Raw genomic sequence first — 144,179 nt, 5'->3', positions numbered from 1 at the left:
GGGAGTACCGATATTAATACCTAATTTTTTTCTGGCTCATTTCCCTAAATTGCTGATGCATAAACTGCAGCTCCCTGAAAATTCCCTCCTAAGAATTGTCAGAATCTCCAGAGGCATGTGTGACATATGCTCACCTTTCCTGATTCTTTGCCACTCCACTGGCCGTGGCTACTTCCTGCTGCTGCTCTGCCAGGTCCATTTTTCTCTGCCAGTGCTCTTTGTGGGGCAGAATTTTCCTGATATGAGCCACTGCCGCAGCAGATGCTGTCACTACCCCCTGCTCTTGCTCTGCATGCCAAGTGTCTCTTGTTGGTCCCTGGCCTCAGCATTTCTTGATTTGTGTCACCTCAACACACTCCAGAAGTCAAATCTGCACTGTGGTCTACGTCAGGATGACAGAGGAAGATTTCTGATTCTATGTTCTGGATTCAGAAAGAGGTGCCCTTATGGAGAGTTGATGGGGTACTATATTCATTTGCTTGGCTGCCATAACAAAGTGCCACAGACTGGCCGGTTTAAACTACAAAATTTATTTTCTCACAGCTCTGGAAGCTGAAAGTCCAAGATCAAGTTATTGGCAGAATTGATTTCTTCTCAGTCTCCTCACTTTGGCTTGTATGTGGCTACCGTTTCACTTTTGTCCTCCCTAAGTCATTCCTTTGCGCCCATACACCCTGTGTCTCTCTCTATGTCCTAATGTATTCTTCTAATATCTTTTTCTTATAGGTCTGAAAGAGCAAACAGGCTCAAAAGGGTGTCCCTCCTGCTAAATGCCCGTGTTATCACACTTGTATTTAATATCTGATCTAATTACAGTTTCAACATCTCCCAGAAACATAATCTTAAACAACCAATGAAATTTTTTGGTCAAGTACAGTTAAGATAATCTGTCACAGAGACCCTCTCCATCCTCATACAAAAAGAGCCAATCTAGATAATAAACGCTGTTTCCTTTTTCCTAAAGAAAAGATGCCCCTACCCCAAATAAGTCCTTTTTTAAAAAACCTATAGCTCCCTTGTTCTATCTCGATTCTATAAAAGCCTTCTTATTTTGTATAACCCCTTAGAGCACTCTTCTAGTTGCTAAATGGGATGTTGCCCAATTCATGAATCTCTAAAGCCAAATTGATCTTAAAACTTACTTGGTTCAATTTTGTTTTTAACATAGGACACCATTTAGACTGTGTTAGAGATCACCTTAAAAGCCTCATTTTAACTTACTCATTTCTTTAAAGATCCTATCTCCAAATATAGTCACATCAGAAAGTGCTGGCATTTTGGCTTCAACATACAAATTTTGGGGGGAACATAATTCAGCCCATAACAGGTACCAACACAATACAGATCATAGATAAGCTGTTCTTTTACTTTCTCTCTCCATCTCTATGGTATAGACATACAGCTTGAAAAGTAGTGTCTGGCATCCCTTTTGTCACATCACTGAGAACTTCTACACACCTTTGAGAGTGGGGCACCAGTGAGTCCTGTGTTGTTCACAGCTCCCTTTTCCTAGAGACCTCACAGACTTCATGCCAAAGCTGTACCTGGCGCCAAAGTTCAGCACACATACTGGAACCCTCAACCTCAAAGACCTTCTGTGAATCACTGTTAAATGTGTTACAAAGCTGAGGTTCAACAAGCTGTTGAAAACCTTGGGCTCTGCACTTAGACTAGATGAGTGCACTATTGTAACTCTGCCTAACTTGGCTTCATGACTTTGGGAAATCCACTTAACTTTTTGTGCCTTAGTGCTCTTAACTTTAACTTAGATTTGACATTGATAGGTTGCTGTAGAGATTAAATTTGTTATTACAAATCCAGTGCTTGAAACGGAATGAAGGATATAGAAAATGTTCAGTACATTCTAGCTCATATGACTGTCATTTTAGCTCCATGAGGTGAAAAGAGGGTGGGGGCAGACACTTACCCTACAATATCTCTGTAATAGGTAATTAAAAATTATATATGGAACATGTACATCATTATTATAACATCTATTTACAGCATTTTAATTTTCATCCAGTTCTTTTTAGTTACTTCATTTAATCCACATGATAAAATTGATGACCAGATTTTAAGAAAGTTGACCATAGTGTTATACAACTAACATGCTAAATAGCTAAGATTTAACCTCTCCCCTCCCCAGCTCTGCCTTTTCATTGCCTGGTCCTGTAATCAGCACTGTCAACTCCAAACTCCTACCCTGCTCACCTACCACTCCAAAACAGAAGTGAACCACACCATCCACTGGGGATAAATGTGTTTTTATCTAATTGTTTTTCACTGTGTCATTTAACTCTGTGCTTTAGAGATGGTTTGGAGGGTGCAGAAGGCCCATTTGTCTGGAAGACCTTGAACACACCGTTGAACAAAGAAATACTAAGAAAATCCTCCCCATCTGGGTAGAAAGATCCAGTCATTCCTTGGATTGGGGAAGGGACCACCACTTTATTCCAAGTTTTAGCGCACATTTCCTGGAAATGGGCAGACAGGAAATATTTTTGGAGTTGCAGGTGACACCTCAATGTCTGTTTGTGACAATACAGTTCTGCTATTGTAGCACAAAAGCAGGCATAGACAACACATAAATAAAAGAGCAAGGCAGTGTTCCAAGAAAATGTTATTTACAAAAGTGGGCTACACCTGACCTGATTGCCAGCCCCTGCTGTATAATACATCTCTGAGTTTATCATCACAACCCTCCAAATCCAGTGTTTACTCCTATCTGAAGCTGTGGAAATGGAGTCAGCATGGACTGAGCACAGGGCCTACAAGTTTGGGAGGAGAGGATGCATGAGCACATTTGTCTTGGGAATATATTGTTGTTTCAGCACATCTCATGCCTGGTTTTCTGTTCTCAGTTCCCTCTTCACATTAGCCTGTGTATTTGCATAGCTGTTTATCTTACATTCAAGTCCCTCTGATGACAGCATGATCTGATTGTCACTTTTATGGTGTTTTCCAGCAGCGATGACAGTGATTACTTACTGTCACTTGTTAGACTAACAAGTTCAGTACTTAAGGATCGGTTTATAGCTTTCTAGCTACTTTAGGTGAAAACAGGTTCAGAGTCATAAGATAAGGTGATTACTCATTCTCACCTTTGAGTTTCTAGTTAAGAACATTAGCTTTGGCCCTGCTGGTGAGGCTGAGTTGGTTGGAGTGTCATCCCATACACCCAAATGTCATGGGTTTGATTTCTGGTCAGGGTACATATCCAGTTTGCAGGTTAGATCCCAGTTGATGAGAAGGCAACTGATCAATTGATGTTTCTCTCTCTCTCTAAAAACCATGAAAAAATGTCCCCAGGTGAGGGGAGAAAAAAACACATGAGCTTTGGAGGGAGAGTCGTATTTGATTTTTCATAAAACAGATAATACTACTACTTGCTTTGTAGGGTTGTTGAGGAATCAATGAAAAGATGTTGGTCAAACACTTAATAGAGTTTGGAACACAGTAAATGCTCATTAAATGCAGCAATTATTACTTGTCAATCTTCTTCCTCTTCTCTCATATGCTCCCCAAACCCTTTTTAGTGCTAGACTGGTATGCATTGGTTCTAAATTTGAGGTGTTACCTCAGCTCAGAGTTTCTCAACCTCATAACTATTGACTTTTTGGGCAAGATAATTCTTTGTTGTTAGGGAGTTGCCTGTACATTTTTGGATATTTAGCAGCAAACCTGGACTCTAGCCACTAGATGGCAGTAGCACACCCCCAGTTGTGACAATTGCATTTGTCTACAGACAGCCCAAACGTCCCCTGAGAACAACAGACCCAGCTCCTTGTGATCTCTTCTGTGGTCTCTGTTCCCTCACACCTCTGTAGCCAGGTGTAGGCTCCTTGAGCTCTGCTTCAATGCCCACTGATTGGATCAGGAGGGAGAAACTGACGTGAGCCAACATATTTACCATATACTTCATGACAGTATGAAATTGAAGCTGAGAGCCAGCCATCCTGCTTCAGCAAAACTCTTGCTCCAAGGAGGTGAATACTTGAAGGGGACAGAACTGGCTTCTGTGCATGAAACAGCAAGCCAGTCTGCAGGAAACAGAGCATGGTGCTTAGAGAAGCAGAGAGGAGAGCTGCAGCTAATGCCCTGTGTGGGGTTTCTCATCATTTCCACGTTCAGGTTTCAGGCCTTGGAGAGGTCTCAGAATCTTTCTGATCTGGGTTCAGTTAGCTATTCCAGATTCTTACTAAGATATTTTCAACCTTTTCCCTTTTTTGTCTTAAATTCAATTGTGTAACTTTATTTTGCTTGCAAAATAAGAGACATAAGTAAGACACTCCTGAGAGCGTTGCTGGGGTTTTAGAGGGACAGTAATGGCACCACTTTCCCTCTCTTCTGAATTTGAAACTGTGCCAGTGAGGGTCCAGCCAGGAAAAAAAAAAAAGGAAGAAAGAAACACTCCAGCAGTTTCAAACAGAACTTCATAGAACAAATAGACTATAGAAGTGATGGGAGAAATGAAAAGTCTAGGTATGATTAAAGAACCCGGAGATTAATAACACCAAGAAACGATCTCCCCATAGTCCAATGAGCAAGTGGTTCCAATTATTTTCCTTCCCTACGTCCACACTCTTGCTATTGCCCTATTCTTTGGTTCGGGCTTCACCAATTGCCTTGCTTTGTCTAATGACATGTGGATAGAAGCAAAAATTTTGTCAGTTTTGAGCCTAGATCTTAAGAAGCCTCATAAGATGTCCAGTTTCAAATCTCAGGTGTAATGAGTTTGAAAGCAGTCCCCATTTTACAACAAGAAAAAGTTGGACAAACTAAAAATCAATTATTTTTCTTGGACCAATCAGAAAACTGATGTTTCAAGGCAAACTGCAAGGCCCAAATTCACAGGAACAAGCATATCCAGAGAGCCACTGGGGGATCTTCTCTCCTAGAGCAGGAGCCACTGAAACTGGAACTGATAAAAACACTTCAATAACAATTTTGAGGAATTGCTGCAGGCTGAGGTGGACTAGCTTAAGAGCGAGAAATTCCTGGGGGCCAGTTTTAGGAGGCCTTCACATTTTCTGGGATATATTTCTAAGTACCCCGCCAGATTCTCTGTGAATATCTGAGTAAGATTCCATTATGACTAAGGTAGCTGGAGAGAAAGAATAGTCATTGTGAAATATGCCCAGAGCATTCCCCATAATAAGGGCCTGCTTTCCAAGAAGAGAGACTTTGTCAGAGTCTTATCTCAACTGGGGAAATGTATATTCACACTCTATTCCATGCAGCTTTCCAGTTACATCTAAGGGGTGGAGGTCGGAAATAACCAACAGGTTTCAAGAAAAAAGATTGAGAACATTGTAGCCAAAGAAAGTAGGATAAAGTGGAGAAAGCTACAGGACCAGAGAAAGACTAGTGAAGGTTACAACTCCACAGTCTGGAATTTAATATGACTGTTATACAATGTCCTCCCTGCCCCATACCTTAACACAACTCCAACACTGTTTCAATATAATAAAGTGAAATACAGCTTAAAAAACTGCAGAACACAGACTGTCTCTGAAAAGGAGTACTCAGGGAAGCCCAAAGCAAAAGGAAAGACAAAATCAAGGATGGCAAAGGAATTTGAAGCCACTGGCACTCACAGTTAAAGCGAATGTTTAATCCAGTACTACTCCTAAAAATTTATTTACTTCGATTCATAATACTTGATACATGCTACATGCCTGATTTACAAGAAAAATGATAAGGTATGCTAAAAAAAAAAAAATGTGCGATGAGACAAAGCAATTGCTACTAGACTCAAGGGTTTTTTTGTTTGTTTGTTTGTTTTTTTGCCTGAGTGCATCAAACACCGATGAAATATGAGCAGGAGTTTGCAGACAAAAAAGTAAAAAGTTATTTTTAAGGTCATGGTGCTAAACCTGGAGTCACAAGTTTAGCTTCCTGATTGCTTTTAGATGTGTTAGACGGGAACACACAAGTTAGGGCCATGGTTTCTAGTGACTGCTAGACTATGGGGTAGGGGAGTAGTTGATCTTTGCGTCTGGTCCTGCTGTCGGCTGTGGCAGCGTTCCATCTGCTTTCACAAGGGCGTGGTCAGTGGAGTTGTCCTGCTCTTCTGGATCTGGAACACAACTGAGGTCTAGATATATTTTTAGTCCGACTAAAACTCTGTCTCTGTGGTCAACAGACTCAAGGCTTTGTTCCTCAGATTATCTGATGCTGACCAGAACCTCATTGTCCTTAGGGTTTAATGATTAAGGGAGTCAACATTCAAGCAAGAGGGAGGTGGGTGAGTCAGGGTGCTGGATGAGGCCAATTTGAATCAAAAGAAAGAAAAAAGGTCAATTAAAGAAATGAGGTTTTTGAGTGGTTACACAATTATCAGAATCAGACTTAGGTATTATATAGATGTTAAAAATTTTCAGACAGAACATTTACAATAGCTATGATTAATATGCTAAAGGCTCTAGTGGCAAAAAAGACAAGATGCAAGGACAGGCAGGTAATGTAAACAGAGAGATGGAAAGTCTCAGACAGTATTAAGGGGAATATTAGAAATCAAAAGTACTATAACAGATATGAAAAAGTGGCTTTAACAAAATCATCAGTAACTCAATATATCCAAGGAAAGAATTGAGGAGGTTGAAATGAGGTTAGTAAGCCAGTTAGTGAAAGACAAATACCATATGATCTCACCTATAACAGGAACCTAATGAACAAAGCAAACAAATGAGGAAAATAGAACCAGAACATGAAAACAAAGAACAAACTGACAGGGACCAGAAAGGAAAGGGACAAGGGGATAAGGGAGGAAAGAAAGGGAAGGGCCCAGTTAAAGAACAAGTATAAATGACCCATGGACATAGTCAACAACGTGGGGATTGACTGTGGGAGCTGGGATGGGTGGCTCAGGGGTGAGCAATGGGGGAAAATTGGGACAACTATAATAGAACAATAAACAAAATACAAAAAAAGGAGAAAATTACCAAACTGAAATGAACAAAGAGAAAAAAATAATTGAAGTCAAGCAGAACATCCAAGAAATGTGAAACAATTTCAGTTTTAAAAAATGTAATATACGGATACTTGAAATACCAAAAAGAAGAAAGAAGTAGTTGAAGTAATAATAGCCAAGAACTTTCCATTGATGACCACCAAAGCACAGATCCAGGAAGCTCAGAGAATATCAACCAAAGTTAATATTTAAAAAATGTAGGCATATCATATTGAGACTGTAGAAAACCAGAGACAGATGAATCCTGAAAAAAGTAAGAAAAACAAAAAAACAAAAAAACTTTACTATTAAGGAATAACAGTAAGAATTACAACAGACTTTTCATCAGAAAGCATGAAAACAAGAAGAGTGTAAAGTGAAACACTAAGGTTTGCAAAATGAAAAAGTTATCAGCTTAAAATTTTACACCCAGAAAATAATCCTCCAAATGTGAAGGAAAATAGAAACTTTATCAAAAAATAAATGAAAGAATTCATCAGCTGCAATTCTGCCCAGATGAAATGTTAGAAGTTCTTTAAAAAGAATGAATATACGTCAGAAGATCCGATTTACAATAAGAAAGGCTTCGGAGAAAGAAGGTAAATTGATATTCTTTATTTTCCCTTTATTATTTACTGTTTAAACAGTAAATAAACACAACTGTTTAAAGCAATAATAGTAACAGTGCATTGGGTGATTATAGCATCTGGATAAATGGGATGAATGACAGCAGTGTCATGGGGCCCGGAGGAAATACTCATTTATAAGATATCTGTACTGTAAGTGAAGCAGTGTAGTGCTATTTGAAGACAGATTTAGATTAGCTAAAAATATACTTTGTAAACTCTAGACCAGTCATTAGTTTAAAACAATATTTATATAGTTGACCTGCTGAGGGGAGATAAATGGAATCATACAAAATGCTCAGTTACACCAGAGAGGAAAAAAAGGGGGGGTGGGGAATGAATGAAGAACAAATATATAATATCACCAAAGGTAGACTTAGAAACATGGTAGATGTTAATCCAACTATTTCAATGATCTCTTTAAATGTAAAATGTCTTGATACATCAATTAAATGTCACGGATTGTCTGAATGGATAAAAAAACAAAAAGAAATAAAAAAACAGACAAAAATCGCTTGACCCTTCGGTCCTCAAATCCACCCTTGCTACTTTAAAGTGATTCTCAACACAGTAGCCAAGTGATCTCTTTCTTCCCAATGTCAATAGCTCATGCCCCACCTCTTCTCAAAACTGCAATGAGTAAAATATCCCATTTTACTCAAAGCAAAATTTAAAATCTGTACAGTTGTACCTAATTATCTTTCCAATCTCATTTTAATGGTTTCACTTTTTCTCTCTGCCAGCCATTCTCATTCCTTGCTTATCTAGCTTGTGAAGGAGACAGCAAACAAATCATAAGGAAGATTTCTATGACTAAAGCCTGAAAATAATGTGCACCTCTTCTCGCAATCTAATGGCCAGAATTCTGTCACATAATCATATCTATCTGTGAGGGAGGTTACAGGGGCAGTTTTCCTCTATTCTGGAACAAGTGAAGACCAAGGAGGCTGAGAAGCCCTTGTAATATCTGCCATGGCAGTTTCAGGAAGTTACATTCTGTTTCTTCATTTGTTTTTTGCGTCAATTTAGATGATCTTATAGTTTTTCTCTTTTAATATGTTAATTTGAAAATTACTCAAATGTACTTTCTAAAATTAAAAACAATTTTATATTAAATCTTAGATACATTGTATGTAAAATAAAAAAAAAAATTGGACTGCACCTCTGCATTTTACTTGCTAATGTTTTGTTTGAAATTTTTTGTGTTTATCTTCAGGAGTGAGCTTGGCCAATATTATTTTTCATCAGTATCTTTGATTTCGTTACAAAATATAGTTGTAAATTAGAACCACAAAATTATATGAAGATTATTTCATCTATCATTTTACAGTGGAGTTCATCCATTTTTGAATTATGTATTTACTGATTAGGAGAAAAAATTCATAAGATCTTGAATGTATGGTAGAGCTTATCAAGAAAATTCTCTAGGCCTATTTCTTCTTGTTACTGTCACTGAACAAATGGACCCGTGAGGCGTGCCCAGATGCTATTACCGAAATAACACTCCCTTCCCCGGGGTCCCTCGGTTGTAGGTCCTTTGCCCGCTGCCCTTGGAATTATGGCTCTCAATGGCAGAGTTTGGTGAAAAGGAAAGGTGCTATTTATTCAAAAGTTATACAGGTTTGATTAAAGGCTAAATGTCGCTCTTAAATCTCAAAATCCCTTTAAAACTCCCACCATTTAAAACACCCACCAACACACACAGTCTTGCCTTCTCCCCCTTTGCCCAGTCAGGCCAGTCAGGGGTACCGTCCTTTAGAAAGAAAAGAAGTCGGGGGCTCGGCTAGGCAGGCCTCTCGTGGTTCTCAGCACCATCCACTGCGTTGCCGCGATCCCCAGTTCTTAATCAAAACCATGTGGCACTTTCTCATGGCCCACTAGCAAGCGTCCTTTCTCCCCTCTTTCTTCCCGCGTGCTCTTCACCTTGTTCCCCTGAGTCTGTGTCTCACTGTTTCTCCTGCAGGCCCCTGTCTCTCCTCCTCCCTCTCTCAGTTACATTTTGTATTAAGTCTTACAGACCTTCCTGGCTAGCCTTGTTGACGTGTAAAATAACCCTCTTTGCATGTGAGCTATGAAGCTATCTTGCTATTGACATGCAAAGTAACTTTCAATGGCCCTGCTCCAGGTCTCCCATCCCCCATGGAGGCCCGTCTTGGTGTGGGGAGAATATATTTTTCTTGGACACCCTGATTTCTGGACCCCATTACAAATACTGTTTGGGGGAGCCCAGGCTGTGCCCCATTACATTACAGTCAGTGATTTATATATTTCTAGAAGTTAGTTTATTTCATCCAAGCTTTGACATTTCTTGGCAAATGTTGCTTATAGTAAATTCTCACTTATCTTTTCAATCTTTGCTGTGCTTGTACTTAAAACTTCTGTTTCTAATTATTCTTTTGAGCATGCTTCTCTTCCTCTTATTTGTTTTTTCATAATTCTTACTAAAAATTTATTTTACTTGATTTTTAAAAAGAATCAAATTTTATGCTGATTGTCCTCTATCATTTATTTTTGAAACAATTTTATTAATTTTGGTTTTTATTTATTTCCTTCCTTTTTTTTGGATTTGTTCCTTAGATTGCCCTAGTTTCTTTATTTGTATTATTATTTTATGTATTATTTTTATACTGTCTTCTAACAGAGAAATCTTTGCCAAACTTAGAATTATAAAGATATTATTTTATATTATCTTTTGAAAGTGTTATCTTTACCTTTCACATTTAAGTCCATGATCCAGCATGAATGCATTTTCTTATTATCATGTGAAGTAGAATTTATAATTCATCTTTTCCATATGGATATCTGATTAAATAAAAACACTTTATGTTTGTTTGTGTTTTTACTACTCTCCTGAAGTGCTATTTTTTCATAGGTCAAATATCCATGTCAGTGTAGGTTTCTCTCTGAATTCTCGATTCCATTTCATTTCTGAGTATTTCTTTGCACAAACCATGTCTTTTTAATTACTGTATCTTTGTAATGAGACTTTCTATCCGGTAGAGTAAGTTTTCTGAATCAATTCTTCTGGACATTGTTTGAACTCTATTTGACCCATTGAATTGCCATAAAAAATATTAAAAGAACCTATCAAATTTTTATAGAAAACAGTTAATAGGATTTTTTAAAAATCCTGCATAATTACATACAGTAAAATTCAAAGATCTTAAGTGTGTGTCAATAACTTTTGACAAATTTATTAACCCTGGTTATTATTATGACCAACACCCCGAATCTTTTACCCTAGAGATTTTCCTCATGGCACGTCTTAGTCCTACAGCCTGGAAACTGCTGCTGCCTCAGTTGCAAGTTCATTATTGAATGTTGTTAGAAATGTCAGTTTCCTATTTTCTTAAGACAGAAAAGAAACAGGTTGTTTGTGTTCCTTGGTATATTTAGGATTTGATTTTCAACAGCTCTTATACTCTTCCTTTGCTCAGGGCATGCATGCAAAGGATTTATATCTTACTGGTAGAATAGCTGGGAAAGTAGTTTGCACATAGACCATACCTTTCTTCACCAAAACTCAAAGGACTGTCTCTCCATAGTACAGTTCATCTTCAAAGCCTCCCATAATTTGTTAGCCTCTCCTTTCCAAACCCTGGGGCTGTATGCAGTGCCTCTCCTGCAAGGAGAGTCTTTGTGGAATGTTGTTGGTCCTGAACTGCTCCTGTCTACAGTCGCTTCTGTTTATACCCTCATTGTTCCACTCTGTGTAAATTGAAACAATCTCTCAGTAAAATCCTTGGCTATCTTCCACTTTCTATTATATATTTTATCTATACTAGCAGCTGGATTTTTTTTCTTTTTTTGCCTGAAAGACCCGCAGATGTGGTGAGATGAACATGTCATAACTTCCAGAATAATTATTTGGATTTTCAGTGTAGCAGAAGTAGATATAAATATGTGTATTGCATCCACTTATATGTCTTTATGGTCCTATGAAAGTGTTTTTCATCTAGCAATATATCATATAAGTATCTAAAATCTTGTTGGTTTTATTTTATATTATTTATTTAGTTTTCTTTCCAACATAAATATTAAAGACTTCAGGGGTATAATATTTTAAAAGTAAAACTCAAAGATGTGTAAACATGGGATCTGTGATGTGAACTCTAACCTTTTCTTTGGAGCACCTGTCTGCCTGACACACAAAGGAAAATTTCAACATACGAGCTAGTATCACACAAGACTTGTACTAAGGTGGAATTACTTTTCCTCATAGCAGTTAACTCAAACAGAACTTACATATGAAGAATCTTCTTGTACAGGAAAGAATATTTATTATGCTGAAAGTAGAGACCAACTGTTTTTATCATTGCTATGGGAGACAGAAAAAGGAATTAAATGAAATAATTTGGGAGCAAGAACAAATGAAAGGAAGGAGACCTGGCATTTGAAGTATGGAACAGGCTACAGATTGAGATCCTTTCAATATTTTGTTCAACTGGGAGAAATGTGTATATATACATATCATCTTTGGTAAATTCCAAGAATCAGATAAGATTGGTATTGATTTTAAGTGAGAGGATCTCAATTTCAGATAACAAGAGGCTCTAATACAATGCATGAAATGCAAGATTCTGGAATCTGCAGTTTAACAAAATTACAGTTAAGTCTAATGAAGGTAATTGTGAGCCTCACATTGATAGATAGACTGTCTAGTGATAGTGGTGTGTGTGGTGGGGGTGGCTGTGTTCAGGTGTTAAACGGACTGAAGATAGGTTTTTTGTTTTAAGAATTACAAGCAAAACACACCTGGAGAAAGAGGACATACGGGGAGAGAGAGAGAGAAGGAAAGTTTGTTTCCTGTTCCCACAATATATCATTTTCCAGGTTAATCTTCCTAAACCCATTTTTAGCTATCTGTAATGTTTGCTGATGGTAGAAAATGAGAGAAGTAGCAATTCCTCATCCTCTAAGTCATTCAGCTATTCTATCTTATTTTGCTAAAGTACTATTTTTTGATATTAGAGCAAATAAAAATCAGATCTATAATGTATATTGAATGCTGTGAAAGATATTACCAATGAGTTTAAGCTGTGGCAGCTACATGCTCCTTTTACCTCCTTATCAAATATATTTCAAACGTGGAAGTTGAAAGAAGAATATATTGCATGTAACATAATTTTAGAGCTTGCAGATATTCTTCTTTTCTTGTATCATTTCCCGCAAAACAAACTACCTATCTGAAAGCTGTTATTGGCCCTGAGCATCAAGCAACTTGTGAAAGTATAAACTTTATGCTATTGCTTAATATGCTATTCTAGAGTGTCACTTTCTCATAATATATCAGAATAAGAGTCACATCTGTTAGTGCAGATGGCTGAAGATAGAGCAGAACTCAAATATTCGCATATACTCCTGCAGTCACTCATTTACTCTCCTCGAAGTAAAACTAAGAAAACTTTTTTGGAGTATGTGTGGTAATGTAAAGATACATGTAAGTTTTGAATGTGTGTATATAGGTGTGTGTGTGTGTAATATAATTTAGTGTCCCATTTTAATATGGGAAGAGAGGGAGAAAGAGACTTTAGTAACAACTAAAATGAGTGCAATCTCTCCTATGGCAAGTGATGTATATTCCTACTACTTGATAACACATCAAAAATGTGGGAGCCCAGGACATTCATAAAATGACAATGACTACATGGTCCAAAATGTGTTAAAAATCCAGTTTAAAACCCCCCACGTACTAGACAGGTAAAATGGAAGATAAATGTAACATGCTTAGCCCAACCCAGCCACTCTTGACTAGTAGAAATCTTCAAGATTTAGAACGAGGAAAATTTAAAAAGCTCAAATCAAAGCTTCTGAAGCCTACTCATCATCCTTTCAACCTACACTGAATGTAAAATCTGGATGCTATAGAAGTCATGGAGAACTGAGCACAATTTATCTAGTTGGTTTTAGGTTTAGGCTGTAAAATGAGGTAATAGAGAAAATTGAAAATTTATATGTGATTCAGTGAGTAGCAAACATACTATATAAACAGTATGCTTGTCTATCAGGAACCAAGGGCAAACTGAGTAAGAGGAACATACACCTGCTAAGTAGAAGCACAGTAGTCCACCACCACAAGCAACCTCAAACTGTTCACTTGTTCTTGGGATGTATCTATTTCTATTTTTTGTGTAATAAGTTGTAATTATGCTAGCAGCTATCTTCATATTTTGTGATTACTGTCTGAGCTAAGGAGAAGCCTTTCAGGTGGGTTTTCCAACCACCAGAAGTCTTATATGGCATTCAAATGAAGCTACTTTGCAAGATCCTGTGCCACAACCCTCCACCCTCAATTAACTCAAGTCCCCTCAGATGTATAGAAAGTAATGAAAACAAAACAAGACATATCACATTAACCTTTGAGGCCAATTTTTATGTAGAGTAGTTCTACTTACAACAGTAAGTAAATGAGCTGGAACTATTTCTACAACAGTTATTTGTGTTCAGGTGAATTACTTCTTGAATGTTGTAATCAAATAATATTGAAAATGACTGAATTTGTAGTACATTTTAAGGATTTCAGGGATTTTTAAAAAGCCATAAGGTACCTCTTCTGATTTCACAGAACTTAAAATACATTGAGAAAAATACAAAGTGTGAATTCTAAAGAATAGTGAGCTTTTAGGTAGCTGTGAGAAGTATTATAATGGAAATAGTTATAAAGTGCTGGTAATGAAAAAATGCATGGGAAGTCAGGTTTAGGGTAGGTTTCATGAAAGAGTGAAATAAAATTCTCAAAAGAGTGTAAGTAGTATTAGTGGATATAAATTAAGGAAGGAAAAACATTTTTGGAAGAGAGAAAAGGATGAGCAAATATAGTAAATATACTGTGTTAAGAAAAATGACCATGGGTTTGAGATGGCAAACATTTTGAATGCTGAACGAAGAGGATCCAAATAAGAAATGTGGTGGAGGGAAAATGAAGACAAATGTATCTGAACAGTAAAAAATAAATAAATAAAGGAATGTGGACTGTGATATAGAATCAGGTTAGTGTCATTCTGTGGAGGGGATTAAATATTATGCTAAGTAGTTTTGACTGTCTAAAGGCTATGAACATATATGTGTTTTAGGAAGATAACTCTGGGATGGACTGAAGTGTACATTTTAAGGGGTAGAATCTGGGGACAGAATTAAGAAGTATGGAATTACTCAGGAAATTCTTTGAAGGCCAATGGTAGAAACTGGCAATGATAATGGAAAAGATGGAAATGCGAACATATTATGAGGAAGAAGCAGGACTTGGTGACCAAACAGTTGTAACAAAATGGAAGATATTTCATTCATTGGGAATCCAGGGATCTAGGAGAAAGCACACTGGCCCAGTGGGGCTATTCACCAATAAACAGTAGTAGTGTATGTGGGGTATGGAAGCTGAATATGGAGGAAAAAGTGCTACTCCTAACACATGTGCTGTGGAAGAGGCCGAGCTGAAAGAGAGGGTGCCAACAGGGTATGAAGGCTGATGGGTGCTGGATATGATCTCTTCTATGGCACACTACCCAATCCTCAGGAAAGTTACTGTATTCTCAGGATTATTGCTGTGAACATATGTTTTGGGGTGGGTGGGTGACAGCTTAGATAAATAAAATATGTTGAATGCCTCACTCATTATAAACACTCCATCCATATTAGTCTTTCTTGTTAATGGCTTCCTCCTCCCTCATCACTGAAGAACACAAATGAGAACAAACCAGTTTAGGATAAAACAAAAGTTGTATGTACAGAATAAAAACAGACTTGAGAAAGCCTGAGGAAGCATGCTCTGGAATTAGAACAAAGAGTTAGGAGATATTTTACTATGTTGTGAGTTGGTAGAAATGAATTCAAGTTATATTCACCTAGGTATGCAAGTCTTATTTGACTTCTGAGTTATCTGAATGTGAGGAGTAAGGAGCAAAAAGGCTATGAAGATAATTCAGGTTTTGAGATTAAGTTCTTGGGGAGATGGTGATTCATTTTTAATAAATGAAAAAAGATTAGATAAAGGTGTTGGAGTGAGAAACAGAATATGTCGAGCTCTAAGTTCTAGTGAAACATTAAAAGACATCCAAGAATATCAACCTGCTGCCCCAGTTAGAAGCTGTGGCTAACAATGTACACGTGTGCATTATTAGCATGGAAGTGTCAAAGATTAAGGAGGGAATGGGAGAAGGACAGATGGTGGAGGACAGAATGTTGAAATTCATCCAACAAATGTTTATCAAACATGTGACATGTATCAGGAACTTATCGCAGTGAAAAAGGTGGATTAAGTCTGTTTTTCTCATGAGGAATGTGGTTGTTGAGAGATGATTTGGTGAGAGGAAAGAGTGAAGGGAAGCAAACAGTAGAAATTCTTAATATTAAGGAATGGGTACAAGAAAAAGATGCAAAGGGAAAGAATTCAAGACTTACAGCCAAGCAGAACATTTTAATCTCATCTTACTTTTTAAAAAGTATGATCTTCAAGTTTTTTAGTCTTAGTTTTCTCCTTTGTATAAGGGAATCATAATTATTGTGAGGATTAGATAAATAAAACATGTTGAGTGCCTCAGTCATTGTAAACACTTCATCCATATTAGTCTTTCTTTAAAAAAAAAAAACTTAATCCTCACCTGAATACATGTTCCTTAATTCTAGAGAGAGGAAGAGAAGGAGAGAGAGAGTGAGAAGAAACATTGATGTGAGAAATATCAGTCAGTTGTCTCTCGTATGAGCCCCGATCAGGGATCAAACCCACAACCTAGGGATGTGCCCTGATCTGGATCTGAACCAGTGACCCTTTCTTTGTTCCATGGACAATGCTCTAAACAAGTGAGCCACACTGGCCACAGCAGTCTTTTTAATGGCTTCCTCCCACTTTCATTATTAAGGAATACAAAAGAGAATAAAACACCTGCATATCTCTACGTCTCTTGGACTAGGACAAGGCTTTCTACTGCTCACAGTATAAATTTTGAACTTCCTTCTATGGCTGACAAACATATGCATACTGATTTCTTCAGTCCTCCTTCCCCCTTTCCTTTGTGTGTTTCTGTGTATGTTCTAGTAATTGTTTTTTATGTGGCAACTTCAATGTTATCATTCTTACTTGCAATGCTTTTGTGTTCTCCTCAATTCATCATTTATGGACAGGTTACTTCAAATTTCAGCTTCACTTCCTCAGGAAGTCCTGACTTCCTAGACCAGATCAGACCACACAGTTGTATTATTTCTGAGGGCCAATTCTCCTTTGTAGCACCTTTTACAATCGCATGTAAATAATTAACAATGTAATTAGTAGATAAATGTCTACATCACCTATTAGAACATTAGCTTGAGAAATGTCTGTGCCTCGGTTAGCTTGATACATGGCCAAATACATAGTCTATTTCTGTTGTATCTGTGAATGAACAGCACAAGGTAAATGTCCAGTGAATGATAGTCAAATGAATGGACGGAAACATAAGAGTAACACAGAATGATGCCACCTGTAAATACATCCTAGTTTCATTTCTAGTCAAAAGCGAAAGGGTTTAGTGTCATGCTATTCAGGTAATCCTTTTTAATAATTTTGTATATGTCTATCATCCATAAACTTTTCTAAACATTTAAAATGCTTCTTTATGTATTTAAGCTGTACTAATTCTTATACAGATATTATAAAAATACACTTTTTCATATCTAGCTTAACATTTATTTGCAACAACTCACTCTCAAATTTCATGGTTTTTTTCTCCCTTTATTGCAATTCTGAAGTTTTAGAGTTTTAGTCTTGGCTGATAGTTTTATCAGCTTTTTTTTTTTTTTTTTTGGTTGTAGGATTCTGACCTACTGCTTTGCACATGGTAAGCTTTCTTATCAAAAGGTTTTATATTTTTATTTGCTTGACTAATTCACCTTTTCCTTGGGTTTTGTTCTTTCTTCTGCACATTTATGATATGTTTTTGGAGGTACAAATACAATGATACACAATGTACTCTTTGGTATTTATAGTCTGAGAGTAGGAGAAAAATTTCTGATTAATCCACTGTCTGTTGATGAGACCATGGGTTGGACTATTGTTCCCATGCCTGATAGTCACAAATGACTATTCTATGTAGTCACATTGAATAATTTCAAAAGACCAAATAAGTAAGTTATTCTAAAATATTTCATCATAATAAAACATACTACAAAATCAAATAGCAGGTTTTTTAATAATCAGTCTTTAAATTGAATGTGTCTTAAAAGCAGATAGGCATGGGACAAAATTCTGGTTCTGCTATTTATTTGTTGTGTGACTTTGGTTAAGATGCATTTCCTGGCCTTCAGTTCATTTCCTCTGAAAGTAGGCTATATATGTCAATACCACTGCTGTAATGATTAAATGACAAATGAAACTTTTTCAGAGGTAGAGACAACTTTTCAGGAAATGGTACTTGGCTTCTTTGTTTCTCTCCCTTCCTCACAAAAGTATTTATTTCAGAGTATTCTTTTCCTCTACCTCTTTTGCTCTCTCTTCACCCCTTTTCTTGCTATTTTTATTCCAAGTTAATGTCTTTGTAAAGCTATCATAGCTTTGAAAATGTCCCCTTACAAGTTATCTTTGTAACATTGAAGTAACCATGTGACTTGACTTTCTAGAACAGTACTATCTCTATAGAACTTGGGTTGATGATCTAATGTAGCAACTATTTGGTGATACAAATTTTTTTATTAACACATTTCTAGTGAATTATTAAATTGGGAATGGCTAAAACAGAAAGGTTGGATCATGAAAAGCAGGGAGTAATCATGGTTCTGAAAGCATTTCTGAAAGAAGGTTTTTATCCCTGTGAGTTTGGGGAAAGGTAGGGGTGATGGGTGTGATCTTAAGTTGGAGATGGGAAAATTAATCACTCATTAAAAATATGAGGTCTATCCAGGAGGTATCCAGCCATGTAATATGAAAAATAGAGACATTTATTAAAGAAGATACAAGAAACTTTGTACACAGCACAATGACACCTAAGTCTCCTTCAAAGTAGGCACTTGAGACTTCAAACCATTCTCCCAACTGCCATCAGCTACCCCATTATATTTTCCTGAATCTCTTCCAGGGTCCAATATCTTTTCCTTTTCAAAAGTGTTTTTAGTAGGAAAAGCCAGAAGTCACAGGAATCTAAATTTGGACCTGGGTGATCTGATGTTTCACCAAAAAACTCTGAACAAGACATGATGCATGAGTAGGTGCATTGTTGTGATGAAGCTCCCAATCACCACTTGTCCATAGCTGCAGTCTTTGGAGTGTTTCAAATAATTTCTGCAAAGGAATGTTCAAGCTTAATGCCAAATTTGATGCAGGGTTATTGCTCTACTAGCTCAGTCTTTGTGAATGGACAACCACACAGTACAAATGCTTACTCGATGGCATCTACCACCCCCACTGACTAGTACAGGGAAGTCATCATTGTTCATGGGTGCATATTCTAGTCCTCTCTCCTTGGCTGCCAGGTTACATTGCTGTCACACAAACCATTCTCATTATATTAACAATGGTTGGACATTTTTTCCAGACAGGCCTTGTAAATACTGTTAATGGTAGAATGTGTTGAGCAAACAGTTCATCAGAATTACTCTAGGGTAGACTTTTTTCCTTCTTTATATTTTTACTCCTAGTTCCTAGAGCAGTGTCTGGCACTTACCAGTGTTCAATACACATTTGTGGAACTTGATTGAAATTTATTATAGTGCTCTATTACAAATCCTTCTTTATGCAATTTTGTTTTTTGAGTTGAGTGTTATTCTTCTTTTAAACAATTAGAATTATTAACAGTAATGGGTAGATTACATAATCTTCCAAAATAATTACTAATTCCATAGATACTTAATCAAATTGTAGAGTTTATATCCCTGGAACATACACACTGCCATTCTACTTCCTCTGACTACAAATGGAATGTTTTCCATAATTAAGCTTCAAAACATATTCCTTATTCAAAGCAATGATGGATTTTTTTTCATGAGAAAAGTAGGCTTGTCAGACTGAAATTCCATAGTTTGATAAACTGATTCCAATTGCCAATGAGAAAGAAGCATAGGGTGAGCAATGCAGCCATGATCCAGATTAATGGAAACTTCTGTAGACCACCTAACAAACATAACCTCCACAATAACAACTACTCTAAATAACAAGGTATATCAGAATTACAACATATTCATATGAACCATTAGGAAGAATAAGCGTTGTACTAATTGCTTTGTATGCATTTTCTCATTTAATCCTTTCAACAATACTTTAAGCTGGATATTATTATTAGCTTTAATTAAAGATAAGGAAGTCTGGAAATAGCTCAAGTGTCCATCAGTATATGAGTGGATAAAAAAGCTGTGGTACCTTTACACAATGGAATCCTACACAGCCATATAAATAAAGAAAGTGTTAACGCTTTGTGACAGCATGGATAGACCGGGAGATTTTTATGCTAAATGAAATGAATGAGCCAGAGAAAGACAAATACCATATAATCTCACTAATATGTGGAATCTAACGAAAAAAATAAACTGATGAGCAAAATAAAAAAGAAAGATGAGGAAAACTGAGGCTTCGGTAACATCACTAAACTTTTAAAAAACATTTCCACATGCATTTCATTTCCATTACCTGCAGAAGTAGTAATATTTTCAATAAACTTAAGCTAATGAGCTAATGATTTAATTTATTACATTAATTGAAGTCAATTTAATTAATTACCATGTTTATCTAATCAGCAATGGTTACAATGAATGAGTTGGATGAAACTATAGGGAGGGCACAGAGACATCTGAAAATATTAATGAAATCAGCCAAATGCATGAATCTAGAATTAGTGTCTGGTGTAAGAAAAGACAGAATATAATTAGAATATTGAAAACCTTAATGAGGACATTTTGCAAGGACTCTTTCTTTCTTTCTTTCTTTCTTTCTTTCTTTCTTTCTTTCTTTCTTTCTTTCTTTTTCTTTCTTTCTTCTTTCTTCCTCTCTTGTTCAGTTACAGTTATCCCATCTTTTATCCCATTGCTCTCCCCAAACCTGTCCCCCCTACTCCTACAGCCAATCTACCTCCATTATCTGTGCTCCTGAGTCCTTTATTCTTGTTCCTTTGCTTATCCCTTCCCTGTCTTTCCCCTATTATCCCCTCCCCTCTGGTCACTGTCAGTTTATTCTTTATTTCCAAGTCTCTGGTTCTACTGTGTTCATTTGTTTGTTTTGTTGATCAGGTTCCACATATAGGTGGGATCATATGGTATTTGTTTTTCACTGCCTTGCTTATTTCACTTAGCATAATGACCTCCAGTTTCATACATGCAGTTGTGAAAGGTAAGACTTCCTTCTTTTTTTCTGATGCATAGTATTCTGTTGTGTAAATGTACCATAGATTTTTGATCCACTCACTTACTAATAGGCATTAAGGCTGTTTCTAGCACTTGGCTATTGTAAAATAAGGCTACTATGAACCCTGAGATGCAGCATTTTGAATTGGTGATTCAGGATTCTTATAGTATAGTCCCAGCAGTAGGATGGCTGGATCAAAAGGCAGTTCTATTTTTAGTTTTTTGAAGAAATTCCATATTTTCCACAGTGATAGTACCAGTTTGCATTCCCACCAACAGTGTACTAGGGGTCCCTTTTCTCCACAGCCTCACCAGAATTTGTTGTTTGTTGATTTATTAATGAATACTATTCTGACCAGTGTGAAGAAATATCTCATTGTGGTTTTAATTTACATCTCTCTGATGGCTCATGATGTTGAGCAATCTTTCATATGCCTCTGGGCCCTCTGTATGCACTCTTTAGAGAAGTGTTCCAGCACTTCATAGGCACTAATTAGACCTTCATTGCACTGTTGAGGTCCTTTACCCATTTTTTTTTAATTGAATTGTTTGTTTTCTTGATATGGAATTGTGTGAGTTCTTTATATATTTTGGAGATGAAACCCTTGTCTGAGGTATCATTTGCAAATGTTTTCCCATATAGTTGGTTTCCTTTCTATTTCATTGATGTTTCCTTTAGTCATGCAGCAGCGTTTTGATTTGATGTAGTCCCATTTGTTTATTCTTTCCTTTATATCCCTTGTCCTAGGGTATGTATTGGTGAAAATAATGCTGCATGGGATATTTGAAATTCTCCTGTCTATGTTTTCCTCTAGGACTTTTATGGTATCATGACCTATATTTAAGTCTTTTGTCCATCTTGAGTTTAGTTTGGTGTATGGTGTAAGTTGGTGATCAAATTTCATTTTTTTGCATGTACTTGTCCAGATCTTCTAGCACCTTTTATTGAAGAGGCTATTTTTATTCCATTTTATGCTTCTGCCCAGTTTGTCAAATATTAACTGACCGTATTGACATGAGTTTATTTCTGGGCTCTCTATTCTGTTCCATTGATCTATATGTCTGTTCTTATGCTGGTACCAGACTATTTTGATTACAGTGGCTTTGAAATACAGTTTGATATCAGGTATTGTGATCCTTCAAATGCACGTGGAATATTTTCAAAAATAGACAACATGATAGGACACAAAACAAGCCTCAACAAGTTCAAGAAAATTGAAATCATATCAAACATTTTCTTGGACAACAATGGCTTGAAACTAGAAACCAACCTCAAGGAAAAAACTCAAAAACATTCAAACACATGGAAACTGAATAATATGTTATTCAACAATGAATGGGTACAAAATAAGATCAAGGAGGAGTTTAAAAAATACCTGAAACGAATGAAAATGAACACACAACAACCCAAAACCTATGAGGTAGTGAAGGCAGCCCTGAAAGGGAAGTTCATAGCAATACAGGCCTACCTAAAAAAGATAGAAAAATTTCAGATAAATGACCTAACCCTACATCTACAAAAACTAGACAAACAACAACAAGCAAAGCCCAGAACAAGTAGAAAGAAGGAAATAATCAAGATCAGAGCTGAATTAAATGACGTAGAGACTAAAAGAACTATCCAAAGGATCAGTAAATCCAGGAGCTTGTTCTTCGAAAGATAAACAAAATGGACAAGACTCCCTCTTGCCGTCTTTCTATGCTCAGTGCCCAGCTCAGTATCTAGAGCTTAATAAGAACTCATTATATCTTCATTACACTGAATCAAATTGCATTAATTCTTCTGTTATATCACCCAAGTGTATATAAATTACCGATTTTTACAGCCATATATTCAATTGTAAAAAATGGAATTTATTTCATTTTTTTATAATATCCTAATTTCTAGAGGCTCCATTCTGCTTAATAGCAAAATATTGAATTTAGTTACTTTTGTTAAATTCAGTGATTTCTTCTTAGCTATTTCAGACTTAAATATTACTCAAATATATTATTTTCTTTTTTTTGTTTACTTGGATTTATATTTTTCATATTGCTGAAAAGGAGGAGGAATCATTTACATGTGTCCAAACACAAGCATAATTAATAATTTTGGATGTTTATGAAGATCATCTGGCAGAGTTGTTTAAAAAAATAAGCAAATAAATTTAATACAGCTTTATTTTAGTTCCCTGGGGTCATTAGCTCATAATTATAAGTTAGTGGTTATAATAAGTATGCTTTTAATAAATGTCTTTGAAAAGAAAAGACACAAATGATTATGTTGAAGAGACCAAAATTTTATACCAATTGGAAAATAGAAATAAAGCAACTATTTTAAGTTTTCCAGAAGAATGGTTGGGACTTGGGATAAAATTCTGCTTTCAGTAATACAATGTTGCACAAGATTAAAAACATACTGTATTTCTTTCTTTTTTATACTTACTTGAGGGCATTGTTTCATTGTTCTTACTTTCTAAAATATTTTACTTATTTATTTATTTTTAGAGAGAGGGAAAAGGAGAAAGAGACAGAGAAACACTGATGCAAAAATCATTAACTGGGTACCTCTTGTATGCACCCTGTTGGAGACAGAACGTTCAACTCAGGCATGTGCCCTCACTGGGAATGAAATTGGTGCAGTGACCTTTCACTTTGAGAACCAACACTCAACCATCTGAGCCACATAGGTCATGACCATTTTTTCACTGTTTCTAGAGAAAGAGAGGGAGGGAGAGGGAGAGGAACATCCATTGGTTGCCTCCTCTTACGTTCCCCAGCCAGGGATCGAACCTGAGACCTGGGCATGTGCCCTGAATGGGAATTGAACCTGAGACTCTTTAAGTCTACCAGATGACACTCCAACCCTCTGAGTCACACTGGCCAGGGAAAAACGTACTGTATTTCAAATAACTTAAATGGAAGTGTGAGTGATGTGCCACCTGAGGTTATTACCTGTATAAAAGGTCAAGAATATGAAAAAATATGGAAACAAAATTTCTATATGTGATTTCAAATGTGCATGTATAAATAATGAATTAAATATTATTCTAAATGGATATTTGGCGATTTCTTCTAGACACATAAAAATATATTTATAAATTCATGTTGACTAAAATGCACTTAAAAAAGTGACCTCATTGGGCAAAATAGGAAAATTTCTTCTTTATTGGGATCACCTCATATATGGGCATGTTAAGTGCTGGAAAGTCTCCCTGCTGAGAAGTAAAGGTGGAGAGTTGTATTTCATTGCTGTTATGACTCATCATGTGAATATCTGCTGATGCTTCTGTCCTTCTGTCCTCCAAGCACTTGGTCTAGACTGACACCTTAGGCAGACCTCTGTAAATACCATTTTCAATATTTGATCCTCCTTTGTACCTCAACTGGGTAAACTTCCTACTAGTTTCTGAAGTTGCTGGATCATGGAAGATTTCTGGTCTTTTGATGGAAGTTGTTTCTGAGATGATATGACTTCTCAGAATTCACTATGGAAAGCAGAGTGTAAGCCTCCTTTGTCATCAGAGTCTCAAACTGACATGGAGCTTTCATGCTGTTCCTCTTATAACTTCAGTCTGAAGAGTGGGCCAGGTCCAATCAGCTGCCCCAGCTCATCAACCTCTAGCCTCCTATGAAATTCCCTTCTTTCTTCTCAATTGAAAAAAATGAATACTTATCCTTTTGATAGACGTTCTTTTCAGTCACTCTTGTCCTATTACTTTCTAAAATCTAAGATTAAATCTTAGTGTGCTAAAAAATGATTCACTACATATACATGATCCCTGGTGAGATGTAAATAGAAGTACACCTGTGCTCGCAAAACAAAACAAAATAAAATAGAAAACTCAATTTTCAAATTTTTAAATCTAGCTAACTACCAGTTTATAAGTTACTAAGGAAAGAGTTGGAACAAGCTAAAGATACCACAATGTAGAAGTCAGCCAAACCCAGAATAAACCAGTTTTCTTCAACAAATACATGACTTAAAAGGGGAAGGAAGATTGTTAGAGTTTAGAAGAAAATTAAGAGGAACTTAAATGTAATAGGCAGGCCTTGTTTGACTCTGATTTAAACTAACTTAAAAACATTTTTGAGATAAGGAGACAAATTTGAATGTAGATAGAGTGTTAGGAAATAATAAAAAAATGTTAATTTGATTAGGTGTGATAATGATAAACAAAATGACAGCAACGATAAAACACTGTTTCGAATTATTTCCAGAAGAAATACATATCTGGGAATTACTTAAAAATAATGAATCAAAAAAGTGTCATAAAATCTAACATAAGGTTGTGTTGGAGGTGGTCTTTGAGAGGACATGAGTACTGGTGAACCGTGGCAATTGGAGGCTTCTTTCCACAACTTCTGTACTTGGAATGCATATTCTGTCCATCATTCACACAGTGGGAGCTGTTTCAAGGACGCAGCCTTGAGAGACTAATGTATTGTTGAGACCATCTGGATGATGTATGTGACTGATTCTTGCTCAGGCTTCTAGATTAACTCTTAAGATTCTGACAGGTGGATGCAGAGATCCACTTTTCCTTTGATCACTACTTGACCTATATGTACAATAAAACCTAGTATTTGAGAATTTGACATCCGTGTCTCAATTCTAGATTTACTCGGGGCAACACTATCCTGCAAGATAATGAGCAGTACTCTGTGGAAGCATGGGCTAGAGAGTTAAGCATACAGGAAACAAAGACCATAATGAAAAGTTCAAAATTTTATCCCACTACATATCCTTTTTTTCAGTCTTTTCAATTAAAAATAAAAGAGATGAATATTTTTTAGTCTGAATAAATATGGTATCTCATACCAACATTGTACAGTGTATCAACTATATGGGTATGTAGACTTTCTTGTAATTAATTTTATAAATATTTATTTAAAAATGTTATTGGACTTATGCACTTATTTGATTACAATTTATTCTTTCAATTAGCCGTAGTTGAAGATAACTAGTGTCATAGGGTTTTTCACAGCTGTTTTATTTTAAAAAGGAACTCTCATACTTGAAAAGGTTAGAATCTGTATTTAGGTAAAGGCAGCTGTTTCAAAGAACAGTTTTTTGTTTTTTTTGTTTTTTTCCACTTGCACCCTAGGAGTTTTGACCCTGAGATAAAGATAACTATAGAAACAAATGTTAGCTTTCTGACTGATGTCTGCAAGGATCTCTGTGCTCTATCCCTGGGTCTGTGAGCCTTTTTTGCATTTCTGCACTGGAGAGTCCTGTCAGTGCTCTCAGACTTGCCCAGGGTCAGACCTGAACCCCTGAGGATGGAGAGCCTGTTCTTTGAACTTCTAGGTAATTATGCTGATCATGTTGCAGCACAAGCAGAGATAAGGGGTTTTGTGTGACTTGCTATCCTGGGAATACTTTCAACCCTTTTCCTGGTTTTTCACCCTAGGACATTCTTAGAAGCAGCTTCTTCTTGTTTTTTTCTGTGAGCTGCAAGATGAACATGTTTAAGAGGAAATCTGTTCTCAGATGGGTTTCCTTCCATGACTCAAACTCCAGTTCACTGGTGTGCCTTCACAGGCTTGTTCTTTTTCGCGTGTGCACATGTGCCCCGGTGGCTTCTTTGCCACTTGGTGCCTGTTTCAATATCTAACACCACTAATCTGGCCACTCCAGGAACCACTAGTTAGGAGAACTAGGTGGAGGGAGGGAGAAGACTCAGAATTCAGTATGAATTCGTTATAAAAACAGCAAATGAAGACTTGACAAATCCCACTTCTATTTTCATTTTTTCATTATTCTTTTGTGTGATTTAGGATAAACATATGCCCTCACAAAAAATAAAATAAAATAAAATAAAATAAAACATACTGGTTAGTCTCTCAGAAATGTTAGATGAGAAACTTAAAAATCAAATCAAAACGAACCAGAACATGAAATGAAAGATGTAAATGTGATATAATTTTAAGGACAGGAGTTATTTGAGGGAAGAAAAACTTCTTTATGAAAATTATCTCTAATTACATGGGGCTATGGAAACAGATGATAATTAACATTGGCTGAAAAGTTGCTTAATTATTCAGTTCCTGAAAATAACACTTGTTTATTGACATTGAGGTTCATCCTAAAGAAAAGAGCAAAGACATTTTTAAAAATTATAATTAAGGGTGCTAGATAGTTAGCTGGGTTTGTTATAATTGATATATATTTCTCAATGCTTTCTGAAGTCTGCAAAGACTTAATTTCCTGAATAAAAACAGGAGCCATTTTGGGATTATATTTGGAAAAAAGTAAACTGCAAAAGCTTGTTTTTACACAATAGTACTTGGTTTCTTTCATGAGCCTCTTTGGAGCCTATAACTACATGATTAACAAATGATAATCCAAGGGGAAGAGAAATGGCTTGATTAGAAGAAGAAAGAATGTGAAACGTTATCCATTCTCTTTCAGAATTGGACTGGAGGGCTTTCAGCCTTGATGGACTCATTTTGCTTCCTTCACTTTCTTATTCTGAATGCACAGGACAGCAGTTGGCACAATGGATTGTGTGGCCTCCCTACATATCTTGTCCCTGGCTCCACGAACACTTTGTTGTAGATGCCTACTGCCCTTGATTTAGTGCTCTGATATCTTCTTCACGTCTTCCCACCCCATGCCTTCTCTCAGCTGCCCAAATCAATGTAAGCACAATTTAGGCCAGGACTTTCACATATAGGGAATACCTTGGTTACCTTTCACCCAAAGGGCATGCCGAGCTCCATGGGCACTGAGCTCAGCAAGCCCTGTTGTTCCTATAGGTCAGTCCTGTGATGCAGAAAGCTTCTGCCTCCAGAGATAATGGCAATCAACTCGGAAGCACCAGGAGGCTGTTCTATGCAGTGGAGTTAATTCACATTGCATAGTAATGCTCATAGATGAGGGCCCTGGGGAAATGTTATGATGCAGGACTTGGCACAGAGGCTTATTGCTTTTCTCATCAGCTTCTACAGCTGCTTATAAAGCATGGGCTTCTCTTTTCCCACGAGACAGCATTTGCATGAAAAGCAAACCACTGGGTAAACATACTTCACCAGTTATCATCCCTTTTAACCCCTCGCACAAGGAAGGTTTGACAGGTGTGCGGTTAGATGCAGTTTACATATTGTGGATGCCTGAGCTCATGGCTCAATGTGCTGAGCCATCTCACCAACTCTCATTTTTTTTCCTCTTGCCTAAAAGGAAGCCCTGCCCTGATACATGAATTGAAGTGACAGTGAACAGTGTCTCTTCCTCTTATCTCCTCAGTGCTGGGCAATGATTTCCTATACCTGCTCCAAATGGTGCCGTGCATTATTTCAGTATTCCTGGGCACTACTGGACATGGCTAATTGTGGTTAAATGTTACAGAAAAGACCATCATCAGACTGAATGTGTTCTGCTTGTTTTCTCACCAATGGGCAAGGTGAATCCCACATGAAACAAATGGCTTCACATGAATGTGATTTCCAAAAGAACCGGAATGCTCTTCCCAGCAAAATACTACTGACTCTACCTGTTCCCTCGAAGTATATATTTCACAAGGCCATAGGAAATGTTTGTGGAACAGTTGAAATGGCTTTGGAATCATACATCTTTGGATTCAAATACCATATTAGTTATCTCCTGATTAGATGTGGAAATTTAGGAAATCCTTAAATTTTGTTCTTTAATTGTTATGATAAGTTATTAGCTTTTATTTATTGTATTTGATTTAAAATTTACAGATGAAAATCATGGCTGTTGTGACAAATCTTAACACTATAAATACTCAGAGAAAATAAGTAACAGTCAGTTTGACAACCGTTTCCATCGGGCTCCCACTTTAAACACATGCATGGATATGGCCAATATTATTCATGTGGTGTCTACCATTCTTTGTGCTTCTAGTATACATGGGAAAAAACATACATAGGTATTTTCTTTATCTTTTCTTTTTTTATAACAAAACTGTATCATATATTATGATATCAAGAGGTGCTATCCACACTTTTTTCCAATCCACATTCTCCACTTAACTTTTATGTCTCTCCCAGGAACCCTCTGTTTTAACAGGTTTAAATATTGCAAAATCTAGATGTTCTACAGTTTATTTAACTACTACTTATTTATGGAAAATTAGGTTTTCCCACTTCAAAGTTGTTAAAATAATGTTCTTGCAGTTTCATTTTTCAGTACTGGTGCTTTTTTTCAGTATGGTAAAATTTTAAAAGTGCAAATGATGACTTCAAAGACTGTGAACATTTTAATATTTTTGATTGCCAGATAACCTTCCAAAAATTGGTAGTGGCCTACATACCCATCAGCAGGAATGGGAGAATCTATTCTTCCACAGGCTTGCCAAATCCTGCTGTTTCAATCTTTGTAAGTTTTGCCATTTTAATGATTGAAATGGTATCTTGTTTTTATCTGAATTTGCATTTCTAAAAATCTAAAATGTGTGGTGAGATCCTTCACAGTAGAGTCACATGAGGGTTCTCTATAAATCAGAGCTATTAGGAAGAAATTACATTTAGCATATAACTTTTTTTTTCCTTGAGAGAAAGGGAATTTGGCAGAGGACTAGCCTGACTGGCAATGCTAGACAGATTCACACCTGGGACCATGCTTTTGGCTTTGTGTTCTGATTGCAGTCTGGTCAACTCATTCAAATTTAGTTTTCTGCAAGTAATTTGACAGTAATGGCCAGGGTCATTTTGTGAACTTTGTATCACAAGTTCAGATGGGATACTTAAGAAAATAAAATTACTTCATATACTTTCCCTGCTGATTTACTAATGTTTCCTGTGTGGAAGAAATCAAACCAGTGAGATTATCTCCCCAGAATAAAAGCACTGCCTTTCTTACAGACCACAGATGAACTGCTGACACTGATTAAGCTTACACACACATTATCTTAAGCACATAGGGATTTGGTTCAATAAGAAAAGGTGACGTGTTAGATTGCAGCTCCGAGGTTAGATTAACTTTTTCAAAATGTAATGAGAAATACACCCATCTTTACTTGATATGTGTTAGCGATAAAATATTATGAATTAATGGTAAATGACAGCAAGAACAAAAAAATGTAAAAAGTATTTATTTGGGTCAAGTAAAGTCCTAATTTTAAAGGTAAACTATGTTATCTAATCCTGAGTGCAATATCATGACTCATTCATTTCCTGCATTTTACAGACTAGACATGGGGAATTTGAGTCACCCACTATTAACAGAGCAGGTAAGTAGAGAAGGTTTGAACTCAGGTAGTCAAGGTTTGAGACAAAGTGCTTCTTTGACTGTGAACTGGTCCAAGTTCACAAGCTAGTAAATAATACAGATATGATCACTTCCTCACCCTCTACCTAACACACACACACACACACACACACACACACACACACACACACACACAGAGTTAACTGAGTTGCCTAATAACCAAGCAGAGTAAAACTGCTTAATATCGCAATGTGGGTCCATTAGTTAGTCTTACTTATGAAATCTGTAAATGAATTCTGTTACCCAGAACCAATGAACAAAATTAAAATTTAAAGTCACTTTTTGTCATAAGACCTCCCTACTGTATCCAGTCAGTGTCTAGTTAGGAAAGTAGAAGCTGCACCAGTTATTTTGATAAAGATAACTTAACACCAGGATTTATTAACCAATCATTAGAGACTGGAAATTCTCAAAGGGGGCATAGAAAAAGGAGCTGCAGGAAGAATTTATGGATGTTAGGGTCTTGAAGGAAAGGCCCATAAAATTGGGGTCTAGGCCCTGTGGAGAGGGTGCTAGCCGACATGTGCTGGTATCTCTCAGGCACTGTCAGGCTGGTTTTAGGGTATGGAAAACCTGCAAAGAGGACCCCTGCAAGGGTGAAGAATAATTAGTACAGTGAGATTGATAGGAATAGGGAACAATCAGAGAGGCAAAAATGTTTCTTCCCTTCTCTACCCTTTCTTGTCACCCTCAAGCACCCCTATTCACAGAGATTAACAGAGACCCAGGTGACAAAGCAGAAATGAGGTATGCAGTTTCAGCTTCAGCACTGCAAAGCTGAGTTTGAAGCTGAGAAACAAATACTTCATCTCCAGCACATTGCACCCTTTCCACTACTTGACATCTTTTCAGATCCTTCAACACATATTTAAATTTCCCTACAGTGTTAAAAATAACTGCTTCTGCCTAACAAGATGCAACTTCTTTCTTACAAAGACTTTCTAAGCCTCTCCTTAAAATAATGTAAAAAAGAAGAAATTTACCAGAAGAAAAGTATTTTAAAAGTTATTATACACCCACACAGACACATACATACACACATACACTTCTCTTAGTTGGTTTGGGCTGATATAACAAAATACCATAGACTAAAGGGTTTATAAACAACAGAAATTTATTTCTCACTGTTCTAAGATCATGGTGCCAGCATATCTAGTGTCTTGCAAGAGCTGACATCCTGGGTTGTATGTAGATGTCTGTCTTTTTGTATCCTCACATGGTGAAAAACAAAGAGAGGTAGCAGGCTCTCATATCTCTTCAAAGGGCACTAATTACACCCTCCTAATCTATTTACTTTCCAAGTCCCCACTTCCTAAAAACATTACATTAAATGTTAAGATTTCAACCTTGGGACTTGGGGGTGGGGCACATTCCATTCATAGCAACATTGAAAAGGAAATATTCAGATGTGACAGAGTATATTATTTCTGTTGCTGTAGAAAGTTTGTAAAAAAGAGATTAATAATAAAATAGGTTTGCTCTCTTGAAGGGGATTTTAAGGACTTTGAGTTTGATTTTATAGCTAATAGTTAAGCTATTTGGGTCAAGAACTAGTGATATGAAAATAAACTTTTACACAATGATTATTTCAGGAAGAGTGTGTAAGGTTTCATGAAGACCGGCATGATAATACAGGTGTGACATGATGTGGGACTGAACTTTGGAGATGGCATTAGAAAACAAATCCAGTAAGATGATAAGCCTCATTGCAACTTCTATAATTAGTTGATGTGGAAAGAAAGAAGTGGAGGTTAGATTACCTCACTTTAAAAATAAGCCAATCAGGGAAATACAAGTACCATATGGTTTCACTCATATGTGGAATCTAATGAACAAATGGAACTAACAAGCAACATAGAGACAGACTCATAGATAAGAGACCAGACTGACAGCTCTGGGCAGGGTGTGGGTTTGGGGGTGGAAGGATGGAACAATAAAGAAAAAAGAACTCATGGACATGGACAGCAGTGTGATGATTGGGGGTTAGGGGGTAGGGAGGGTATAAAGGGACAAAATGGTAATGGAAAAAATACAGTAAAAAATGAACTATTAAAAAGAATTGGCCCATAGGTTTACTGGACCTTCAAGGTTATTTACCGCTAGCATTCTAAATCCTCTGCTTCAAAGAAGTGTGGAAATGCTAGAGAAATATCAATCAGAATAAAACTGTAATGCATCTGATCAGTTCATAGATAGCAGCAAAGCCAAGCTTTCATCTTTTTGAAGTCTACATTACTATAATAGCTTCATCACCAGTCCCCCTCCTTTGACAATGCACCCCTTGCAGGCCTGATTAGTTTGTCACCTGGAAGCTAAAGTCATCCTTCCAAACATCAGTTGGACCACAGTCCTCAGCTATATTTAGCGTTTTCTCACTGCACTCAAAATAAAATTAAAACATATTACCATATCTTCCATGGTCTTACATGATCTGACCCTTGCTGACTTATGTTTTCTTCTTCATACACATTTCAGCTCCATTGGCTTTTAAAATTTTCCTGGCTATTTCATGCTTTACTCTAGGAATTTGATCTCACTGTTTCTGTTGTTAGAAAGCTTTTCCAAAAAACTTCAAATGCCCAATCTTAAGAGGTCTTTCCTAACTTTTACTAAACTCTGCTAATTCCTCTTTAAATCCCATTTTTTCACATAGCTTTTTATTTTATTTTATTTTTTACAATTTTAAACCATGACAACACTATATATAGATCTTTTATTACCCTTTTGCCTGAATCTGCTAAGGTAAGTCGAAGCTCAACTTCCTGTTCTTTGTCTCATGACTAACTAGCTAAGATCAGAACTATTTGTCATAATTGATTAGCTAAGATTAGAACTGGTCATTATAAAATAATTATTCTGAAAGTAGTTATCCACAGAGAAAAACATTTTCTGTTAGATAACTGACTGCAACTTTCCTTGCGTATGGAATAACCCCACATGCAAACCACCCAACGGACAACTTGTTTATACTTTCTTAAAAAAATTTAAGGCAAAACTACTTTGCTGAGATACTTCAGTCTGGATGTGTGATGCTCTATTTAAAAAATCTGAGTAAAATTGACCTCATTACTTTTCTAGTTTTATCTTTGACAATTATACATTTACTAATGTGTTTTCTTGTTTAATATATGTTCCTACTGACATCTCTTTGTCTCCTCCTTTGACTAGACTCCAAGCTTTATCAGGGAAGAGACCATGCCATTGTGTTTACAAGGGTACTATAAATACCTCTCATGAGCCTGACCATAGGAGACATACAAACACAAATCAGGAAATCAGTAAACATAAAAGTATCAGGTATCTCCAAATAGTGTTAAGACTTGCAAAGATGCAGGAGGTGAAGTGAATGCCAGGAATATGTACAAGAGCATCTGGCCTCTAAAGGGAGCTATAAGAATAAGGCAGGTTGTTAAGGCCCGGAGTTCAGGTGAATGTTTCTATGCTAGCAGATGATCTAGAATTGAGATCAGGAAGTTTGGCCCAAGTCCAGAATAATATGTACCCCCAGAAATAGTAAGAATACAGCAAAAAAAAAAAAAAAAAAATGAAGCTAAGGCTCAAAATGGCATGCTAAGTTTCCTACAGGAGTAAGAACAACTCTAACACACAAGTGTATGAGTTTGGCTATATTACTTGTTGTCAGTCTAGTTTAGCTCAGGACATGCAGGGTAATGATTTTGGTCTTATCTCTAAGCATAAATGGGAAACATACATTGTTATAATGGAAAAGAAAAAGCAAAGAAAAATATAGCCTCAGGGTAAATTAAAAAAAGTGAAAACATTATTTTTCACTTATGAATTTGCCAAAGATTGAGAAAGACTGACTGTGCAGGGGACAAGGCATTCTTACACATAACTTGTTGAAGTGTACATTGTTTTTTAAAAAAAAGTGTTTTTGTTTTTTGTTTTTTTTTATAGCTGGGTAGTATTCCATTGTGTAAATGTCCCATAGTTGTTTTATCCACTCATCTACTGATGGACAATTGAGCTGCTTCCAAATCTTGACAATTATAAATAATGCTGCCATGAAAATATGGGAGCTTATATTCTTTCAAATTAGGGTTTTGATTTTCTTTGGATAAATTCCCAGAAGTAGAATCACTGAGTCATAAGGAATTTTCATTTTTAATTTTTTAAGGTAACTCCCTACTGTTTTCCATAGTGGCTGCACCAGTCTGCCTTCCCACTAACAGTGCAAGAGGGTTACCCTTTCTCCACATCCTCATCAGCACTTGTTGTTTGTTGATTTATTGATGATAGCCATTCTGACCAGTGTGAAGTGATATCTCACTGTGGTTTTAATTAATTTGCATCTCTCTGATGATTAGTGATGTTGAGCATCTTTTCATACACCTATCAGCCATATGTATGTCTTCTTTGGAAATGTGTCTCTTCAGGTCCTTTGTCCATTTTTTAATTGGATTTATATTTTTGGTGTTGAGTTTTATCAATTTTTTATAAATTTCTAATATTAACCATTTATCAGATGTATTGGCAAATGTGTTCTCCCATTCAGTGGGTTGTATTTTTATTTTGTTGATGGAAAACCAGTTCTCAACAATAATTACAAATTGTTGTAATTTTCAACAATAACAGAATAGTAAAATCAGGTCCTATTTATAGATGATGGTGCATTACTTAAGATTATGTTTACAGATCTAACAATAAACCCCAAATTTCATTGACTTAACAGAGTAGGAGGTATTTTTCACATATGTACAAATAGCAGGTGAGGGAGGTGCTGGAGAATCTACTACATGCAGTCACTCAGAAATCCAGGCTGATGGAAGTCTTGCAATTCACAGCATGGGATTTCCTAGGTGTCTCTGGGCTTCATTTCAAACTGGCAGATAAGGAAAGAAGAAAGAGTAGAGTTTGTGGAGGAGGTTCTTTTGTCCTGAAGCAGAAATGGCATTATCCTTTATGTACATACATCAACAGCCAAAATATACTCATGTGACACAATTTAGATATAAAAAGGACTGTCCCTATCTGGAACTATAGACTATAAAAAAGAAGGGTGTGTCTTTAATAAGAACAATCTGTTTGTGCCACAAATGGAAAACTATATAGCCATAAAGTCATGAAACCAAAGAATATTTAATGAGATGTGCGAAAACTTAGTATGATTCCAAGTATGCAAAAACACAACAAACAAGACCTGGCTGGGTCATTTCAGTTGATTTAAACATCATCCCATGCACCAAAGTGTTGTGGGTTTAACCCCCTGGTTGGGGCATATGCTTGGGCTGTGGGTTCAATCCTCAATCATAGTGCACACAGGAGGCAGCCGATCAGTATTTCTTTCTCACATTGATGTGTCTCTCTTTCTCTCTCTCTCTCTCTCTCAAATCAATGGATATATCCTCAGGTGAGGATTTTTCAAGAATGTTTAAAAATAACAACAGACAAAAAAATGGAAAATCTTTTCCAAATGTAGTTGGAGGGGTGGACACAGAACTTCAAAGAAATACACCAAGATATTAACAGAGACTTTTTCTGGTACCGGGATTACAGGTCCCATTCATATTTTTTTTCATGTTTCTCTATGCTTTCTTCATTTTATATAATTCACAATATTATAATCAGATTATAAAAAGTTATGAAACAGAGGAAGAAGAGGGTATAAGGGGACAAATGTGGATGGAAGGAGACTTAACTTGAGGTGGTGAACACAATAAAATATACAGATGATTAATATACAATGCTACACCTAAAACCTATATAATTTTGTTAACCAATGTCACCCCAATAAATTCAATTAAAAAAATGAGAAGAACATATTTTCTTTTCTGACATGCCCACCAGTGTATTCTTGTGTAACCAGAATTTAATCATGAGGAAAAAAAAATAATCTAACCAACACAAAGTGAAGGACATTCTACAGAATAATTGCTCAGTAATCTTTAAAACTGTCAAGGTCATGAAAGTCAGGAAAGACCAAAAGAGACTAAAGAGACATTACAACTAAATGCAATATGTGATGCTGAACTGAATCCTTTTGACATAAAAACCATTATGGGGGCATTGGCAAAATGAAGAATGCGGTCTCAGAGAAGATGGTTTTAAATGCATTAATGTTGATTAACTGATTTTGATATTTCTTTTGGACAACATCCTTGAGTGTAGGAAATTTCAACTAATTTAGGAAGGTAAGTTCTTTGTCATGGACTTGCAACTTCTAAGTTTGCAATTCTTTTGAAAATATTTAAGACAACTACATAAAATAATACTATATAAAATACATTCTAAATATGAAACTAAAAAAAGCAAAACTATAGGTATTTTTATGCATAGACCTATGGAAATATGCAGAAAAAGTTTTAGATGAACAGTAGTTACATTGAGAAAAAAAGGGTTGGGGAAATTAGAAAGGATTCTTGTTTGTGATTAAAAATATTTCCATATTGTTTGAATTTTGTACAATGATAATATATTAATATATTTCTTATATAAAATTGGAAGAAAAGATAAAACTGTCACTCTCTATAAATGATATGATTATATACTTGGAAAATAAAATTAACAAAAGCTAAAGAATAATAATAACATAAAACAAAAGAGAAAATAAAGAAAGGATTTGGTATACTCTCTATATCTTGTCAAATGTAATTAAAAAGCTAAAAATATACAGGTCATGTATTCTGTTTTTTTAAGAGTCTTTATTCCTGCATAGATATAATTAACAGATGGGAAACAGATGAAGAATTTTATGAGCGAAGCTAATTGTGTTAATTTAGTTAACTTAATATTTTTTAGCCAGTTTTTGTAAATGGAATGATCTGCCAAATCCACGCTGAGCTGAAGGATACTTCCATGGTTTGTTAAAGTGATTGTGAGTCAACATATTTGCTCTCTTGTCCTCATGAGATAAAGGACTCCTTAGGCTTCACCAGAGAACTCTGAGGGCTGTGCACAGAGTTCTTGGTGTATCTACACTGGCCATTTCTAGCACAACTTCATGGGCTATTCATCATTTAAAATCATATCTCAAGTTTGCAAAGTACATAGTAGAGTCTGTTGCTTTTTTCATATATCCGTTTGAAAATTTGCCTCTCTTAAACAATTTTGGATCTTTCATTTTGTAGTAACCAGGGGACCATGTCCTGAGACAGTTACAAATGTTGGTGTTATAGGATAACTACGTGAGTGTTATTGTATGTGGTTGTCACATATTTGGGCAAATGTTTTGGCTTGCACTATCTTGAAAATCAAATTTAATATTGCATAATATTTGTGATGGCTCTAGTTGTGCTGTGCTGTTTTTTGTGAAATGAATTTTTACCTCTTCAATATTTTTGAGCAATGCATCATGATTTTCATTCTGCTTTATATAATAGTATTCTTTTTATTCTTGGAGAAATTAAAGAAAAATATTCTGAGGGGAAAAAAAAAGCCCTTAAAGGTGTGAAACTTAATTACCATGAATGACTAACCAAATATTTTGGCTACTAGTATCTAGCCTCTGGTTTAATTATATTAGTAATAATCAGTTTAGGTAGCAATAAAAATACAAGAAAATGTAGGTTAGGGTAAATTAAATAACCCTTCCTTCTGATAAACTGGTTTACACCTTTGAATGCTAAAGTACTTGCAATGAAAAAAGTAAAATTAAATACCCAGGGTCTCCTCAGTACCTCTATCTTTCTGATAAGCCAGGTAATGTTTGATCATAGTAATTTTTGTCCTTAATCAAATGAAACAGTAGATGGGTAATATTTACAATTCTAACAGGCTCCATTTCAAAGAAATTGTAACAAATTATAGGAAGAAATTTGTTTATTTTGTTATAATTTTATTCATTTTTACAACTTATATTTTAAATAAACCCAGGTATAAAGCAAGCATGGGGGTAGTTTTTAAATTTTATCATCTAAATATTGGTAGTATACAGATGAAATCAGTATGATTTATATTTAAGAAAAATTTTTTTGCATCATTAACATACTAGTATGAAAGCATAAGTTCTTGAAATAAACTTTTTGGAGAAAACATTTATTTTAATGTTTCAAGCTGCTGGAACTTTATCCTGGATCTTCTAATATTTAAAATATATATAACTACTTACCTAGTGGCTCCAGCCTAGTGTATATGTGCATGTTGGGGAAGTTATCTCCATTGTGTGTATATATAGATATATATAATATCATATATGTAGTATATGTTTTATATGCATGTATAATATATAACAAATATATACATATAATAAATATATACATATAATACAGTATATAATAAAATATATAATAAGTAGAGTAGTATGGTTTTCTTGGTCAGCTCCGGACAAACTTCATTACCTTTAAATTTCTCCAGGGCATTCTGAGAATTCCCCAAGGCATGTCTCCTTGTGCTCCACTGGCCAGCTGTTTTGATGATTCCATGGCATATACTATTTCTGTCCATCTCTTAACCTGGCATACTCTGATGATATCTACCATAGCTACAATAGCTAATGCAACAAGTATGGAGTTAATACCTCCCAAGGTGCCACTATTGTTTTTGCCTGCCAGCTGTCACCACAGTTGCTTCTGGTGCTCACCCATTTCTGGAATGAAGTCCTGCATGCCCAATATCAAATGCACAGATGTACACAACCAGTACATGTCCCGCTGACACTGCTGGATCAGACATTCATCCCTGCTGAAGATCTTGGTACAAATTCTTTGTGAAACAGCTCTTTTTATATTTCACTAATGTTCAGGTAATGCTTTTGATTTCAAACATGTGTCCTGGGGGTTGGGGCAGAAGGTGATTGAAATGACTGAGACTGCTGTGTTCACAATTATTGCTCTTCTCTGATGTAGACCCATGGTCCTTGGACTTGTGAGCTTGATTCCTTCTTTCCTTCACAGTGGGTTTTGTTTTGGGAGTTTCATTATCTATCATGTAACTAGAGCCATAAAAAGACTTAACCTATAAGTCTCCCAAACAGATACAGACATAGTTGAATACTAAGATGGACAAAGTTTAACCTCAAGCTGGGATCCTGTTTCAAATACTTATGATGTAATATGTCAAAAAAAAGACTAAGCCAAAATAAGTGGAAAAATTCAGATAGAGAGAGATTGTGTTTACTGTTAGTATAAAAAATATTGGCAGGATGTGTTAACACAAACTAAGTGGATCATTTCAGATCTGCATATCAAAAGGGGAGGGTATCTCTAGGAGCTTTCAAAAATAAAAAAAAAGAAACATTAGTAGGGTCAACTCAGGGTTCATAGTAGCATACAAACTCTTTATCCTACAATCCTTAAAATGTCTTAAAAGAAGCGGAAAGGCTGGGAAATTAGCTGAAGCAAATTTATCAGGAATGTTGAGACATTGTCCAATCAACTCAGTTTCACTTTATCCTATGTGTATGATGTAAATAAAAAGGTGGGATAATAAATGAGTAAGAATTCCAAATAAAAATATCTATGGACTTGGAGGATAAATGCTACTTAAAATATGAATATTAAAAAAATGTGGTACATTCACAAAATGGAATACTACTCAGCAGAAAGAAAGAAAGAGCTACTACCCTTTGCAACAGCATGGATGGAACTGGAGAGCATTATGCTAAGTGAAATAAGACAGCATGAAAGACAAATACCATATGATCTCACCTATAAGTAGAACCTAATCAACAGAACAAACAAGCAAGAAAAATATAACCAGCAACACTGAAAGAAAAAACAAACCGTCAGTAACAAGAGGGAGGAAGGGAGGGGAGTAATGGGGGAAAGAAGGGGAAGGGTCAAATCAAGAAATGTGTATAAAAGATCTATGGACAACACCAAAATGGGGAAGGATGGAGGGTGGGAGGTGGGGCGGAGTGGGGCAGGGGAAAGTGGTGGCAGGAAAATAGAGACAAATGTATTTGAACAATAAAAAAAATGAATATTACAAGAAGACCTGACTTCTGCAGAAGATCCTAGTTGGAGTCTATGATGTATATTCTTACTTTGCTATTTAGTATAACACCTACCCTTCCATCCATATGATCCTGTAGGATAGTTGAAGAAGGTCAGGATGGATAAGCTCTGAAAATGTATAATAATAGGTGGAAGGGTTCAGTATTACTAGGGAATTATTAGGGTTGCTAAGGAATTTTGAGAAGGATAGAGGTTGTGAGGTAAATTCTTACATGCTTTTCTGAGTTAAACAGCCCATGTAACATTACTGGATATAAACAGCAATATTTTTCAATGATATGTGTCAATCCAAATAAATAGATAATGATAATGAACTGACATGTATCCAAAAATATATCTCTATATTATATAAAATGGAAGAGAACAGAAATAAAAGAGAAAGTGGGCAAATTCTCATAGTAGGAGATTTGATATGTAAGGAAGGAACCCTCAAATGGAATTTATTTATAAAAGTTGCATATTTATTCTTACATATTTAAACTCAGTCACCTTTAAATTACTCTCCATTTGATGCAAAAAAAAGTCAAGATTTTTTTTCACTGCTCAAACCAGTTTTTGAACTCTTCACTTTTGATGCCTTTTGATGCTTCAGCTATTTTTTCTGCCTCTTCCACATTGGCAAAATATTTCCCTTTGAGGATTTTTTTCATCTGGGGAAACAAAAAAATGTTGCTCAGGGAGATATCAGGTGAATAGGAAAGGGAGGGCATGGGAGTCATGCCATTTCTTTGGTCAAAAACTTCTGAGCACTAAGCATGGTGTGGGCAGGTGTGCCCACAAACCACCCATCATGAAATGGGCAAATGTGTCAAAAGAGACTTAAAAAAATCTCACTGAAGCAAAATGCAGCCTTTCACAACAATGCCAGCTGGTACACTCGTACAAATAGGTTCCTAGAACACTCACCTAATGGGAGAAACAGAGGCCCACCTTCCAGAAAATAATTCTGTTATTTTTGGTGGGGAGGCCCTAATCATACTCTCATAGTGTTTCATAGAACTTCCTGGCAAAAATTATTAAGGGCACAGCAGAGATAATAAAATAAATAATGGTCGACCTAATCGATATATTTTAAACAATACAACCATTATGGTCTTTCACCTCATTGAAGTTAAACTAGAAATCTGTTACAAAAAGATAACTGAAAAAATGACCATACATTTTAAAATTATGGAATACATTTAAAGATGATGGGTGGATTATAGGAGAACCTAAAAAAAGCAAGAAAAATAAAGCTGTGACATATCAAAATGTTTAGATTATAGCTGAGTTAGGACTTATAGAGACATTCCTCTACATAGATGTATGTTAGAAAAGCAGAATGGCTGAACAATCTAAGAACGTCTCTAAAAATAGAAAAAAAAAAGGAAAATATTAAATCAAACTAAAATAAAAGGAAATAAGTAATTAAAGAAGGAAAACTAATGAAATAGAAATCTGTAATAGAGACATTCTCCAAAACCCAAAGTTGACATTTTTAAAAAAGCGGTTAATAAATGACTGGTAACATCAATCAAGACAAAGAGAGTAAAGAATGTAAGGGAGAAGATGCAAACAGCAAATATCAGTAATAAAAAGTGGTATGTAGAAACAAATTCCCATATCATTAGTTAATATTATAATATGAACAACTTTTACAAAATAAGTAGGGAAATGTAGATGTAATGTATAATTTCTTAGGAAAAATATCAAATGACATAAAAAATCAAAATCTTAATTATTTAATATGTAGTGAATAAATGGAATCCTCAATTCAAAGATCTTTTCATTTAAAGCAAAACCAAAATAAAGCAAAAACAGAATATTAGGCACAGATGATTTCTATGGTAATTTTAAAGAACAAGGATATTACACAAAGTCTCCCTTATGCAAGGTTTACTAAGTCAATCAGTGTAGTACATTACAATAATTGATTAAAGAAAAAACTCATATGGCTATTTCAAAAGATTAGGATAAACATTTGGAGAATTCAACATTCACTGAAGATTTAAAAAAGAATTCTTAGGTAACTATTCCAAGGTGCTGTCCTTAAACTATAAAAAGCCTATAGCACACTCTGGCCAAGATGGAGTTGTAGGTAAACACACTTTGCCTCCTCGCACAGCTACAGCAAAAATTACAACTAGACTACAAAGCAAGTATGCAGACTTGTCAGAAAATAAAGTAGTATGGAAGTCCGACAACCAAGAATTTAAAGAAGCCATATTCATCCAGACAGGTGGGAGGGGTGGAGATGTGGAGACGTGGAGAAGTGTGGAGAAGTGTGGAGAGGTACAGAGAAGTGGAGAGGCAAGGGCAGGCATGGAGATGCAGAGTGGCAAGGATAGGCACAGAGACACAGTATGGGTAGTCCCTCGTCCACTTGTGGTGTATAAAAGTCAGGAGGAATACCTCTGGAGTGAGGGATCATAGCCTCAGACCAGACCACCCAGACCAAGGTTCCAGCACTAAGAAGATAAGTCCCCATAACTTCTGGCTGTAAAAACCACTGGAGGTTGGGGTAGTGGAAGAAACTGGGGAATTCTCAGGAAAATTCTGTTAAAGGGTCTGCAATGGACATAGGACTTATGCAGACTCACCCCCTCTGGGATTGAGTACCAGGACAACAGCTGAAAGAATACCAGTGGCATACAGGAAGAAACTGAAGTGACTGGCAACAGGCCAAGTGCTAGGAGACAGCTTTCTCTCAGGCAAAACTCCAGAGGCCAAGCAATGGCATTGTCCCCTCTCTGAACCTCCCCCATACAGAACCACAGAAGCTCTGTATGGGTTGCTTGGCCCTAGCAATTATCTAAGGCTCCACCAAATATAATTTACAGGTATGCTCTTCTACAATAGGCCACATTACTAAGATGAAGTCAAAGCAGCTCTACCTAATACACAGAAACAAACAAAGGGAGGCTGCCGAAATAAGGAGACAAAAAAGTATGGCCAAAATGAAAGAATAGAACAAACCTCCATAAAAAGAACTAAATGAAATGGAGATAACCATCCTATCAGATGCAGAATTCAAAACTCTGGTTATGGGGATGCTCAAGGAACTCATTGGGTACTTCAGCAGAACAAAAAATACCCAGATAGAGTCCCAGCTGGCATGGCTCAGTGGATTGAGTGCTGGCCTGTGAACCTGGGGACCAAAGGGTTGCTGGTTCAATTCCCCGTCAGGCCACATGCCTGGGCTGCAGGCCAGGTCATCAGTAGCAGGCACACAAGAAGCAACCACAGACTGACGTTTCTCTTCCTCTCTTTCTCCCACCCCTCCCTTCTCTCTAAAAAATAAATTAAAAAAAAACCCAGATAGAAATGAAGGTTACATAATTGAAATAAAGAAAAATCTACAGGGAACCAACAGTGGAGGGGATGAGGATGAGGATGAGAATCAAAAGAATATTTTGAAACATAAGGAAGAAAGAAACATTCAACCGGAATAGCAAAATGAAAAAATAGTTAAAAAACAAAAACAAGATCAAAATGGTAAAGGAGTGAGTGGAAGTAACACTGACCTCCTCCCAGGGCCAGCATGGAATTACAACTAAATTGTGGAGAAATCACCTGGAACAAACAACTGAACAATAGTGAGAGAGGAGCCTTGTACCTTGGAGACAGAAGAATAGGCTTTAGCACAATCAAACTGGTAAGGAGTGTGATAAAGTCTCAAGAAGGTAGGAGGGGTGCCCAAGGGTGGCAGCACCAGAAGGATATTGAAACGGCCAGTTGGATCCCCCTGAAAAGAGTGGGGTCTAAACCAAAAGTGGAGATCTCTAACCTACAGCACCAGAGCCCAAAAAGTACACAGAAAACAGCCAGCTGTGAAAACAGGCAGGGTTGCTCTCTGCCAGAGACTGGTGGCTGGAGACACAAAGAACTGTTTAGAGGGCCAACACATAAATTTTTATTTGTAGCTACTTACCTGGGGCTCTGGCAATGGCAGGGACAGAGTGGATTAGAGACACCTGAAGAGAGACTGGGGAAGGAGGCTTTGGGGAGAGAACTGAGAGAGTAGCTGGTGGGATCTCGGTGCTGACTCATACCCTATGTGTCAGCAGCCATCTTGCTCAAGCAGAGATCATTCCTGCTGAGCTGCAGAAGCATCAGAGGACCCAATAGCCCCACCTCCCGGTGGGATACCACCCCACCCTGTACTGTCTGAGCTGCCTGTTGAGTGCAGAGTGTCAGCCACAGATGGTAGATCCCTGGCTAAAAGGGGCACAGAGAAGTCTGGAGACACTTCAGGAGAGACTGGGGATGTAGGCTTGGAGGAGAGAACGGGGAGAGTAGCCAGCAGGATCCCAGTACGGACTCCTCCTCCATATGGCAGCAGCATGAGAGGACCCAATAACTCTGCCCCCAGGAGGGACTCTGCCCTGCCCTGAGCTGTCTAAGGCAGCCTTCTGAGTACAGAATGACTAGATATTAACAGCTGAAGGAGACAGCCACAGACAGTAGATTCTGGGAAGTCTTGAACAGACTGCCTAAGGTCAGACAGAGACAACATCTGATATCATCAGAGGCAGATCCAGAAAGTAAAAACAGTGGTCTCCAACCATAGAAGTTCACACCACAAAGTCAGGAAATCAAGACAGATCAACTTAAGAAGCAGAAACAAAAAAGAAGAGTCTCACAAATAATGGGAAGACAAAGAAATACACCCCACTCAAAGGGAAAGGAGGAATCCCCTGACAGAGAACGAAAGGAAATAGAGGCAAGTAAACTATCAGATATTGAGTTCCAAACAAAAGTTCTAAGGAAACTCAATGAGCTCAGTCAGCTCAGAGAGAATTACAAAAACTACAGGGAAACTACAAGGAACTTACTACAAAGCATTTCAGCATGAAAAAGGACATAGGAACTATCAATAAGAGACAAGAGAAGATGAAGAATACAATTTCTGAACTGAAGAACACAGTAGAAGGACTCGAAAGCAGCCTCGATGAAGCAGAGGACCAAATCAGCGAGCTGGAGAACAACATAGAAAAACACTCCCAGCAACTGAAAATGAAAAAAGACTCAGAAAGAATGAAGAGGCATTTAGGGAAATGCAGGACAACCTGAAATGTAATATCTGTATAATAAGGATACCAGAAGGAGAAGAGGATGAGGAAGAGATAGAGAACTTGTTTGAAAAAGTTGTGATGGAAAACTTCCTTAATTGGAGGAGAGAAAAAGCCATACAAGTCCAGGAAGCACAGAGGGTCCCATTCAAGAGGAACTCAACGAGGCCCACTCCAAGACACATCATCATTCAAATGGGAAATATCAAAGACGAACAGAGAATCCTAAAGGCAGCAAGGGAGAAAGAGGTAGTAACATATAAGGGATCCCCGATATGGCTAGCATCTGACTTCTCAACAGAAACACTATAAGCCAGAAGGGAATGGCAAGAAATATTCCAAGTCATGTAAAACAAAGGCCTGCAACCAAGACTGCTTTATCCAGCAAGGATCTCAGTTAAAATGGAAGGCTAAATAATGGGTTTCCCTGACAAAAGAACACTAAGAGAATACGCCTCCACTAAACAAGCATTGCAAAATATGCTAAAGGGACTGCTTTAAGATGAAGGAAAAGAGTCTATGAATACTCAATTCCTTTCACAGTTGTCAATACTTGATATTACCAATATTTTAAAATATGTATTAATCTGATTGAGACAATGATGTGATATTTTAATTGTTCCTTTATTATTTGTTGAAACTAAACCTGTTTTTATATATTTCTTGCCTATTTCTACTATTTTTAAAAAGCTTTAAATGACTTTTTGGTATTCTTTATCCATTTTTTGATTAAATGTTTGCAGAATTTTTTCCCTAAGAAAAAAACAAACAAAACAAACCATTAACCCTTTTTCAGATGTGTTGCAAATACTTTCCTATTCTATTACTTGTCCTTTAACTTTTTAATATGTATATTATTGTATAATCTTAAATGTTTAATATAGTCATATTGTCAATATTTTACTTTATAGCTTCTAGGTTTGAATATTTTACTTCAGGGTAAGAAAAATATTTGCTTGTATTTTCTCCTAAAACGCCTTAGATTTTACATATTGATTTTTAACTCACCTGAATACTTCTTGTATAATGTGTGAAATAGGGCTCTATATTTGTTTTATTTCAAATAATAGTGGCCCATGCATCTTATTTGTTGAATAAGACCTATTTTACCCATTGATTTGAAATATCAACTTAATCATATATTACATTGTTAGGCAGATATATATGTTTGTCTCCAGAATGCTCATTATATTTCATTGACCTACTTGATTATTTCTGTGCTGGTGTCATTTTTTTTTAATTGCTGAGACTTTATAATGGTTTTAAATTTTTTAATATTGTATAATTAACTTTGACATTTAAAAAATAAATAAAATCAATCTGCATGAAAGAAGAAAGAAAGAAAGAAAGAAAGAAAGAAAGAAAGAAAGAAAGAAAGAAAGAAAGAAAGAAAGAGATGGAACTCCTACCTTTTGCAACAACATGGATGGAGCTTGAGAATATTAAGCTAAGTGAAATAAGCCAGTTGATGAAAGACAAATACCATACGATCTCACCTATAAGTGGACTCTATTCAGCAAAATAAACTAACAAACAAAATAAACCACAGACACAGAAACATGGAGCAGACTAAAAGTGACCAGAGGGGATGGGGAAGAGGACAATGTTAGAAAGAAGCAGAAGGGACTAGGCAAAGAAAATGTATGAATGACGCATGGACATGAACAACGGAGTGGGAATTGACTGTGGGAGCGGGGCTTGGAGGTGGTATGGATGGAGGTGGGTAGAGGGAGAAAAATTGAGACAATTGTAATAGAATAAACATGATTTATAAATTAAAATAATAATAATAAAAGGTGACCACTTAATTCCAAAAAAAGAAAAAAAAAATAAGGATAGGCTAAGCAGCCTCTGAGACATCTTCAAGTGTAGCAACACCTGAATGATAGAGGTGCCAGAAAGAGAAGAAGAAGAGCAAGAAACTGAAAACCTATTGAAAAAATAATGAAAGAAAATTTCTCTAATTTAATGAAGGAAATAGACACACAAGTCCAGGAAGCACAGAGAGTCTCAAGAAAGATGGACCCAAAGAGGACCACACCAAGACATATCATACTTAAAATGCCAAAGGTTAAAGATAAAGAGAAATCTTAAAAGCAGCAAGAGAAAAGCAGGAGTTAAGAAACTCCTTATCTACAAAGGAGTTCCCATAAGTCTGTCTGCTCATTTCTCAAAAGAAACTTTGCAGCCTAGAAGAGACTGGCAAGAAACATTCAAAGTGGTGAAAAACAAGGACCTACAACTTAGATTACTCTATCCAGAAAAGCTATCATTTAGAATTGAAGGGCAGATAAAGTGCTTCCCCAACAAGGTAAAACTAAAGAAGTTCATCATCACCAAGCCATTATTATATTAAATCTTAAAGGGAATTACATAAGAAAAAGATCAGAACTATGGACAGAACTATTAAAATGGCAATAAATTCATAACTATCAACAATTGGATCTAAAAAACAAACTAAGCAAACACGCAGAATAGGAACACAATCATAGATATGGAGATCTTTTGGAGGGTTATCAGCTGGGAGTGGGAAGGGAAAAAATGGGAGAAAAGGTGTAGGGATTAAGAAGCAGAAATTGGTACATACAAAACAGACAGGGGGATGTTAAGAACAGTATAGGACATGGAGTAACCAAAGAACTTATATGCATGACCCATGGACATGAACTAAGGGGGAGGGACTGCTGCTGGGAATGGGGAACCAGATGGAGAGGGCAAGGGGGGAAATTGGGACAATTGTAATAAGATAATCAATAAAATATATTTGAAAAAATGAAAAGACCTGTAACACCAATCATATCTCATAGTGAAGTGATGAAACAGAATATGGGAAAATAGCTCACTATAACCATTTGTACTTAATATTTTACTTAATCACCCAGCCAGTTTAATAGAGCTAGGAAAAAAAATATACAAAAATGAAATAAAAGAAAAACATATAAAGCTTGGAAAAGAAGAAATAAAGTGCTATTATTTCCAGACAATAACATTATACGTGAAAAATTCCAAGAAGATCTACACATTTAAGTGAAGTTCAGGAACACAGAACATTAATTTGTAGATTCAACAGTCAGGTTAATGGTTGATTTTGAAAAGAATGAAGACTAAAGATTGTGAGAGTACACAAACTGAAGCTTTTAGGTGGTGGTGATGTTCTTACTCTTGATTCAGTTGATGATTACACTGGAAGATTCACTTTGTGAGTATTTATGGGTTTGTACTTCTAAATATTTTTCATTTTCTTTTCTGTATATTCTAGTTTTATAATAAATTATAGAAGGATATTTCTTCTTTGACTAGATGATTAAATTTTATTAAGGCTACTTCGTGGCATCACATAGAGTCATCTTGTCTCCTATACCATGGAACATGACATTACAGCTGGAAGTTTCTCTTTGTCAACTTCTGAGAATGCAGAATATGTGTCCCCTCACCTTGGACTTTTATTGTCCAAAGTCAGACCTGAAATATTAATGTTGCCTTTTCTTCTTTACTTCTAAATACAGGTTGAGTGTTCTTAGAATTTTTCCTTCTTAAACCATGTCTCTTTCCAAAAAAAATTTATGATGGAGATTATATACCTTCTGGCATGTTTCAAATTATTTTAGTATTGAATTATTCTTTTATACCTAATTCATTTTATGACATTATGATGTAGTACATCTAAATCAGCAAAAACTGGTGTCTGACAGCTCTGGTTTCAAATCTCACCTGTATATTTTTTAATTGCATGATTTAGGGCAACTTAAACTCACTGAGCCTCAATTTTATCATTTCAAAACAATAACAGTCCTATTCAGTAATTTACAGTAAGGAATGGAGTAAAAAGCTTATGGACAATGCTTTTTTTTGAATTTGTCTCAGAGAATATTAATTCTATTACTCTCATAAATTATTTTTGAATCAAAGAAGTCAATGAAAAAATATCCTTTATGCAAGAGAGAAATTAATGTCTTTTTTCTTTGCAAGGATATAGAATTAGAGAATATTTAAAGGACATTGGTATTTTTAGGAAAGAAAATGTAGAATGAATTAGATGCATTAATTTTTCATATATTCTCTAAAATTATTTTTCATATCTTGATTGTCAAATAATAAAGTTAATGTAAAAAGCTTCACATGAATTTTCAATAGGAAACAAAACTTATATTTAGCTCTTTAATGGAACTGCAGTTTCAATATTTATAGAAGGCTTTTTAAAAAATGTGGCTGGAGTTTCATTAAAATCTGAATTAAAAGAAGAAAAGAAATCCTTTTCTTAAACTGACCAAATCTCTATGTATTAGTTTTTTTCCCTTGTAAGCACCATAGACATAAAAAAATAAAGTAAATAAATAAATAATATAAATAAATAAATAAATAAAACAAAAACATGGAAACATACAAGACTTTTAACTTCTAGAGTCAAAACTGGCACATTGTAATTTTTATCTTTATGCCATAGACCAAACAAAGTAAATCAGAAAGCTGAATTCAAAGTCAAGGGATAAGGATGCATGGCCACTCCCAGTACCCAGGGAGACCATGAGAAGGTGCTGCTTCAGGGAGACATAAAGAAAGGAAGCAACACTTTAACCTGGCACAGGTACTGTGAATTTGTTAGATTAGTTAATGTGTGATTAACCATGGGCTTAAACAAAAAGCCATTGATTCATTTATTTACTCATTAATGCAGTCAACAACTAGATCAGTACTTAAGAGATATTATATACTTCTATGAAGTTAATCTATGATTGACCCTGCTTTCAATAGCATCAGAATCTTGACATCATTTATTCATGTATTCAATAAAAATCATTCTTGTATATCTATTTTCTCAAATTATTAGTCATATACCTTTAAAAATTTATTTGTCTCATACTCAACCACTGTCTTTTTGGATAAATAAATTCAGAGTCTTAGATACATGATTTATCATTCATTATTTGTAGAGAGTTCACCAGGATTCCACATGAAGTAAAAATAAGCACTTCTACATAGATGGTTTCTGAGATTATCTAAAATGTGGTAGATGAGAGTAGGAAGACCTCTTTTTAAAGAATTCTGAGGCACAAGCAAGAAGGCAGAGAAGTGAATGGAAGTCACACTAATTTCCTGTCAGAACCAATCTGGAATTACAACAGAATTGTGGAAAAATCACCCAGAACAAACAACTGAACAATAATGAAAGAGAAGCCTTATAACATCAGTCAGAAGAATCAGCTTCAGCACAACCTGACTGGTAAGGAGTGTGGCAGAGACTCCAGAAGGCTTGCTGGGCACCCATAGGTGGCAGCGCTGAAGGGATATTTAAGCTGCTGGTTGGATCCCCCTGAGAAGAATCGGGTCTAAACCCTAAGGTAGGATCCCAGCCTACAGTACCAGAGACCAAAACATACACAGATAACCATGAGTGGCAAAAGCAGCAGGGTTTCTCTCTACCAGAGGTGGATGGATAGAGACACAAAGAGCCATTTAAAGGGCCAATGCACAGTTTTTCATTTGCAGCGGCTTACCCTGGGCTCTGGCTAAGGCAGGGGCAGAGTGGGCTAGAGATGCCTGAGGAGAGACTGGGGTCATAAGCTTTTGGGAGAGAACTGAGAAAGTAGACACCAGGATCCTGGTGCTGAGTCATTCCTCATGTGGCAGCAGCCATCATGCTCAGGCAGACCACTCCCCTCTGAGCAGCAGCAGCCTGATGGGAAATAATAGCTCTGACCCCAGAAGGGACTCTGCCCCACCCTGTGGTGCCTAAGCCAGACTGCTGAGTGCAGAGTGACTAGATTAACAACTGAAAGTGACAGACGCAGACAGTATATTCCTGGAAGTCTCAAACAAGTTGCCTAAAGTCAGATGGTGTCAACACCTGACATCACCAGAAGCAGATCCAGAAAGAAAAAACTGGTAAATACTAGAGGCTACTGAGACAAAATCCACTGTGGTCTTCTCTATGATATGAAATATTTTCTTTCCTGCATAGATTTTTAACATTAATTTTCTGGCCATCAAGTTTGTGCATATTCCACCTTCTTCACTCCTTTTTTTATTCATGATGTAAATTTTACTTTCTCTCTTTGTTCTGACTCCCAACTCTTATTAGTGCTCCTCCCTTTAGCTGCTCAAAAGCATTTTTTTTTTCAGTAGGTCATATCATATTCACTCTCCTTTCTTATAGTAGTCTTAATCTCTTCATAGCTTTATTATTGCTTGTTCATTTGCTGTTGATAGTGGGATTGCAAGGATAGTGGGAGTTATTTTTGCCGGTGTGGGTTTTTTTCCTGGGCTTTGTGGTTTTGATCTGGCAGCACCTGCACAACAGCATACAAACATGGTGGGTGGAGGGACCCACAGTGAACCAGCTGGAGGGGAGGACCCACCAAATAATGACCCAACAGTGATCAAAACACAAATACATCCAGAAAGCCAACATAAACAGCATAAAGGGCATCCCAAGAGCATCAAGTTCAGGAGATCAAGGAGACTGCACCACTGAATCTCACAGGTCTCCTACCATACCACAAAGTCAACACAGATCAATTTAAGAAGCAGAAGCAAACAAGAGTCTCACAAATAATGGGAAGACAAAGAAACATCCCCCAATCGAAAGGAAAAGAGGAAACCTCAGAAAGAGTGCTAAATGAAATATAGGCAAATCAACTATCAGATATTGAGTCAAAACAATGGTTGTAAGGAAGCTCAGGGAGCTCAGGGAGAATTACCAAAACCTACAGAGAAGCTGTGAGGAACTTATTGCAAACTATATCAGCATGAAAAAGACATGGAAACAATAAAAAAGAGCCAAGAGGAAGTGAAGAATAGAACTTCTGAATTGAAGAATGTAGTAGAAGGAATCAAAATCAGACTGGATGAACTGGAGGATAAATCAGTGAGCTGGAGGAAAAGGTAGAAGAAACTCCCAGAAAGAGCAAGCAAAGGAAAGGCCTCAAAAAGAATGAAGAGAGGTTAAGGGACCTGAGGGAACTGCAGGACAGCATGAAACATAGTAATATCCATATAATAGGGATACCAGAAGGAGAGGAGCAAGGGATAGAAACCCTGTTTACAAAAGTAATGATAGAAAACTTGCCTAATTTGATGAGAGAAAAAGTCACATAAGTTCAAGAAGCACAGAGAGCCCCAATCAAGAGGAACCAAAAGATGCGATCATAATTAAAGACAATCATAATTAAAATGGTAAAATTCAAAGACAAAAAGAGACTCTTAAAGGCAGCAATGGAGAAACAAGAAGTAACATACGAAGGAGCCCCAATAAGGCTAGCAGCTGACTTCTCAACAGAAACACTACAAGCCAGAACAGAATGGCAAGAAATATTCCAAGTCATGAAAAACAAAGGCCTGCAACGAAGACTACTCTACCCAGCAAGGCTCTCAATTAAAATGCAAGGTGAAATAAGGAGCTTCCCATATAAAAGTAGGCTAAAAGAATATACCTCCACCAAACCAGCATTGCAAGATATGCTAAAGGGACTGCTCTCAGAAGATGAAGAAAAAGAGTGAGAGAGAGAGAACACATGTCCAAAGGGGATAAAATGGCAATGAATAAGTACCTATTAATAAAAATCTTAAATGTAAATTGATTAAATGCTCCAATCAAAAGACATAGGCTAGCTGAATGGATAAGAAAACATGACCCGCACATATGCTTCCTACAAGAGACCCAGCTCAGAACAAAAGACTTACACAGACTGAAAGTGAAGGGTTGAAAAAAAATATTCCAACCAAACAGACAGGAAAAAAAGTGAGGGTAGCAATGCTTATATCAGACAAACTAGACTTCAAGCTGAAACACATATTCAAAAGAATCTAAGCATTCCAATGTTCATAGCAGCACAATTTACAATAGCCAAGTGCTAAAAGCAACCTAAGTGCCCAACCTAAGTGCCCATTTCGTTTTCATTAGTAAATGAGTGGATCAAAAAACTGGTACATTTACACAATGGAATACTACACAACAGAAAGAAAGAAAGAGCTCTTACCGTTCGCGACGGCATGGATAGAACTGGAGAGCATTATGCTAAATGAAATAAGCCAGGTGGTGAAAGACAAATACCATATGATCTCACCTATAAGTGGATCCTAATCAACAAAACAAACAAACAAGCAAAATATAATTAGAGACATTGAAATAAAGAACAAACTGAGAGTAACCAGTGGAGAGGGGGTAGAGGTTAATGGGAGAAGAAGGGAAAGGATCATCAAAGAACATGTATAAAAGACCTATGGACAAAGCCAAAGGGGTGTATGATTGGGGGTGGGATGTGGGGGTGGGTGGGGTGAGTGGAAATGGTAGTGGGAAAATGTAGATAACTGTACTTGAACAACAATAAAAATAAAGAAAAAAAAGGAAAAAATAAAGAATTCTGGACTATCACTTTTATGTCATTTTCCAGATGTTGCCAGTTGTCATACAGTTCAAATTCAGCCACAGGTAAGGTTTTTGTGGCCAGAACATGGTTAAATATTCCTGTACTTGAGTAGCTTTAGGCGTGATGTGTATCTCCTGGTTTCATCGCAGCACTCATTACTCCTATTCCAGGGACTCATTATTTCTGTACATTTAGTTACCTTTCATACCTGCAAAGTATTTGATTTTGGTAACTTCGTTTTATGATATTGTATAACTGGAACACAGGTTATCATTCACCCACATATTTGAACTGTTCCAAAACTAGTAAGAAAGATTTAAGTCCTTTGTGTGGGTACTCTAGCCCTAATACATTATACAAAATGGTTATTTACTCATGCACTTTAGCCAGAAATGTGTAATATCTGCACTCTAGATGTGAAATATAAACCAAGTAAATTATGAAGGTATTGGTCGGAGAGTTAAAATACAAAAGTAAATAAGACAGTGATTGTCCTCCAAAAGCTTCACTTTCTAATGGGCAATCAACAAATTCTACCTGATAGAGCAAGATAAGGCTTGCATGTGGATATGATGATACCTGAACTGAGGTGTGATGGCAAATAGCTTCATGAGTGAACAAGGAAGAAATAGGTATTTCAGGTACTGAGAAGCATATGTGACAGCAATCACATACATAATTTCTTCAGCGAAAGGCAGGTACACTTGAGCTCCTGAGATTAGATGATGAAGGGGCTTCTGCGCCATGCAGAGGCATGCTTCTCTGGTCTGGGCCCGCCTAGCTCTCAGTAACCTGTACCTGATGATTCTGTCTCTTTATAATAGCTACTGTTAACTGCCTACCTTATATCCATTTTGCCTGTCCTTCTTACTCAATTTCCTTTCAGAAGACGCAATATGTGTGAAAAAAATCCTGATTTCCCTATATGACAACATGTTTGGTGATGAGACCCTCTTCTAGCAAGTGAAATGTAAGTGGAAGTATTTGTTAGGGCCTCTAGGAAAGCTATTGCATTCCACATAAAGAGGAACAAACTTAGTTGAAAAATGTCATTTTCTCCTTTACACTTTTTTTCAGTGTAAAGGAGACTGGAACAGACTGGAACATGGATATAATACCTAGCATTGCTGTCATCATCTTAACATCATGAAACGGAAAGCCAAATACTGAGAATGGTGGGATGGGAAAACAAAATAGAAAACAACCATGTATCATAATTGTATTATGGAACCAACAGACCAACTCTGAGCTATACTCTTTCTGGGCTTGTTTTCATTTTGAGGAAAAAAATAAACCTGCTACTTGCTTAGGCGGTATTTTGTCAAGTCTTCCATTTCATGCAACCAGATGCAGTGTTACTGATAAACCATCTAGTCATATAATAAATATTAGTAATCTATACTGTGCTGAGTTAGAATGGTGGTAGTTTCTATTTGTAGGAGGTACAAAGATAATAATGATGTGGTCTTTGATTCTCTTTGAACTATTTTTAGTGACAGAACATTTTGCTTCTAAACTTAATAGTTACTGGAGTCTGTGAGTCAGTTGTCTGAGTGCCTGAAGATATCCATTAACCTTTCAGGAAATGTTTATTTAAAGAGAGTCACCAATACACTTACAATCTCAACTGGTTTAAGATTCTTTATAACAAGGCTTTGCTTTAGGAGAGTTTCTGGACATTCTGAGATGTCCTGGACATCATGAACCAGCAGTGACTTTGCTTATATACATAACACTACCATAAATCTAATCCTTACCTAAGTAATAACTTCTATATTAAGAACCTAATATATGATGCCCTTGCAGGTGTGGTTCAGTTGGTTGGAGTGTCATCCTACAAACCAAAATGTTGCAGGGCTGATCCCTGGTCAGGGCACATACCCAGGTTGTGAGTTGGATCCCTCATTGGAGCATACACAAAAGGCATCCAGTCGATGTTTCACACATTGATGTTTCTCTCTCATATCTCTCTCTCTCTTTTTCTATCCCTTCTCTCTCATGTCTCTTTCTTTCTCTCCCTTCTATCTTATTTCTCATATCAATGTTTCTCTCTCTCACCTCTCTCTCTCCCATCTCTCTCTCTCAAAAAGCAATGAAAAAAATGTCCTCAAGTGAGGATTAAAAAAATAGCCTACATGCAGTATGTTCACTCAGGAGTTTAATTTTATTCTATGTGTGAAAAAAAAAGGGATACAGATCACAAATATGATATGGGGATGATAAATAAGAAGAGTCTCCCATGGAAGAGGATGGGTTGTCAAGTCTAAAAAGGCATTCCAAAAACATAATGCCACAGAACAAATTCATTTTCAGTGAGGCTATTCTTTTCTTTTGAAGTATAAAAGAAGTTATTTTAAGCAGTTTCTTTCATACCCATTAACCTTTGACATGAAATGGAAAAAATGACTAGCATTTCTCTCCAGGTCAATCTGCATTTTCTTCTCCCAAGAACCAGCACAGCATTAACTCAGTGACTTCCTGGGCACATGTAATAGTTAGAAATGTCATCTCTCAGTTGGAAGGAAAATGTTTTGCTTTTCGTAACAAATCTGAGATCTCAGACTCCTGGGCATTTGTTTCTTCTGCAACATGATCATAACTGGGCCTTGGTGCTGGGTCATTCACCTTGGATCTCCCCAGCTGGGAAAACTCAGGCTGCCTAAGCAATGGTGCACCCTTATGAGGTTGAAACATTCTCATTTTCTTTACTGGGATGAACAATTTAGACAAAATAAGAGATAACTGACCTGATAAAAAAAAATACCATTTTTCCAAATGGCATGGTTGCCTTCCAGATACCTTATAACTTCATTTCCATGATGTTACTTTTTCTATTATAAATAATTTTTGTTGACTTTATAGCAGTCTAAGTTTGAAAAATTTTACTGTAATATGTTTATATTTTCCTTAAAGATCAGGTGTGTTCAAGTCTCACTCAGCTGTAAAAATTTAAAAATAAAATGCTTTGGCTTATAAATATACAAATTTACCAAGGAATGTTGCCTATATAGCTCATGAGAAACTTTTTATTGGAATAATGGCAAATAGGAAAAACAAGTTTTCAGAAGTGAAAGTGCTTTTAGAGGTCATTTAATTTGACTTCTAAAATAAGTCTTGAATAACACCTATGACTTTGAAATGTTTTATCCCTGTGTGTGCTTTGAACAAAAACATTTTAATATAGATAATATAAACTCACATAAGTGTCATCTAGAAAGTTTTTCTAGGAAAGATTCCTTTAGCCCATTTTACTTCAGATTAATTTTTATACATTGTAGTTTTAAGATTATTAGCTATTTTTATTTGGTTGAAATTAGTTTCATTAAGACAAATATTTCACAGTTAAATTCTAATGAAAATATGATTTAATAATCAAGCCTCAGACTAAAATCAATTATTTTTATTTATCAATTATGATATTTTTATGCCATCATTTATCTCCACCAATTCTAATTCTGGGTCACATAATAGCATGTATTTATCTCTTAGTAAATGTGAGAATTTTTATGAGAGACAAAGGAAAAGAGAGGTAAACATGGGAAGAAGAGTGAAAGAAAGAATCATGAAAAGGGGAGATAAGAAATGATGAGGACATAAGAACAAAAAGGAGCCAGTAAAAGATATATTGACATAAAGTAGAAGAGTATGGTGTCACCACAACTTATAGAGGCAGAAAAATTGTATTGGTAACATCATAAATGGTGGCCTGTGTCAGATTCCTCTCCTGAATAAATGCAGCTCTCACGATAAAAGGATAATATTTGATGTGTCCCATTTTCCCCAGGGAAACCTTTAGTTTCATTACTAAATGTGAGCTAATGCCCGGTTGTCTCTGTAATTTTTTGGATCTGGAGCCAAGCTGGTTTCTCACTTTGGCATTTCTGTGTCATCAAAGTTTGTCATGTGTTTGAGCATAGCTATATTTTATTGGTTTGTCTCCATTTTAGTTATTATTGTTTTATATTTAGGTGGAAGAGAGATGAAGTCCTGAGAGTTAGCTTTCAATCTATCATGAGTATAAGACAAGTCAGAATCACATTTTAATGAATGAATGAACACAGATACACCATGTGTCAGGGACTCCACCATCATCATTTTAGTCATTTGATATACTTAATTTTATTGTTGGGCATTGAAAATGTTTAACACTCTTCAACCATCTTTTTACATATTCTGGACTTTATTTTTTCAATATATTTTATTGATTATGCTATTACAGTTGTCCCAATTTTCCCTCTTTGCCCCCTCTACACAGCACCCCCAACTCCCTCAGGCAATCACACCACCATTTTTAATGTCCATGAATCATGTGTATAAGTTCTTTGGTTACTCCATTTCCTCTACTGTAGTTTACATCCCCATGGCTATTCTGTAACTACCTATTGATACTTCATAATCCTCTCACCTGTATTCCCCGACATCCCACTCCCATCTGGCAACCATCAAAACCTTCTCCATAACCATTATTCTGTCTCTGTTCCTACTTGCTTTGTTTGTATTTTTTAGCTTCAATTGTTGATAGATATGTATTTATTGCCATTTCATTGTTCATAGTTTTGATCTTCTTTTTCTTAAGTCCCTTTAACATTTCATATATAAGGTTTGGTGATGATGAACTGTTTTAGTTTTTTCTTGTCTAGGAAGCTCTTTATCGGCCCTTCAATTCTACATGACAGCTTTGCTGGATAGAGCAGTCTTGGCTGGAGGTTCCTCCTTTTCATGACTGAATATTTCTTGCCAATCTTTTTAGCCTGAAAAGTTTTTTTTTTTTTTTTTTGAGAAATCAGCTGACAGTCTTGTGAAAACTCGACTATAGGTAACTAACTGCTTTTCTCTTGCAGATTTTAAGATTCTCCCTTTATCTTTAACTTTTCCCATTTTAATTATCATGTACCTTAGAGTGGACCTTTTCATATCCATCTTGTTTGGGACTCTCTCTGCTTCCTACCCTTGCATGTCTATTTCCTTCACCAAATTAAGGGAGTTTTCTTTCATTATTTTTTCAAATAGTTTCCAACTTCTTATTATTCCTCTTCCTCTCTGATGCAAATGTTGGAATGCATGAAGTTGTCCCTGAAGCTGCTTACACTATCCTGTTTTTTTTTTCTTCTTCTTCTTGTCCTCATTGGTTGAATTTTGCATCCAAATAATGTTCCAAATAATTATTTGACTCTTAGCTTCATTCACTCTACTGTTGTTTCCCTGTAAATTGTTCTTTATTTCACTTAGTGTATCCTTCTTTTCTGACTGGATCTTTTTTGTGCTGTTGAGGTCCTTGCTAAGTTCTTTGAGCATCCTTTTAACCAGTGTTTTGAACTCTCGATCTCATAGATTGTTTATCTCCACTTTGTTTAGTCCTTTTTCTCGAGTTTTAATCTGTCCTTTCATTTGGGCTATGTTTCTTTTTATGCATGTCCTTTCATTTGGGCTATGTTTCTTTTTACGCAGCCTCCCTGTGTTTGTTTCTATGTATTAGAGCTATTTTGACTCTGTGTCTTGGTAGCATGGCTGAATGTAGTAGGTGTCCTGTAGGGTCCAGTGGCACAGGTCCCCCTATCACCCAAACTGAGTACTTGAGGGGTGCCCTTTGTGTGGTCAGAGTGTACCCTCCTCTTGTAGTTGAGCCTTGGTTGCTGTTGGCAAATCAATGGGAGGGATTTACCCAGGCTAGTCAACTGTAAGGGTTGGCTGTGACCACTGACTACAAATCTCTGCCTTCCATGGGGCATCAGCTATGGAGTTGCAGGTTGGTGGTGCTCCTATGTGGTCTATAGCTTTCCACTGGGATGCAGGCCCCAGGGTTTTCCCGGTGGTACAAGTCAAGCTCAGTCTCCACCTGTATTTGTCTGAGGACACCTTCCCTGAGCTATAAAGCAATCTGAGATGGCTGCTACTTGTGCTGGGCTTGGAGATTCCCAGGACAAACCAAGCTGTGAATCTAGGCTGGCTGCTGCTAGTGCTGGGCCTGGGGTGACTTAGCAAAAAGTACTGGGCCTTGGGGTCACTGAACCCAGCTGTTGCTTGTTTGAAAGTATTTAGGAAGTTGTGAAGCATGAGCCAAGACCAGCCATTCATATGGAAAAGCCACTGTTAACAACTGCAAGTTGGATGGTTTAGAGTCTCAGGGGATCTCTAGGGCAGGGGAAACAGTGTTAGCCAAGTTGATGGAGTCTCAGATACGTCACCAGCCTGCCAGCTCCGTGGCTCTGTAGGGGGAACATTCAGAAAAGGAATAATCGCCTCTGCCTGCCTTTCTGTCCACAAGCTCTCGCCTTGATACCAGACACTTCAGTTCTTCCCTGTATGTTACTGTTTCCTTTCAAGTTTTTACTGTGGTGGTGGAACTCAGATGGAGTGAGTCTAAGTAAGGGAATCATTGTGTAGGTTCTTTAAGAAGAACTGTTTGGCATTCCAGCAACTTCTTCCACACACTCAGTCCTCTCTGGTTTTTGCAGCCAGAAGTTATGGGGACTTATCTTCTTGGCACTGGAACCTGGCACCAAGTGGCCTAGTGTGTTGTTGGGACTCCTCACTTCTGAGATATATTTTCTGAATTTTTATCCACCACACTTGGATGTAGGACCAGCTCATTCTGCATCTCCGTCCCTCCTACCAGTGTGTATGGATGTAGTTTCTTTAATTCCATAGTTGTCAGACTTCCATTCAACTTGATTTCTGACATTTCTGAATGATGGTTGTTCTATAATTTAGTTGTAATTTTGATATCGTTGTGCAAAGAGGCGAGTGGTGTTGAACTGTATCACCATCTTGACTAGAACTCTCAATTGGAGTTTGTTTCTTTTATAATCCCATTTATCCTTCACATTCAATATTTTGAATTAAATTAATACTCTTTCTATAAGCCTTGAGTATCAATAAGGGATACACATTAGAGAAATAGTTCTCTTATGCATAACTATTTCAGTTAATCTTTAATTAAGTAACATTGATTGAGTACCTACAAAAAATCAGGGTCTTTAATTGTTTACAAAGAGCTGAGAAGCTTATAAATTATTTGGCACTTTAAGTCATTACAAATGCACTGTTTATTTTCTTGGAAATACTACTCATTTTCAAATAAAAAGATGATTTATGTTGGCTTTCATTTTTACATTATCTATGGATGCTAGTCAAATGACAATGTCACCCACCAGCCTGTGAATTAGGAATTCTACCCTTAGAGAGTTATTCCTTTAATTACATTTATAAAGTCTGGAATTATTCCCAAGCTTTGCTTGGCTCATAACCCCAACATGTCCTTAATGTTATGTTGTAATCAGTTATCTAAACCAGAGCCATTACAGCCTACCCAAATCATCAAAAGATGAATGCGTTTACCACTAAAAGAACAGTGAAGGCAGCTGTGGTTTGAAATGCTGTCCAAGGTATTTAATATGTGATTCCCAGGACATTAGGGAAAGAAATAGACTGTGATCCAAAATCATGGCAAATATTGGTAAGGCTTTGTTGTACAGGATACATTTCTGAAGCTGAAGTTCTTTTCTCTGGTGATAAGAGTTGAGTAAAGGGATCTAGAAGTTGGAAGTTGGAATCAGACACCCAGGTTTGCATTTTGATAGTAATTTTCATTCATCTAATCCAACAAATATCTATTGTGTACCTAATATAAACTTGGCACAGTGAAAGGCACTAGAGATACAATTAAGATAATAACTCTGCTTTTATCGAGCTAAACTGAGTAATGATAAAAATAATTATTGAGTTATAATTGTGATGAGTGCCATACAGAAGAGCAGGATAAAAGTCTGTATCATAAGAAAGCCTAAACTAGGTTAAGAATAGAGGTGGGGAGAGGTTTAGGAATGCTTCTGTGATGAAATAAAATTTAAATGGGCACTCAAAAGTATTAGTTAAAGACAAGTCAGCTAAGGACAAGATGCAAAGAAGGGCTGAAAGTTCTAGGCAGAACAACAGGTAAGACTTTTGACAGGTATGGTTGATACACTCAGAACATGCAGGGACTGTGGGCCATGCAAGCTGCTTATAAATGGCCTATTTCAGGAGATGTCATGATAGTTATATTTTCTAGGACTGATATAAAATAAAGAATGAGTTTATATGAATCATCACCTGCCTATAAATACACATATACACATATAGGGAGAAATTGCAAAATACAATCACAGTTTTTACATGTGAAACTGAATTTGATGTGAATTATAGAATTTTACAATTATAAAGAGATGGGGATTATCTTGTTCCCACAGAGTCCCCCCGGGTTGCTGTGGATAGAGGAAAATAAAATAAGTCATTAGAGACATTCTTGGTCTGCCAGGAAAAGAGGGTGGCAATTCCCTCTAGTGGAGAATGCCCAGATCCCTTCTCTTGAAGTGGCTTTTATTGAGAACAATATGTACAGGGGTATACAGCATGCATACAAAGCTCATCAATCAATGTCAAAAGGCTATTTTTACAGAAAACAGATAGAGATCATAGATAACAATTGAAAGAATATAGGGATTTGCCTCAAGTCAGGGTCTGGTAGACAGGTGGCACCCATCAGACCCTGAAACCTGGGAAACTGATCACATTCTATGCTCGGACCCCAAACATCAGTACTCATTAACTCGAGGGCATTCTTCGCAAAGTAAGTTTCATAAAATTTAATGCATTCCCTTTCCAGGCCTAATTGTCCTTGGGAACCACCTGATCCAGGTTAGAGCTGTACCTGCCTTTAGTATTGTTTCACTGGCCTGGTCAAGCAGCAGGGCAGAGTAGCCAAGAGATAAAGGGATTTCTTTTAGATAGAATGAGGACTCCAGCCATGACACAAAGTCAAGGGGTAAGGGTCTTTTGTCCCTTCTCTGTGTATCCCACGCCCTTCCTTGATGGCCCCCATGTGACTGTGCCTGTCTTAGGTTGCCCCGGCCATTGAGGGGTCTTACCTGTTATTGACTAAGCAGCCATCTTTCAGGGCCAAGCAGAAAGAACATGTCCCGGTCAGGGGACCATGTTTTGTCTCCTCAGTGGCCTATCTTCCCAAGGCCTCCTTGCTCAGCTCCAGCCTTGGGGCCCTCTCACCTGCTGGCAAGGCTATAGTCCCTGAAACCAGGCAGGACAGTTCCCAACAAGAAAGAGTCTTGAAAATCATTCTGGACAAAACTTTCTTCATTGATAAGGTTAATGAGATCATAGCTGCTGTTTACCTTAGATTTGAATGTTGCTTAGAGGCAGAGCTAATAATGCATTTTCTAATCCTGAGTTTATTGCTCTTTTTCTTATACAGTGAGTTACAAAATGAATTATTTGTTTCTAAACATATTACTCAAAATTACCTATTAACTGTTAAAGTTAGAATTCAAACTCAGATCTGCCTAGTATAGTAGAACCCATGTTCTTTATACCAAACATAGTGGTACACAATAAGGGAATGAACAAAATTATTTAAGTGAATTGATTGAATGAATGTACAAACCTATACATTCAGCATTATGAATTAGATAGTTTTTTAATCCTCACCAGAAAATATGTTTATAATTTTAGAGAGAGAAGAAGAGGTAAAGAGAGAGAAAAACAACATGAGAGAGAAAGATTGATCAATTGCCTCTCATACACACCCTGACTGAGGATTGAATCAACAACTTAGGTATGAGCCTTGACTGGGAATCAAACCTGCAACCTTTTGGTGTACAGGGCAATGTTCCATCAATTGAACCTCCAGGCCTGGGCTCTCACTGTGGTTTTAATTTGCATTTCTCTGATGATAATGCCATCTGTATGTCATCTTTGGAGAAGTGTCTATTCAGGTTCTTTGCACATTTTTAATTGAATTATTTGGTTTTTTGGTGTTGAGTTTTATAAATTCTTTATACATTTTGCATATTAGCCCTTTATTAGCTATATCATTAGCAAATATGTTCTCCCACTCAGTGGGCTGTCTTTTCATTTTATTGATGATTTCTTTTGTTGTGCAAAAAACTTTAGTTTCATGCTATCCCATTCTTTATTTTTTCTTTTGTTTCCCTTGCCCAAGGCAAGATATCAGAAAAAAGAAAAGTTGCCAAGAAATATCTGAGATTTTACTGCCTATGTTTTCTTCTAGGATTTTTATGGTTTTGAGCATAACATTTAAGTCTTTAATTCAGTTTGAGTTTATTCTTGTGTATGGTGTAAGTCAATTGTCTAGTTTCTATTTTTTTAACATCTATCTCTTCAATTTTCCTGACACCATTTATTGAAGAGACTGTGTTTGCCCCATTGTATGTTTTTGTCTCCTTCGTTGAACATTAATTGATCATACAGTTGTCAGTTTATTTATGTGTTCTCTGTTCTGTTCCTTTGATATTTATGTCTGTTTTTATGCCAGTTCCATACTGTTTTGATCACTATGGCCTTGTAGTATAGTTTAATATCAGGTAGTGTGATTCCTCCAACTTTGTTTTTCTTTCTCACCATTGCTGTGGCTAGTAGAAGTCTTTTATGATTCCATATAAATTTTTGGAATGTTCTTTCTAGATCTGTGAACTATACCATTGGTTTCTTAAAGTAATTGTGTTGCATCCATAGATTGTTTTGGGTAATATAAACATTTTGAATAACGTTAATTTTTTTTCTATCTATGGACATGGTATATATTTCCCCTTTTTTGTATTTTCTTTAATTTCTTATAATTTTCTGAGTAACAGTCACTTATGTACTTTATTAAATTTCTTCCTAAGTATTTAATTTTTTTTGATGCACATGTGAATGAGATTGTTTTCTTTGTTTCCCTTTCTGGTAGTTCATTACTGGTGTATAAAATGCAACTGATTTCTAGATATTTATTTTTTATCCTCTACAATATTGAATATATTTATCAGTTCTAGTAGTTTTTGGTGAAATTATTAGGGTCCTCTATATACAGTATCATGTCATTGGAAATAATGACAGCTTTATTTCTATCTTTCCAATTTAGATGTCTTATTTTTTCTTCTTGTCTATCTCTGTGGATAGAATTTTCAGTACTATGTTGAATAAGAGGGATGAAAGCAGACATCCCTGTCTTGTTTCTAATATTATTAAAAATGCTTTTAGTTGTGCCCATTGAGTCTGATGTTGGTTATGGGTTTGTTATATATGCCCTTTATTATGTCAAGGTATGTTTCCTTTATTAGCACCTTGCTTAGAGTTTTTCTTATAAATGCATGCTGGAGTTTATCAAACACTTTTCTGCATCTACTGATATAATTATGTTGTTTTCATCCTTAATTTTGGTTAAGTGATGTATCACATTTATTGATTTGTAAATATTGTACAACTTTGCATCCTTGGAATAAATCTCACTTGATCATTTTATATGATCTTTATAATGTATTACTGGATCTGGCATGCCACTATTTTTTTGAAGATTTTAGCATTTATGTTCATCAGAGATATTGACTTATAATTTTTTTCTTTGTAGTGTCTTTATCTGGTTTTGGATTTAGGAAAATGCTGGCCTCATAAAATGAGTTTGGGAGTCCTTCCTCCTCTTGAATTTTTTGGAATAGTTTGAGAAGGATAGGTGTCTGTTTCTGAATGTTTGGTAAAATTCACCAATGAATCCATCTTGTCCAAATCCTTTGTTTGTTGGGAGCTTTTCGATTACTGCTTCAATTTCATTAGTTGTAATTGATATATTCAGATTTTTTAATTCTTACTGCTTCAGTTTTGGAAGAGTAGAATTCTAGGATATTTTTTCTACTTCCAGATTTTCCAATTTGTTAGCTATAATTGTTCATAATATTGTCTTAACAATCTTTTGCATTTATTTGTAGTCAGTTATTACTTCTCTTTTACTTCTGATTTATTTATTTGGGTCGTTGTTCTTTTTTTCTTGATGAATCTGGTTAAATACTTGTCAGTTTTGTTTATCTTTTCAAAAAGCCATCTCTTGGTTTCATTGATCTTTGATATTGTCTTTATTTTTAGTCTATTTTGTTTATTTCTCCCCTGGTTTTTATTATTTCCCTCTTTTTACTCAATTTGGGCTTTGTTTTTCTAGTTCCTTAAGGTGTGAAGTTGTAACGTTTATTTGAGATTTTATCAGTTTTTTTAAGATAGACCTGTAATGCTATGAAATTTTCTCTTGCCTTTGCTGTGTCCCATACATTTTGAATTTTTGCGTTCTCCTTTTTACTTGTTCAAGGTATCTTTTAATTTCTCCATGATCTCATCATTAACCCATTCATCATTTAGTAATGTACATTTAATCTCCATGTCCTTGTGTGTCCTTTTTTTTTTTTTTAGTTTTTTTCCTGTGATTGATATCTAGTCTCATACCATTATAGTCAGAGAAGATGAAATTACTGAGACCTGTTTTGTGTCCTAAAATGTGATCTATTCTAGAAAATGTTCCATGTACACTTGACAAAGTGTATATCCTGCTGCTTTGGGGTGAAATGCTCTGAAAATCTAAATCCATCTGATTTATTGTGTTATGTAAGGCCACCATTTCCTTGTTGATTTTTCTGTATGGAAGATCTATCCATTCATGTTGACTGGGTTTAAAAATCTCCTACTACGACTATCTCACTGTCAGTCTCCCCCTTTATGTTTATCCAGAGTTTCTTTACATATATACAGGCTTTTAGGTTGAGTGCATAAATGTTTTACAAGGGTGGTATCCTCTTGTTGATTTGCTCCCTTTATCATTACATAGTGTCCTTCTTTGTCTCTACACTATAACCTTTGTTTTAAACTCTATTTTGTCATATACAAGTATTGCTATCCCAACTTTTTTTCCCTTTCTACTTGTTTGAAACATCTTTTTTAATCCATTTACTTTCAGTTTGTGTGTATATTTTGTTCTGAGGTGGGTCTCTTGGAGGCAGAATATATATGGGTGTTGTTTTCTTATCTATTCAGCTACTCTATGTCTTTTGCTTGGAAGACTGAAGTCATTTACACTTAATGGGATTATTGATAGGTATGTATTCATTGCCATTTTATTCTTTATACCACGTTCCTCTGTTTGCCTCCTTCTGCTCCTTCTCCTTCTTCCTCTTCTGCCTCCACAAGAAGGCCCTTTAACATTTCTTGCAATACTGGTTTGGTGGTAATAAACTCCTTTAGCTTTCCTTTTCTGGAAAGCTCTTTATTTCCCTTTTAAGTGTAAATAAAAGCCTTGTTGGATAAAGTGGTCTTGGTTTTAGATCCTTGCTTTTTATCACTGTGAATATTTTATGCCAATACCTTCTGGCTTGTAATGTTACTGTTGAGCAATCAGTTGATAGTTTTATGAGAGCTTCCTTGTAGGTAACTAGCCATATTTCTCTTGCTGTTTTTAAAATTCTCTCTTTGTCTTTAACTTTTGTTATAGGCCTTTTTGGATTTAACTTGTTTGGGACTCTCTGTGCTTCATGGACTTGTGCATCTTTTTTCTTCACAAGACTAGGGGACTTTTTAGTCATTATTTATTTAAATAGTTTCTTGATACCTTGCTCTTTCTTTTCTTTTTCTGGTACCCCTCTGATGCATATGTTGTTATGCTTTATGTTGTCCCAAAATTCTCTTAAACTGTTCTCATTTTTAAAATTTATTTATTTATTTTTGCTGCTCTCATTAAGTGTTTTTTCCTACCTTGTCTTGTAAATTGCTCATTTGATGCTCTGCTTCATCTAACTTACTGTTTATTCCTTCTAGTGTATTCTTTATTTCAGATATTGTATTCTTTATCTTGACTGTTTTTTATGGTTTCTATGTCATTTTTCTTGCTGTTGAACTTCTTTATAACCACTTTTTTGAACTTTGTATCTGATAAATGCTTGCCTCCATTTCATTTAGCTCTTTTTCTGAAGATTTTTCATGTTCTTTGATTTTAAACATGCTTCCTTGTCTCCTCATTTTGTCTGCTTCTTTGTGTTTATTTCTATGTAACAGGTAGATCTCCTATGACTTTTAGTTTCAGTGGGGTGAATTTATGTAGTAGATATTCTGTGGGACTCAGCGGTATGATCTTCTTGAAAACCTGAGCTGGGTGCTCCAGGAATGTTACTTTTATGGATTATATAGGCCTCCCTGTTGTAACTGAGTCTTGATTGCTATAAGTGCATTCATGTGTCAGGTTGACCCTCAGGCTTGCTGACTGTTAGGCTGAATCCCAACCACAGTGTGTGAACTGCAGTGCAGGTGCTGACTACCTGACATAGAATTTGTCTCAGCAGAGTCTGATTCCTGTTAATACCTCTCTTTGGATATGCCACTTATAAAGCTTATTGCGTCTTGCTCTTATATTTTCTGAACCTGGCCCCTGGGGGTGTTGGTTCTGGGTCTCTGGGAGGAACTCTCGTGCAGGACAATATCAGATGCTGCTTGTGGCTGGCCCTGAGTAACCTGTTTTCAGCTACAAAATGATCCTCAGTTTGTGGCTGCTTCTGCAGTACCTAGTTGTGCATTGGAAGAAGCATGGTTCACAAAAAGGCTGGCTGTGACAAGCACTGGACCAGGGCCAGGTCAGCAAAAATCCTAAGGTACTCTGAGATTAGCCTCTGCCTGCCTTTGCTTGCCAGTTACCTATTTGGCTCATCACTGAAATAGCCCCTTATAGTATTTGATTTTCATGAAATAGGTTTCCAGTGAGTCACCAGGTAGTTGCTAGTAGTATTTACCAGATTGATTCAGGTTTATACTCAGAGCCAGTGCTGGGTCTGAGGTCACTCAGCATATATCCCTAGGTATAGACAGTCTAGCTGCCACCCGCTGGGTTTTTGCACCCCTTTGTTGTGGGGCGGGGTCTCAGGGAGTTATCAGGGTGAGGCCAGCAAAATTTACCAGATCCAAACAGACCAAGTTTTGGCATGTGAAAGGGGAGCCATAGTTGGGCATACGAGGTAAAAATAGTCTCTGTCTTAGAGCCATGCGACTTAGTGTATAAGAATTTTGCCAGAAGCCTGAGCTGAGCAGGGTGGGGCTTGTGGATCTCCTGTGAAGGGGTGGTGCCAGTCAGGTTTTGGGGAAAGTGGGGGATGTGGCCCCCGCCTCAGAGTCACACAGCTCAGTCTCCCCCAGATTTTTCCTCAACCTCAACAGGGTAGAGCCACTAAAAGTTGGGTGGATCGGGCCACCTGATTTCAGAGGGTGGTTCTAGCAGATGTCTTTTTAGGGAAAGCACCAATGATGTTCACAAGATGTGGGGCAAATGACCCTCACCCCAAAGCCACACAACTCACTCACTTATACCCCCTGAGTCTGCCCAGATTGCCAAATAACCAATAATTTTATATACAACAAAATTATCCTTTGAAAGTGAAAACAAAATGAAGCAAAAAAAAAAAAAAAGTTATTTGTTGAAGCAGGCATGTTCTACAAGAAATACCCTTAGTTTGAAAAAAAAACAAAAACACAGGCATTAACTTAAATATAGGAAAAGAAATAAAGATCATCAGTAATGACAATATGTGTATACATATAAAATATAGAACTTATAAAACAATTTATTTCTCTAATAAATTTGTTTTAAAAATATGAGATTTTGTAAAGCAATAAACATGCCATTCAATTGTTGGGTTTATAACATATAAAGATTATTATATGTGTTAATAATAATACAAAGAAAGGGGGAGAAAATAGATCATTATTAGAACAACAGTACTATTGAAATTACATACTCATTATTGAAATTATATAATCATTAGCCTGAATTAGCTTGTGGTAAATTAAGATCTACATTGTAATCCTTAGAGACATTTCTAAGAAAACAAACATATACAGTTGAAAATGAAAATGATACCCTAAATATATCCATTTAACATAATGAATTGCCTTTATTCCTTTTTGCCCCCTTTTATTGTTTCTTTGAATAATGCAAATTAGATATATTCATAAATGCAGGCCTAGATTATTACTGTCCTATGTCCTTCTCAGATCAATTGTGGAAGTTGGTTCTTTTATGTATTTATTTTCTCTTAAGTAAAATATTGTCAATGGTATATTCTAAACAATTTATTGAAAAATAGTGATTTTTTTAGGAACAAGTGTCTAAAACAATGTTTCTAGTACTCTCAGTGGTAAGAGTCAGCTTTATTTTATATTTAAATCTGTCACCAACTAACATTTTATAAAAGTGTTATAAACACTTTTGTGTGTGTCTATGTTTGTGAAGGTATCTTCAAAAAATGAGTAAAAGAGAAAATGAGATTCACTTTTATTAATGTGGTAGGTGTCATCCTATCAGACAAGAGCCTGAATAGAAAAAAAAGATGGAGGAAAAGCAAATCCCATCTCTCTGTCTGAACTGAGCTTCAACTTCTACTCTCTGATATAGAAGCTCCTGGTTCTTGGGCCTTTGAACTCAGACTGGAATTTGACCCCCTCTTTCTCAAGCCTTGGGATTCAGACTAAATTCCATCACCAGCTTTCTTGATTCTCCAACTTGCAGATATTAGATTGCAGCATTTCTCAGCCTCCATAATAGCATGAACCAATTCCTATAGTAAATCCACTATTATACTATCTATATATTCATCTATCTCCATTTGTTCTATTTCTTTAGAGAAATGTTCCTAATATACATAGTTAGGACATAAATAGTTTAGGGAATGACAGCAGGGCACCGAGTACATTTTGAGTAGTTTTGCTCCAAAAGATCACTTCTAATTTTGAGGGCAGAGTCTTTTAGCACAGTTTTCTAAGAGTGCTTATTTGAATTTTAATGATTATGCAGATGTATGTTGCATAATGGCAGAATACATGGTCAGATATATGATGTAATATCAAAAACAGGGAAGGTGTTGCCTGGCCCCCATTCCAATGCCTCTTCATTTGAATAATGCCAAAAGTTTGTTCCTTTTTTATTTTAAAAATATACAGCTTCTTGAAGGTGAAAATGTAAAAGAGGCGTGAGAAAGATTAAAGGATCTGAAAGAATCAACGGGTTTGGCCTGGGAATGCTGCCTAGGCATACGGAGAACAGGAGATGAGAGGTAAATTCACCGTACTAAGAAACAGGAGTTAGGAAACATGTTTATTTCCTAAAGAAGTTTGCTTGGAATGATGATAAAAATACAAATTTTTTTTTTTGCACTGGTAATGAGCTTCAGCGACTTTATTATGCCTGGTTCCAGCCATAAATGAGGCTTATCAAGGTGATGAGGCGCTGTTGCTTTAATGAGTGAACTCTGATGCCCTTTAACCTAGTTCAAAATAGTTTAACATACGTCTACTAAATTTGTGTAATAACAACTTTCTTCACAACCTACAAACATGCATTGTTAATTGCTAGATGATAGCAGATAAAAGAGAAAAAGAGGATGGAATTTTGGAAGCAGTGCAAATCAAATAGAAACGAGAAAGTTCTACATGTAATTTATTTTTTAGACCACCTCAAGAGCTTTTTAGATATAATCAGTTATTAGTACATTTTTGAATGGTTTCTTTGTCATGTATAAAACTTTCTTTTAAACAGGAATGAGAGGAAGGCTAATGGTTTTCTTTATCAGTGCTAGAAATGGATAATAATGCAAACATAAATGTTGGTATATTTATGCAAAAACCTGGAAATCACAATGAAACAAGTGTTTGCTTATGTATGGAAACTATTATGGTTGAGTTTTCTTCTGGAGCCTCATTCTCCATCTATGAAAACTTTGTGAGAAATGTTTAATAACAGACTAGTTTTACCTTGTAGTTTTATTGTATACTCTAAGAAGTTCCTTCTAAGTAATAATGTTTTGTGAGTCAGTAAATGAACAATTATGTGAGATAAATAAGAAATAAGAGTAACCTCACCTTCGATGGGATTATGAAATGCCACAACAGAAATGACATTAGGAAATCTAATGTGGACTTTAGCAGTTTGAACTGCAAAAGACCAAAGACAAAATTCATCAATTGCTAGAATTGAGTCAATATTTAATCTTGAAAACATGGTTGTTATTTTTTATTTCAATTTACTTTCACAAAAATTTATCTAGAATCTATTGTGAGTAAAACCTATTGATAAAATAATATTGGGCCTGTAGTGCCCATTTTCTTGTTAGAGTCCTACTAAAAGAATAAAATGTAGGAGAGATGGAATATCTCTATATTTAGAATAACCCATGTAAAACAAATTTCCCCAAAGTGAATCCTAACACAGTTAAAATACATATTAGGTGTTTAATGAAGTTTATCAAATGAATGCACAGTAGCATTATTGTTTGATCTAGAGACTATTTTTTATAGAGAGAAATTAACTTTTTTAGAAAAAAATTTCAGTAATTATTAATGTGATTTTCCCCCATAGATTTCTTGAGTACATGATTTTCACCCTAGTTGACCCATAGTATTCATGTCCCTGGGACTGTGGAAAGTAGAGAGAAAATTAGGAAGTTAATATTCAGCTTCTTACATTTAAAAATACAATTTTGCAGCAAGAAAATTATGTTCAACTTAAACTACTTTCTTGATAATGGATTGCCTAACTTCCACTGCTGGTTTTCCTTTTGAAATATATTAACAGACAAGGATGTCAGGCTAGTTTTACATAAGGAAAGCTAATGAGAAAGACGAAGGGTGGCAGACTCTTCCTTGAATTAAGATATTATGGGAAAAAAAGGAAGGAAGAAGGGGAGAATGAAAAAGCCAGCTAAGTATCGAATTCAGTGAAGAAGAGCTGAATATATACTGTGAGTGGAGCACTGAAAAATGATTGCTGTGTTGCCGAAAAGGGATCATCTCACAAACTTTTCTATCCCATCAATTATGTTGGGCAGTATGATCAAGCAGAGAGGGGTATAGGAGCTCAGCCATCCTGGCCACTTTCAGTCCTAAGGATGTATGAATGTTGATTTGCCAGCCAGTGGTCTGCTGTGCAAGAATACTGGTGGAAGAAGAAGGTGGCCTCTCCTAGGAGAATGTGAGCAGAAATTCATGACAGGGGACAACACAGAGGATGGACTAGGAACAAGCACCAGTTGAAGCTGAGTTGTAGTATAGTTTACAAGGAATATTCCAAGACTATTGCTGAAGCCTAGAGAGACCAGACTCTGAGTCAAACTGGCTTCAAATCTCTCTACCCTAGGTCAGTAAGGCATGCAAGAACAAGAGAGATGCAAAAGGAATATTATTGCAAAAGGAAGATCCAAATATTGGCATGAGGTCAGCTCTACCTTCCTCTTCCTGACGCATATGGAGCTTACTTTTCAAAAAGTACATTTAGATACCTGGGCAAATACAAGTGATGCTATTCCAGAGACTGAGCACTTTCACAGAAGAGACACTGAAAACTCCCCTTTCAGGAAGCTTAACTATTAAATTGGACTAAAACTTAGTCCATTATAGATAATTTTTTCCAGCTAATTAGGGGGTGGGAAGGGTGAAACCTTATATAAAAGAACATATTCAGTTTAATCAAGAAAAAAAATTACCTTTTATTTTGAATGACCAAATGGTATTGAGAGCTAAAGTTTATGGTCTAAGGTCCACCTTCCTCTATACAATTTTAATTAAAAAATGAGAATTTTTAATTAAAAATTAGAATTTTGATAATTGCCATGCAAAAAACAAGTTTGGGTATAGCACGTTCCTCCCCCCACCACCCCTAAGCGGTTGTTTTTGTGGCCTCTCTTTCTCTTTTTCTGAATAGTTGAATCTCTCAGAAGAATTCTTTCAAAAGAGATTCATAATTGAATAAGTCATTGTTCTGACTTTCCCAGCAAGAGTTGAGGGACAGTCAAAGAAGCTCATATTTATAGCACATGTAACATGCTAGATGTGACAGGGTGATTTATACAAAATGTCATTAAAAACAGAGAACAAAGTGACTCCCAGTGTCAGGTAAGTTTTGCACCTGAGGTGACATTTGACCAAGGTCTTGAAAGCCAGTAGTAATTGAGCAGGATGAGAAGGCAGGAGCATATCCCAAACAGCCTATTTAAAAGCGCAGAACTGAACAAAAACCAGGCATGCTTGAGGACCCTGAGAGTTTATTGTGACTGAAATATATGTTGCATCCATGTAGAACTGGAGAATAATTAAGTGTAAGTATAGAAGTTCTAAGCCAAAAATACAATTAAATAGTGAATATTGAGCCATTTAATATTTGAGTATTATGGGAGTTATGAATATTATGGAGGTTTAGAAAAGAAAAAAAAAACTAATGATGACAGTGAAGTCTTCATGAAACAGAAATGTGATTTTTGGGGAGGATGTCCTCAGCATTATGGTTCTTATGTTAGCAGTATTTGTATTATACACCATGAAATCAATGGGTACCAGCCAGTCAATTAAAGTATCAGGATGAGAGGAACTAACATGTAGACTTTCTGATTGAGATTCATAGCTATTAGGCTGATCTAGCTACAGGAATTGGAGAAGACAATGTTTTCTGGCATTTCCATCTATGGCAGCATTTCCTAATGAAGCAGGATAGTAAGACACTAGGGAAATTTCTGGACAAGTAAAATGGGGAAACTGAGACAAAAAAATAAAACAAGGCCAAACATTTTGAACAACTTACAGCCATCTGGTAAATTGCAAGAACTTATCTCACCTAACCAAAGACATTTGGGAGTGAATGGCTTATACCTCTCTTTCTAACAAAGAATACATAGCTTAAATCTCCCTGGTATAGGAGATAGAGAACAGAGACCCAATTACTGTCATTTGTGCCAGGTAAATGTAAAGACATATGAAGTCAGGGGAACAAGTAACAAAAACCACATTAAAATCCAGACAGACTCAAGATAAAAATAAAGCAGTATAGCAGACAAAAGAAATTCCCAAACCGTCCCTTATATGCTCATTTTAACACATCACCATGTTAAAAATGCACCTAGACAGCTGATAGATATTCTGCTGAAAACTTCCCCTAAGATTCTTACCCACGGAGGAAAAAAAAGATAAAAAGTCCTCAGCACAAAGACACAGGGTGGGCTCACTCTAGAACATGCCAATTTCCCTTCTTCGGCATGACCTTTTAATTTCCACCTAAACTCTAAGGGTCCCAAGGAGGCTTGCAGCCAGGGGAGCAGTGGGCAGTGGCAGCTTGATCCAGGCTTACCCTCTGATCCTGATAGAGAGATCTGCTCAGATCACTGAAGAGATGTAGAGAGGGGCTGTAGGAGGAGTTTGCCGAGGCAATGGTAAACAGTCTAGGATAGGATTGGCTGAGAAGATGAATGTCTTCAGAGTGCATGGAAATTAAAGGAGGTCTGGCTCTATGGCTTGCGTGCTCTCTGTCTCTCTCTCTCAGGCTCTTCTTCCTCAAGGATGCCTGGATAATCATGCTGTGGATGCCTGTGTTTCCCCAACAGATGGTATTTTGGATGGGAAGGAACTTGGTGCAGCTTAGGACTGGGCTGGCCTGGCAGAGGGTGGAAGGGTTATTCTTCTTTGAGTATTCTAGAGGTGATGGGCTCTGTGGTAGAAGTCTCATTCTTCTAAAATTGTGGAACTTTATATCTTATATTGTTTCTAACAGGAGGAGTGATAGAACCTAGTTTAGCCTTAATTGATAGGCTTACCTGATTAAAGCTGTAACTAAGGAGTTAAAGACTTTAGCCTTAACTGATAGGCGTGTGACTACTGCATGTGGATATTCCAAAATTGTGAAGCTTTTGAATAAAGACTCCTTTCCTTTTTCACCAAATCTTTGCCTCTAGAATTTTGCCTAGAGGATGGTGCTAGGCAGCAGAACTCTGCTTGCTGCTTGGTGACAGCAATGGCGACTCTGGTAGGACCTAGCTGCATGTGACTGGTTGACCCCAAGAGTGAGAAAGTGGGGTTTCCATGTATCTGGGAATTTTTCTGCACATCAGTTCAAGGGGTTGGCCACCTAAACACACCTTGCTGGTGAAGACGAAAAGGACCAGGGAAAGGGCCGTGAAATGAGGTCCTGGTGAGGACTGCTTTCAGGAAACCCATTGTGTGGGGACCACGGTTTATGAGATTGGTTGGCAGAAGATTTGCTTGTGAGTACTCTTCGGAATAATGGGGTCCTGGATATTAGTTTTGTTTATATGTTCTCAGTTTCTTGGATTTTTCTGGTTATAGCTTTTGGCCTGTATGTCCTGGCCAATAAAGGCAGCTCTGTGCTGGCTCCTAAAGGGATCCCACAGGGTAGGATTTTGGCAGATTGGAGTATGTACTGCTATTATCCATTGTCTGAGAAGTTACTGATTAGTTATTGTGATATTGTGTGGTCATGTGTTTTGGATTGCGAGGAAAGGTGGCCTATGCATGACTCCCTAAGTCATCATACTATCATGCAATTGAAACAGTATTGCCAACAGTGAGACAGATAGGATGAAGTTTATTATGTCAATCCATTTCCAGGGACAGAGAATTGCTTGATGTTACAGAGAAAGGAGGCCTCAAAAACTTTTCCCAACAGTAAGACACAGGAAGAAAGGGAGAATGAGGAGATAAACCTCAAAATTGTTCTGAACCCAGGAGACCCAGAGTTGGTGGCAGAAAGATTTTTCTCCCCATCACCACCTTCATGACCTTGAAGTAGAGACCAAAGGGCCAACGGCTTCATTCCTCTATGACAAGGGATGGGTTTTCCCCCTCAAAGTCCTGTCAGTATACCCAATTTAGTTAGGTAGCATCCCTATCCAGAGCAAAGCAGTTTCCTTTGAGGCAATACCTATAGGTAGAGTAAATCAGCAAGGTCAGCCCGCCGGCTACTATTGGGCCCATACTCCATTCTCCACTTCAAACTTACTGAATTGGAAGAATTCCCATCCCTCATATAGAGATGATCTTCAGAGAATGGCAGATCTTATCACCTCCATTTTTGCTACTCATCATCCAACATGGGCAGATGTACAGGCTGTCCTCAATATCTTGCTAACTGCTGATGAGAGATGGCTGGTTATAAATAAGGCAATGAAGAGGCGCAACATCCCCACCAAGAGAATCCTGATGGGACCCCCAACCCAGCTGGGGCAATCCCCTTGACAGAGCCTGACTGGGACCCAAATGGTGGGGACCCAGACTTCCTGAAACATTACAGAAAGTGCATCCTGGAAGGGCTTAAGAAAGGGGTCTCCAAACAAAAGAGCCTAAATATGATACTGGCTGTTCAACAAAGACCAGATGAAGATCCTTCTGAATTTTCAGAAAGGATCTATCAGGCCTGTAAGAAGCACACTGATGATGATCTACAGGCACAAGAGAATGTGTGGATGGTAAGCATGACTTTTATTGGGCAAAGTACCCCAGGTATTAGAAGAAAACTCCAGAAGTTAGATGGGGCATTAGGAATGAACCCCTCTCATCTGGTAGACATAGCCTTTAAAGTTTACAATGCCCAGGAAGCAAGGAAAGTAAAGCCGGCCACAGTGTTCTTAGTAATGGGGAGGCAAGGTCAAAGGAGAAAAAGAACCCTAAAGGAAGAAGGAGAGGCTTGCTGCATGCCAATCAATAGGCCTATTGCAAGGAGGAGGGCCACTGGAGAAAGAAATGCCCAAAACTAACTAACTAACTAACTAACTAACAACAACAACAACAACAACAACAAAAGAAACAGAATAGATTAGGTTTGAATTTCCTAGAATTGTGTATAAATAGAATCATATAGTATGTACTGTCTTGCCTGGCTTATTTTGTCAGGAAAATTTTTTTTCAGATTTATTCATGTTATTGTATCAGTTGTATAAATATGATACAAGCCAGTAAGCTAGGACAAGTGAAATAAGGAAACTAAGTAGATTGTTATATGGTCAAGCAGTTCACAGCCATCTAGTAAACTGCAAAATCCTATCTTCCCTAAATCAAGGATACTTCTGAGTAAATGGTTTACACTTTTAATCACCCTATTCAGGGAAATAACTGAAATCCAATTAGGGCCATTTGGGCTAACCACACCCATAGACAGATGAAAGACCTGAACAGCAGCTGGCTGAACAATGGACTGGTCCCTGTGACATTCGTGACAACACATTCTTCCCTAAAGCTGATGGGAATCAAACCCTGGATCTACCACAAATGAATAAAACAGCACCATCTGAGGAGGAAGCAGAGCCTGATGCTGCAGTTAATGCTGAAAGGGAGAGCTGAACCTGCACTTTAGAAAGTGATTTGAAATTCCTCTTCCAGAAAAGGAAAGTAACCCTCAATGCAAAGTGACAATGTTTCTTTTACCTTATTCATGTGCTTGTAAATCTATGGACGTTTAGCTGACAGATACTGAGTTTAAATATGGTCTTCCCCAGTGTGGAAAAGGACAAGAATTGAAAGTGAGTTATGGCTAAATCTCAATGAGTAAATGTGTATAGATGTGGAGGACAGTGAAGGCTGGTGTCAAAAACCAGGTTAAGCGCTTGGCAAGGCCACGCTCAACCGCTTGGCATCTGCAAGACAGAGCAAGCTGGCAATTTGCAACAGCCTACACCCAGGGGTGTTGAGAAAGGAGTAGATATCCTCAAGCTTCCCCTGAAGATGACTGCAACCTTGGCAGAAGAAAGCTTTATCATGTAGATAGCCTGGAAACAGAACAGTCCATGCCCACAGCATTTCCTTAAGTCTGCAAAACTCCCTTGAGCTTTATCTAACCAACCCCTATAAAATAAACACGGAGACTGTGGTCATTGTCATTGTCTCTCTGTCAGAGGACAATGTCCCATCTGGCCCCTGCTTTCCTCTAAATTGTCTTGTGTTGTGTCTTTGTGTTGCGTTGTCCTTTCTCAATCTCCCATTGCTCCCACTTAGGGACCACCACTCTGTGTGGATCAAGGCATGTAGAAAGGTTGTGAAAGTTTTAAACCTGGAGGAAAGGAAACCCCACTCTTGGGTACAATTATTCTTTGCTTGCTTGGTTTCTTTGCTTGTTTTCTGAACTTATGGGGGCATAGTTTGAACATTATTGTTTTGGGTATATAGGGAATCCTCTATCTCTGCTGTTTGGCCATTGAAACCTAGGAGAGATTATCTGTTAAACTGATTGGAGAGAATGTCTTTGCCATGTGGGACCTAGGAAGGGCCATTTTGTGCTGGAGGAATCCAGCTTGGGGCGAAGCAACATGTGTCTGCCAAGAGACCAGTGGACACCCTGGTAGGAGAGAGTGCCTCTACCACTGGGGCTTTGCGCCGTGGAATGCTGGTCAGTGTACCAGCTGCAGGTGAGAGGTCATCTTTGCCAAGAGACCAGTGGAGGAACTGGTAGGTGAAAGAGTGCCTCTATCAGTGAGCCTTTGGGCCATTTGAGACCTAGGAAATGTCACGTGCATGACCAGTTAGTGGGACCAGTGGGAAATGAGATAAGATTCTAAGGCTAGTTTCAGTCCCCCTTCTTCTTTTGGAACTCTGTCTTTGGACTGCACTTTTTCAGTTTCAGAAGGAAATTGAGGTTTCCCAGGGAGAGTTAAAACCACATCAAGTGAAAGGTAAACATTGAAAGGTATAAGGCATGAAAATTCAATCTGGGTGGATATTGAAAGGACAAAGGTTTTCCTTCATGCTTTATATTTTTCTCCCTACCTGATTCCTCCAGAATTTGACATTCTGAAGATGGCATAAAGTTTCTTTGCATAAAACCAAAACCAATAAGACCAGTTTCCAATGGTGGTTTTTTAACCGAGATTTTGAGAGGAATGTGATGCCTGAAGGAGGTGTGCCTGGACTCTAGTTGGTACCAAAAGGCCTTGAGGAACTGAGATTGACTTTCAAAGCTAACAAGCCCACTGGAGGAAAGACCTGGAAACTTGGCTTATCATGTGGTTTGTGGCAGTCTTCTCAGGGAAGGAATGAAGGTTGCTTTCCTGAAAGATGGCAAGAAGGAACTTTCAGATATAATGGGAACCTCAAGGACATGAGGGAAGCAGTTTTCACAGGGAAAGCTGGATGGCAGCTGTGTGGCTTAGCCTCTGTGCCCTGAAGGGCTGACTAAGGCTCAGTCTAAAGGTTCCTTGCATGAGTTCCAGCAAAACAGACTTAAAGATCCTATGTGATCAATTTTTTCTCTTGTTGTGTTTATGCAAATGAACATGGAAAAAATTAAAACCGAACTTAACGCAGTCCCTTTGAGCACAATGAGGGTGATCTTAAGGAGAAAAGTCATGTTACAAAGAAAATCACAATGCTCAGTGGTGGACATTGGTCTAGTACAGCTAACTGTCTTCAAAGTTTTATTTTCACTTGGAAGTTAAACTGGGTTTGTGATATCATCAGAGATGTTCAATTTATGGGCAAGAAGGATTTTCCAAATTGTCATTGTTTGATATTGTTCCAGCAAAGGCCTTGCAAGTGGATGTCTTTTTAAATGATAGTCTTGTGGACCCAGAGACTGCTTTGTGATTTGTTGTGTGAATTAACCTGTGTGTTCTCCCTTCTGTTTTCATAGGGCATATGCCTATGACCTCATTATCTTGGTGGTTGTTTACACAATATAAGCCTCACTTGAGAAGCCCATCTGCGTCGCTGCCTCCTGAGACTCAACAGTATGGCTGCACTAAGTGGTTGCGTTGGTGAAGTATGGGGCAGCCTGTGGGCTTCACTTTAAAAGTGGTTTCCTTTTCTGCCCTAATAGCTTGGACAGACTGGGCCTAAACATGTTAAAGTCAGAGAAACTAGAATATTTACTCTCACCCTGAGTTAAGTATAGTGGATAAAGGGGCTTCATACTGGCGTGACACACTGTGCACACCTTCCTCCAAGGAAGCCACTTTTTTTAAAAATCAGAGACATTGTAGGATTGGTCCCTACCTTTGTCATTTGGTGGTTATGGTTCTGATTGCACCTTCTAACTCTCTTGCCAAATTTGTTGCCAAAAGTATATAACAAAGATCCCAACTTGTGCAACAATGCTATCCTTTAGACGTTGCATATGACACTTCCCAGGTACAGCCAACTGACCTGGACTTTGCAAGATCCTTTGCCCTCATGTGAAGGCCTTCCTCCACTCCAGACCCCTTTCTGTTAGGGATCTCTGGGCCAGGGAATAGGTAGGACTACATCGATGGCCATCAGGAATTAGATACAGAAGAATGAGACCTTCACCCATTTGCCTTTGTTAAGAATCAAAAGGTCCAGAAGTGTTACATGGGGGAATCAATACAGACAAATCTCATCAGATCACTGGGAAGAAGTAGGGAGGGGCCAGAGGCAATGGGAGGTTTGAAGCAGGAGTTTTGTTAAGGCAATGGTAAACAGTCTAGGACAGGATTGACTGAAAAGCTGAATGTCCCCAGAGTGCTTGGAAATAAAAAGAGGGCTGGCTCTCTTTAGGGACTCCCCCTCTGCCGCCCCGGCCCAGGCTCTCTCTGGCTCTTCCTGGAGGATGACTGGCTGATCATACTGCAGATGCCTGTGTTTCCCCAGCTGATGGTATTTTGGATGGGAAGGAACTCTGGGTGCAGCCTAGGACTGGGCTGGACTGGCAGAAGGTGGCAGGGTTATTCTTTGAGTGTTCTAGAGGGGACGGGCTCTGTGGCAGAAGCCTGCCATTCTTCTAAAATTGTGTAGCTTTTGTATCTTATGTTGTTTTATTTTGCAAACTAACCCTATAGAAATAAGATAATTAAAAACTAACAGGGGGAATGATAGAACTCAGTTTAGCCTTAATTGATAGGCTTACCTGATTAAAGCTGTAACTAAGGAGTTAAAGAATTTAGCCTTAACTGATAGGCTTAAGTGACTACTGCTTGTGGAAAGCTGCTATTCCAAAATTGTGAAGCTTTTGAATATACACTCCTTTCCTTTACAGTAAACCTTTGCCTCTGGAATTTTGCCAAGAAAGTGGCAGTGGGCAGCAGGACCCCACTTGCTGTTTGGTAACAATCCTGTCACCAGGGCTCCCTTTTTTCTGACTTCCAGGTGAGCAAACAGCAGCTCTGCCTTCGCTCACTTTTTTCTACAACTTTCTAGAGAGCCAAAGCAGCCCTGCCTAGGCTCTCTCCTGTCACTTTTTCCACCCTGTCTTTTCTTTGTTTCACTGTCCACAGACTTAATAAATGTATTCTCAAAATCACCTGGACTCATGTTGTAAAATCTTTTCTATTTGAAATCAAGAACCCATACAGTACAGGCTGGCCTGAGGCAGGTCCACTCTGTGCTCGTGCTGTTTGTTAACACTAAGGCTGCTCCTCAGGTACCCTTTTCATTGGTGGTTATTAGGTGTTTTATTAGTATTCCAATGGATATTGGGATGCTCCAAGTAGTGTGAATGTAGGCAGAGATTTTTGAACAAATTGAACCGCAGAAATTTTTCCTGGAGCATCTCACAGGATTAACCTCCCACAAGACATGTTTTAAGAAACACAAACATGGCTTAGCTGTTGGCAGCAGGTGAATTTAGTTTATCTCTTGTCAAGAAAATAATTCAAAATATAACAGGTTGCCCTACCGGGAAGTGGGGTTGTGCATAAGGAAAAACTTAAGTAGGTTATATATAGGGTGAGAAATTTTAAAAATGTGTAGTTTTTATTGGGAACACTCACAGTATCATTCCTGAACAACTTATAAAAAATTAGTTTCTATAGAAAGATAGAGCCTTTCTGTCTTCTTTTCTTGTCTCTGAAATTTGACATGCAACCTTTTTGACCAGCCACTCTTCAGCCTTTTTTTTTTTTATTCTTTGATGTTTGGTTCAGCTCCTCATGTCTAATATTCTCTTCCCTACTCTCCTTCCTTTGTGCTCATGGCTGAATTTGAGAACTCTTCTTCAGATAGATTCAGGCATTAGACTTATATTGTGATTGTGCATTATCTCCAAGTAAAGACTTTTTTCTGATATTTCTGAATTTTATTTAACTGAATAATTCTTTAATATGTCCTATATCTGAACATGTCTAAATATATTATTACATAACATTCAAGTAGTCAAACTGACATAGTTCTTAAGAGGGTAAGTTTTAATTCTCCTTTGTTTGCTATGGAGCATTTGTATTTAAAAAATCATAATGGAAAAATCTACCCAGGCAATGATTATAATGGCCATTAACTTAAAAATAAAACAACAAGAAGGTACCATATTTTGTCATGTATAATGCGCTCCTATGTTTTTGGCCTAAACTTTCAGGAAAAAATCTTTCACTTAAATTTTTTAATTCAATTTTTAATTTATATTTAGAAACAAAACCAATTATCATATTCCAGGGTATTATTTTACATACAGATATCATTATTGTTTTCTAGAATTACATTTTTAATGCATAATCATAAATAAAAGAATTAAAAACATTTATATAGATACAGAATTAGTACTACCCATGTATAATGCACATAGTTATTTTTCTCTCAAAAATTTGGGCAGAATGTATGCATTATAAATGGCAAAATGCATTATCTTCCTTTTGATATGTGTAACACCTTCTCTACTAAAGGGGCATTGCAAAAACATAAATAACTTAATCATATTAAGCCTCTAATTCTGATAAAAGTAAATACAGAGGACAGAAATATGTCAGGTGACCCCACATCTATATAAACAGTGAAATCTGGACTGTAGAAAACACTGGTCAACAAACTGCCCATTTTTTTTTCCCAACAAATAAATTTCAAGAAAATAAAAGATAAAAAGAGGTACAAGAAATAGCATAAATATAATGTGTGGGCCTTATTTGGATTCTAATAGAAATAATAAATTGTAAAAATAAAAGAAACAATACTCTTATGAGACAATTCTGTTCAATACACTATATTTTCTAGAAAATGATAAAGCTCTTTTGAGGAGACCCAACTAGAGATTCATATTTCGTATTTACTAATGGACTTTTCATACAGCTAATATAAAAAAAAACATTATGTGTGCAACAGGTAGATGATGCATTATAGAACTGCACATTTGAAACTCATATGATGTTATCAAATGTCACCTCAATAATCTAATTAAAAACAATATTATGTAGATAAATTTTAAAAAGACATAAAATTGCAGGTCATTGTGTACAAAGACATGTTACTAAAGACCAAAATATTTTCAGGGGAGTTGAAATTAAAAAAAAAAAAGAAAAGGATTGTAACCTAATTCCTCAGGAATTTCATGGTATTGTTTATAAGAATTTTAAAATTGTTACTTTTATTTTTTTTTAGGAAAACTTTCGGTATGTCTTCTGGGGCTTGATGGCAATAAATTTACGTAATCACTACCACCTACCTTACTCATAATCCACTGCTGAGAAATAAATGTTTGCTATGATTTCTTTAATCTATCAAATGAAAAAAAAAATCGCTCTAAATTTTGAACTGTTACTGGATAACTTTATAATGTACTTCCCAGCTCCTAAAGTTAAAATTTTAGACAAACAGAAAGTAGTGAGATGGGAAATGTTCAGAAAACTTCAGGTAGATTCTTCCTTTTTGTGATCTATAAAAGGAGACTAGATAAACCACATCCATAAATGAAAACTCAACTTTATCACCAATTACCAACTTCTCTACCTTCAAACTTTGCTCAAAAATAGAAAAATAGATTTAGAGTAAAGTCACCATTTTCTTCATCTTTCTTTTCTTACTGTCTGTGTAAAATGTTACTTATTGGGAAAGAAATACAATGGCTGATAATGAGAAGGAATAAAAAAACTGGGCCAAAGTTGGGAATATCTACCTTCTCACATAGTCAAGAGTTAGCTGTACTGTTATTGAATGAAGTAGGAATTTTTATTCATTTGAATTTCTACATATAATATGTATGTATGCATATATGAGATATGTGTACATAGATACTTATGATGTATATGTATAAATAGAAATTTATATACACATCTATCTACATAATACACACACATGCAAACAGACAGAGGAACAGAGAGTTAAATTTTAAACAAAGATCATTCTTTTCTCCTTAGAGAATGAGTAACCATATCTCTTTATTTCCTATGTGTTTTAATGCTTTATATGGCATATGTTTTGCTGGATGTATGACATATGTTTTTTAAAGGTATAATTGTTTTACCTTCACTTCTGTTAACAAGATATAATTATTATTAATACTGAAATACAGTAACACTTTGTTATAAAAGTTTAGAGACAACGAGGTGGAAATTTTATTTTTTCCTTTATTGGAGAAAACTATTAAGGAAGATACTGGAGAAATGTAATGCTCAATTCATTTTTATTTATTTCCACATGTAGACATACTGAAACACATGGACATGCTAATTATAAACTACCATTTCAAACATGTCTCACATAAAAATAAAAAAATAAAATATTTTTTGTATATAGGATTATGAAAATATAGCAAGTTTAGAGCTTTGTTGTAGAAGAAAAGAAGATAAAAATGTGTGCTGCAAACTATAAGTTTACTTTTACTTTATTGTTGTTTAATTACAACTGTCTCCATTTTCCATTCATTACTCTCCCCAACCCTGTCCACCCCCAACCCCCACATTCTATCCCCCCTGCCATTGTTTTTGTCCATGGGTCCTTTACACATGTTCCTTAATGACCTTTCCCCTTCTTTTCCCTGTTATCCTCCTGCCCCGCTTTTGCTTACTGTCAGTTTGTTCTTTATTTCCATGTTTCTGGTTTTACTTTGCTCTCTTGTTTGCTTTTTTGATTAGGTTCCACTCATAGGGGAGATCATATGGTATTTGTCTTTTGCTGTCTGGCTTATTTCACTTAGCATAATGTTCTACAGTTCCATCCATGCTGCCGTGAAGGGTAGTAGTTCTTTCTTTCTTTCTTTCTGCTGCATAGTATTCCATTGTGTAAATGTACCACAGTTTCTTGATCCACTCATTTCCTGATAGGCACTTAGGCTGTTTCCAGCATTTGGCTATTGTAAATTCCACTGCTATGAAGATTTGTCTTCTTTTCTTCTACAATAAAGCTCTAAAATGCTATATTTTCATAATCCTATATACAAAAGAATATTTTATTTATATTTTTATATGAAACATGTTTGAAATGGTAGTTTATAATTAGCATGTCCATGTGTTTCAGTATGTCTACACATAGAAATAAATAAAAATGAAATGAGTATTACATTTCTCCAGTATCTTCCTTGATTTAGCCAATAAAGGAAAAAAAATAAAATTTCCACCTCATTGTCTCTAAATTTTTATAGCAAAATGTTGTTATTAGTATTAATAATAATTATAGCTTGTTAACAGAAGTGAAGGTAAAACAATTATATCTTTAAAAACATATGTCACATAACAGGTTCTTTTGAATTGGTGATTCAGGATTCCTATGGTATAATTCCAGCAGTGGACTTGACAGGTCAAAAGGTGGTTCCACATTTAGTTTTTTGAGGAGATTCCATACTGTTTTCCACAGTGGCTGCACCAGTCTGCATTCCCACCAACAGTGCACTAGGGTTCCCTTTTCTCCGCAGCCTCGCCAGTACTTGTTGTTTGTTGATTTGTTTATGGTGGTCATTCTGACTTTCTTAGAACAGTAACTTCAGTGCCCTTATGCTGACACTGAGATTTGTGCCTAGCACACACTGAGCCCACAGATTATTTTTTTAATGAGTTAAATACCAAAGGAATGGCAATCTGATAAGAGGAAGAGGAGAAAAGAAAACATGAACATTTCTAAGTAAGTGATGAGAGCAAAGTAGTGGAGCCAGAGGCTTTCTGTGCAGATAGAAACTAACTCAAAAAATGTTTTCCCTCCCTTGTAAGTACAAATGCAGTGTTAATGCTTTACTCTCTTCCCTTGAGAGTACAGTGAGGTCTCAAATGACTTTTAATCCATATTAACAAATTGATTTTTGCTATAGGGTTCTGGGCCTGCAGCCTTTATAGAGGTCCTTCTGAGCTCTCTACAAAGATCAGATGTGGTTTCAGAGGCTACCACATGGATTATATATTATGAGAATCTAATAAGATTGATGTGTCAGCACTTTGAATAAGTAAGGTTTCCACAGCTATGGAATGCTTACTATTATTGCCATAATTGTAATTCTTATTAACAACGTGCAAAAGTGGCTCAAAAATTCATATTGCTAAAAATTAAACTCAGATACCTCCTAGAGTCATAATATTGTAACCCTTTCATTTGGTTCTTTAAATAATTGCTAAATTACTAATTATTAAAGTGCATTTCCACTTGAATTTAAAACCCATCATGCAACTGCAAAAATAATGACAAGTCCTTTCCCACCCTTGCCTAATAAATGCTAGGAATCTATGCCTAATAATACTTTCCATATAACTTGTTATTCTGTAGAGTATTTTTGTGTTTTGAGAAATAAGTGCATTTCTGTTGAAACATTTCAATTTTATTATGCTCTTTATGTTTTAATTAGATCTCTTGAGAACATCTAAGCACATGAATTAATAGTAAAAATGTAGATGCAAGCAAGAATACTTATTAAAAGATATCTTTAGATTTCATTATGCTTCTGGATTGAGTATTCTACCATAAGATTTCCAGATGGAGATTTTTTTTTACCTGTAACACTTATTCATAAAATGCAACCCCACATGTTTAACTTGTTGTGAGTCCTCCACTAGATAAAAGCTTAATCAGGCATTTGGTGGTCTGTATTCTCAATATGCTAGCTTTCAACTATATAAAAAGTATCATCAGCTTTTTATCCTGCTTTTGTTCCATGTTGACTTTTATTTGCTAGCAATATCACTGAAGACAAAACAAATTAATGGGCTATTTTTCATTGTTGTATCTCCTAAAAAAAAAAAAATCTCTTCATCCACTTCCATTTTAATAGGCCAATATCACTTTCAAATGCATGTAGTTTGATTTTTGCTAACATGTTTAGGTCAACAGACTAATTAAGGCCTTGTATTTGAAGTTCAGTGTTAGGTTCAAGCATAAATAAAAAACTCCTTATCATTAAAGAACACAGGTTCAAGAAAAAGAAACTAATGTGTAATTAATCATTTGCATATGGCAGGATACAAACAGTGGTAGCAGTAATGTATGTTTGATTTTGTCACATCTTAGTATATAAGATTCTAACCCATTCAGAATTTCTTCTATCCATATATTTTGCTTCTTTACATTCCTCAAAAGTAAGGGAAAACAAAACAAAATAAACTATATAAAATATTGTCAGTTCTAATATTTACACCAGATAGCAATTTCTCTCTCTCTTTCTTTTTTTGGCAGTCTTTTTTTAAATCATTTTTTATTGTTTTCCTATTACAGTTGTTCCAACTTCTGCCCCTCTGCTCTCCTTCACCCATCCTACCCACCCAACCCCCGCTCCCACAGTCAATTCCCACTCTGTTGCCCATGTCCATGGGTCATTCATACATGTTCTTTGTCTAGCCCCCTCACTCTGTTTTCACTATTATCCCCTTTCCCCCTGCCCCTGTTCACTTTCAGTCTTCTTCATGTTTCCATGTCTTTGGTTCTATTTTGTGTTGTTCTCTTTTTATTTTTGTTTCTTTTCTGTCTTGGAGTTTTCTGTTTCCTATCCTCTGCCTTTTTATCTTGTCCACTTTCAGTTCCCAAAATGAAGCCTAACTTAGTTCTGATTGATTTGTTTGTGCTCTAGATTGTTGAGTTGTCACCACATCAGAAATTGATGAAAGTTGACTTTTTCAACAGCTAACCAGAGATCTTTGCATTATCAATAATAATTCAAATATTATGGACAGCCTTCTCTAAAAATTTACAGGGGTTGACAGCCTTAAAATAATATTTTTATTAGAAAAGATGATGAATCTCCAACTTCAATAGATTGTGTTGATCTCCCCCAATAGAGTGCGATTTACAATTTATCTTTCTAACGAAGTAGACAACTAATTAATATAAAAACTGTATCACTGCTTTCTTCACATCATCCATCATCTTTCTTCTGTGTGCTTATGCTTAGGCTGCTGAGTTATGATGCAGAAAAATTCACATTTCTCTGAATTTGTATTCAGATCAAAATAATATTCACCAAGTTCATCTAGATTCTCAATGTGTCTTTCAAATCCTATATATTTATGTAGCATCATCAGTCCCATTTTCAAGTTCCCTGTATTCTTTCAACATTCAGTATTCCAGCCATTTGAAATCCCAGTTTTGCTCATGTTCTCCTTTAATTCATGAAATAATTTCTAGTTTTATTTATTATGAGTCAATTTCCAGTGCAGGCGTATCAGATCCCAAATCTGTGACAGCATATTTTGTTAGAAGTCCCTTCTTTTTGCTATTTGAGAGCCATTGAAACAGCTGGTACTCTTTAGAAAATATAGTAAACTGTTTGTATATCTTCTCTGCTGGACTACGAGCTCCTTAAAGATGGACACTGAGTCTTTTATCTTTATTTCTCTAGCCACTTTTCATATTTAACAAAAATTTTCATGCTTAATAAGTTCCCTTAAGGTAAACTGAACACCTTTGAATATTTGGAAGATGACATAAAAAGACATTGAACTCAATGGCAGGCAAGAATATTTTATACATCAAAGTGTTGAAAACTTCATATGCTAGTGTTCTAACATGTTGTTGAAGGAGTGCTGAATGCCTGCAACACTGAATTAGAAATTGAATCACATGAAATTCAAATAAGGTCATTAGATATACTTAGTGGGTCAAATTATGAGTTGTTCTTCATTAAAATCACATATTTGACAATTAATTTTTGTAACAAACTTATTAAGAATTTTGAATTTAAAGTTCTATATTTCCAAACAAATAGGACATGGAAAGTATCAATAGAGAAAACACATCAGGGGTATAAAGGAGCAAATTGATTTCTAAGCCACCTTTACAGACATGTCTTCAAAAATGGTAGACACAGAAAAATCACTTCTCAGAAATCTAACTCCTATCAGATATGACTTAGGATCTGTTTAATGTAAAATAATGTCATTTAACTACTTGTGAAAGTCCAGACTAATGTGTTAGGGCTGAATTTTCAGAAATGAAGCAGTCAGCGGTATATTTAACAGTGATGGGAAGCCTTCTTAAGTCTTTTTTGGGGGATTTTAAAATGATGCACATTGCTGAATGTGCTCATTCACTATTTCAAATCCAAATGTGTCATGTGATGATTTCAAATAAAACTAAGATGCTCCTTGTTTGTGTAGGATATGAGTAATTGAAGCCTAAATTAGATATTTGAATGCTGATGAGAGAGAGAGAGAGAGAGAGAGAGAGAGAGAGAGAATGAGACTAAATTTTAAAAAGCCAGAGTTAAATTGCAAAATATATATTATAATTCCATTTATAGGATTTTAGGATATTCTGGAATGGAAACAATATAGAACAGAAAACCAGTCACTGGCTTTTCAGGGGCTGCAGGTAAAGAACAAAGTTGATAACAAGTAATATAAGGACATTTTAGGGTTGAAGGTATTATTTTATATCTTGGTGGAGGTTATAGAACTGTATGTGTAAACACATGTAGAACTAAATACTAAATAGGATCAATATATTAAATTAAATTTTATATTTTGACATAATCATAGATTGACATATAGTTGTAAAACAATAGAGAGTTCCCTTTAACTTTTATTCATTTTCCCCTAAGGTTTATACCTTGAAAAACTGTAATATAATAACACCATCAGGATATTCAAATTGTTATAGTCAAGAATTTGGGCATTTTCATCACCACAGGGAATCCTAAAGTTATAGCTACATCCTTCTACAGTCACCCCTTCTTAACCCATGGCAACCACTAATATGTTCTTTTTTATGTACACAATTATGTGAGTTGCAAATAAAAAACAGTTTAATTATTTTTCTTCCAAATTCTATGTCTCTAGTTTTTTTCTTGCCTTATTGCACTGGATAAAGAATTTCAGTAACACATTGAATAAGAGTGCTGAGAGCAAAAACTTAACCCTGTTTCTGAGCTTGGGGGAAATCATGCAGTCTTTTACCACTAAGTGTAATGTTGTTTGTTGTGCTATAAAATTTATGTAGATGCTTTTTATCAAGGTGAAGAAGTTACTTTCTATTTCATTGAGTATTATTGGTGTGAATGAGTTTTGAATTTTGTCAGGTGCTACATATGTATCAGTTGATAACAATTGTGTGAGTTTTCATCATTAATCTCCTAATATGGTGGAAAACATTGATTTTTGAAAATTGAACCTGCATTGCATACTTGGAATAGACTTCAACTGGTTATGATATTCAATTCTTTATTATATTGTAGAGTTGTATTACTTACGTCTTCATGAGGATTTTTGTATATGTGTTCAAGAGGGTTATTGATCTTTAGTAATATATATCTCTATATATCTATCTCTCCATATATGTACTGCTTTTGGTTTCATTATCAAAGTGATAATAATCAGTTAAGAAATGTGCTCTCCCTTTATGAAAGCAAATTTATAGTATGGTATTAATTCTTCTTTAAATGTTTGGTAGAATTCTTTGGTGAAACCACCTGGTACTGGAGATTTCTTTTGAAGGAGCTTGTAAATTAAAATTTTATATGATTATTCAAATTGCCTATTTCACATTATTGTGGCAGTTTGTGTTTTTGTATAATTGATCCATTTCAACTAAGTTGACAATTTATGTGTGTAGATTTGTTCATAGGATTTCATTATTGTTAATATCCTTTTTAATTTAAGCAATTTTTATTTATTGATTTTTAGATCAATAAATAAAGGAAAGGAGATCATTTAGATCAATAATAAGGAAAGGAGAGAGGGAGAGAAACATTGATTTGTTATTCCATTTATTTATGCATTCATTGGTTGCTTCTTTTATGTGCCTTGACCAGAGGTAGAACTTGCAACCTTGGCACAGTACCATGGTGCTTTAACCAAATGAGCTACCCAGCCAGTAAATACTCTATTATTATTATTATTTTTGATGACTGCAGATCTATAGTGATAGTCTTTGTTTCATACCAGATGTTGATAATTTATGTCTTCCATATTATTTCTTTGTCAGTTTTGTATGAATGTGTCAATTTTATTCATATGTTCAAAAAATCAACTTGTTTTATTGAATTTTACTACTATTTTCAGTTTTCAATTTTATTTATGTCTGTTTTGTTGTTGTTTTTATTTATTTATTTTTTACTTATTACTTATGATGCTCTGTGTCTCTTTTACTTTTCAGTTTCTAGGTCCTTGAGGTGTGAACATAGATTATTGATCTGATACTGCTTTACATCTTTTATTTCCTTGCTCAGACATTGTTTTCTTTACTATGACTTTCTATTTTTTAATATGTTTCAATCATGTTTATAGTTTCTTGTCAAAGCGATTTGATAAAGAAGCTTTCAAATCCATGTTAGAAAATTCTAAAATATCTCTTATTTGAGTGTTAGCATCTATTGATATTCTTTTCTAATCAGAGTAAGGTATTCCTGTTTGGGGTGAAATGTGGATATTTTACATATTGTTATGAGACTTTGGATCTTTTAAACTTTCTGTTTTAGCTGGATTTTTTTTCTGATGCTGCTCCATTGGGAGCAGAAGGGAGCTGCATTGTACTGCCAGGTAGAGGTAAAAATCCTGGTTTCCCACTTGGACTACTTTTATACCCAAGAGGAGGAATTCTCATTATTGCTTAATCATGGTGGCAGACCTACCTCTACAGTAGGTCTTTTCTGACATCACCCTAACCATAAGGTCGAGGGGGACATCTGTTACTGCTAAGTGGGTGTGGACTTTCAGGTGTCCTCATGTGATCTCCACTGACACTGCTGGCAGTAGGGGTTGTTACTGGCCTGTAGCAGGCAGTCTTGACTCCCTACACGGCCTTCTTGGATACCATATCAATGGGTGTATTGAGATATTTCATTATACCCTGGCCGATGAGGAAGTTTAGGCTCCCCATTTAGCATGTGCTTGTATGGTTGTGGTTGGGTCACAGTTTTTTTCTGTGGTTTTGACATAAACATGACACATTGTCTAAATGGGATTATTAACAAAAACAAGTCATGTTCATAGTCTGTTTTCTTGATATGATATAAAGAAATTAGCACTTTAACTCTGTGATCTATCTCCCCAAAACATCTAACCCCCATTGAATTACTAAAAAAAAAAAAAAAAAAAAAAAAAAAAAAAAAGAATAAATTTCAATACAGCGTCATTCTACAAAATACCTGGTCATGAGTTCTCAAAATCATGTAGGTTATCCCAAAGAAGTAAATTCTGAGAAATTGTCACAACTATTAGGAGACTAAGGAGGCATGACAATTAAATGTAATGTGGGATCCTAGAACAGAAAAAGGACATTAGATAAACACTAAGGAAATGTGAGAAAATATGGACCTTAATTAATTATCATGTATCAATATTGGTTCATTAATTATAGCAGATGTATCATATGAAAGTAAAATGTTAATATTAGATGAAACTGGGTGTGGGATGTATGGTGAATCCCTGTGTTATCTTTGTAATTTTTTGTAGATCTAAAACTGTTGTAAAAATATATTTTGTTTGAAAAAGGGAAAGAATAAGTTTGTAATTACATTTACAAAAAAAACTCATTTAATCATATGCTTATTTTGGCAAGCCATTGGATTTTTTAAATTAGGCAGTGTAAAAAGTTGTAACAGTAACACATGGAATGATAATTTATTTAATCCCAATCTTCTTGTATGTACTCTTTAATGAATATTTTAATGTGAGAGTGCTGAGGAAGACTGACAGCAGCTGCTGTTTATAATAATAACTTTAAAAATCTGAGCTTACCCAAGGATGGTCAACATATATTCAAATAACTTTTTTTGTTGTTGAATATAATTTGTGGTGATATGATTCTTTGAAAGTTATTAATCACTTAAGGCATAAACAGCACATTTTCATAAACGCCTTTTAACAGCTCTATAGTCCTTTTATTGTATTTAAATAGATACACATAACTGAAGACTGATTATTGAAAGCCTATTTAAGTTCTTGATTCCAAATATAAATATGCAAGGTAGTTACCTATTTAGTTAGTTAATCAATAAAGTACAGTTTTCCTCACCTCATTGATGTTTATTTCTCGTCCATTACATTTTTTCACTTTGTAAATTCGATGCTAATAAATGCTTTTTATACTCATTCCCATTTTTTTTGCTTTATGAAAAAGTCAGAAACTTATCCCTTGCTATTATCACTGATATTTAGGCATATTTCCAGTCTTTCTTTGATGGTGCCTTTGTGATGTGGAGCTGGTATTTCTAATTTTCAATTCCTATGTTCCCACTAGATTATAAATTCTTTATAGACAGAATCTTTTTTTTTTAGTATCTGTATTATGCTGGGGCTAGTAACAACATTATATCAATACTAGATATTGACAGATAATGTAATTATACAGAAGTCATTTTTGCATTAAAATTTGGCAAAAGTAATGCCAATTCATTAGAATTTTAAAATATTAGAATGAGTCTTTATTTATGTATTGTTAAATTGAATATAACAAAAATGGATTCAAATATTTACATATATTTTCAAATTGAATCACAGTATTTGGATATTATCTGTGGGTGTTGATGTTAGTCTTTGGACACCCATAGGTCCTTTTTCATGGTGATGATATACGACAAGTTTGGGAGTTCCAACATCCCTGAGACAATTAAACTTTCTTTATATGACATGCTTTTCAAATTGAGCACATGGTTCTCGGTAAGTATAATTGTTCTTTTGAAATTGGTACTATCATGACTTTTAAGAGATATAGACACTTGTCTTGCCCACAATGGGAAATTTCACTCCAGAGTAATAACGTTTAATTGATGCCTGCATCAATATATATGAATCCTTCTATTTTCAGTATCAGTACACAGTAGGGCAAAACTTCAACAGCAAGTACAGGAAATAATTCTTAAAAATATTTCTCTTCTCTTATTAGTATAATAGATATCATCAATGTGACTTTAATATTTTAAATGAATTTTAGACACATTCTTATTTCATCATACTCACACTCCCTTTCTAGATACCTCATAATGGGTACCCAGCCTTTCCAGTTTGTGTCTAACTCAACCAGAGTCAGGCAATTTCCATTATTCTTCTGACTGGTAGTCCAGAGTGGTTTTGGATGATGTATGGAAGCCTCTCCCCACTGATGCTGGGAAAGAATGATGCCACTGCAGTGGCCACACCTCAATATATGCCTTTAGTCAGCCTCCCCTGCTGGGATTTTCTCAGAGCGTGACCTTTACTGCTGGCAATTGCACACTTGCTCTGCTGGGCTTCCTTAGGAGGCGTCAATGCTTGTAAGAACTCTGATCTGTGCCATGGCAGAAACCCAGGAAAATCTCACACTTACCATCCAGCTAGAATCACCCCAGGAAAGAAAAAACTCATCTTTTAACAGCAGTCTGGAAAACTTAGAAGTGGAGCTAGTTGGAGTAGAGGATGGCAGAACATACCGACATGTTAGTGGGAAAGCCAGTACATTAACAAGGCATTGCCTTTTAAGTCCTTTCCCCCCTCCCATATTTCAATGTTTAACTGCTGTTGTTTCTATCATGTGTTGAATATTGAATTAGTTGACCCTTTTTTACACTTCAGTTAACTTCTCATTATTATTATAACTGTTATTGCAACCTATTATCTATGTATTATTTAAAGGAAACACTTTGGAAGCATGTGTTGAGGGAATGCACCCACTCACTCAGGTCCAGAGGCCACCTCCCAGGGTCACCCTTGCTCCCTACTCATAAGCTGGCTGGCAGCCATAAATGTTCCAAGTTAATCCTCTGCCTGGATGAGAACAGGGTTTAATGCTAGAGAGGCTGTGGGCTCTGAAATGACTGCATTTGAGTCAGTGACCCAGTCCTCTCCACAGCTCTCCTGAACCCACCTTGCCTCCTCAGACAACTGGTCCTAATATCATAACTTTCTCTTCCCCTCTTGCAGGGCTGGCTGAGGACCTTACCCGTCTTCTTGGACTCTGGGTTCTGATGCTTTCCTCTCTAAAGCCATTATCAGCGTCCCCTAAAATACAGGGTGGGTTGAAAGTAAGTTCATAGTTGTGAGTATGTAAAACACAGTTTATTCTTGTATTATTCACTAATCATTGTATTATTTTCCATGCAAACAACTGCATACCTACTTTTGTCCTGCCCTGTATCCCCTTAGCAGAGCTTTTCATCCACACATCTCCGTGATGGCCAGACTTCACCATTCACCACTTAACCTGGGACTGGGCCTTTCTGCATGCTACTCTTGAGGAAAATCACCTTCTGACATATATTCTGAGCTTCTAAGAGTCACAGCTCCATGGTATACAAGCCTGCACATTAGAACTACTTAAAGAGCTTTTTTAAAACTCTGATGCCTTTCTCTGTCTCTCCGCACAGAGAGTCACGTTAATGGTTTCGGGGTGAGGCCTGGACATAAGAAGTTTTGAAAACTCTGGTCCATGGTAAGTCCTTACCTATTAGTATTGTCCATTTCCACTATTTCATCAGCTTTTTTTGTTTATTCACTAATTTTTTCTTCCTTCTCCATTCCCCAAAACTTAAGCAAATAAGTACAAATAAGCAAAACTAGCTTCCATAAGTGTTAGCTTACAGTTAATGGAAAACACAGACTATGCTAAGGCAATTCAAGTATCATTTACATCAAAGCACCTTCGAAGATGAAAATACTTGCTTGAAAAGCATGATTTAGGTTAATTAGTTTTATACAGATTGCATTCAAAATTATATTTATGTTACAGATTCTTTTTCTAAGTTTTTTTTTCTTTTCTAACATATTATAAACCAAAAATGAGTGTAGATTTATAAAACTAACCAATTAACCTCTATAACACTTTAAAATTTGCAGGTTTTTAAAGAAATTCTAAGATATGATATTTATGTGTCTAGTACTAGTTATATCATTATGTCTATACCCAAATATAGCTAATTGACATATATAGGCCATTACTTCTCTTCCAAAGAAATGTTAATTACAATAAAATTATAAACCTAGGTCACTATTAGTTTCCCATGTATGTTTATTACTGCTGTTCTCATGTTTGTTATCCTGTGACATGAACTGAAGTTTTACATGGCACTTAAACAATAAAAGGCAGGGCCTTTGAAATTGGCTGAAGTACATAGTGTTTATTATTTTTCTCTCTTACTGTGTGATTATCTTACACTAATCCAACTTAATCCATTTTTAGCATTTCTATAAAATCATAGTGCTTTCTGTGATTTGAAATAAATCTAAACTTTGTAAACTTTTCTTTGTTAATTTTAAGTGCCAGCAAAGAATCAGTTGCTGTGTAAATTAATGATGAGCTATACCAGTGATTTTAAATCATTTTCATCTGATGACACACATAAACTAATTACTAAAAGTATGTAGCACACCAAAAAATATATTTTATTTTTTGTTCATCTGACAAAAAAATAGGCGTAATATTGGTTCATTCACACTGAACTATTATTGAATTGGCTGACTGATTGATTGATTTCTATTTGACAATCTAAGGGAAAAGAGGTCAGTGTCCCTGACTAAACAGTCAGGCATTGCATGATTTAAAAATTCTTGCGGCACACCGGTTGAAAATCACTGAGCTACACCATTCTGACTTTGCTTTGCACTTGACTGATATGACTGATATCACACCCTGATAACATGTGCAACAAAAAATGAACTCAAATAATACAAATGACACCAAAGAAACAGTAGCCTGCTATTTAGCTAACAAAGCTGACTGACAATTCTGTTTTTTTCTAAAGACAATTTTTCTTAAGGAAACAAAGAACAAAATGTTTGTTTTTCTTGTTGCTAATCCTAGAGAGTAGTGTTTTAATGTGTTGCTATAAGAGAATATTGTATTACTTATACAAAATTATTTTATTTATTATTTATGTTCAATTGTGTCATGAATTACATTCAAAGAGACCAGTGATACTCACGTTCTGAAATTCCAGAGCCGCATTACTCAGTATAAGACAGGGCAAAAAGTCTACTTCAGAGGTTGGGTATCTTCATACTTAGGTTTCAGCCATGGAGCTGCCCTACCAATTCTCAGCTTCTTTAATGGCTCTCTGTATCACTCCCCTCACTTGTGAAATGGAGATAATGGCCTTAATCACATACAGTGGATTCTGAGGAGTAGAAGTGATTAAGGATCTTAATAGACACAATAAAAAGAGCACACTCCTCCTGTGTTATGCTAAAACTCAGTACAATACATAGGCACACTTGTACACAATGAACAAGTTACCTCCAGATACTTCATTTAAATAATTTTGCTGTAAATGTTCTCTAGCCCTAATGAAAAAATCAAACACACATGATATTTGACAAGAAAGTCAGGAAGGCATGTTTTTATATTTTAAAAAAATTTATTGCTATTATTTTAATATATATTAATAATAAATATAAACATGTGTGTATTATTTTAATATTTTTATCTCAGGATTAAATCTGGAGAGTTAAATTTTTTCTTTACTGACTCACAAAAACTATTTTCCTTAAAAACAGAATACATTCAGAGTGAAAAAACATTCCAGAGAAATAAAGCATAAATTATAATTACCTGAGCATATTTTTGGTGAGACCAAATACACTTTTATTTTTTTGCCTGCAGAAAAGTCACTCTAGTTAACACTAGATGACTCTGTAATACATTAACAGAAAAAACCAGTTACACAACTGATTAAATAAAAGCATCATTCCTAATAAATTTAAATGGCATTATATGTATGTGTGTAATATCCAAGTAGCTATATTTATACTACTGTACAGCCACATAACAGCAACTTGGCACTGCAGTGTAACAACTCTATTGCCTCATTAAAATACTGGCTTATCTGCAGTTGAGAAAAATAGTGAAAAGTAAATAATGGACATTTTGAAGAAATAAGCAAATTCTAAATCTTGAATTTGTAGAATTTAAGATCCCATTCTCATCTTGGGAAACAAAGCCCCCACAAACCATGTAGTCATATGTGTGTGTGTTTCAGAGAATTATCAATCAGCTCAGATTTGTCTTCAACTCCTGACAATGCGTGAAAGCTGGAAATGCTTGATGCCATTTGCTTATTTTAACTTCCCTCCCCACCTCATCTGTATGTGCTAGGAGACATTAAATGCATGCCAAGAATGTATGGACCAAAACTTTTATCTGGCTTGCTTCAAGTGTTCATCTTTCACCCCCTGCTCACTTCTAATTTCCAGGAACAACCCACATTGCCACGTCTGGTTTGCTAATTCTCCAGTACTTGACTTCTGGTGTTCAACACGCTGGCCTTACAATGGAACTATTTCAATCTCAGATTTCTGTTTATTTATGCATTTCTCATGGAGACATTCACTCATCTTCCAAGCCCTGGAATGTTTTCTTTTTTAGTATTCTCATCGTACCTAAATCCGCTGCTCTACTATAATTGTTTTCGATTCAGTAGTTTAAGCAACTAAGGAGTAAAAAATATGTTCTTCTGTTTATAAAAAGTTCTACCTTCTTTTTTAGATTCTGATCACGTAGAGATCAGCTAGAGATGTTATGTTAAGTACAAATGCAAAGAGATAATCATGAACCTACAATGATACAGTACAATACTACGTCTGTTGTTTATTAATAATCTGACCTAAGCCAAACTCTCTAGGCTTGAGAAAAATATATTCATCTGTAAAATGAGGTAATAATAATATCAGCCTCCTAGAAATGTGTCACGAGTAGAAGAGATAAAATATATTTTTGTTTCTTTGTCACTGAGAAAGAGGCCAGTAACTTATAACTGTTATGTTATGATCATTTTAGTTATTTTTTTGTTTTAATTTTAGCACTCTAGGGAATTTATAACACTTTGACATGAATTTTATCTTTAAGCATTTTATCTGTTGCTATTTCTGATAGCCATTAATGACCTCATCTCACTGTCATTAGTCCAATATTGCACTAATCTGTTTAAAAGGAAGATATCTGGAATCCATCATTATACATTTTCCTTGTGGCTCTATATAGCAGAATTATCTGCTTAAGAAGTATATTTTATGTGCTTATTGTATTACTATGTACTAATTGCAAATGTTACTTGTTTTCTTTTTCCAGAGTGTACTTTAGATATCCATTTTTGATATTTTTGTTTCTAGTTAAATAAGTCGATTAATGTTTATGGTATCACCAAACATATTCTGCATTCAAAGGCTTTTGGTTCCTTGTACCTGCCTAGTAACATGGTTCCAGTTACATCCTTGCGTCTGTAAGACTCTAAACACAGAAGTATAATTCTTTGCCAGTAAGTTTCTTCCTCATAACACTTTAAAATAAAATATTATGAAATTTATGAAGAATTATATATGTATATGTATATATTATAGAGGGGTGGGCAAAAGTAGATTTACAGTTGTAATACAAATAATACAATAATAAATAATAATACAAGAATAAACTATTTCACATACTCACAACTGTGAACCTACTTTTGTCAACCCCGTGTATATGTGTGTGTGTATGTGTGTATAATATAATATTGTGTGTGCATATATAATATAATATTATATATGTTGAAGAATATCCTTTCACATTTTGAGCCTATTTCTATTATTATAATAATGTATAGGGTTAAGTTTATTAATTTACTTATTTGGCCATGGAAATTGCTTGAGGCCAATCAGGGCAAGAAAAATTTTCTTTTTTGGACATCAAAACTTAAGCTCAGGAAAGATAAGTGACTTTCTCTAAGACAAAGTAAGTGCTGTAAACAGACAAGAATCCACTTCTCTGATGATAAACTTTGGCATTATTCTGAGGCTTCCACTTTTTATGTGTATGTTAATGATAAACATTCTATTGATCCTGGAATTGTTAATGGATTCATAGCAAGGGTATGTTTTCACATGTCCACATCCCATTCCTAGGAAAATAGGGAGTTATACTATTCTACAATTTTGAAAATTATTGCTCTGCATAAACTGGCTATGCTATATGGATTTTTAGAACTTTAGCTGGTAAATCATGATACAGTCATGCTTCCAAAATGTATTAACATATAAAATCTGTACAACTGAAATTTCTAAACTAAATAAATAAATAATTGGAAGATGGTAAGTAAAACAATATACAGATATATGATTAAATTTTGCTATGTATTTGGCTTAGCTTAAATTATATATATTTTTTTAGTGTAAAAGTATGTATTTTGGCAAAGAGGACATTTAGTTGAAATTGAGCAGCTTCAGTTCTGAAAATTGCACCATTGTGTTGTACTCCATATAGTGAATGAAAGGCTATGAAGAAAAGAATTTTTCTCTATGTTCTTGGTCAAGACTTGAAAAAAAAGTAATGTTTTGAGTGGTATTGTAGCTCTGCTTTAATTTGGGAACAATGAGAATCTCTTTCATGAACCTCCTATACATGGCTTTGCCTAAAATCCAATTTTAAATATTCAGTAAGTGCCTGCAGTATGCTATTTCAATTGAAAAATTTACTACTATCTTCATTTACAAAGTGTGAACCAGGCGTGAAATGGTTCCATTTCTGTGTTCATAGTACAGAGGGATATTTATTGTAATAACCATGGGCCCTCCCTTCTTGTCCTCCCTTTCTCCATACTAGTTCCCTATTCAATTTTCTCAAGCAAATCAGTCCATCCCCAAGCTCTTTGAGAAATCCCACCCCTCAAAACAGAAGCTGATGTTCCCCTTGGTTCTTTCTTGCATTTTGGAAAGTTGGAGCAAAGTTAGTCTGCAATCTGATGCTCTTAGAATTTTCCTTCTCTGTGTCACTGATGCTCCAGGAGAAGATGAGCCAAGAATCCAGGAACTAAGGGGATCTGGACTGCTCAACTCATTGTGTATTAATAAGAATTTCAGCCTATCTGGTTATCTTTCCTACATCACTTGTTAAGCAAACACACTTTGTAGAAACAAGCATTCATTTTAGAAAGAGACATCAGAATCAAACCCACATCAAGAAAATTATATCCATCTTGTTAAAGTACTTTTATCATCAGTACATAATATACTAGATAAAAGTGATCTTTCAGTTATTAGGCAGGGAAGCATATATTTCCTGCGTTGTGCAAGATGAGTTTGCCAGTTAAAGAGAAAACACACTATTAATTAAACTACAAATAGGACCATATTAACTTCCTTCGCTAAGTGTTATGTTATCTTGTTGAATTCTTTTTGATTCTGGTTTTTTTCCTGCTAAAATAACATGAAGAAAGTTTTACTTTTTTGGTTTGTTTCCCCCCAAAATAAACAGTGACAAATAACACTAACAGTGAAGTTCAGTTAGCTTAGAAAGAAAAGATAATTTACCTAGTGTCTGGATATCAGAGGACCTGACTAAACTGAACTCCATTATTACAAGAAAAAAATCATAAGTCAAGATGAGGTGGAAATATAGCTAAATTGTAGTCAAAGAGAACTAAATTCACCCCCTGGCTCTATCATTTGCTCAGCTGATGCATTTGTAACTGACTTCACCTTTTGAAGCCTCACTCAGTATCTTAGCACTAAAATCGGGTCAACAGTGCCTGTGTTACCACATAGGTGGGAGTTACAGAAATGATATATGTGGAGTTGTTGGTTCATTATAAACTCTTAATGTGCATTAAAGCTTTCCCTCTCCAGTACTAGTCATATAATGTAAATATATAAGATTCAGTTAATCATTCATGTGCAAAATTTTTATCCCTGTGGTTTCATATAAGACAGGTGTTCTACTTTGCTTCTCCTTAACTCACAGGGTGTTTTGCAGAGCCCTTAATGAGGAAATGCATCTGAAAATGCTTTGTGAACTAAAACATATCTTCAAAAAATATGCAAACTTATTTTTCTGAAGGTTTTTAATATCTAGATGTTATATTTAATTTTCTGGACTTGTGTGAGCTAAGTAGAACAATTATTCTCATGCTACAGAGGGTGGAGACTTCTCAAAATTTACAGTTTAAGATAATCAATTTAGGAGTAGAAACTTGAATTTTAACTTTGGTCTTTGAGTTATTTTTATCTTCAGATATTCCTTTTGCTTTTGCCTTTTTTGCTAATGTGCTCAAATTTCTTTTTTGTTTAACTTTTAGTTGGAGAATCCCAATTCCTCACTCACTGACCTCTTTATTCTTCAATGAATTCAGCTAGTGGTCCACCAGTTTTGGAGAAAACATTCAACCAGGAGGGGTAAGAACTAGAGCTAATGGTTGGGCTTTTCTAAATTTTTTCTGCATTGTAGCCTATGCTGTGATCTGGGCAGCAATTCCTTATTATTGTAGAGACAAATATAAACACCAGAGAACAGTAGCCATGCACTTGTCTTTCTGCCCTGGGTTTTAGCCTGCCAATATCTGCACACACAATACATGGACTACAATTAAAGAGTTAAAAAATATGACTGTCCCTTTTGAGCAATTTAAAAACACTTTTGTTAGACTCAAAATGCCATTAAAATAAATTCTGAAGACTGCCATTAATGGAAGACTAAAATTGCCTCTCTTTTTCATGTTATCTAAAACAAAAGAATAAAAAGAAACCAAATAAGACTTTATCATTAAAAAAAAACTGTACATATCAATATCTCAGAAACAGAGGCCATAAAAAAGTTTCAAATACTATACAATCTGTACCACAAATCTCAGTACAGTGGCAGTACATGATTACAAGGGCTGGCTTGCCTAAATAAGATCATTGTTTCATCATTTAACAACTCTGTAACTTTGAGAATGTCACTCTCTGTGCCTCAGCTCTTCATTTGTAAACTAGGTATAATTATCGGGTACCTCATGTGGGTGTGGTGAAGATAAAATAAACCATTATATACAGAGTGCTCAGAACCACCGTGTGTCATCTAATAAGCACTCAAAAGTTAATTATGTTTATTATTTTCTTCTCTAGAGGAGAATTATATAATTTGAGGGCCAAAGCGAATGAATGACTCTAGCTTAGAACAGCAAGCATGGTGAGGGGAAGAAAATCACTACAAAGTATATGAGCATTGTCAAATGTCATAGTGTCAAGGAAGCCAGAGCAGAATGAGGAAATCTGCAGGCCTCTCATGTCTGTAAGCAGAAAGCTGTTGTAATGACAAGATACAGAAGGTATTTTGTGAGTTATAAGCCTCACTGTTATTGATCAGCAGAAAAGTAGAGACTAATGTACCACACAAAGTACTTTTGAAAAAAGAGGGTGGAATATGGGACAGGGCTTTACGTTGAGCACTGGAGACTTTTCACTAGGCCAGAATAGAACTGTACCTGCTATGTTACATGTTGAGAAAATCAATAGTCCAAAGACCAAAATTTAAGGTCTTGTGATTAACATTTTCCTCAATACTGTTTTTGTAACTATCAGGCATGGCAAATACTTCCATTTAATGAATAATAATGAAAAATAACCAGAGACCATATCAGTTTTTAAATAATACCCCAAAACTGTAAACAACCCTGATATCAATCAACAACAAAATTAATGAACAAATCATTGTTTACCAACTGCAATTCATCAACAAAAAGAATAAACTATAAATGCATGAAATAAGGATGAATTTTTAAAGATTTTCTGAAAAACCAAACTCATGAGAGAATATGTTATATGATTCCATTTTATGAAGCTCAAGAACAGACTAAATTAATTTACAGTGAAATAAATCAAAACCACAGTTGCCTGTGTGGAAGCATTAGAGAATGACTATGAAGGCGCAAGCAGGAACTTTGTGTGATGATGGAAATGCTTTATATCTTGATGGGGGTAGAGTTCATAATGAGGGCATGTATATATTTGATAAGACTAATTAAATTATAACTTTTATGAGACTTTATAATGGATTTAAATTTTTAATATTTTATAATGGATTTTGACATTTAAAAAATAAATAAAATCAATCTGCATTAAAAAAGAAAAGAAAGAAGGAACTCCTATCTTTTGTGACAACATGGATGAAACTGGAGAATATTCTGCTAACTGAAATAAACCAGTCAGTGAAAGACAAATACCATATGACCTCACCTATAAGTGGAATCTATTCAACAAAATGAACTAATGAACAAAATAAACCACAGGCACGGAAACATGGAGCAGACTGAAAGTGACCAGAGGGGATGGGGAAGCAGGATAATGGTGGAAAGAAGGAGAACGGACTAGACAAAGAACATGTATGAATGACCCATGGACATGGACAACAGTGTAGGAATAGACTGTGAGTGGGGGGTGGGGGTGGGGTGGGTGGAGGAGGGCAAAGGGGGAAAAACAAAGACAACTCTAATAGAATAAACATGATTTAAAAATTTAAAAAAACCTTTTATATAACTATTAATATCTACAAATTTTATAGTATGTATATTGTATCTGAGTTTAAAATGTTTAAAATAGAAACCAAAATGGCTTTTAAGCAAAACTTTTTTTTTTTTTAAAGGAAAAAGCTACTTGGAAAATCACAGGCAGATATAGAACATATATCAGGATGTGTACACTAAAAGATTTAAATGGGAGTTTTATATTATGTGCATTACAATTTTATTTTGCCACGAAACAAATAATAGATTTCCACAAAACAAAACAAAACAAAAATGACCTCTTTTAAATAAGAACTCAAAGAAAAGTTACAATATCTCAAAGGCAAAAGAAATGATAGAATAGGAGGAAGAGGAAGGGTAAACTGAATGAATTTAAGATAAAGATACAAAGGAAATATAATATTATTCTGAAGACATATTTGAAACATGATTAGAGAAATAAAAAACCTGTGAAAAACTGTACAAAATTAAGTGGACAGCATCAAATAATTATATAGGGAGACAAGAAAATCAACAAAAAGCTAATCTTTGCCTTTAAAAAAGAGATCAGGACAATAAAATAGAAGAAATGTCCAAAGATGTATTGGAAGATTGAAAGAGCAAACTGTCTTTATGTTAGGAAAAATAATAAAAAAGAATGAAATTACTAAGGAATCTTCAAATGCATATATTTCCATAAAAAATGAAAAGTTAAATTCTATGAACATTAACACAATAATGAAATCAAGTGCTGTAACTGAGGAAGAATATTCAGATTTTTTGTTTTTTTCTTTTTTCTTTTTTTAAATTTTATTTTAATTTATTTTTTCAAATACATTTGTCTCTGCCTACCCCCCACCACTTTCCCTTGCCCTCTTCCTCCTTCCCTCCCTCAGCTCTTCCCCTTTGGTTTTGTCCATGAGTCCTTGCTATATGTTCCTTGACTTTCCCCTTCCCTTCCTTTTCCCCGCCCCCCCCCCTTCCTTCCCTCTTGTCTCTGTTCATTTCTTTTCCTTTCAGTGTTGCTTGTCTTATTTCCCTTGCATATTTGTATTGTTGGTTAGGTTCCGCATATAGGAGAGGTCATATGGTAATTGTCTTTTGCCCCCTGGCTTATTTCGCTTAGCATGATGCTCTCCAGTTCCATCCATGCTGTTGCGAGGTTTAGTAGTTCTTTTTTTCTTTCTGCTGCGTAGTATTCCATTGTGTATATGTACCATCACTTTTTGATCCAAACATCTACTGATGGACAGTGAGGTGGCTTCCAACAGTTGGCTATTGTCAATTGTGCTGCTATGAACATTGGGGTGCATAGGTTCTTTTGTATTGGCATTTTGGTGTTCTTAGGGTATAGTCCCAGCAGGGGAATCCCTGGATCAAAAGGCAGTCCCATTTTCAGCTTTTTGAGGAAATTCCACACTGCTTTCCACAGTGGCTGCACCAGTCTGCATTCCCACCAACAGTGGACTAGGGTTCCCTTTTTTCCACAGCCTCGCCAGCACCTGTTGTTTGTGGATCTGTTTATGATGGCCATTCTGACCGGTGTGAGGTGGTACCTCATGGTGGTTTTGATCTGCATTTCTCTGATGGCTAGTGATGCTGAGCCTCCTTTCAAATGCCTCTGGGCCCTCTGTATCTCCTCCTTGGAAAAGCGTCTGCCCAGGTCCTTTGCCCATTTTTTGATGGGATCGTTTGTCTTCTTGGAGTGGAGTCGATTGAGTTCTTTATATATCTCGGGGATCAAACCTCTATCTGATGTATCGTTAGCGAATATATTTTCCCATAGGTTTGGCTCCCTGTTCATTTTGCTGATGATTTCTTTTGCCATGCAGAAGCTTCTTACTTTGATGAAGTCCCACTTGTTTATTCTTTCCTTTTTGTCCCTTGCTTTAGGAGACATATCAATGAAAAAATTGCTGCATGGGATATCTGAGAGGTTCCTGCCAATGTTCTCCTCTAGGACTTTGATGGTGTTGCAACTTATATTTAAGTCTTTTATCCATCTTGAGTTTATTTTTGTGTATGGTGTCAGCTGATGATCAAATTTCAATTTTTTGCATGTAGCCGTCCAGCTCTCCCAACACCATTTGATGAAGAGGCTATCATTGCTCCATTTTATGCTTCTGCCCACTTTGTCAAATATTAGATGCCCATATAGACCTGTGCTTATTTCTGGGTTTTCTGTTCTGTTCCACTGGTCTATGGATCTGTTCTTGTGCCAGTACCAGATTGTTTTGAGTATAGTAGTTTTGTAGTAGAGTTTGATGTCTGGTATTGGGATCCCTCCTACTTTGTTTTTCTTTCTCAAAATTACTGAGGCTATTTGGGGTCATTTATGGTTCCATATAAATTTTTGAAATGTCTCTTCTATTTCTGTGAAATACGTCATTGGTATCTTAATAGGGATTGCGTTGAATCTATAAATTGCTTTGGGCAGTATGGACATTTTGATGATATTAATTCTTCCAATCCATGAGCACGGTATATGCTTCCATTTATTTGCGTCTTCCTTAATTTCATTTTTCAATGTCGTATAGTTTTCTGCCTACAGGTCTTTTACGTCTTTGGTTAAATTTATGCCTAGGTACTTTATTTTTCTTCTTGCTATATTGAATGGTATTTTTTCTCTGATTTCTTCTTCTTCTATTGCATTGCTGATGTACAAAAATGCCTTTGATTTCTGAATGTTGACTTTGTATCCTACTGTGTTGCCAAATTCACTTATTAAGTTGAGGAGGTTTTTGGTAGAGTCTATAGGGTTCTCTATGTACACTATCATGTCATCTGCAATCAATGATAGCTTTACTCCTTCTGTCCTATTTGGATGCCTTTTATCTCTTTCTCTTGTCTGACCTCTGTGGCTAGGACTTCCAAAACGATGTTGAAAAGAAGCAGTGAGAGCGGATATCCTTGTCATATTCCCAATCTTAGTGTGAAAGCTTTCAGTTTTTGCCCATTGAGTATGATATTGGCTGTAGGTTTTCCATATATGGCCTTTATTATGTTGAGAAATGCCCCATTTATTCCCATTTTGCTGAGTGTTTTGATCATAAATGGGTGCTGTACCTTATCAAATGCTTTTTCTGCATCTATCGAGATGATCATGTGGTTTCTGTCTTTTCTTTTACTTATGTGATGTTTTACGTATATTGACTTGCGTATATTGAACCATGCCTGCATGCCTGGGATGAATGCCACTTGATCGTGGTGGATAATCTTTTTAATGTATTGCTGGATGCGGTTTGCCAATATTTTGTTGAGGATTTTAGCATCTCTGTTCGTCAGCGAAATTGGCTTGTAGTTTTCTTTCTTTGTAGGGTCTTTATCTGGGGTTGGGATTAAGGTGATGCTGGCCTCATAAAAAGAGTCTGGGAGTCTTCCCTCCTCTTGGATTTTTTCGAATAGTTTGAGAAGGACGGAGTTTAGCTCTTCCTTAAATGTTTTGTAAAATTCTCCTGTGAAACCATCCAGCCCTGGGTTTTTGTGTGCCGAGAGTTTCTTGATTACTGCTTCAATTTCCCCAGCTGTTATTGGTCTGTTCAAGCTTTCTGTTTCTTCCTTCTTCAGTGTTGGAAGATTATCCTTTTCTAAAAATTTATCCATTTCATCAAGATTTTCAAATTTCTTGGCCTATGATTTTTCCTAGTAGTTTCTGACGATACTTTGTATTTCGGTGGTATCAGTTGTTATTTCCCCTCTTTCGTTTCTGATATTATTAATTTGGGTCCTCTCCCTTTTATTTTTGATGAGTCTGCTTAAAGGCTTGTCAATTTTATTTGTCTTTTCAAAGAACCAGCTTCTGGATTGGTTGATCCTCTGAATTGTTCTTTTCATCTCTGTGTCATTCAGTTCTGCTCTAATCTTGACTGTTTCCTTCCTTCTACCTGCCCTGGGCTTGATTTTTTGTTGTTTCTCTAGTTCTTGAAGTTGTAGTGTTAGTTCTTTTATTTGAAATGTTTCTATCATTTTTAGATAAGCTTGTATTGCTAGAAACTTCCCTCTCAGGACCGCCTTTGCTGTGTCCCATAGGTTTTGGACTGTTGTCTGTTCATTTTCATTTGTGTCCAGAAATTTTTTGATTCCTTCTCTTATCTCGTTATTGACCCATCCATTGATTAATAATCTACTGTTGAGTGTCCATGAGTTTGCAAGTTTTTGAAGTTTCTCTTTGAGGTTGATATCCAGTTTCGAGCCCTTGTGGTCCGAGAAAGACTTTGGTATTATTTCAATTTTCCTGAATTTGCTGAGGTTTGCTTTGTGTCCTATCATGTGGTCTATCTTTGAAAAACTGCCATGAGCATTTGAAAAGAATGTGTATTTTTCTTCTTTGGGATGTAAGGTTCTATATATGTCAGTTAAGTCTCTTTGATTCAGTGTGTCATTCAGTGCCACAGTACGTTTATTAATGTTTTGTTTGGAAGATCTGTCCATGTTTGACAGTGGGGTGTTGAAATCCCCTACTATCAGTGTGTTGCTGTCTATATCTTTTTTGAAGTCATCCAACAATTTCCTTATAAACTTGGGGGCTCCTATATTGGGAGCATATAAGTTTACAATGTTGATGTCTTCTTGATAGATTCTTCCTTTAAGTATTATAAAGTGCCCCTCTGGGTCTCTTTTTATGGACTTCGTTTTGATATCTACTTTGTCTGATACAAGTATGGCAACCCCGGTCTTTTTCTCATGCCCATTTGCTTGGAATATTTTTTTCCATCCCTTTACTTTCAATCTGTGTAGGTCTCTTGCTCTGAGGTGGGTCTCTTGTAGGCAGCATATGTGTGGGTCATATTTTCTTATCATTCAGCTACCCTGTGTCTTTTGATTGGGGCATTTAGTCCATTCACATTGAGAGATATTACTGTTGGAAACTTACTCATCTTTTCTCTTTGTACCTGTGTTCCTCTCTTTCTTGTCCTTCATCTTCTTAAACCAATCCCCTTAGCATATCTTGGAGTTCTGGTTTGGTAGAGATGTATTCTTTTAGCTTTCTCTTGTCTGGGAAACTCCGTATTTCCCCTTCTATTTTAATTGAGTGCCTAGCTGGGTAGAGCAGCCTTGGCTGTAGGCCCTTGCTTTTCATGCCTTGGAATATCTGTTGCCATTCCCTTCTGGTTTGTAGTGTTTCTGTTGAAAAGTCAGCTCCTAGGTGTATGGGGGCCCCCTTGTATGTTACTTTTTCTTTCTCCCTTGCTGCCTTGAGGATTCTCTCTTTGTCTTTGAGAGTTGCCATTTTAATGATGATGTGTCTTGGAGTGGACCTCCTTGAGTCCCTCTTGAGTCGGGTCGTCTGTGCCTCCTGGATCCATCAGAGCCTTTCTCTCCTCAAATTAGGGAAATTTTCCATCATTACTTTTTCGAGGAGGTTCTCTATTCCTTGCTCCTCTTCTTCTCCTTCTGATATCCCTATTATACGGATATTGCGTTTCAGGGTGTCCTGCATTTCCCTAAATGCCTCTTCATTCTTTTTGAGTCTTTTTTCCATTTCTTGTTCTCTCTGGGAACTTTTCTCTACCTTATCCTCCATCTCACTGATTTTATCTTTGGCTTCATCCAGCCTCATTTGGATTCCTTCTACTGTGTTCTTCAATTCAGAAATGGTATTATTCATATCCTCTTGTGTCTTCTTCACAGTTTCTATGTCCTTTTCCAGGTTGATATGGTTTGCTGTAAGATCCTGATAGTTTCTCTGCAGTTTCTCATAGTTCTCTTTGAGCTGGCTGAGCTCATTGAGCTTTCTTAGAACCATTGTTTTGAATCAGTATCTGATAGTTCCCTTGCCTCTCTTTCATTTAGCTCTCCCTGTGGGGAGTCCCCTTTTCCACTCATTTGGGGGGAACTTCTTTTTCTTCCCATTTTTGGGAGAGTCTGTTAAGTATTTTTGTCCTTTACTTTTCTTTCTGGTCCTGCCTCTGATGATGTCAGTTGTTGACCCTATATGACCTTTGGTTGTTTGTTTCAGCCTTCCAGGAGTGTACTGTCTGTATCTGACTCCTGCTTGGGGTAGCTCTGTGACCCCTTCAGTCAGGGTTGGGCTAGTTTTTGAGATCTCTCAGCACACTCTTGCCTGCTGCTTGAGAGCGCTCCCGTTGCGGCTGGATCCCCTGCCTGCCTTGGCTGGCATGTGCTTGCCCCAGACCAGGGTGCTTATTCGCAACTTCGCATACTCATCCGGCCCCCTGGCTGGCGAGCTCCCCAGCACTGGTCAGTTTAGGGTCTTCTATTGTGTGTTTTCCCCGTTTTTGGCTCTTTGGGTGCGTTGCTTGCCCTCGCCAAATGGGGACTATGGAAATGGGAGGAAGTCAGCTCCAGGACTCTCTGGTTAATCCTGTCTCCAGTCTCTCCTCCAGGAACTCTGAGCAGCTCTACTAATTTTGTGGGCTGCTCCGAAATTGTGGGCGGGCAGGTCAATTTACGCCGGCCCTTGCCACTCTGTACACTCCCTCTCAGGCCATATCAGTGCCAATCTGTGGGAGGCCTTGCCAGCCGGTGCAAGCGTTCACCAGCCCGCGGGGTTCACACACACGCTCGCCAACCCTCGCAGGTCACTCGGCGCAAGTGTGAGGGCCTGCACTGGGTGTTTTGGGGGTGTCTATGTGTGCTTTTCAGCTTTTGGCTCTTTCGGGGTGTGGCCTCTTCCCGCTCAATGGAGACTATGGCAAGGAGAAGGAGTCGGGACTCCCCAGTTCCTCCTCCCGTTCTTTCCCAAACGACTCTGGTTCCAGACTCTCCTCAGGGGCCTCTGGGCAGTTCTGTGACCCCTTCCATCAAGGATCCACCACCTGTGCAGACTGCGTTTCAATCGCAGGCAGTCTGGTTCATGCACGCCCTGCTTCTGCCTCTTTGGGGTGGTGCTTTTCCAGCCCACAATGGAGACTACAGGACAGGGAGGGAGTCAGGACTCTCTGATTCCTCCTCCCATTCTTTCCCCAACACCTCCATCTCCAGTCTCTCCTCAAGGCTCTCCCAGCCAGTCTGCACTCAGCCCCGCAGCTCACATGTGCACAAGCTGTGTGCGGAGCACACAAAAGGCAGGTTAATTGATTCCCTTATGCCTGAGCGAGATGGTAGCTGCAGAGTGGGAGGTGCGTTATCACCCGGGCTCCACCGGCTGCCCTGTCAGTTCTCTTCACAAAGTTTTCCTCACCAGTCTTTTCCCAGGCACAAGCCCACCCTCCTGCTGCCTCTACCCAGAGATCAAGGAGGGTGGCTGCCACTGAAATTTTTGTGTTGGCCCTTTAAATGTCTCTTTGCATCCCCAGCCACCTGTCTCTGGCAGAGAGCGCCCCTAAGCTTTTCGGGGTTGCGTTTTGTCTGTAGTTTCTTGGTTTTAGCTGCTGTAGTTTAGGGGTCCCTGTTTATGATTCAGACCCTGTTCTTCTCAGGGGCAGCTAACTGGCCGTTTCAATGTCCCTCTGGTTCTAGTGCCCACAGGCACCCAGCCCACCCTCTCGAACCTCCACTGCACTTCTCACCCGTTGGGATGTGTGAGAGTCAAATCCACTGTCCGCGGCACCAAGGCTCCTCTCCCACTATCGTTCCATTGTTTTCCAGGTGATTACTCCACTATTTAGTCACAATTCCAGTTTGGTCTTGGGAGGAGGTCAGCGTGACTCCCATTTACTCCTCCGCCATCTTCTCTCTTTTTCGTCCTTCAGAAGGAAAAGAACAGAAGTCCGGGGCTCGGCTAGGCAGGCCTCTCATGGTTCTCAGCAACATCCAGTGTGTCACCGCGATCGCCAGCTCTTAATCCATAACCATATGGCACCTTCTCATGGCCCACTAGCAAGAGTCTTTTCTCCCCTCTTTCTCTCCCAATTGGTCTTAACACTGTTCACTCCCTAGGGTCTGTGTCCCTTTGTCTCTCCTGCAGGCCCCTGTCTCTCCTCTTTCTCTCCCAGTTACATTCTGTATATCCAGATTTTTTTCAAAGTAACGTGAAGTGCTAATAAAAAGAAGACAAAAACCATCAGCAATAGAACACAATTACCCAGATAGTGTATCTATCCATTTTTTAAAAAGGAGTAACTTAGAAATAGCTTTCAAACATGCATAATGTTAGGGAATGTAGTTTCCATTAAGTTCTGAGCAGATACCAAAGTAGGACTTTATGTTACCCACCAATGTTCAGCTTATCTGCAACTGTTAGTTCCCTCTTGCATATCCCTCACGCTTACTAAACTCTGAATTTTTATGAACAAAATTGGATCTATTTGTATTAAGTCTTATTATCTCCTTAGTATGTGCAAATATCTCCCAAACAAGTCACACACCTTAACTGAAATGTGTATAATAAATCTGTTGCTACAAATAGGTGTTGAAAAACCAGTCTCTCAAAGAAATATCTGCACTCCCATGTTCACAGTAACATTATTCACAATAGTCAAGATGTGGAAATAACCTAAGTATCTGGTGTCTGTCTATTCTATATATATATTCAGCCATTAGAATGGAATAAATCCTGCCTTTTACAATAATATGAATGAACCTACAGGACATCACGCTAACTGAAATAAGTCAGGCAGAAAAAAGACTAATATTATATGATCTTATCTATATGTGGAATTTTTAAAAAATTTGAACTCACGGAAACAGAGAGTAGATTGATGGTTACCAGAGCCTGGAAAGAGCAGGAAAATGGGGTGACCCTGATCAAAGGGTATAAACTCTCAGTTACTAAACAAATAAGTTCTTGGGATCTAATGCTCAATATTAGATGACTGTAGTACTAATACTGTGTTATGTACTTGAAATTTACTAAAAGATTAGATTTTCATATATATCGTAATTTTCTACTATAGTTGACATACACTAAGAGAGTAGATCTTAAGCATTCTTACCTCACACAGGAAAATATAACTATGTGAGATGATAGATGTGTTAATTAACTTGATTATGGTAATCATTGCACAAAATATATGTATACTCAATCATCAGGTTGCACACATTAAATATATATAATTTTATTTGTCAGTTACACCTCAATAGAGCTGAGGAAAAATAAAATATAGAAACTTAAGGAAAAAAAAGGTTAAATTTTCCAGGGACAAATTACTAGTAACTGGCCTAAAGAGCCTATCTGACTCTGAAACTCTTGTTTTTATTATTATAATATGCAGAATCAAGAATTAATAATAGGTGACATTTCATTTTAGAATTTGAAAATTTTCCTTTTCCTTATATTGCTTGTATCAAATCATTCTTAGTGGTAAACAAACAAAAAAGTAAGAAAAGATGTTGAAGGGGGAAAAGAAAGAATAAGTTGAATCAAGAGGCTTCTTAACTGAGAGGAGAAAGTATCAGTAAGAAACTTAAAAAAGATTAAAAAGGGGACAGACCAATGGCATCTGTTTTTACTTGTATGCCACATGTAAAGCCAAGATTTCCATAATGTTTTTTAAAAATGAAGCCCTTCTTCCCATGAACAATGGACTACAACTATATGAGTTCACACTAGAACTGTAACTCACCATCGTGTGGTGCACAGCACCATAATGGTGCTAGGACTGTGACTTTGGATTTGATTACCTGCAAATCCCTTGACTGAAAAGAGGTGAAAAGAAATGCGAGAGAACTAAAATGTGGTGATATATTACATAAGCAAGCACTGATGCCTCCCAGAAGCCCATGCTCCAGCTGTAATAGTGTGACATGGCCCTTCTGTAGGGCTCCTCATTTCAGCCCAGCTGCATGGACGATTCTGTTCACATTGCTGCATTTTTCTGTTTGCTCTGGGGCCAGGAGAGGCAGATAAGCCCAAGTACAAGAAGAACAAAGAAGCGGTGGGGGTTAGGTGAGTGTGGTGGGGACAATGCTGTGCCAAATAAGACCTCAGCCTCCCTTCTTTCATTTTCTAACATCACCTCTCAAATAAGCTACCAACAGTCAAATCCTTTCTTCAAAGAAACTGAAATTAAAATAACAGCTTTTAACCTCTATAAGGTTAAGTGGTCCTGGGATCACTGAGTCAAAACCAGAAATAAAAAATTAGGTCTTAATATGTGGACTTATCTATGGGTGCTAGGTAACATGGATACCACGAGGAAGAATCAAGTCACTAGAAGCATCTGAGGGAGGCGACTGTTTCCCTTGTAGAGACTACAGACAAATTCCCAGCTTAAATAAAGTGTGAAATAACTCCTAAGCAGATTACAAGTGAAAGAAAATGAATGCCTCTAGTTCGCCAGGGTTGTGGCAGCATAGTCAGAATGACAAGCCAAGTTATGACATTAGCCCAGGCTCCTTCCTAAAGAAAAAGGGCATAATAAATTGGATTTTATAAAACTCTGCCATTTGAAGCAATAGAGTGATTGCTAATGGTGACTGCTTTCTGAAACAACAAATTAATGAGATTCCATTTAAAATACTCCCTTGAATGCCTTCAGTTTATTTTCTCATTAAACAGAGGTCTCAGAATGGCAGCTGTGACTTTGTTGGGTTAATGATAGTTGAACATAAAAAAATAAATAAATAAACAGACTTTGAGGGGATAAAATGATGGGAGCCTGAGAGATAAAATTGTTTCTGATAATTCATCTACCATGGTCAAGTTCAAAAATGATTTATTTCTGGGAAAATGGCTTTTGAGCTTTATGTATTTTTCTAGGTTGTTTTTTTTTTTTTTTTTTTCTCCCTGATCTATGCAGAGCTCACTCCCAAGGGAAAATTTCATTAAAGTTTTTACATCCCAGTCTTTCATGGAGGAGGTGTAAGGGGTTTGGATTTAACTTTGAGGGCAGCCAAGTTCCCTCATTTTCATGCTCACAGGTCTCCAGAGATGTGTGTGTCATGGTGGGTCTTGATTCAAGGAATTTTTCACATGAGCCCTTTTTAAAAGCATCATGACCTCCTGGGTTGCTTGCTGAATACTCCCACCCACTCCACCAGAGTCCTCAAGGGCAGAACGAAAACAAACCAACTCCAAATGGAATAAATACTTGTGAAAAATTTGAATTTCCATGAGATAGAGAGATCATAGGTTTTTATGTTTATAATGCTGTAAACTAACTTTGTATATCGCCATAATTTACAAAATAATTTCCCATTGATATATAGGGTAGAAAAGAAAATTAACTTTATCAATAAAGACATGAAGGCTCAGAATTTAAATATTGAGAATAAAATATCAATATTAATAAGGGGAATAAGTAGTCACATGATGCCTTTTTTATAGATCCTCAATGAATATTAGTTGTCTTACTATCATCAATCGTTTCTATGACTCATAATTCTTTCATGAAATTTATAAAAGGTAGAAGACCAATTGGAAAAAGGCATTTGTACCAAAAGTAACTTCTAATTTTGAGAAAGAATTAGAAAAATATATTCTGTATTAGTACTGAAAATGTATACAATTTGAACATGGTTGTTTTGTTTTACTCAGTTTTAAAAAAAGGGCAGGCTGTCTATAATATGTTTCTTTTTCAGGTCTAAAATCTTTAAATGTCGATTACGATAGAACCTGCAATAATGTACTGAATAAAACTACTTTGCACCATTTTCAATGAAAACATTTGAAGATTTCTGAAAACTTTTGTAAATGGGAATGATGTTTTCTCACTCCCAACTCCCACACGCAAATCTGTAAGCCTATTTTACCAAATTAAATAATAAAATTCTGGACTTGATTTTATGATTCAGTAGAATTTGGTATTTGACACTTATGTACTATAGGTCCTCTTCCGATATACCTGTCTGGCCTCCAGATGTACTCCTTACCTTTCTCCATTCTTTTTTATGCCCTGGGGCATGGGGGTAACCAAGGGCTTCTTTGAGCTCTGCGGTCTAGCAGCTTTGGGTCAAAGGGAGACACTCTCTGGGGATTAAAAGGTAAGAGGAAGTGATGCATGTTTATTCCCCAATTCTCCCTGCAGTTATTGCTTTCCATTCAGTTCCTTTACCCTAGGGTTAGCTAATAGCTGGTTTGGGAGAAGGAAGGAAATAAGCAGCTGACTGCTGACCTATTTCTCTCCCTTTAATGATCCTTGGAAAAATAGTTATGGTAAAAGATCTGGTCTAATCACCAGGTAAACATGATGAAAAACAATCTCTCGATAAACTAATGGTAGAGACTGCTTTAAACATGATAATTTAGGATGACTTCAGGTAAAAAAAATCCTAGCATCTATAAATGTATTGGGCATTGCTTCTTGAAAATGCAATGCAAACTATGGAAATACCTGGAATTATCTGAGCACACAGTGGAGATGTTTCATAACCTCAAATTTCCTTGCTGTTTGAGCAGGCACCTCACTTACGAACTTCGCCTTCAGCCTGGACAAGGGAATGCATGCCCAATCTAGGAAGCAAGCTGGGAGCAACAGAATCAATGCCCTGGATCTCTTTGCTCTCCTGTGTATTGTGGCTGCCTGTATCTTCGAACCTGGATACAATCTCTGATTAATATAGGCCTGATATGAATGTTCCAGCTTTGCATCAGCCCAGCTTTTCTGAATCCTGTTGAAAGCTCCTTAACTAACCACTAACCAAATACCTAGTTTGTGCCATGGCTTTCTGGCTGGTAGCCAGACTGAAATGGTATCATTTCTTTTCAGTGTTGTTTTTACTGCTGTTGATTGTTTTTTTCTGTTTCTATGTTTGAAGTGATGTAACCAAGCAATACCAGCACCTAATTTGTTCTAGCAGTAAGATAGCCAGTTCACAGATAATACATATGCCATTTCAAAGTGTAGGACTCTTCCTTAAATTCTGTGAAAACTATTAAAATGGATGGTTCTTTGGTTCTTTCTGATTCAGAAAGCAAGACAGATTATATAATAAGTAACAATGTAGAACAGTGTGCTACAGTGTAAAAGATCATGGGTTTTGGAGTCAGATATCTATGTGATCAAATCTCTGCAATGTGATCTTATTATGGGGAAAGGAGCCTGGGGAAAGTTTATTACTTGTCTAAACCCTGAATAGGAGTAATAATATTGGCTTTATAAGATTCTAATGGGGACTAAATTCAATAACGTTCATGTAAGCATCCAGAAGTCCTGGGCACATATGAGGGAATCAGCACTTTTTCTTCCCTCCTCCCTTTTCTCTTTGTAGGGGATGAATCCTAGTGGAATTTACAGAAGGAGATAAAAATTCAAGGTTTAGCTAGGATACTTCAAGGACTCTCTCAGTTTTTTCTGTATGTGTAAAATGGGAACATTTTTCCACTTGAAACTGTTGTGGATGGCAGCTATTGTTCACTTAGGAAGGCACTGTGACCATGGAAGGTAAGAAGAGGGGGGCTTGTAAGAGTTATGGTAGCAGTGTGGTCAGGCACACATCAGGACAGCAGAGGAGGAGAGAGAGGAGTGTACACAGGTGGCATTAAGTCATGTAGACTATAATGGCGAAAGAGACAAAAGGAGCAAAGAAAATGGAACTAATTTTGGTATACTTAATACATATTATTTTATATATATTTCTTTCATATTTACTGCTATAGAACTTATGGAAGATAGCAAATTAAGAGCGCTTTATTTATTTCCCTTTTGCCTCCATGTTACTATTTTTAAATCCTGTCCCCCTATTCTACCATACTTTTCCCATTTTCACCTACACTTGATCCTGATTAATGTCGCTGACTACTGTCCTCACCTATGTGGGGCTGACACCATTCAAACCATTGGAGGTCCAAATGGACCAAAAAGACGGAGAAAGGGCAAATTTTCTCTCTTTTTAAGCTGGAACATTTTTCTTGTCCTGCCCTTGGATGTCAGTCCAATGGTCCTCCAGCCATTGGACTCTGGGACTTACACCAGCAGGCAGCAGGCAGCAGGCAGCAGGCAGCAGGCAGCAGGCAGCAGGCAGCACTCTCTGGGTTCTCGGGCCTTTAACCTCAGACCAGGATTTACACCATCGACTCCCCTGGTTCTTGGGCCTTTGAACTCAGAATAAATTATACCACTCAGGTTTTTGGGTTCTCCAGTTTGCAGACAAACAGTGGACTGTGGGACTCCTCAGCCTCCATAATTGCAAGAACAAATTGGTCTTGTGTTTCTGGAGACCTGACTAAAACATCAGGCCCTATGTTTTCTGTTGCAGCTATTCTACTGTGACCTTGTGATACAAAAAGCCATAAACATTATATAAACAATAAATGTGGTTAAATATTAAATATTGTATATTTAATATTAAATATACAACAAAACATTATATAAACCAATACATTTTTATTTACAAAAACAGATGATAGCCAAGATTTGGTCCCTGTATCATAGTTTGCTGATTCCTGCACTATATTTCTACCTCTAATAGGAGATAAAGATTGGAACCACATTCAAAGAGGAATAAAGAAAATATTCTGGCAGAAAAATATCACACATGGAGGTAGGGCTGTGTATTTAGGGAACATTTAAGAAATACCTCCAAGTCCATGTGATATTCTACCTCATTTGTTTTATTTTTTTAATTTTAAATAATGTTTTATTTTTGAATTACAGTTGACATACAATATTATATTAATTTCAGGTGTGCAACCCATTGATTAGACATGATATAACTTGCTAAGTGATCACTTTGATGAAACACACACCCATCTGACACCACACATAGTTATTACAATATTATTGACTATATTCCCTATCTTGTACTTTATGTCCCCATGACTATTCTGGCTGCCACTTTGTACTCCTTAATCCTTCACCTTTTTTTACCAAACTCCCCAACATTCCTCCCATCTGGCAACCATCAAAATGTTCTCTGTATCTATGAATCTGTTTCTCTTCTGCTTGTCATTTATTTTGCTTTTTAAATTCCATATATAAGTGAAATCATATGACATTTGTCTACTACTGTCTGACTTATTTCACTTAGCACAATACCATCTAGGTCTATCCATGTTTTTGCAAATGGCAAGATTTGATTCTTTTTTTATGGCTGAGTCATATTCCATTGTATATTTGCACCACTTCTTCTTTATTCACTCATCAATTGATGGGAACTTGTTACTTCCATATCATGGCTATTGTGAATAATGCTTAAGTGAACATATGGACGTATATGTCTTTTCAATTTAGTGATATGGGTTTCTTTCAATAAATACCCAGAAGTGAAATTGCTGGGTCCTCATTAATCTCTTATTATACAGCCTTTGCTTTGAAGTCTGTTTTGTCTGATATAAGCATTGCTACTCTAGATTTTTGTTTACTTCCATTTTCATGAAATATCTCTTCCATCCCTTTTAGTCTGTGTGTCTTTCAGTCTTAAGTGAATTTCTTATAGATAGCATATGTAAGTGTCTTGTTTTGGTATCCACTCAAGCTGTATATGTCTTTTGATTGGTGAATTTAATCCATTTGTATTTAAAGTAATTATATTTATTATCATTTTATTATTCATATTTTATCTTTTTTTTTTCTTCTCAAAGAAGACGATTTAACATTTCTTACAATACTGGTTTGGTGGTAATGAACTCCTTTGGCTTTTTCTTTGGGAAACTCTTTATCTGTCCTTTGATTCTAAATGATAGCTTTGCTGGGTAAAGTAATCTTGGTTGTAGGTTCTTGCTTTTCATCATTTTGAACATGTCTTACCAATCCCTTCTGGCCTGCAACATTTCTGTTGATTAATCAGCTTGCAGTTTTATAGATACTCCCTTGTAGGTAACTAACTGCTTTTCTGCTTAAAGATTCTCTCTTTGTCTTCAACCTTCGGCAATTTAATTATGACATGTCTTGGTGTTGGCCACTTTGGGTTCAACTTGTTTGGGATTTTCTGCATTTCCTAGTCTTGTACGTCTATTTTCTTCACCAGATTAGGGAAGTTTTCTATCATTTTTTCACATAAGCTTTCAATTCCTTGTTCTCTCTCTTCTCCTACCAGCAACCCCATGATGCAAATGTTGGTATGCTTGAAGTTTCCTAGAGGTTCCTTATGTTATCCTCATTTTTGTGGATTCTTTTCTTCTCTTTGCTCTTCTGATTGGGTGTTTTCTGCTTTATTATCTTCCAAATCTCTGCTTTGATCTGTGTTTCATCTACTCCACTGTTGATTTTCTGCAATACATTTTCTGTTTTAGTTAATGTGTTCTTTATTTCTTATTGTTTCTTTTTTATGTTTCTTATCTTTGTTTTTATGTTTCTATTACTTTTTTTGAGCTTCTCACTGTCTTTTCCTAAGTTGATTGAGCATCCTCATAACTGGTGTTTTGAACTTTGAATCTAGTAGATTGCTTGTCTCCATTTTGTTTATTTTCCTCAATTTTGTCCTTTTCTTTCATTTTGGACACATTTCTTTGTTTCCTCATTTTGGCTGCCTCCCTGTGTTTGTTTTTATGTATTAGGTAAAGATATATCTGTATGCTATATCTCCTAGGCTTCTTAGTGTGGCCTTATGTAGTAGGTGTCATGTCCTATAGGGTACAGTGGCACAGCCTCCCAGATCACCCAAGATGGGCATTCCAGGTGAATCCTCCACATGCTCATATAGGCTGTGTACATCCCTATGTTGTAGTTGGGCCTTGATTGTTGTTGAAACCTCAGTGGGAGGACTTTACCCCTAGGCCAACTGGCTGTGAGGACTGACTGAAATCATCAGAAGGATCAGCTATTCAGGGGCCACCCCACAGAACAGGACTTACTTTGAAGGGCTCTTGTGCCTGCTGAGTCTATCCCCTGAGTGTGTCTCTTGTGAAGGAGGATTGGTGGCGCTTCAACTTGGTCTGAAGCTGTCCACTAGTGCTCAGGCTCTGGGGCCTTTCAGGAGGTACAGGCCAAGGTCAGCTGCCACATGTGCTTTCTCCAGGACCACTCAGCAGAAGCTACAAAGTTACATACAGATGGCTGCTTCTTTTGCTGGACTTGGGGTGCCCAGGAAAGGCCAACCTGTGAACCAAGAGCCTGGAGCCAAGTGCAAGAGTTATGCAGGTATGCAGCACAAGGAGGCCAGATGCTGCTTGTTTGAGAGATTTTAGGAATGTCTGAAGCATGAGCCAAGAGAGGCTGTTTGTATTGAAAAGCCACTGGAAACTGGTTGAGCCCACAGTTTGGGTGGGCTGGGGATCTCAGAGAATCGCTAGGGCAGGGAAAACAGTGATAGCCAAGTTGATAGAAACTCAGATATGGAACCTGACTGCAAGCTCTGTGCAGGGAGGGCTCATCAAAGGAACGATGGCTTCTGCCAGCACTTTTGTCTGGGAAAAAGCTGCCCATCCAGCCCTTGCTCAGATCCAGACAACTCACTTTGTCCTCATATGTCCCTGGTGTCCCAGTGCTAGAACTCAGAGGGAGTGACTCTGAGTAATACTGTATGCTGGTCCTTTGAGAAGAGCTGCCTGGGACTCCAGAAACCTCCAGCCCCTTTAACCTCAATCCTCACTGGTTTTTTACAGCCAGAAGTTATGGGAGCTTCTCTTCCTGGCACTGAAATCTTGGGTTGGGGGATTTGGTGTGGGGCTGGAACCTTTCACTCCTCTTGGGGCACCTCTGCATGAGAGATATCTTTCTTTATTTCTACCAATCACATATGAGCGTGGGACCAGCCCCTTCCTTGATTCCTTCCTTCATACTGGTTTCAGTGTGGCTTCTTCTTTATATCTTTAGTTCAGGACTTCTGTTCAACTAGATTTCAGGTGGTTCTGAATGATGATTGTTCTGTACTATAATTCTGTCTCATTTATTTATTTGTTTTTAAATTATTTAATTTATAGTGAGAAGGGGAGGGAGGGAGAAAGAGAGGAAGAGAAACATTGATGTGAGAGAGAAACATCAATCAGCGGCCTAGGTATCTGACTGGGAATAGAACCAGTGACCTTTTGCTTTGTGGAACAACTCCCAACCAACTAAGCCACACCAGTCAGGGCTAACTCATTTATTTTAGAAAGCTAAGTAAAGGTTTCTCAAAGCTTTATCCCATTCCCACCCCAAGCTAATTTATGAAAGTGACTGCGAATTTCTGGAATCATGTTTCTACCAGGAGGCAAAAAACACCCTTTTTATTAATTCTTATGAAAACAGCTTGAGTGTTTAGGACTTCAATGGACTACAAAAGTTTGAAGTGGGGAGGATAGGGCTAACTGCCTGCCAAATGTGATTTTTTATTTAAGAGTTACTAATTAGGTAGCTTTTATAGTAAAGAGGTAAAGCCCTCTGTAGATGAGCTCAAGAAAACATCAGACTATAACATACAGTCAGGAAATGTGCCCCAGGTATGGAGGAAAAGGAGATTGCTAGTCCTTCTGCAATATATGTGTGGTGTATAATATTTGTGATGAGAAAGGCCATATGTATGCAAAATACATGAGAACATGTCAGCTGAGAATGAAGACAGCTCCATGGAGCCAGATGAAAGGAGATGAAATAGTAGTGATGGTCCTACTGGCCCGGCGAATGCAGCTGTAGGGGAGAGTGAGACCATGAAAGGCTTCGCTAAGAAGACATGGGAAAGAAATAAAGAAGGTGGATTTCAGGTTGTAGATGAAACAGACTCTAAATGACAAGAAGAAGAAGAAGCTGAGGTGAAAAATGCTCAGAGCAAGGGAAGTGAGAACAGGGCAGCGGAGAAGCTGGTTCCTACTGGAAGGAGATCAGCAGGCCCTGTTTTAGGAAGAATGGGCCTGTGTGAGAGCCAGCGCAAAAGGCACAGAGGAGGGACAGAGAGAGAAGGCAAAAAGAATAGAGGGGAGGCTACTTCATTCTCCACTCCCAGAATAGAGGGTTTCCATGGAGAACCATAATAAAGAGGAAGAGAGGATCTCAGAGGAAATGCAACTAAGAAGTCACAGGGGAAAATAAAGGGGAAGTCCTAAGACAGTCTCCAAAGAACATTTCAATAGTTGGAAAATGCATCATGGAGAGTAGGAATATGTCCTACTGCTGACAGAGGAATAAAGAACTGTGAAGGAAGGAGGAAAGGACAAGGAGTTGTGAAGGGAAAAGCATTTATTATATTGCATTTGTGAGGAACCAGAATGTAATTTTGGTTTTGAAAGATTTGAGGGTGATTTGTTTGCTCTGCTGGGGAGGAATTCTAAATAGCTCATCATCTAATTCAACTCTGGCAGCAGTTTTCTCTAAAAGACTCTACAAATGGAAGGTATTGTTACATATTCAAGTCCATGTCCCAAAGTACATGCTTGCTTCTCAATAATCTATTAGTTAACGTGAAAGAGAAGGGTGAGTTAAGTACATCTGGAATAGAAAAGTTTATACACATACACACACATACACTTGTATGCACGCATGTATTACCATACAAGCTTAAAAGATTCACTAGCAATTATGGATGTCTATTAGATACTCAATTTGTTTATTAAAATAATTAAACAGAGAATGATAAAAAAATGAATAATGCAGTTATATGTCTGAATCATTCTCCATATAGCTTGGATACTCATTTAGTGACATGTAGAGGTAGAAATTAAAGTCATACAATTAATAATAATGATTTATCATTAATGAGAATAGGAAACTATAGTTAGACTTTATGACTGCACCATCATTGCTGAAATTTCTCCTTTTACACATTTCAGTTGACTTTATTCTATTAGCTACTTGTCTTTTTCACAGTTAGCATGTGAGTTTACCTTACTCTTCTCAGTACCAACCCAGTACAGTTAGGTTTTTTTAATTTGCCACTTATTTATCACATTATAGAGGAGAAAGCTTGAGTGAGCTTTTGGAACAAAGACATGCCAGGATATGGCAGGACAGGGCAGGAGTGGCTTCTGCTGTCTTAATTGTCATCTTATGTAAATGTCACAGAAGTTTCCTCTTTCTTGATTCAATCCTCATAGCAGCAACAGAGAAATATCTCTTGCTGTATTGTTTTCTTTGTCTTTTCTATTTGGATTACTTGACATTATCAGTTAGTGTAAAAAAGTAACTTCAATTTAATATTAGAAATAGTACAACATATAGAAGAGACATTCTCTCTTAATCATTTGGGTGTAGAATGGTCCATACTTCAAACTTTGTTGATTAAGTAATTAATATTATTCTAACACAGAGTTTTCCAGACCAAACTCATTCATCTTCTTGCTTCTGTACTTCCCCCACAGCACTGCGGATAGCACAGATGACAAAACTGGAGTATCGTTATGTCTCTCTTTAACTTAAAGACTTGTCATTGGAGACTCATCAGTAACTCATCTCATTAATGAAATCCAAATAAACCTCTTAGAAGGTGACCTTATCTCAGAAATAATATTGGAGAAACACTATCTGGAATATCTAATATGTGGTAAATAGTGACATAATGTGAGGATAATAAGATTACCTAATTTTCAGTAACTAGAGACCTGTAAATATTATAAATATTTCAAAGACTATTCTAGAGTATTAAATATATGGCTTTTGAATAAATATTCATTTACCATTTTTTTCATTCATTTAGAAAGTATTTATTGAATATCCTTTGTGCCAGGTGCATTGGATTAAGTAGATTTTATGGGACAGTGTTTTGTTTTTTTTTTCATGATCTTTCCTTTAGAAATATAAAAGTGCTTCATAACTATAATTTAATTGTGTACCTTTTTAAGTATTATTACTACATGAATATATACATGAAGCAGCAGAAGGAAAAAAAACTCTCAGCACTATCTTTATATTGAAACATTATGGTAACTATAATGTTGGCTGTTAACCTTTGATTGAAAATAGGTTTATTCCTACCTCGTTAGATCACTTGCTTTGCAGTTTAAAAATGTCTATGTAACTGAAAACATCCTCTGGGAAGTTTAAAAGTATATCTATTTTTAAATTTTATGTGACTTTCAAATCTCTAAGAGAGAAACATTTCAGAATGTATATTTTCAAGGCTTTCTCCTTAGAGTCTATACTGCTCCAAGTCCAAGGCAATTTCTTTCTAATCATATGAATATTTTATATAAGTTTAATATTCCATCGTATTAAGATAAATCAAGCTTGCCTCAGAAATTTAACTTTGGGCAGATTCTTCTTCGGACAATTTATCTGATATATTCTTCTAATTCTGAGGGAGTATACTTTCCTTAGAGTTTAGAATTTCATTGACATTCTGAGAATAAAAATGCAAACAGCTCATTATTCCTGCCTATGGGGTGAGGAGAGAATGGGGGTAAAGGAAATCCAAGGGTAATTCCTGAAAGTCATTTTAATGATTATTTTTAACTCCTTCCTTCCTCCCTCCCTCCCTTCCTTCCTGTTTTTTTCCTTCTTTCTTTCTTATCCCCACCCAAGGATGTTTTCATTTGCTTTCTGAGAGAGAGAGGAAGGAAGAGAGTGAAACATTGATCAGAGAGAACCATCAGTTGGTTGCCTCAGTACTCACTAGGCCCTCAGACTGGGGATCCTTGCCAGTCCTATAGTGGGCATCGAGAGGAGGGTGGCATGTGGTCCCAGCCTGGGATGAATCTGCAACTCAAGAACGTGCCCTGATCAGAAACCCTCCCACAACCATTGGATGCTCCAACCATTGAGCTACACCGACCAGGGCAACTTCTTTCTTTAATAAAGCTCATAGTAGTTAGGCTGGAATGGCACTATGTCTGTGTTCTCCCTGTCTCCCTGCTTCTGGGAACACTGGGACTGAAGGGACTTCCGGGAGAAAGTGGCAAGGGACAAGCATCAGAAGGGCAGAAAAGGAAAGCCTTGGGATGTAGCATAAATGTAAATTAAATAATTCCTCTTTCCATGTGATTTCAGCACACTTTGCTCTAGATCTATGTCATCCCTTCCCACACTTCAGTATAATTAGGTGGGTGTTTGTTTAGATCTTTTATCTTTGATTCATTAAACAAATGTTTAATGAGTGCTTTCTGTGTGCAGAACACTGGGAGTACCTAGTTACAGAGATTATATCTTACTTGAGCACATTTTTATTTTGATAACTTTAAGATACCCTTATAAAGGACAGAAACTTCAATGGGTTCAGTGTGCAGGGTAAATGTACCAGCTAAAGCAGCAAGAAGTGTAGAGTTCTTTCCAAGGTCTCAAGTGTGCATTTCTCTTCATTTCAATGTGGATTGTGTTTGGCTGTAAATAGGTTTGGTTTTCTGCCTATTATATGTGTTCCATTTTTATCCTTTGTTTTAAGGTCCCCAGGATGTGTTTTAATCAGATATGGTAAAACTCGGACATGGAAATGACTATCACAGAACAAGAAGTTGTTTATACTCACAAATCTTTAGCACAGGAAGCGCACCACAACCACACAGGTGAGAACCACCGGGTCAGTCAGGAGGCTGGGGTAAGGGGAAAAGGACTGTGGTTTCCATCGGAAGGAATGGGCCAAGCAAGGCTTGCCGATTTAGGATTGATTAGTTTCAATGATTTCAGTGTGTCTGGGCATGGGGGTTACCCAGAGTTGTCTGGCCCTGAGTTATTAGGGCAAGGGGATCGTGGCCCTGAGTGCGAGAGCCCCACAGGGAGCAGGCTGGGGACTTGGGCTCTGTAGCACTGGTTTGCTCCTGAAAGGCACCCTCCCTGGGTGCCTTCTTGGGAGGGGCAACAAGGTCCCAGGAAGCAAAGCACCAGAAAATTTAAAAAGCCTGCTTAATGCACCCTTTTATATTTATGATCTCTGTTTCTAAATTTTCCTATTATCATGAACACTCAACTAATTAAGTCCTAGCTTTGGATCTGTAGACCATTTCTATGTCCCAACTCAGTTCAGTCCTTATTACAATTATACCTCTTCATGCCAACATTTGGTTAATAATGGTTTATGTTGATCCAGTCATACCCACTAACTCAACTTTCGACCACACACACACACACACACACACACACACACAGGTTCTCATTAGAGTACTAACAGTAAAGACAAAATTGGACAACACCAGGATTTTGCTGTGTATAGTGAGCACCCACGTTTTTGGCCCAAACTCTCAGGAAAAAAAACTTTCATTTTAATTCAGTTTTTATTTATTTATATTTAGATACTTGTTTTCTGAATTATAAAGGAATTTTAGCATTTACTTTTGAACATATTATTGTACAAGAAATTTTACGTAACAAATAATTACAAAACACAAGAACAGATACAAGCTATTTTAGGTAATACCCATTTATAATGCAAGTCCTTATTTTTCCTTCAAAAATTTGGGCAAAAAAGTGCACATTATGCATGGCAAAATATGGTAACTTAAATATCGGTTGAGACCAGATTGGTTAAATAAATTATGATCTATCCATGTGATGAATTTCAGTATAAAATTATTTTTTGTTTTTAATATTTAAAATAATTTAGAAATAATATTGAATGGCAATAAAAACAAAAAGCAAAAGGCACATGCAGTAACACTTAATTTTAATATAAATACATGGATAGATGATAAAGAGATATTTGAACACACATATTTATATATTAGGAAATTATGAGAAATATATGCCCAAATCATATCAATCAATTTTTCTTTATATACTTCTGTATTTAACATTTACTATTTTGTTATCAGAAAAGTACATTTTATTTAAAAAGTAAAATATTTCTTGTCTAATAGAAGTAGATCCAAATAATTCAGACAACAAACATTTCTGAGTACCCACTCTATGGGGGCTTGTGATAAATAGTGCCAAGGCAATATGAACAAGTTCCTGTCTTCTTGGAGGTTAGAATCGTGAATACTAATAAGTAAGTAAATAGGGATTATAGTATCTCAGACAGTATCTTACACATATTAGATGTCCAATAAAAGCTTATTCAATAATCAGAGGAGAAATAATTGTAGGTTGATTGTACAGATAAGGAGATGATTAGAACTTTGACAGTCTTATTTCAAACTTCAATGCACTACTTTTCTACCACTTTCTACTTTACCACTATTTCAAAAATCTTGTAAGAAAACAAATCTTATTCACTCAAATAAGTCTGTGACTAACAGCTAAACATCTCAATGGTTTTAAGTCTCTACTGTCCCCAACATTTGACTTAGGGCAGAATCTCTGCAGACTTTTCCAGGCTCTTAGGTGGTTTGCTGGAAGATGGTTCTTGATATTGAATCTAGAGCACTCTGGGTAAACACAGGGGAACAGAGGAAGAGAAAGGGGCCAGGAAAGGATTAATCAATTCTCTGTGAGAAGAGTGAGCACTGGGGGGCTCCCTTAGATGGGAATGCCCCCCAGGGAAAGAGAGGGCAGAGGATAGGCAGAGAGCCCTTAGAATCTCGACATGCTTCACTTTATGAGACTCAAGAACTGCTGGTAAGTCAAGAGGCACTTCATTTCCCAGATGTGAGATGAAATTGGCATGCCCCTGATTCATTCACACTTGTTATATCTTTAGCAACAAGAACAAATCTTTTAAACCAATGCTTTAATTCTTTTTAAAAAATTCTGAATTTATTTACATGCCAGAAACTTATAATGTAGTCCAATGGCAGGAGTATGACATTGTCTCTCTGACATCCCAGTGACCAGCACAGAACTTGGCAGTAAATAGAGGACTGACAATTGTTTATTAAATATATTTACGCTGGCCCATGCCAGCTCCTCTTGACATTGATAGTAGACACACAGGATATCAGCAGTTAGGTGGTGTTCCTCCTTTTCCTACTTTTTCCTTTTTAAAAATGTAAGTGCGAAGTTAGGCCAATAATGACTATTGACTTACAGATGAGAGTTTCACCTTTGGCCTAGTAAAGCATTCTCACATGAGTGACAGCCTGGGAAAGCAGTTTGAAGAGCAAACGTTTGGAAAAGGCTAGGTCTTAACTGGCAAGATGGGTCTGCAAAGAAACACCTATAAACAGTGAAACCTGAGCCCTGAAATTACACAGGGGTCCAAATGACAAGTTCATGGTTAAGTGAGCAAATCACTTAACCTAAGTTTTGTTTATTCATTTGCAAAATGAATGAGCTTTTACCTTTCAGTAATGTTGCAAAGCTTGTTTGAATTTGTTCTTATAAAGCAGGTAGCATATTCTTAAGATCTTCACACTTTCTTTAGTAGTTGACTTTCCTTTCAGAGACTTCCCTATAAATAAGGCAATTAAACTAGCTAATTAAAGGTTTTCCTCATATCACAATGAAAATAAAATGTTAAAGCTACTTTGAGATAATTTTAGTATTTTACTTTTCTTGGCTTGTCACATTTACTAATTAATTACTCTTTCACACTGGCCTTAGAGCGAGCCAAACCAAAATTATGCCTCTGCAAAATATTTCATGGAGTTTGAAGTGGCTCAGAAGAGTTGAAATAGATAGCAGCTAATTAGAATTCCATAAAGACTGTTTCTCTATGAGACTTTGCAGACATACCACTTGGGTTGACTCCCAGCTCGACCACTAGCTGTGTGACCTGGGGCTACTTGCTCAGCCATTTTCTGAACAGGGTATGATAGTGCACTGTTGGTGGGAATGCAGACTGGTGCAACCGCTGTGGAAAACAGTACGGAGTTTATCCCAAAATAAAAAAAAATAAACTGCCTTTTGACCCAGTGATCCCATTTCTGGGAATATATCATATGAATCCCAAAACACTAATCCAAAAGAATGCATGCACTACTATGTTCATAGCAGCATTATTTACAATAGTCAAGTGCTGGAAACAGCCCAAGTGCCCATCAGTAAATGAGAGGGCAGAAAAACTGTGGTACATTTACACAATGGAATTCTATGAAACTGTGAAAAAGAAGGAACTCTTGCCCTTTGGAACAGCATGGATGGACCAGATCAGTGAAATAAGCCAATCAAAGAAGACAAATGCCATATTATCTCACTCATATGTGGAATCTAATGAAGAAAACAAACTGATGAACAAAATAAAGCCAGAGGCATGGTTAAATGGAACAGACTGACATCTCAGAGGGGAGGGGCTGGGGGGATTGGAAGAGATTAGCCAAAGAATATATACGTAAATAAGCATAGTCCATGGATTCAGTCAATTATGTGGTGATGGCCAGGGGGAAGAATGCGGCCGGGAGGAAGGGGGCAAATGCAGGGGCACATCTGTAAGAGTGTCAGCAACAAAAAAGTAGAAACAGAAGAACAAATAAATGAAGAAAGGTATGGTAATAACAGTAACTTCTTCACTGGGCATTTGAGAGGATAAAAGCATTTGATACACTTGAAATCCTTTAATAGTGACTGGACTATAATGGAAACTCTATAACTACTCTTTTTTAAAATTTTTATTTATTTATTTTTAGAAAGAGGGCAAGGGAGGGAGAAAGAGAGGGAGAGAAACATTAATGTGTGGCTGCCTCTTGTGCACCCCCACTGGTGACCTGGCCCGCAACCCAGGCATATGACCTGACTGGGAATCAAACCAGCGACCCTTTGGTTCACAGGCCAGTCCTCAATCTACTAAGCCATGCCAACCAGGGCTATAAATACTCATTCTTACCATTTGGGAATACTAAAGTCTTACTATATATTTTTTTCATGTCCTAATGGGAGTGAAGACTAGCCCTCTCAGCCATTTCCCTTGCACCCCACCTTTCACACGCACATACAGGCAGCGCACTCCCTCTATGAACATGGTAGCCTGAGCACCTATAGGGAACCAGCTGACCCTCATAGATTCTGATGACAGACTTCCCTTAAGTGTCAATTAGAGATTTAATTCAGAAATGCTAACCATTTTCAACTTTTATGCTAATGCCAGACCATGCATGGATTGTTTACGCTGCAGTTTTATAAGCCTTCCAAAGACATGTCCTGATTCACTAAGAAAGAACTCCTGTGATAGATTGAAAATACCTGTCATGAGTAGAAGAGAAGGAAGTAGGGCTATTTTCCATCTCTGAACTTGGCCAGGGCTCTTTGTATATGGTCAAGGATGGGAGGCTAAATTTTTTAATATTTTAAAATTTAAGAAAAATTATAAACCATTAAAGTGCTTTTGCTGCATTTTTGAACCCAATTCAGTCTTTCCTGGGGGCCCCAAGGGCAGTCACATAGAGACAAGAACAAGGAAGGAGCAGCCTACGTAGGTGCAAGGAGCTGCAGGGTGCCTTGCCTAAACATAATAAGATAATATTGTCTCAAAGTTGGTTTAGTTTTTATTGTCACCATGCTCTGGCAATTTTAAATACTGTCAGTAAAAAAAATTCCTTCTCCTTGAAGAAAATATTCTATTGACCTAAAGGCTATACAAGTACTATGATACTGTGAAGTTTTTAATAATATACACCTAAGTCCCAAACTAACACACTTTTCATATATAAACTTTTGTAAACATTTTATTCTACTAAAAGTTAATTTGGAAAACCTCCAGTTTTAAAATTGGCCACCGACATCTGTGGACTCAGCTACGTACGTTTATGTTCGTACTAAGTCGTAGAAGTAAATAAACAGTGCAGGATTATGCAGGCTTGTCTCTGGTGCAGTCCGGTCTCCCACCACTGTTGTGCTGCATATTTCTGTATTGAGAAAGCAACTGGAAATAAGCAATAGGAACACTAATTGTAAAGAAGAAGAAATGGAACATGAATGGCTTTGATCCTGTCATTTTAAGTGTAAATCATCCTGTGAATTTGGAGGAATTTACTCTTTTGGAAATATTTTTTACATCTCTTTTGCCCCTTTTATGAAAAATGTTATTAAATTAATCTACATTATAATTATTATTATCATTTAATGTCATGACTATATAAACAACATTTGATACAAAATTATATTCTGATTATTATTATTTTCATGATAAATACTGATAAAAACTTTGATCATATAGAGGACAGAAATACTAAAGTTTTATCCACCTTAAATGTTAAAAACAGTTGGCATATTACTGCTTCTGAATGTTCTTCTGCCCTCACTGCCCCTCTGGACTCTCACTTTATTAGTGAGACAGTCTTTGGTAACTGCTGACTATAACATTTTCCCTATCTATCTTATTATGCCTTAAAGCAAGTTAATTTTCATTTATAAAACTGGCCCTCAATTCTATAGAATGAGCCCTATTTGCTTTGACAGTCTTATCATCACTATTTCATATTAAACTATAAGAATAACTCCCATGTTAATTTGCACAGAAGTGTAGATACATTTTTGCTAATATGTAATTTTTGTTACTAACCATAATAATTATTATCAGAAACTATAATATGCTGAGACTTAACATAATGTGTTGTAGCTTACATCAAGAAGTTTATGTTTAAAATGGACATAATAGAGGTATGCAGATGGTAAGGAGAATGGAACCAAATGTTGCTCTCTCATAGGGAAAATTACTTTAAAAAATGTGTGCACACAGGTACAAAAATGTAGAGCATAACTACGAAGTCATGGGACTGATTATTAAATGTCATAAAACATTGTGGGGGCTATATACATCACCATGATGCTGCTTTTGCTCATATAATTTTTGGAACTTGTCTTTAAAGTGAAAAGAATGTGTGCTGTATTAATTTTTGTATATTGATATATATTTCTGTGACTTATCATCATATGGCTCCACTTCTCTCAATCAGAGTTTATTTATCATTATTTATTTATTCATCTATTTCTATCATCATCCAAGGACATTTTTTCATTGCTTTCAGAGAAAGGAAGGGAGGGAGGAATGGAGGAAGAGAGGGAGGGAGAGAGGAAGAGAGAGAGAGAGAGAGAGAGAGAGAGAGAGACTGATTGGTTGCTCCCATATATGCCCTAACCAGGAACAAACTCGCAGCCTAGAAACATACACTAACCAGGAACTGAACCCACAACCCTTCAGTGTACCGGGCGATGCTCTGACCAGCCGAGCAACACTGTTCAGGGCAGGAAATAAGTTTCTTAAAGGCCGTCTAAGTTCAATAAGTTGATGGTACACTTTTAGACCACTGAATGTTGAAACCTCATGATATAGATATGCAACTAGGTCAAAATATGCAACTAGGTCCATAGTTTCCCAAGTTCAAATTTTGTGACAGAATGACTATTTTGACAGTAAATTAATTTTCACTGCAAATGGATCCAATGCCTTATCCCTGATATAAGCCTCTCTATTCTTTCTGACTCACCAGCAGTGAAAGCAGGATGCTCTGATTCTCTAGCACAGAAGCTCCGCTCCCCCTGCACCTGCACCAGTGAGGAAAGATTTTTCTGGGACCTGAACAGTGAAGCTGGGATGGAGAGAAGCTTAATTGGTGACTGCCAATGTTTGTTCAGTATCAAAACTTTGATATTTATTGTAATGAATGTCTGCCACATGTCAGGTGTTGGGCAAGGGGCTGGATGCCATTGAAATCTGTAAATGTTTGTAAAGTGTGTAATCTGCAAGAGCACCCCTCACTTTGCAGTAGGATTAGAGCATATGACATTACAGTCTTGCTACACAGGAGTGGAATGAGTACCTGCATATAAAACATATCTACACACATGAGGTCGGATGTGTCATGCCAGGTCAGAAGCAGGTGCTGAGTCAGGTGGTTCCCCATGCTTGCTAACCAGATCTCCTCGAGCACCTTTGTGGACATCTGGCTTTGAAGAAGAAGAGGCAGACACTGTGTTATGCCCGAAATCATGAAAAATAAAATTGTGAATACTTCCTCCTCATGAAGAAGGAGGAAGAAGTTGTGAATACATGTTATATATGGATGGTCCACATTGCAATCACGTGGGCTTCTTTATAAAGACACAGATCCTGGATGTCTCATTTCAAATGGCTGGGAATGAAAACCAGGAAGACATGATGAACTTTACTAAGGTCCCTACACAAGTTTTGTGAAAATTAATTTTTGCTTTAATATATATTTTTAGGTGCATACATATAATTCTATACAAATACATGAATAAAATCATATCAGATGCTCCCTTTAGTATTTACTTGCAAACTTTTATTTTCTGTGGTTGCCTCTCTTCCTCACACTTATGTAGATAGTTTATATTAACCACCTTGGATGAATTCTCACAGAGTCAGGCAGAAGTAGTACCTGCTTGAATGTGGTTGGTAGGGTAATAATATGGGTGTAATAATTTACAGTTTTTATTTTAACATTTCACCTAAAATGTCATATGTTGTGCTTGAGTGTGATATTGTTACAGAATTACATGATTATGATTTTGTAATAAAAGATTTTATAATAAAAAAAGGGACATTATTTGTGCTGGACTCTCTCTGTACATGCACACACACACACAGATACAAATACTGGATTTAATAACCTATATATGTACACATATATATATATTTTTCTGCATCTTTCTTTGGCCAACCAATATTTCATTGAAACCCCCAAGTTAACTGATATAATTGTAAATGTTCTCGAACTAATTCTAATGTGTGTGTAGGAGGTTCCCACACCACTAAGCAATTTTTGGAGAACAACTGAGTGTCCTACAATTCAACTCAGTTCTGACAGTATCTACCTGAACATAGCATCAGATTCCAGGTTAAGCACTCAGCCCAACAAGGCTGCCCTCCAATTCAGATGCCAGTTGCAAGTCCAAGTTGTTACCTGTGCTTCTGATTGACTGGTATAAAAATCAGGGGTTCTCACAACCCTCTTCTTGAATTTGATTAATTTTCTAGAGTGGCTCCCAGGACTCAAGAAACCAGTTTATCCAATACATTACTGGTTTATTACAATGGATATTAAAGCATATGAACCAACAGCCAGATGAAGAGACACTTAGGGTGAGGTCCCAAACTAAGGGTCTTCTATTTTTGTGGAGCTCTGGTTCACCTACCTGGAAGCTCTCCAAACCCTGTTCAGCTTCTACTTTTCAAGGTATGGAAAGAGCATAGATTTCTTCAGCTTCTTTTTGAATCTCTACTTGTTCTACGAACTGTCCTTTTGAGGTTTCATGGAGGCTGCTTTAAATAGGCCCTATTGGATAAATCATTGGCTATTGGTGATTGATTCAACCTGGAGCCCTCCCCGCTTCCTAGAGGTTAAAGTTTAGGAAGCTGGGGCTAACCATTCCAACCTTCTAATTACTTGGTTGGTTCTACTGGCAACCAGGCCCATCCTTAGGTGACTTATTAACATAACAAGAGACACCTTGATTGCTCTCCTAACAGTAAATTTCAATGGTTTTAGGAGCTCTAAGACAGAAATACATTTTTCTTATTATAAATCACAAAATCTCACTGTAATTTATTTTGTAGTAGCTACAAAATATTTCAATAATTTATTCAACTCTTTTTCTATAATAAATTTAACTTTTGGGGGGCTGCTCTGTGCAATACTGCAATTAATATCAATATCTTACAAATCAGTGACTCTGTGGTAAATGTTGTGAAGAAGAAGAACTGGGTGAAAGAATATTAGCATTTTTAATGTTAATAACATCACCAGATTACTAAAATAACTATGACCATGAGCATTTCAATCAAACATGTATAAATGTGCATTTCAGTAATATCATTAAGAGTAATAGATCTTATTATGGTAAACATTTACAATTCTGACACCAAAAATGTGAAATACTGTTTTATTTTTTGGATTGCTGATTACTATTAAGTTTAAAAATTTTTCATGTTTGATGACTATTTGAATTTTCTCTTCTATAAATTGTTTACTCATATCCTTTGACTAATTCATGAGGATTTATACTCATTCTAATTTGGCATTATAAAAGTTTTACAATGGTTGTTTTTGGTGCTGGTGGCATATGTGTTTTCTAATATAAACTTCTAGAAATATAGTGTGTTGGTGAAAGTCCATGTATCATTTAGGGCTCTTGACCCATGTAAACTGAGCTTTGAACTGGTGTTGTGAGTTCACACACACATTTGCAGTATGTGAGAAAGGTCACATCCCTTCAGAGTCAAAGGCACTGGATATAATTTTGCTAGTTTGCTAGTTTAAAAATGGAATTTTCTTTGTCTTTTGCATTACTTACTTTTAATTTACTAGTGATGTTTAACATTATTGTTATATTTATTAACTATTAGTATTCTATGTAGGAATTCCATACATCATAAACATTCACCATTCCCTGTACCAAATATAATATCTATCTACATATTAGGAAGACATAATAAATTGCTACTCTGAAAATTGTCTACATATATTGTAAAGTGTAATCACTTTATTTGTTCTCCGATAGTGTAAACACTAGTGAGTTCTTTTATTTGTTTGTTTGAAACCAAACTAGGATAATTGATCTCCAGACTTTCAGGGCAATATAGTTTTAGAACATTTATGCTCTTTAGCCTTTTAGTTCTTCCCTTTTGCTTCAAATGAGCTACATTTGAATATCTATCTATCTATCTATCATCTATCTATCATCTATCATCTATCTATCTCTATCATCTGTCATCTTCCTATCTCTATGTATGATATACACATACCTATAAATATATTGAGAGAGGGGAACTGGATCAGACTGGCTTCATTATAGAAGAATTTTAAATATTTAAAAAGTAAAGTAATTAGATGATTACTTTGTGTATCATGTACCCTGATTCTTCTAGCTGATGCAGTGACGAATTACAGATCAGTGAGCCTATTACCATGCACACAAAGTTTTTTAGCGCTAAGTTCTAATGGGAGAGCAAAAGCAAGGACGGCAAGAGCAGGGATGGCAAAAGCTGGGTGGCCAACACCTGGCTGGTGTTGAAGCTTTGTGTATCAGTTCCAAACTTTGTTCTGTTTACTAGTTCATTAGCTGTTTTTAAATTAGAAGTGTGCAGAAGTGATTGACTCAGAATCTTGGTTTGAGAAATATGATGTGTTATTCAGTCCTACCAGGTAAGTAAGTACTTTAGGTAGATTCCTTTTGGTAGCCATGAGCTGCTCTTATCGTGTGTATTTGGAAGTATTCCCACTATTCAGTCACATGTTTTTAATGACCTTGCTGCAAAAATTGTCAGCTTTCCTGCTTATTAGGTATGGACAGGACAATCTCTCTGCAAAGTCTGGAGTGAAGAGTATTAATTCCACACTGTGATGTTGTAATTTTAATCCAGGAGAAACCAGACAATGACACTGAAAGGTGAGTCACAGACAGACAGTCTGAGCAGATGGGAAGGATTTCCTGGAATGTTGGTGCAGAGTCTCCTAATATGGCTGGGTACGTGTGAATGTCTGTGCAACCTGGGTGCAGTACCAGCTGGTAGAGCCTGACCTCCTTCCTTGCTGATTAGCTCTCCCCATGAGCGTCCAGACAGAGGAGATTATGGTTTACACTTCTACTTAAGTCAACTGTTATTGTTTCCAGAGACTTCTTTGACTCCCCAATATTCATGGTGAAATAGATGTCCCTCCTCAGTGTTCCCATAGCTGCTGCACCTGATTATACCATACTGTTTACCACAATGATTTGTTATTGTCTTCTTGTCTTCTTGACTGGACTGAAAACTATTTCAATGTAGAATTTTTTTTTAATCTCTGTAGCCATAATGCCTAGCACAGTGCTTGCTGCACAGTAAGCACCATAATGAAATGTGCTTGAATAAAGGAATGATTAATTAATATAAAAACAAGTGAATATATCTTTTCATTTTACCAAATCTTATGTAAGTCTCTGGGTGACGACCCAGGAAATTAAGGTCTCTTCTGATGACATGCAGATTTTAGAAGGTCAGGCTTCCTAGAAGCTGACTCTAAAATGGTGATTAACATGAAGAAATTTTATAGGAAAGTTCTCCAAATCAACACCCATTGGGGAAGTCAAGGAAGGAGGAAAGAGGAGAAGGAGAAAGTGGCCTGTGTTGCAATCATGGACTCAGCATTCCCTTTAGGGGTTCTTCATCTGTGGTGCCTTTGCAAAAATGTCCCATGTTGGCCCATGCCAACTTCTGGCCTCTTTATACCAACAGGACAGCCTGGCACACAATAAGCTCTCAGGCCTGCTTATTGAATCATAAAATCCTAAAGAGAAAATATAGTGAATATCTCATTGATTTGGGAAATCCTCTTATATAAGGAGTGTTGAAAGAATTGTTAAGCAAGCTAAGACTATTCCCCTGCTCAGTTCTATCCTGATATTGTTACTGTAGAAACCCTGATTCTTCTAGCTGATGCAGTGAAGAATTACAGATCAGTGAGCCTATTACCATGCACACAAAGTTTTTTAGCGCTAAGTTCTAATGGGAGAGCAAAAGCAAGGATGGCAAGAGCAGGGATGGCAAAAGCTGGGTGGCCAACACCTGGCTGGCCAGAGTCCAGGTGGCCAGAGGTGGAGTGACCAGGGTGCCCCCTCCAGGTGTGGCAAAAAGAGCCAAGAGAAGAGAGGGAGACCTTTGTTCTGAGGACTTATATAGTCGATGGGATGGGGGTAAAGAAGTAACATATTGATTATTGGGTAAAGGTGGTGCCAGCTTTCCCTGGGAGACGTGACTAGCCAAACATAGGTATGTATGGGGGTCTGTTAGCCTGAATCCTCATCTTGCTCCAGATTCTGTTTATTTTACATACATGTAGAGAGGCAGGCAGTTAACCAATTTTTTTTTTAGCGACTTTTCTTTGGGCACTGTAGGCCCCCTCATTCCCCCTGCTAGATTTTGGAATGAATACACAGTCTCAAAGTTTTCCTTTCCCCAGCTAATGGAGATGATACACACAGACTTTCAAGGGCTTCCCACACCTACACTATCTTATTTGAAATGCCTGGCAACTTTATCGAACCAGGCTCAGGATGCCTGGGTCAAAGGATGCCTTTGCTGTTAGCCTCCTGTATTAAGTTCTTTGTTAGATTTGCAATGGTGAGGGCCTTGCCTTTGTTTCCCCTCTGGCCACTCATTCCTAGCTTTTACCTAAATGCTAAAAGGTGTTGCCTGGCAACCAGGACGCCAGCTGCTGGCCAGCAACAACAGTGCAGTCTCAGAGTTCTTCTTATGCTGTCTCCTGCAATAATATGCCACAGTTGAGTAACACATCATTGTCACAGCCCTGGTAACTGTGTCTCACCTGAGGCTGGGATCTGAAGGTCATGAAGTCAACTGACTGACATCCCTTGACATTCCTTCTGGAACACCCCCACAGCTCTGGTTCCCATCTTACTTTTGAAAGGGAGCAGATTCGTTGCCAAGCGCCTGGCTTCTCCTACATATCTTTTGTCATCCTGTCGCCAGGCCCTGATGAGAAGAGCCACTCGGTAGGAAAATTTACTGTATCATAAATTCATAATCCATTTTTCTCCATATGCTCTGACTAACTTATGATGTTCGTAATTAAAACTTTATGCAGACTTACAGCTACTGAGACAGATTGATTCAGTGCTGGTTGTAGAGGATCATAAATCACTGCAGCTTATTGTATAATTGGGCCCTAATAATTATTCCATCAATGTTAAGCAGGGCTGGCACTGGGACAGAATGTGAGACATACACACTCTTTTTCCAGGTCCCTGCATCATTATGCAATGCTCTTTCAGCACCAGTCCTTGCCCCATTGTCATCTCTTTTATTTTTTTCTTGTATCCCAGTCTTCCTTAGCATGAAATTCCTCTCCATTGTTCCAGACTCCAGTAAGCTACATTTTCACCAAGAAACCACCTCAGTATATTCCGTTTCCCAATAACCCAAGCCCCACTGTTTGTAGTAACAGTACCATTCACAGGGAGGTTCACTTCCTATGGCTTCGTGGTGTACTCGAGATGGCCTCCAGGGGCCAGTCTATCTAACAGCATCATATGCCTTGAATCCTTGCTCTCCTTTAATCACCATTGAAATGATCTTTTCTCTATTACTTCCAAATACATTAGAGACAGCTCGATGTCTTGGGGGACACACAGGGACTGTGGCTTGATACTAGGTAGCCCTGTCACTTACTAGCTGTGCAACTCTGGATGTTATTTAAAGTTCCAGCCAGAGTATTTTCAGCTACACAATAGAGATTATGTAAATATGATAGATTTTGTCTTGGTTTTTAGCTCTGTGAATGTGTGTAATTTAAATTTCTTGAATCTCATTTTTTCTAAGCCATAAAGTGGAAAAAATAATATATAACTTAAAATTTTTTTTGTCTTCCCTGGCTGGGAGCTCAGTTGTTTAGAGTGTCATCCTGATATACCAAGGTGGCAGGTTTGATCCTCTGTCAGGGCATGTTATTTAAACATTGGTTGATACAATAATCAACCAACGAATGCATAAACAAATAGAATAACAAGCCGCTCTCTCTCCTTTCCTCTCTCTCTCTCTAAAATAAATCAATACCTTAAAAAAGTTTTGTTTGTTGTCTTCCTAGTGGGAATTAGAATGAAATAATACATTAAAGTTCTTGTTGTTAAATATGGGCTCAATAAATTATATATTGATGCATCTCCTTTTTTTGTCTTATTAACATTTTAGTGTGTGATAATGTTTTTTTTTCTTTTTCATTTAACAGTGACTGATACTAGAGATTTCATAGCCCCAGAAAGAACAGGAGGTGGAAAATATCTTAATACCTTGGTAACCTTTAATTGTCTCTCAATTAAGTTTAAGTTTACTTAAACAGAGGATAATATTGTACTGAAACACGAAAACAAAATATTTTGGAGAGAGTTTTAGAATTCATCAAAGCACTAGTGAACTGATATCTTATAACATTGTTAGAGAATTTATATATAATTTGAATAGATTCGTTTTTTGTAAATGCAGATGAGGCTATAAACAGAGTACATTTGAAACATCAAGGAAAACAGCCTCTGTTCAATAACCTGTAGAACCTGACTTATACCAGCTCCTCTGCTAGGTCATATGCAGACTCATCTGTTAGTCAGAAATCGGAGAGGATGCTTTGTGTATGACTTAAGCACTGGGTCCAAATATTCTTTAAAAATTCTGTCTTAAGGGCCAATCACTGATGAGTGCTCAGAACAACAGTTAACACTGGAGTAAGTTCAATAAGATATTTTAAAAAAATTACTGAATTTGTTAATAAATTAGTAGTTCAGGGAACAAGCTCTAGATTGACATAGACCTGAGTTCCGTAAGAAATCCATTATTAGCGGAGAGAGGGGTATAAGGGGACTAAATGATAATGGAAAAAATACAATATAGATTAAGTCAAAATTGATTTGTTTAGCTAAAAAGCCATTATTTTTTATGATTATTATTATTACATCTTTCATTGTTATTACATATAGTTGTTGGCAATGGTCTTTATTCTGGCTTTTCACTCTTATTCATACCTTTATTATTTTACCTAGGTTTTTGCTACATATATCACTTTTTTCAATAAGTTCTCAACCTAAAGAAACCTATTTAAAATTTCAAATCTTTGCCTCAGTGTTAATATTTCATATGATTTTGTCCTGCTTTTTTTCAGTCCATGATCCTATTACCATCTGGAAAAATGATTCTTTCTTTCTTTCTTTCTTTCTTTCTTTCTTTCTTTCTTTCTTTCTTTCTTTCTAATATTTGTCTCACCTAATTAGAATATAAATTCTTGTCCCAGAGATTTTTATCTGTCTTGTTATATGCAATTATTCAGCATATAAAACAGTAACAGGCCAATATAGTAGACAGTCAATAAACAATTGAATATTTTAGTATCAAAATATTATATGTTGCATAATAATTTTAATATTAAAGATTTTTAACATAATCTTTAATGTGGACCTAGCCATGCTTTTTTTCCAAATAGTTATTTGTGTAACCAAATAAGATGTTTCATGCACTTAATAGAATGCATATTTATAATAAATAGCAATATCATTCTTTCATGCAAATTTATATTTGAAAAAATATGGTTTATTTCAAAATATTATTTACTTACTTCTTATCCTCTTGTCGAAGAAAATGTGTTAAGTTCTTCCTAAGCTTAGGCAGAGGAGAGTGTAAACGAATTAAGAAAGATATAAATGATAAAGTTTGGAGAAATTCTGCCTCGAATCTCCCTTGGAAAGTAGTTATTTGTTTTGAAAGATATAGCTGATTTCTAATGAGTATTAATAGTACCTTTAAGAGTCTAGGAGGAGAAGCCCTCCCCTGGCCCAGTGGAAAAGGAGAAAATGATACTGCTCAGGAAGACAAACCTGGCTCTTTGCTACAAAGCAGAGATTTTCCAACGTGTGAGCAATGCCTAAGGGTATTTTTCTGGGCGGGTACTTTTGGTGGGGTTGTCTAAAAGAAGACTTCATCTTTCTCTTCCCTCATACACAGCTGCTTCAATGAGATTTATTCACAACATATACAGCCACACATTGCCTTGGTAGAGGACTGCCTATTTAAAATGATATGAGCACCATAATGAAACATCTAATGTGGGTCGTTTAGGAAAATCTTCTTCCAATTCCAGAAATTGAAATGGTACATGAATCCAGAAGCCTGAGAGATTCTGAGTGTGAATGGTAATAGCAGCAAATAATGTCTGTATCCATTTACAAGCAAATGCTTTGCCTAGGTGCATCCTTATTTCTCCTCCTCTTCTACTCCTCCTACTGCTCTTCCTCCTTTTCATTTTTCTTCTCCCTAATGTTGACTGTACAAAAGACATCTTTACACAGATTATTTCTGTAAGCTTAAGATTTTGAATGTCTAACCTCTCTTTGGTCAGATGGAAAACTGCTTCCCTGGAGGAAAATCATGGGGACCCAACGGATGTATCGAGATGCTTCGGGTTAAAGCTGAAGGGACCAGAGAGTCCTCACAGATGAGACCGTGAGTGTTCCACCCAGCTCAAAGTAGCAGACTACACAAGATTTGGGGGCCAAAGAACTAACTAGGTAATAATGTATGTTGATGAACCTGGGGAGTTCTCTGATATGCTTCACAAGCCCCAGAAGTGTAGGTGGCTGCTCAAGCATTAGGAGATTCAGAGTGCTAGCACTTTTTGTAAAGCCAAGTTCCAAGCCAAAATAAAATGAAATGCCAATGCTTTTGAGTTATTGCCTGTTTTTATTTATTTATGTTTCATAGCTCTATTATTGTACTTCCTTCATCTATGTATGATCCAATGATCTATAGTACTTTGATCCAGCCAAAATTTACTGAGTGCCAATATTTTGGGGGAATAGTACTAGTTGCTATGTACGGAGGTGGAAAATCCCAGATGATTAAGACATGATCCCATATGTAAGGATTGGAATGACTAACTGAAGGTGAATCTAAATAATATTGTGCTATAATATATTTAAATAAAGGCTACTAAAACATAGAATAAGATAATATTAATACTGAACGTATTGAGGATATACAGAATTTTGATTGGTAGAGAGAGAGAAGAAACAATCATTTTAAGGCACAGTCTTTTGTTTTTTCCTTGAATGATACTTAGAAACATCAGATATATTATGCTTTACCACTCACCAGATATGTGGCTCTATCTTTAAATTCTTTTCTTTGAGTCACTCATATAGTGTGTAATTACTTTCATTTTCTTTTAGTCACAAAGCATTGCTATAATGTTATGTGAAATATACTAGTTAATAAGAATTAACTAATAGTCACCAAATATAAATTTTTTCCTTTAACCTAACATGAGGAGTGGGAGCAATAATGAGTGATTCCATTAAAAATGGGAAGAAATTATCAGAAAATACATACTTAATCTGTGGTAACAAATAACTCCAACAATAGCACTCTCTATGCTACTTCAACTAGTTACACATTTGTGGTTAACACAGTATTTCTTTCTCCCTCACAATCATTTTTTAAAAAATCATTCCTCAACTTCAGCTAAATGCTTTAATAATCTCCCTGGTTTCACAAATTAGATTCTTTTACATATAAATCCCTTGCATAATGAAATGATATAGAACACTTTTAATATTTTAAAAATAATTCACTTATCAGATTCTTAAAGTTCACAATAAATATGGTATCTGTAATTTTTTTTTTTTTTTGGTGGCCTTAGCACAATGCTTAGTATACATTTGATGTTGGATTGATTGATGAATGGTCTGATGGATGCTGCAAACATTTACTTCTTTGGGTGCATATAAATGACCCTTATGGCTGTGTGACTGTTGTTAAAGCTAATATATATTGGTAAGATTTTAAACAACTAGAATAGACATCATTTATTAAATGTTTTCTGTGTGCTATATATATCTTTAATATTTATAATAGTTTATCTGGCTGTTTTTCTTTCTTTTTTTATTGGTGTTTTATTTTTTATGCTATTACAGATGTTCCACGATCTCCCTCTTTGATCCCCTTGACCCAGGCCTC

Source organism: Pteronotus mesoamericanus, unplaced genomic scaffold, assembly GCF_021234165.1.
Source record: "Pteronotus mesoamericanus isolate MK-2021 breed Mesoamerican mustached bat unplaced genomic scaffold, CSHL_Meso_final contig_27, whole genome shotgun sequence".
Taxonomy (NCBI): Eukaryota; Metazoa; Chordata; class Mammalia; order Chiroptera; family Mormoopidae; genus Pteronotus; species Pteronotus mesoamericanus.
This window is presented reverse-complemented; position numbering follows the sequence as displayed.